The 119,420-nt window shown below is 32.7% G+C and overlaps 3 protein-coding genes across 3 annotated transcripts; all 3 read right to left on the bottom strand.

Moving 5' to 3' along the window:
• Positions 1–7,595: 7,595 nt before the first annotated feature.
• Positions 7,596–22,188, bottom strand: LOC139485490 (uncharacterized). Its single transcript, XM_071270004.1, has 9 exons — positions 21,257–22,188; positions 18,557–18,670; positions 17,757–17,891; positions 16,738–16,867; positions 14,078–14,834; positions 12,366–13,457; positions 11,721–11,816; positions 11,098–11,193; positions 7,596–9,848 (listed from the first exon to the last, which is right to left on the bottom strand). The coding sequence occupies exons 1-9, from the start codon at positions 21,630–21,632 to the stop codon at positions 9,288–9,290; spliced, it is 3,357 nt and encodes a 1,118-aa protein (XP_071126105.1). The 5' UTR covers positions 21,633–22,188; the 3' UTR covers positions 7,596–9,287.
• Positions 22,189–42,698: 20,510 nt separating this feature from the next.
• Positions 42,699–52,308, bottom strand: LOC139486801 (uncharacterized). The gene is made up of 11 exons (XM_071271774.1): positions 52,113–52,308; positions 49,824–49,888; positions 49,299–49,325; positions 48,789–48,854; positions 47,783–47,839; positions 47,345–47,407; positions 45,652–45,714; positions 44,608–44,809; positions 44,294–44,359; positions 43,875–43,967; positions 42,699–43,111 (listed from the first exon to the last, which is right to left on the bottom strand). The coding sequence occupies exons 2-11, from the start codon at positions 49,883–49,885 to the stop codon at positions 42,827–42,829; spliced, it is 984 nt and encodes a 327-aa protein (XP_071127875.1). The 5' UTR covers positions 49,886–49,888; positions 52,113–52,308; the 3' UTR covers positions 42,699–42,826.
• A 3,824-nt stretch (positions 52,309–56,132) lies between these two features.
• Positions 56,133–105,980, bottom strand: LOC139486800 (median body protein-like). Its single transcript, XM_071271773.1, has 15 exons — positions 105,813–105,980; positions 105,138–105,202; positions 104,399–104,431; positions 103,629–103,655; positions 102,943–103,008; positions 101,506–101,556; positions 100,653–100,715; positions 99,772–99,822; positions 98,154–98,216; positions 97,288–97,350; positions 96,125–96,326; positions 95,185–95,250; positions 94,786–94,878; positions 93,831–94,062; positions 56,133–56,256 (listed from the first exon to the last, which is right to left on the bottom strand). Exons 1-15 carry the CDS (start codon positions 105,879–105,881, stop codon positions 56,207–56,209), a joined length of 1,194 nt encoding a protein of 397 aa, XP_071127874.1. The 5' UTR covers positions 105,882–105,980; the 3' UTR covers positions 56,133–56,206.
• Between the last annotated feature and the right edge of the window lie 13,440 nt (positions 105,981–119,420).

Genomic DNA, 119,420 nt, shown 5'->3' with positions numbered 1-119,420 from the left:
TATTGTGTTGATTGTAATGCTACTACATTTGTTTTGTATGTTTTCTATTCTGATGTTTTACCAATTGACTGATTTTTATGTCCGAGTATAGACACATGTATCCACTTGATATTTCTTACAAAATGGAGAAAAACAAATATCTGTAGTAGCAATGGAATCAACAAACGCAAAGTACTGTACAATAAACATCTGGCCAGGACGTGAAGTTCACGTGACCTGTGCAATTATTGAAGTAGTTAATGCACACCTGACCCGTGCATTATCCAGATTATACCACAGTAAGATCAAAGGAATTTTGCCTAGATGTCATGTGTTAACTAACGTTACACACTCAAAGACGTAAGCCAAAATAAAAACGTTGGAATGCATGTTGTTCAGATGGCTTTTTACAATAAATTTTAAAGGATTGATTTTTTTTCCCTAAGAAAGGATTAATTGTTTTTTCTTAGATAAAAGATGTTAAGCTTTAGTTTTATTAGCAAATTAAAAATAAAAAAGTAACTTGAATTGAAACCATTTGTTTTATATACATTTTAATTATAAAGGCAATCGATTACTTTTTTTATGGGTATACTATGCACTGCAAATGCACTCATCTTTGCACTCCAGAATGTCAAATAAAGGCGAAAGGACTACTGCATATCTAGCATCTTAGTTCTGTACAAATATATGCAAGGGAATTAACGGGAACAATTATTATTGCTGTTTTTTTTCTATTAATTTGTATTATAGCGGATCCGACTATTATAGTCCGGAAAACACTTCAGTTCCGCGAGAAAATCTCTCCCAACCCCTTCTTTATGAATCGGTAGAGCTTCCACATAAAAAATTAATTTTAAAGTTTTCTTATTAAGCAACAAAATAAAATAGCCGTATTCCAAATCGTCTGTGAAAACCGCAATAATGACAATTAGACGGAACGTTAGAAGTATATTTTTATAAAATAACGTCAAAATCGTATGTGGGGACATTGTATCGGACATTTTAGTTTTATCTGATATCTCGTATATTATATTTAATTTATGGGAATTTATTATCAAAATAGAGCTAATTTTTTGTACTTTTATCCATTATAATTTGTTTTATGTAGCGAATGGCACTGTATTAAATAAACATCATGAAAAAAAAACAGAAAACGTAACCATACGTTTAATTTAGTTTGAAGGGGACAAAATGTCGGACATTGCTATTCAACTCGAATAATAAGAATTTATTTTAAAAAATCCTGATTATTGCATGAGGCGAAAGTGTGATCTTTCTACAAAATACAAGTATAAGAATTATTTATTTTCGACATGGGGATTACTTTGAAATTTCCTTTTTTGAGACAATTTAACAAAAATTACGGCAACCTTTCGTGCATGGGACAAATAATTTGTATCATCTTGATCCCTTTTTTTTTATATTTCCGTCTTTTCGAGAGAAAAAAATCGACATTACGTCATCGCCCAATTATGAATTGCTTGTTCTAGACAAACTTTTATATCGTTTGGTAATAAAATTTATATGTTTTTTACGGTATTCAGAATTTCACAAAACTAAAAGTGTAACGCGGGACAAGGAAATCATATTGCAAAATAAAGGTTTTATTTTATTGAGTTTTAATTAATGAAAATGGTCTGTTACATATACAAAATTGCAATAATCTGAAAGAAGAGTTTAAAAGCTTTAAAATGATATACAACACTTTATAATATCAATTTTTATGTTTAAAAATTAATAAGATGAATGTGTCTTGTCCGTGATTTTACCAAAGTAACACCAGTAGCGTGCGACGTTTCTTATACAAAATACATTTGTGTCTTTCATGAAACTTCCTTTACTCTGAAGGATCCGTTATCTTTTACTACCTGTCACCATTGGATTTACTACATATATCTAAATATAATGATTGATTGTTGGTTGCTTCAATATTCATATTAAGTCAACTGTAAAAGGCCCGAAATAACTCATACGATGAAATAAACGGCATAATATATTTCAAATTTATAAATGAAAAAACGAATACGAGGGACATGAACTAACGGAACCTACCGATATTCCGGTTTCAGAATAGAAACATATAAGATTGATTTATTATTGGTTGCTAAACGTCAAGTGGCAAATACTTCCAGGACAAATTAACAATATATACAATAGGTAGGTCTTGTAGTATAGGTTGTCCGAAATGAAGATAGGAGAAATTTTAACTGCCACTGAAAAATGAGGATATATAGAATAGTTATCCTACGAACCCCTCGACGAGTTTCATGTTTTTAACGTGCAGAGAACGTGACACTCTCTGTACAAGAGAGATTAAATTGAAGTTATATACAATATAACCGGACGTGGCTGTAAACTTGTACACCCCGCACAGCAAAATGTACGCCTGACTTAAGCGCTAGTTTAACTGCCGGCAAGACGAAGACCAAAGTGAACATATCAATATTCCCCTGTCACAATGTGTGCCGGGGGGAGCAAATAAGAATGTGGCGAAGTTAAACATGCATGCTTCAAATTAGCTAATAATACATACAACTGTAAATCCGGAATCTGTATTAATACATTTATTAAAGTTAATAATGTTCTAGAAACTAAACCAAACTCTATAATAATATACTAAACGACTTATTGGTGCGTCTTCCGTGACCTAAATGAATATATTTTTCACATTTAGGTTTCAAATTGAAATAGTAACTTGTAATAGTCTGATTGCAAAACAAATCTTGATGCCAGATCATGGAAAACGAGTCAATTTTTAAGGTTCTGAACTATTTTTCAATAGAATGTTCATTAACTTAGCAATAGGTGGATACCACAGGGTTTGTGGAATTGACACCCCTTTTTTATTCCTTATTTTTGGTTTTCATAATTTATTTGAAAATATTTTTTTTATTTTCAATTTATATTAACTTAGTTTTACTTATTCAAGGTGTTCAAAATCTTTTCAATGCGATTTAACAATATTAGTAAAATAAATGTTCCCTCTATCCGAAAGTTGAAATAAGTTGAACTATAAAAAAAGTATTTTCAAATAAAATGTAAAAACCAAATTTTAAAAAGGGGGTCCACTCCAAAAACGCCTGCGGTGAATACCGCTGCTTTTGGATTGTCAGTCTCCGATGATAACCTTTAGAAGTTACTAAGATAATAAGTTTTCAACTCCCTAGGTAGAGTATACCTTAGAATTAAGTTTTGCTACTCTTTAGTTTTTGATCCCATTAGGTCATATAACTGAGTAAGTAATTCGATCTGCATCTCAGTCTTTCAAAATATGGTTCTGAGGTTAACCGACAGATAGATGAAGGTTAACCAAGACAAGCGTGAAATTTATACGCTTTTATTTTCCTTATCAGATTCTTTGTTTTGCAAATATGATGGGATTCTCAGTCAAACTTGCCTTTAGGTGATCGTTGACTCAGTTTCACAACAGGGTGTTGTATCGTTTTAGTCATGATCATGATCAGCTAAAATGTATGATAATCGTATCGTCCACTGGATATCTACTTTCAAATAATGAAGATATTAAACAATGTACACTTATCAAACATTGTACACTAACTACAATTGAATTCGCACTCACCATATTTCAATCCAAAAGGTGTACTCGATACTATCACATTTCTAATATCTGAACATGTATTATAGGTGTTATGATTTGATAACATAAAAAACATCGGTAAAACCATCTGTAAACAAAATAGGTGTTTTTCTTGTGTACATCACAGGTTGATTGAACTCACAATGGCCATACAAGAAGGTCGACATATAATCTTGAGATAGTTATTTTATTGAATTGTCACAAAGGTGTCTACAAAGTTATAAACAAACTGTATGAATAAATATACATAGCACAATAACACGGCCGACATTCGGCTAACCGAGAGATTGGTCGGTTAATCTATATTGAGTATGCGGCTATATGGGCGATTGGTCTGTTAATGGGGTTGGTTAAACGTCTGTTAAGAGTAAAACGCTTAATTTAATGTTAAACTCTATTAAATATACAGATTTTTGGCATGTTATAAGAACCTAATAAAAAAAAAAGAAATTCTCTGACAAAATGATATCTACCATCAAAAAACATTTTGCACTTGTAAAAACATTTCTTAGTCTGCGCAGTTTTCAGTAAAACTAAAAGGCGTCGCACAAGTGTGTAGTATTTATGCTTATACGCATAGCAATTTTTGTAATAAAAGGCGAAACAAACACATTTAGATTTCATTTAAAGGACAAAAATAGTACTGTGGTTCTAAAACAAAAATTGACATTAGTAAATATTTCATAATTGTAAAATAACGTGAATAATGCCACGTTTTAGTGAAAATTATGGGAATAAATATAGAATAAAGGACTTATTGTTTTTGATACTGACTTTATCACAGTAAAATATCAGGTGAGCCCGAAGGGCGAGCCTGATATTTTCTGTGATAAAGTCAGTATCAAAAACAAAAAGTCCTTTATTCTGTTTATCGGTAATTTAAAAAAAAATTAAAAATCACTACAATAATAGAGTAAATAACAAACGAACTTCGTTTTCGCGTCGGATCACGGCGAATCACACTTGACGTCACAGGCTGCATTACGTCATTTGAAATTTTGTCACAGTGCAGTAAACATTAAACATGGCGTTCTCTTGCACAAAGTATAAAGATTTGAAGGAATTATTGCATGTGTTTCATTAATATTCTGCTTTGGACATGACTCTAACGATGGCAAATATAATGGTAGCATACCGGTAAGTCAAATTTCTGTATTTTTCACAAAGCATCAACATAGAGGGGGGTAGGAGGGTTCCTGATCCCGAAATCCCGGCCCGTTTAAAAACACGAAATCACGAGGTCCCGAATTTAAATAAAGTAAATCCCGACATCCCGAAATCACGAGCTTAAAAACACCCAATCCCGGAGTCCCGATAAAGGTCCTATCCATGCATCCATGACCCCCTCGAGCATAGTAAGTCAGAACATTAGAATGATACGATATGAATCAGCAGATTGTTCATCGATCATCATTTTTAAGTTCAACGACAAGTTATTTATTATGATTATATTTTACTTAGTTTAGTGGATAAAATTACATTTATCTTGTCATTATTCGCTCAGTGTTCATCATGAAAACGATCACATTGATTTCAAATAATTTTAAGAAAGCACTGAGTAGTCCAAATAATTAGGTAAGCGGAAGAAGGGATCCCGTAGACCGCCCTACGTCACGATTCATGAATTATGCATATTCTATTTATAGGCTATTTATAAACGATTCTGAAAATACTTATTCTAAAAATAGAATATTCTCAACATGTACAACTATTAAAAAAACCGATTCAAAATCATTAACTTTCATGAAACACGGTGAATTTGCTTTATTTATTTTTTTATCACATGAAAAAAAAAGGAAAATGTACCGCATTACAGTAGCATATCATGCATATATCATTGTGCAAATATATATACAGATTCCTTTTTAAAATACACATGATACATTTCATATAGATATGATCAACAGTAGTATTTAGTGCCTTAATTATGTTGTAAAGACCTGCAAATGTCACATGCACGTGGTCCCATGGCTTTGGATATACTATGGAGTTAATAATATTTTTATTATCCGTTTAAAAGAGTATTTTTATGTAGGCAAATGGTAGGCAAATTGAAAAAAGATGTAGCTTACACATGTTAAACATGTTACACGTACTAAGGCTTTACAGGGGTGTGAGAGAGTGTTTAAACTGGTCTGCGTTTAAAGAAACGAATCTGTAATTTGACCCCTGTTGTCTGACCATTCTACTATAGCTGTACGTTCTATAGGAACCATTGTTACTGGTTTACAATAAAGCTACTGTTAGCATGGTTAGGGCGTTCTACAGGATTCCCTGGTTGTTCTACATGATCCCCTGTTGTCTGAACCTTATATATCTACTACAGAACGTTCTATAGGATCCCTTATATTGTTTGTTTATCATGTATACACTAAAGGACGTTCTACAGGATCCCTTGTTGTCTGAATATTACATATCTACTATAGTATAGAACGTTCTCTATAGGAACAAGTTTTTGGTCAGGATTCTTCTGAAAAAGCTCATACCAAATTTATGAAATATATTCTTGGTGCAAACAGAAAGTCAAGTAATATAGCTGTAATGTCAGAGATTGGTAGATTTCCTATGCATTTTACTATAATTTTATCAATGTTAAAATATTGTCATAGACTGGAATGTTTGAAAGAAGGATTATTATTTGATGCATTTATATGTTGTAAACATACAGTTACATAGTTCTAATGTAAATACATAGTATTCTATAGTATAGATTATATTCAGAAAGAGATTGAATTACCAAATTTTGACCAATCAATTGGTTTTTTATGTCAGTATGTTAAAAATAAACTATGTAAAAGTTCTTTTATATTTTGGAATAAACCGAAGCATCAAACCATTAACTCCGAAAAAGGGAAAAAAATGTTTTAAAAAAGAAAAATATTTAGAATTACAGGACTTCATAAAAAGACAGTCAATTTGTAAATTAAGAATAAGCGCTCATTTAAAAATTGAGACAAACAGATATTCAAAAAAACATATAGAAAGATCTGAGCGTCTTTGTTCTAATTGCTCATTCGGTAAAGTTGAAGATGAGCTTCATGTTTTATTAGAATGCCCTCTTTATGATATTCAAAGGGACGATTTTTTTCCAAGACATTTCTAACAATTGTTATTATTTTATAAATTTAAATAAATCTTCTAAATTTTTATGGCTCTTGACCCAAGAAAATGTTACTCTATGGAAAAACTGGGCTGTTATATTGGTGACTGTTTTGAATTAAGAGGCTGTCCAAGGAAAACTCAGGCAATGGTTGGCACATCATGGGACTCAGATTTCAATGAAACTTTACATGAGGTCTATTTAAGACATGAAATGAAAAAAAAAAATGTCTGCGGAAAAAAATGTGCATGGTTGCCATGGCAACACGAACATCATCATTTTTGCCTTAGAAACAGCCAAGAAAAACTGATTTTTACTACGTTTTCAATTCAACATTTCTTCTTAATCACAATTTAAAGAGCTTAACTATATTGATACAAGATAATATCCACCTTAGTGTACCTATTCCATAAATTACTTGTTATAATCAATATATTGACAAAGGAAAAAAAACACCTAATAAGGACATCCAAAACACCAATTGTTCATTTTGCCAAAATCAACCATTTTTGAAGTCTTCTGGAATTCCATCCATGGTAAATATTGGAAATTTACCATATAGAGCTAACAGATTATCATATTCTTTAATAAAAAGAACAAAAAATTTAGTGGGATCACATTCCTGTAAGGCTAAAAAAATCGGAACAGCATACCCCTCTCAGCTCAAAAAACTGCTTCAAACTGTATTATTGCCAGATCAAACTTCTACACATGCATGCATATTTTTCTTTTAATAAAGTCAAATCTCATTATTCTTAATGAAAGGGGTATCAGTAACTAAAAAAATAATAACTGCTTTCCTGTTTAATATATTTTAACATTGGTGCAGCCTCAATTTCTCCATGGATAATATAAGATCACGATGCAAGATGATCATGTATTTAAATTACACACAAACTCACAAATAAGCAAATAGTGATGGCAATGATTTATTTTTATTCCAATAGATCAATCTAATATTTAAATAAGGTTCAACATGTTCAAGATAAGTTGAAAGAACACAATATTGCAAAAATTACAGAATAAAATAGGCAAGGAAAGTATCCGTGAACTTCACATTTATACCCGTTTCTAAGACCAATCCCAACAAATTCTATTTTCGTCAGCAATAATTATTGTCTGTACATTTACTACAAATTTTTAAACTAAGAATTTAACCATGACCTCCTTAAACTTGCAGACAGGTGCAAGTATTTATTCCATGTTTCTTGTCTTTCAATTTACAACAATAAAAGTCTAAATGGTACCATAGTGCACAAGAAAACTTCCATTCAAAAAACTAATTTCTGAAATATTTTTATTTTTATCATGTTTAGTAATTGAAACCTTGACCTTTTATTAAAACAAGCAAAGTAAGTGTAAATTATAGGGTTTGACAGGAATATAAACTGTTGAAAACAATTTTTAACACCTTTACCCCTATCCGCCATCCCCAATAGTCTGGTAGCACCTCAGCTAAAACCCTAATGCATTGCTATAATTCATGCAAATACATATATAATATATATATATTCGAATTTTGTGTCATGGACTTTTAAATCTTGAACCATGATGGCTACATGTACATAAAAATTATGAAGCAGAAACAAACTGTAAATCTAAAGGAATATCACAAAAGGTTGGTCAAAACATTGCAATAAATATTTTAGTTCCAGCATAAAAGAAAAAGAGTGCACACACTGAAATGTCTCGCCTTCTTTACTAATTATTGTTATTATGTTGATATTCCTAAGTATAAAGCTTTAATACAACGTCACATGAACTTAACATAAACCATGATAGCTAAACAAAGACCAATGAACCATGAAAATGAGGTCAAGATCAGATGAGCCATGCCAGACAGACATGTACAGCTAACAATGCTTCCATACAACAAATATAGTTAACCTATTACTTATAGTTTAAGAAATATAGACCTAAACACAAAAACTTAACACTGTGCAATGAACCGTAAAATTGAGGTCATGTTCAAATTAAACCTGCGGGACTGACATATAGATCATAATATATTTACATACACCAAATATAGTTGACCTTTGGCATAAAATATAAGTTAAAAAGACCAAAACTTAAAAACTTAACTATAACCACTGAACCATGAAAATAAGGTCAAGGTCAGATGACACCTGCCAGTTGGACATGTACACCTTACAGTCCTTCCATACACCAAATATACTAGCCCTATTGCTTATAGTATCTGAGATATGGACTTGACCACCAAAACTTAACCTTGTTCACTGATCCAAGAAATGAGGTTGAGGTCAAGTGAAAACTGTCTGACGGGCATGAGGACCTTGCAAGGTATGCACATACCAAATATAGTTATCCTATTACTTATAATATTAAAGAGAGAATTCAACATTACAAAAATTCTGAACTTTTTTTTCAAGTGGTCACTGAACCAAGAAAATGAGGTCAAGGGCATTGGACATGTGACTGACAGAAACTTTGTGACATGAGGCATCTACAATGTATATACAAAGAATGAAGCCTCCTTGTCGTTCACCTTCCAAAATATAAACCTTTTAAATTAGCTTACGCTGCCGCCGCCGGATCACTATCCCTATTTCGAGCTTTTTGCAACAAAAGTTGCAGGCTCGACAAAAATCATTGACAAATTGAATGAATTAGTGCAAGTTCATTTTCCTGACGAGTAATTTCTATAATAGCATCATTTAGTTCATCATCAGATTCCTCTTTAGGAATTTTTCCAGATTGATTGACAAATCTGGAAAATAAACCCTGTACTTGTTGTGAGCTCAGCCATTCTTCTGGCAAAAAAAGCCTATTCCCATTTTCATCCCTGACTGCTCTTATTTTTTTGGAAGCCTCTGTTGGAGTATATTTTCGGCCAGTTTGTTCACCTTCCATAAATAAATTAAGTAAATAGTCTTTTACAGCTATGCTAAATCTCTTATTCATTCTTCTTCCTTTCAATGACCATCCTGAATGTAGTGAACATTGTGTTTTAGACTGTGGTGTCTGATCATCAGTTGCTTTTGAAAAAACACTTGTCATTGACTCTTTTATGTTAGTGCATTTACTACTCCAAAAAGTTTTTACTCGATCAGCATGCCTGATCTTATGATTTCCAATGTCCTGGTGAATGTTATATTCATGTAGACTAACAAATGTAAGACCACATTCACCACAAGTATAGTCATCAGTCTGCAAAAGAAAAAAAAATACATTTGTATAAAAGAAGTGAAAAAACAGCAGAATTGAATCACTCTATCATGCATACATGTATACTTTGAACGAATTTGTGGGTATTTAAACTTAAGTAATTTCAATTATCTCCCCTGAAAAAAATCAGACCAGAAATATCCTCCTTCATGCACATCTTCAGGTTGTGTACAACTGGGTAAAGTTTCATCAATTTTATTCTTTTTAGGAGTAATTGCGCTAACAAGACTTGTTGCCATTTATTGCTAGATGTATATTTAACTAAGTAAAGTCAATTATCTCCCTTAAAATAGTTCCATCCTTAAATATTTTCCTTTGTCCACATCCTTAGGTTGTGTACTACAACTGTTTGAAGTTACATCAATACTAAGGAAGAGTTGCACTTATGAGATGTGATGGACAGACAGATGGAGGGACGACAGGGTGATTCCTATATATATCCCTGAAAACTTGTTTATTTGGGGGTATAAAGACACTAACAACACAGGACACTAATAAAACCTAAACAAACATTAGACCTTTGGTTTTCCTGTTTGAATGGTTTTACACTAGTAATTTTGGGGCCCTTTATAACTTGTTGTTCGGTTTGGGCCAAAGCTTTGTGTTGAAGGCTGTACATTGACCTATAATGGTTTACTTTTTTAAATTGTTATTTGGATGGAGAGTTGTCTCATTGACACTCACATCACATCTTCTTATATCTATGAACAATATTGTCAAAGTCTAGATAGATTGGTCCATCCTTAATTTCTTTTGCAAGATGAAAGGATAGTGATGTTAACCACAAAAGAATATACATTGTATTTCTCTAATTTTTGTGCTATTTTCACATTTCCTGACCGGTGTGAGAAAAATATTTCTCCTCACTAGTGAAAAATCTGTTCACGGCAAATGATTAGTCGAAATTTGATTATGACGTCAAAATGTTTTGTTTTCTTCTCCATTTTCCTATTGTGACGTCATGAAAAAAGGCGACCTTGCCTGATGACATCGCATATAAAGAACACAATTTTCTGAAAATCTTTGAAAAAGAACGATAAAAAGCATTAGAGAAACAGATTCCGACACTATAACTCCTGTATAACGATATTTCTCCACTCTCACCAGTTAAATTTTATTATTTAAAGGGCTCGGCAAGCCTTGCGCTTTAAATAATAAAATTTAACTGTCTCGAGTGAAGAATTATCATAGTACACTTGTTTTAGTGTAAGAATCTATATGTATCTGTTACCTCATTCATCTGTTCATGACTAGCAGCATTTTCCTCTGTGTTCTCCTCATTTATTTCCTCTATATTGTCTTCAACATCTCCTGTTTCATTTCTTTCCTGTAAAAATATACTAATCATAAACACATATTTCCAATATTGTTATCTAAAATTGATATAGGTGATAACAGTTAAGAAAGTAAATTTTACATTTAACTCAGTTTTAAACATGTAAAATTTACCTTAGTAAGTTAAAGGATCTTTGAGCAGACTTTGGACTTTTAAAGCTTATATATTATTACTTAGTTCAACATTCATGTAAAATGTACATTTGAGGAGTCCAAAAGGGAGATGAACTTAAAACATACAAACTTGCTGCATTTTGTAAAAACCTTTTCTAATTCAGTCTGTTGTTTTCGTGTGTTCATTTTTATTTTGTATACGTTATAATAAGGTTGTTGTTTTCCTGGCTTGAAAAAGATTTTTACTGGCCATTTTGGGGTCCTTTACAGCTGATTTGATAAAAATCCTAGCTTACTTTACCTACATTGTGTATTAAATGGAGAGTTGTCTCATTGGCATTCATACCACATCTTCTTATTCATTTATTCATATTGTATCATAAAAATAAGAAAAAAAATGAAAACCTTTTCATTATTTGTTTCACTGTGCTTCCTCTTAAGGCTCTTTCTTGGTCTTATTTTACTCTTTCCTATTCTGGTAACTTTTGGCATTTCCAGTATCTACAATATAGTCAAGCAAAAATATTAATAATACAAACAAGTTGTAGTAATTTTAAAGTTATAACATTGTACACTTCTTATTCAATATGAATTCATTAGTGTTCTTTGACAAAAAGGAAAAAAAAATTGTGCTTCCTTTTACATCCACTCTAAAATTAGGATCAGGTTTTTTTTCTTTAAAATTCAAATTTTTTTGTGAATTTATTTCAAGGGTAAAAAATAACAGGCATGACAGTGTAATACCATGTTAAACTTGAACATGTTTCTAGAAAAGGAGAAGACCTAGGGCAAAAAATTATAACTATATTTTGTTGTTATACAATTTTTTACTTGGGCCTTTCAATTTACCATCAACCTTGCCAATTGTATAGATTTGATATTAAAAAAAAGTTATTTACATTTGAACTTGGTACATTTTTATTTGTCAAAGGATTAGTTTGGTTAGAAAAACACACTTTGTCAGAATGTTTATTGATTAAAAGGGCTTTTCCTGCATGTCTAAACCTAAAATAATACTATACACTTGGCTTGTTTTAAATTTCTACTCACCTTAAGATTTGTTTCATCTTGTTTTCCATTTGACATCTTCTTCAAATCCCTAGATGAAATGAAGACACCTATGCCAACATCATAAGCTTGCCACATTCTAAGACCTCCAATCTCAAAGCTGAAATTGTTGTACATATTTATGTTTGGTATGGAACATTTTTTCATAGTCTGTGCACTAAAATCAACTTCAGCAACATACACATGTGTGTTCATGATACCACTATAACTTTCAAGGGCTCTTTTCAACTCTTCTGCAGTTGTAATATTGTTACCTTCATTTCCAAACCGTTTTGCATGTATCTTCATTGGAGCAGTTCTTCTGTCGCAAATATCCTTACCGCTTTGAGCTTCACTGAAATCGTACCGAGAAATGTTTAATCCTGTTCTTTGAGAAATTTCTGGAATAGCAGCCATCAGTGGTCCACAGTGATAACAGGAGGCATTATCACTACGAAGATATACTGTATCTTTAGTTTCATCTTTGCTTTTTATGCAGTTTAATAAGCTCTCAATTATTGAAGCAACAGCATACCATCCTTGGGGGATACTGTCAAACAAATGTACATAACAGTCAGTATTGATTTTCATATCAATACCTCTGGATAATACAACACTTACATGCCAGTTAATTCCCTTTTTACCATAAAAATCAGTTTGCTTTTCACGGTCAAACCATGGAAGAAATTTCATTGCCCAATCCATAACTATAAAAATTTCATTTGGAAGAAGATTCTCAAGAACCAAATGTTTTGCCTGTTCTTGACTGACTGTTCTCAATACATGTTGCTTCCACTGAAACACTTTTTCCTTGCAGCTTTGGAAGTCATGCAGATATTCAGTTTTCATTTCTTCTGATGGAAATGTTCCATCTATAACAATCTGCTCTAGGTCGTCAATTACAGAGCTCATATCTGTACACAGTTCACAACATTCGTCATGTGTATGATCACATTTCTCTTGTAAATCTTTTACGTTTGAATCACTAAGAGCATAATGCATGCAATGATCAGCTACTTTTGATGATTTTTCAACATGCCATCTGTAATCGCAAGACAAATACCGCTTTGAAGCTCGTAATCTTCGTTGAATGTCCTGCAAGATAAAAAAAAGTATTCATATCATCCCTTATACATGTATAACATGCTTTATATTCATATGAAAATTATACAACTGTAAAATGCATTAGAAATATGACATGCTGCATGGTGAGTCATTGGTGATTACAAACTGACAATTGCACTGTAAAAAAATTACTCTACATTCATACATAGTTTCATCCTTCTATTATTATGTTCAAACAATTACATGTATAAAGTTATGATTTGGGCAAACATGTAATTTTTCCAGAATTTCATATATATGTAGATGTAATCTCATACGAGTTCTTTGATCTTGGAACTGTCCGTGAAGATAGATCATGGACTTTCAAAGCATACCGTATGTAAGTTACAAGATTGTAAATACCTATACATCTGATATTTATATTTTCATTGCAAATTTTGATATTTTTTCCGTATGAGGTTTAAATATTCTTTTAGCGCATTCATAACTGCTAGAAAACTTTGAGAATTGGTCAGCTACTGTCCACATGAAAACAAGTTCTACAAAGTAACATTCCTTTATGGTGGGCAAACGAGTTATATGGATCTTACTAAGACATATGGTAGGACAAATTATAGGGCATCTGTATCCAAAAATATTGAATAAAATACCTTGAAATCATGAACTTCATTTTGAGTGAAATCCTCCATATTGTCTGTCAAACTGATTAGCTTGTCAAAAGATGTTATACCATCTGCTGTTGTATTGTCTAAACCACTAAGGCTTTTACGCTGACTTGCTGAACACTGCTTCAAAATGTTGTACAGGCTTGATCTTCCCAACGGTTCAAAGTTTGATTCTGAACAATATGCTTTGTAAGATGAAATTATTCGACTGCCTATTACTGTTCTAACAACATCAGGTATATGTATTTTTTGTCCAGTAGATAGTTTAAGGATCCTTTCTCCAAATGCAACATCTTGAACATATTGTGGCTGAGATACAAAACTTACAAAATGCTGAACTTTTTCGATGGGAAGTTTGGCAGTCATATTATGGTCTTGATCTAGCAATTCTGTTTCTTTGACCTTTCCATATTTTCTCGCAGCTTCTATCTTGTGTTTTGTCAAACCAGGTATTGCGGTCAATAAAGCCTCTTTAGAATATTTACTTGCAAATAGTGATAAAATTTGACGTTTAAGATATGGAGAATCTGCTTCTTGGTATGCAGCAATCATAGACGGAAGATAATTATCAGGACAATCAAGGTTAACTGTCTTGTTCTTTTGGACAATACTCTTAAATAAGGTGTCTGACTGGTTTGGGGCAATCAGCTGTAAAGTTCCTAATACCAAGTCATCAGCTTTTTTCAAGTAATAACTTTGTGTTCTTTTTGACGCTGATTCCCAAGGTATTGTAAGCTGAGATCTGAAATATAAGAAGAAACTTATATACATGTAAATAGAGAGATAACAAGCAAAACTAGAGGCACATGAGAGCCAGAATTGCTCACCTGGCTTTAATAAGATTATTAGAACATTTGCATGTATTATCCGTAGGGTCCTATGTTAAACAAAGTTCCCTGCTGGCAGCCATCTTGGATGATGGATTGGCTACAAAAAAGTACAAGTAACTAAGTAACAACCCTTGGTCAGCACCACATTACTAAGTCATTAGGAACATTCATGTCATGTTTGGCTTCAATCGATAAAAAGGTTTTCTAAAAGAAGAAATTTGTATGTATTTCCTATAGGGTCCTAAGTTAAAGTAAGTCCCCCATTGGCAGCCATTTTGGGGGATGAATAAAGCTACAAAGTAACATCACTTGGTCATCATCTCATAAGGATCAATCATACCATGTTTGGTTTCATTCCATTTAGTGGTTTTCTAAAAGATGAAATGTGCATGTATTTCCTGTAGGGTCTTATATGTTAAACTAAGTCCCCTGCTGGCGCCCTTATTGAATGATGGATCGGATAAAAATTAACAACATTTAGTCAGCACCCCATAAGGAACATTCATGCCATGTTTTGTTTCAATCCATTCAGTGGTTCTCTCAAAAGAGACATTTGTATGTAATTCCTATAGGGTCCTAAGTTAAAATAAGTCTCCCGCTGGCAGCCATTTTGGATGATGAACTAAGCTACAAAATCTAAAAAATTGTTTTAAACATCATTCTTCTGTTATTTTCAAGCATATACTATTGACAACAAGAATGTGTCCAAAGTACACGGATGCCCCACTCGCATTATCATTTTCCATGTTCAATGGACAGTGGAATTGGGTAAAAAAAACTTATTCGGCCTTAACAGTAAAACGATCAACCACAAGGGAACATTTGTACTAAGTTTCAAGTTGATTGGACTTTAACTTCATCAAAAACTACCTTGACCAAAAACTTTAACCTGAAACTCACACTTTTAATTTCTATGTTCAGTGGACCATGAAAATGGGGTCAAAAGATTAATTTTGTTTTTAATTAAGAAAGATCATATCACATGGAACATATTAATCTTTTGCATTTTGAAATTAATTAATGCCCATTGAAATTGGTAAAAAGATTTGTACCGTTTTATTTTCAATTGAAGATTTCTTGCTGTTGTGCAATACTGTGCTGATGCGCATTACTGAGTTTTGTTTTCAGACCATTTTTGACACCGAACCTCTTGGTAAAATTTCATAAAGATTCATTTATAAATACTTAAGTTATTGTCTAGAAACCAAATGTCTATTGACCATGCTGACAATGACACTAACATGATAGACTGACAGCAATATAATGTTACAAATACATTTTTTGTGCAGTCATGTAAAACCAGATGCTCCACAGAGCGCAGCTTTATTTTGACCAGAGGTTGAACCCTGAATGGTTGGGGCAAGTATGGACACAACATTTAAGCTTGATACAGCTCTGAATTTGGATTGTGATTTTAAATAGTTTACACAACATACAATGTAGGTTTCTGACACAGAGTGCATGTGGTCAAAGAACTTCAACTTAAAAAACTTAAAAATCTTTAATTGGACATTTACCTTTTATGGTCCAATATCCAAAATCTAAATACATTGTTAGATTCAGCATATCATAGAACCCTAAGAATTTAATTTTTGATGAAACCAAATAATGTTCAATTTAAACCTTTTTGGCCCCTTATTTCTACATGTACACTGTTGGGACCAAAAATCAATCCCAACCTTCCTTTTCATAGATTTTTATTTTCTTTTACTAAAGTTAGAATGCGAAAACCAAATGTCTTCAGAAGACAACCACTACGACGACGCCTACCTGATACCAATGTACGACCAAAACTTTTTCAAAAAATAACATTACCTCAATAGTGGAAAAGAGCCATCAGAAACAAGTTTGATAACAGCATTGACTTTCTCTAAGCCAGACATTTCAGGTTCCCATTCTTCATGGCTGCTCACCGTGGCAGTACTTTGAGTTGGAAAGAAATAAGCTGAAAATAAATACATGTATATGAATATTTTATTCTGTTGGGTATTTTACCAGTTATTTCTTCAATAAATATTAATCAGGGGCGGATTCATTTTAAAAAGGGGGTTCCCAACCAAGGACAAAGGGGGAGAGGGGGTTCCAACTGTATGTCCCCATTTAAATGCATTGATCGCCCCAAAAAAGGGGGGTTCCAACCCCAACAACCCTCCCCCTGGATCCTCCAATATTAATAGAGGCTCTATAAAGCCTGAATTGCGTACCTGGAAAAATTAGAAATCTCATGACCCTTTCATTTACCCAAGAGTGAAACAAAAAGTTTTTAATTATCTGTTATGATTTACACTGCAAATTAATGAAATTATATAATTAGCTAGAAATTGCAAAAAAGTATTTTTTTTCCTTTTTTAAAGACAACAGCTCTTATACATACCGGTAGATTAATATACATGGTCTTTTCCATATTGGCCATGGTATCATTCAGTGACCCACACAACACCCCGAGACTTTAGTTGAGTGCCAATATAGGTCGAGGGATGATACCCAGGCTGTTATGGAAAAGGCCCTGTATTACATGTAATCGCTTTATCATATAATTCTGATAAATTGTTTCAATAGTATTTTTGTGAGTAATTCAGGGAAGAGAGGTAACAATTTAAAATCAGAGAGATATTTAAAAAATAAATGTTGACTAAAAATAACAATAACAGATTCTTTTTTAAACAATTTGGTAGCCCTTTAAAGGACTGTTTGGTCTCTTGGTATTTTCATCTCCGGGAAATGTATCATACTGTGCTATTTGGACCATAATCATTTATTCATTGTGTCCCCAAACTTTCTCATTAACAAGCTTTTTGGTTTTCTGTATTACAAAATGTACTTAATTTACTAACATCCACAATCAGAAGTCTGACTGCAGCTGGCAAGGGTGAAATGTTCCTCTTTTTCTGTGGCATATTCATAATTTTTGGTACTTGTATTGTTGTTGCAAGAATCATCCTTATCATCTTCGAATTCATGGTAAATATCTGTTGAAAAAATATATATATAATATATAGTTTAAATTTAAAATTAAAAATCAAGAAAAAGCCTGGCATTAAAATTATTCATGAAGAAAGTGAATGATAAAAAAGTTTCTTAAAAAACACCAAAACAATTCATAAAATAAAAGTATCATGCTGCAGATATTAAAAAAATAAGTGAAAGGAGCATTAGCAAAGGTTAAGCGTGGCCAAAGTTTAATCTAATTATTCAAAATTTATTGTAGAGTTAATAACTTCTAGTCCGAACTTTAAATTCAGATTAAAAATCTTATCATCATTAGGGACGTGTGCACTAGGTTTTAAATTAGTGAGACTTTTACTTCATAACAAACTTCCTTTACTAAATAATTCAAACTTATCCGGGATAGGCGGACAAACTGACAGACGGATGCAAGAACCAGAAAATATAGATGATAACGCAGCTTTGCTTTTTGTATTTCAAGATTTGAACTTCGAGTTGACTTCAATTTCGAATCTAAGTTTTACGTAAGATTGCATAAATTTACAGATCCACTGAATACCAGAAATTATGGCATAGACCATAAGCTTTTCTTAAAGCTTTTCATAAATTTACAGGTTCACTATATATGTTCACTGGATAACTGAAATTATATACATGTAGAGTAGACAACAATTTATATAAATCATACCTAAATTTGCAAGTTCTATTGATTCTGTATCATCACCATATGAAGTTGTCCTGTACATTTGACTCCTTGTAGAAATCACATGAGGGTGAGAAGTTCTACATGGCTTACATATTCCTGCAAAAGTTTAAAAAAAAGATAAACAAATTTTACAAGGCCAATATAAACAAAGGAAAAATTTATATCGGATGTAAATAAAATTTAAAAAAAAAACGCCCTGGTAAAATCCAGATTAAAATATTCGGAATTTTACTTACATGTAATAAAGGGGAAGAAAACAGGTCTGACAGATGGGAAATTTCAAGTCAGTCAAGATATTCATGTAATTAGAATATGGAATAATCATAAACAGACAAAAAAATTGAGTTCATTTATCTGCAACTTGTGCATTTTTTCTTTGATTAATTTGACCTCCTATGGCTATTAATATTTTTTTTATTTCTTCAAAATATTGGCCTAGTCATCATTTTTTTTGGTGTCATTTCGTACATTTTAAAACTGCTCTAATTTTTTACATATAATAAACTCATCATAGATAATGATATATTATATTTCAATGTGCTAAGTGCCTTCTATCATTTTTGTTTCGTTTTATATATGTACATGTACATGTATTGGTCTTTTGTTGGGAAATATATGACTGTAATTGACTAATACAATGTATGTGAAAGGTCAAATAAAAAATATATGTGTTCTCTACAATGTACTTCCCTATATTTAAGCTTAAAAATAGCCTACATGTACATGTACCTTAAAGTTTGTTTTGCCATTTTTCATTAGCACTGTTTTTAAAAGTAAGGATTTCCCTCCTAGACTCACTAACTACATAAGTTGTATTGCTTTCGGAAAATAAAGTATTATTATATTATACATGTACAAAATGTACGTACCTACTCTTTTTTTCAAAGATGTACATGTACAATGTAATAGGAAACACACACATTATTTTATTTGGCATCGGCAAACCTGCCCGTAATTACAAGTTTTGAAATTCATTGAGTGCTTTTAACATTTGTAGCTTCAAAGCTTGTTTATGGGGTAATTTCTTTTAAAATCACTTCATTTTTTCTTGTATCCCCGGTGCTTTTGACTTGAAAAATGCCGTACACACATATCATCCAAGTAGGCACGCCACAGTGGGGGGAGAGCAAGCACCTGAACATGGTTATGTTTATCAATAGTACTGTTTCAGCGGACCCTAGTCATGCTAGTGGCCATCTTGTAGGGTAAAATTATTCTTTCAATGTTGAAGACCGTCGGGTGAATGTCAAGATGGAGAACAGGAATAAAGGCCCTATTCATTGATAACTTGTATATGTTCTATGTATTGTGTGCGATTTTGTCCTTTGCACACTTGCCACAAAAACATTTATAGGTACATGTAGGATTGAAATTCTGGGTAAAAAAATTACAGGACAGGAGTTTGGAGTAAAAAATAGGCACGATGACTGAGCAACTGGGCCAACAAAAATAAGATAAACTTGTAAAAATGCAGGACAATATTTTCATAACCCCCTTTAAAAATCAAATGGTAGCTCCCTAACTGCATATATATATTAATACTAGAACACACCCGTGATATCGCGGGTCCGTGACTGAATTAAGGTATATAACTATGCGCAAGCCTTGTTTAAGTATTAGTATGGTCATCTGATAAAGTCATGCCGATTATAAGATACACAGTTTTTCTCTGCTTTCAAATCTTTCTGTTTGAACCCGTCGAACTGGAACTTATAAATTATTGGTAATATTAATTATTTGGAAAACAAAAGGTCCTGGAATGGAGTATTTTTAATCAACAACATTGTCCTATATTAGTTTTAACTTACTAAAGATGAATTCTTTGATTCGCTGTTTTACGTCATGTATATGCCCACTAACAAGTTGAAAACTGTTCCTCATTTTTAGTCTTGTTATCTTAGAAAGTCTTACTGATTAAAATACTACAATAGGTATTAACCCTGAATACACCGTTTGGTGGTGCGCCTGTCAGATGCGGAACGTACAGATTAGGTAATAGGTAACAGGTGAATATACTATTGGTATCGGTATCGGACTTGACCCGGAACTTCTTAATTATTGGCAATATTAATTACGTGGAAAACAAAAGGGCCTGGAGTGGTGTAATTTTCAATCTACACCTTTGTACTATATTAGTGATATATAAAGTTGAATTCTTTGATTCGTCGTTTTTACGTGATGACGGCTGAAAAATTGGACTTCGTAATTTTAGTATTATAGATATAGACTATAACTGTTAAGTGTCTTTAAAAATCAGCTGTATTTGTACAAGGCTAGGAAAATAGGTGTATGCGAGCTTTTAGCGAGCTATTACACCTGTTTCGAGCCGGGTACAAATACAGCAGATATTCTGTAAAAACACTAGACAATTATTGTCTTTATCCTGCAATTATTTCTGTATTTTATTTATATTTTGAAAGACACAAAAAAGCCATAAATAAAGTCATTCGATGCAAAATGTCATTGCAGCATTTCCACAAAAATGGATGTTGATTTGAGGAGCCAAAACTCAGATGTTGATTTGGATGCTTGTTTTATATAATGACATATAAATTGGGTGTCGAAATGAGTCTGACATTTATATACTGCATGTGTACATGTACCTGTTCTGTAAGCTTGGTAGGCTTTGGGCAATAGACACATATTAGGGAAAGGGCACAACCTGAATTACATGTAACTTACCACTTCCAACAGGTATCAAGGATTGATACAAGAAAAATAGTTCTTTTGAAGTTTTAAAGTCAATGGCTCTATCTCCTTTACACTTTGATGAATGGACTGGATAGGCACATTTCGAACTGTTTGTTTTCCAGTAAGTCCCAAGAGAATCTCTATGGGCTTGGCAAATCAGTAGTAATTGCCTGCAGGCTGCATCAACATCAAACAATCCGGCGCGATACAGTATCAGATCCTGCTCATTTACATTTGAACCTGTAGTACACACTTTTAGATATCTAAGGTGGGCAACAACATCTTTCTGGCAATCAAGAAAATGGATGATATGGCCAGAACAATCTCCTAACCTGCTGAAACTGCAGGAGTCATTTATTCCCTCCATTTTCTTGTATACAAATGCAGTAAATGAATCCGCAGTAAATATATTTTTTTAATTTATTTTTTCAATAAAAAGAGTTTTATCACAGTCTTTGTGTGTTTTCCCCAATATTGTAATTTATTATCATTGATAGAATATTAATTGTAATATTTTATTGACAAAATAACATATTCATTGAAAATATTCCCACTGGTATTCAAAGGGAGGTAATCCAGATACTAGTTTTATGATATATTTCAAACAAAGAAATAGGCACTAATAATGTAGATCCCAATATTTTTTTAGTTTAATAGTATGAATTACACATTTATCTTACTATTTAAACAATTTTTACCTTTCAAATAAATGTGGAACAAAAAAAAAACAATTTTAAAAATTGCACTTTTACAATGGACATAAAGGGTAAAACCAGGTACTAAAACATCCCAAATTTTTAGACTATATCAAACTTTCATCCAAATAATAAATACACACCATTTGTTACATCTAATGACAAGGACATTTAATGCAAAAAAACTAATTTCAAGAAAATTTAATGTGCCAACATTTATGCATCCCTTGCCTGGTTTTCAAATGGACAGCCTCTTAAGGAGATCAGGTATGAAAACTGACACTAAGTCAAGTAAACAATTTGAGAATAAATACATATATAATGTAATTTTATTCTTCATTTATTCACAATATATATGTGGTTTTTGGCTTGATTCTGACCAATGCTTATATTCCAAATATATATGTATATGCCTCTATAATTGTTGTTGTTACCAATTATGTAAATCAATTGTATCTGATTTTATGCCCTTTATGGGCCCTGTAATTTTGGGAAAAAGTATATATAGGATCCCATATTGTTTGTTTATAATGTATATACTAAAGGGCGTGTTCTCCAGATCCCCTGTTTTCTAAACATTATATATAAACTATAGAACGTTCTATAGAATCCCCTGTTTGTTTATCATGTGTATACTAGATGACTCTCTACTGGATCCCTTGGTCGGTCTGTGGGATCCCCTGTTTTCTCAACATAATATATCTACTATAAGACGTTCTATAGGGTCCCCTGTTGTTTGTTGTTCATGTTTATACTATAGGGCGTTCTACAGTATCCCCTGGGCGGTCTACAGGATCCCCTTTTTTCTCAACATTATATATCCGCTATAAGACGTTCTATAGGATCCCTGTTGTTTGTTGTTCATTCACTGGGCGGTCTACACGATTCCCTGTTGTCTGGACATTATATATGTTGTGTACAAGATGTAAGTTTGTACAAATTATAATTTGTACAGGGTTTTTGTACAAGTTATAAGTTTTTTGACACCTACCTTCTTGCAACAGGTGATACAAGTTTAACTTATAAAATGAACCAGTGTAATGTTTTCAATTCAAAAAAATATACGTCAGCCTAACATTTAGTGCTATTATCATTGCCTTCAAACTGGAAATGAGGATACCTGAATGGTTTAAATTCTAATTTTATTTTTTTCCTTATACCATATTCATATCTATACAAAATCTTTGTGTGGTTTTATAATGTTTTTGTATCAATGCTCAGTATTAGACTGTATCATGAAGTTGTGAAAAATTGACAGAAGTATGCGGAGCATAATACTGTGTGCTTGCATCATCCATTTTTGTTCAGCAGGTCACAAAACACTGATAACTTGTACAAAAATTCTGTACAAATTATAATTTGTACAACATTACAACTTGTACACAACATATATATATTAAATGACGTTCTATAAGACCCCCTATTGATTGTTTTTCATGTTTATACTATAAGATTTTCTATAGGATCCCTTGGTCGGTCTGTCGGATCCCGTTTTTTCTCAACATTATATATCAACTATAGAACGTTCTATAGGGCCCCCTGTTGTTTGTTACATTCATTTTATACTATAGGGCGTTCTACAGGATCCCCTAGGCGGTCTACATGATCCCCTGTTTTCTCAACATAACATATCTACTATAGGACGTTCTATAGGGCCCCCTGTTGTTTGTTGTTCATGTTTATACTATAGGGCGTTCTGCAGGATCCCCTGGACGGTCTGCAGGATCCCCAGTTTTTCTCAACATTATTTATTTACTATAAGACGTTTTACAGGATCCCCTGTTGTTTGTTTTTCAAGTGTATACTATAGGGCGTTCTACAGGATCCCTTAGGCGGTCTACAGGATCCCCTGTTTTCTCAACATAATATATCTACTATAAGACGTTCTACAGGATCCCCTGTTGTTTGTTTTTCAAGTGTATACTATAGGGCGTTCTACATGATCCCTTAGGCGGTCTAAGGGATCCCCTGTTTTCTCAAAATAATATATCTACTATAGGACGTTCTATAGGGTCCCCTGTTGTTTCTTGTTCATGTTTATACTATAGGGCGTTCTACAGTATCCCCTGGGCGGTCTACAGGATCCCCTGTTTTCTCAACATTATATATCCACTATAAGACGTTCTATAGGATCCCCTGTTGTTTGTTGTTCATTCACTGGGCGGTCTACACGATCCCCTGTTGACTGGACATTATATATATACTAAAGGACGTTCTATAAGACCTCCTATTGATTGTTTTTCATGTTTATACTATAAGATTTTCTATAGGATTCCTTGGTCGGTCTGTCGGATCCCGTTTTTTCTCAACATTATATATCAACTATAGAACGTTCTATAGGGCCCCCTGTTGTTTGTTGTTCATTTAAACTATAGGGCGTTCTACATGATCCCCTAGGCGGTCTACAGGATCCCCTGTTTTCTCAACATTATATATCTACTATATGACGTTCTATAGGGCCCCCTGTTGTTTGTTGTTCATGTTTATACTTTAGGGCGTTCTGCAGGATCCCCTGGACGGTCTACAGGATCCCCAGTTTTTCTCAACATTATTTATTTACTATAAGACGTTTTACAGGATCCCCTGTTGTTTGTTTTTCAAGTGTATACTATAGGGCGTTCTACAGGATCCCTTAGGCGGTCTACAGGATCCCCTGTTTTCTCAACATAATATATCTACTATAAGACGTTCTACAGGATCCCCTGTTGTTTGTTTTTCAAGTGTATACTAAAGGGCGTTCTACATGATCCCTTAGGCGGTCTACAGGATCCCCTGTTTTCTCAAAATAATATATCTACTATAGGACGTTCTATAGGGTCCCCTGTTGTTTCTTGTTCATGTTTATACTATAGGGTTTTCTACAGTATCCCCTGGGCAGTCTGCAAGATCCCCTGTTTTCTCAACATTATATATCCACTATAAGACGTTCTATAGGGTCCCCTGTTGTTTGTTGTTCATGTTTATACTATAGGGCGTTCTGCAGGATCCCCTGGACGGTCTGCAGGATCCCCAGTTTTCTCAACATTATTTATTACTATAAGACGTTCTACAGGATCCCCTGTTGTTTGTTTTTCAAGTGTATACTATAGGGCGTTCTACAGGATCCCTTAGGCGGTCTACAGGATCCCCTGTTTTCTCAACATAATATATCTACTATAAGACGTTCTACAGGATCCCCTGTTGTTTGTTTTTCAAGTGTATACTATAGGGCGTTCTACAGGATCCCTTGTTTTCTCAACATAATATATCTACTATAGAACGTTCTATAGGGTCCCCTGTTGTTTATTGTTCATGTTTATACTATAGGGCGTTCTACAGTATCCCAAGGGCGGTCTGCAGGATCCCCAGTTTTCTCAACATTATTCATTTACTCTAAGACGTTCTACAGGATCCCCTGTTGTTTGTTTTTCAAGTGTATACTATAGAGCGTTCTACAGGATCCCTTCGGCGGTCTACAGGATCCCCTGTTTTCTCAACATAATAGATCTACTATAGGACGTTATATAGGGTCCCCTGTTGTTTGTTTTTCAAGTGTATACTATAGGGCGTTCTACATGATCCCTTAGGCGGTCTAAGGGATCCCCTGTTTTCTCAAAATAATATATCCACTATAAGACGTTCTATAGTATCCCCTGTTGTCTGGACATTATATATATACTAAAGGACGTTCTATAAGACCCCCTATTGATTGTTTTGAATTTTTATACTATAGGTCGTTCTACAGTATCCCCAGGGCGGTCTACAGGATCCCCTGTTTTCTCAACATAACATATCTACTATATGACGTTCTATAGGGCCCCCTGTTGTTTGTTGTTCATGTTTATACTATAGGGCGTTCTGCAGGATCCCCTGGACGGTCTGCAGGATCCCCAGTTTTTCTCAACATTATTTATTTACTATAAGACGTTTTACAGGATCCCCTGTTGTTTGTTTTTCATGTGTATACTATAGGGCGTTCTACAGGATCCCTTAGGCGGTCTACAGGATCCCATGTTTTCTCAACATAATATATCTACTATAAGACGTTCTACAGGATCCCCTGTTGTTTGTTTTTCAAGTGTATACTATAGGGCGTTCTACATGATCCCTTAGGCGGTCTAAGGGATCCCCTGTTTTCTCAAAATAATATATCTACTATAGGACGTACTATAGGGTCCCCTGTTGTTTCTTGTTCATGTTTATACTATAGGGCGTTCTACAGTATCCCCTGGGCGGTCTACAGGATCCCCTGTTTTCTAAACATTATATATCCACTATAAGACGTTCTATAGGATCCCCTGTTGTTTGTTGTTCATTCACTGGGCGGTCTACACGATCCCCTGTTGACTGGACATTATATATATATTAAATGACGTTCTATAAGACCCCCTATTGATTGTTTTTCATGTTTATACTATAAGATTTTCTATAGGATCCCTTGGTCGGTCTGTCGGATCCCGTTTTTTCTCAACATTATATATCAACTATAGAACGTTCTATAGGGCCCCCTGTTGTTTGTTACATTCATTTTATACTATAGGGCGTTCTACAGGATCCCCTAGGCGGTCTACATGATCCCCTGTTTTCTCAACATAACATATCTACTATAGGACGTTCTATAGGGCCCCCTGTTGTTTGTTGTTCATGTTTATACTATAGGGCGTTCTGCAGGATCCCCTGGACGGTCTGCAGGATCCCCAGTTTTTCTCAACATTATTTATTTACTATAAGACGTTTTACAGGATCCCCTGTTGTTTGTTTTTCAAGTGTATACTATAGGGCGTTCTACAGGATCCCTTAGGCGGTCTACAGGATCCCCTGTTTTCTCAACATAATATATCTACTATAAGACGTTCTACAGGATCCCCTGTTGTTTGTTTTTCAAGTGTATACTATAGGGCGTTCTACAGGATCCCCTAGGCGGTCGACAGTATCCCCTGTTTTCTCAACATAATTTATCTACTATAGGACGTTCTATAGGGTCCCCTGTTGTTTGTTGTTCATGTTTATACTATTGGGCATTCTTCAGTATCCCCTGGGCGTCTATAGAATCCCCTGTTTTCTCAACATAATATATCTACTATAGGACGTTCTATAGGGTCCCCTGTTGTTCATGTTTATACTATAGGTCGTTCTACAGGATCCCCAGGGCGGTCTACAGGATCCCCTGTTTTCTCAACATAATATATCTACTATAGGACGTTCTATAGGGTCCCCTGTTGTTTCTTGTTCATGTTTATACTATAGGGCGTTCTACAGTATCCCCTGGGCGGTCTACAGGATCCACTGTTTTCTCAACATTATATATCCACTATAAGACGTTCTATAGGATTCCCTGTTGTTTGTTGTTCATTCACTGGGCGGTCTACACAATCCCCTGTTGTCTGGACATTATATATATACTAAAGGACGTTCTATAAGACCCCCTATTGATTGTTTTGAATGTTTATACTATAGGTCGTTCTACAGGATCCCCAGGGCGGTTTACAGGATCCTCTTTTGTTAAAAATTAAGCATCTGAGAAAGGAAATTCTATAGGTCCCCCTGTAGTTTGTTTTTCATGTATATACTATAAGGCTTTTATGATCCCTTGGGCGGTCTTCAGGATCTCCTGTTTTCTAAACGTTATATATCTAAAAAAAGGACGTTCTATAGGGTCCCCTGTTGGTGTTGTTCGTGTTTATTTTATAGGGCGTTCTACAGTATGATCCTCTTTTGTCTGAAAATTATATATCTACTATAGAACGTTTTATAGGATCCTATATATTGTTTGTTTATTATGTATATACTAAAGGGCGTTCTACAGGATCCCCTGTTGTTTGAACATTATATACTTGCTATAGAACGTTCTATATGATCCCCTATTGTTTGTTTATGTGTATATACTAATTAAGGGGCGTTCTACAGGATCCCCTGTTGTTTGAATATTATATATCTACTATGGGACGTTCTATAGGTTAGACTGTTGTTTGTTTTTTATGTATATGTCGTGTACATGTTATTATTTTGTACAGGTTATTACTTGTACAAAATTTTCATACAAGTAATTACTTGTATGATGCCATCATACAGGTTATTACTTGTATAAATATAATTGTACAAGTAATAACCTGTACAAATTTTGTGGAGAAAAAGATAATAACTTGTACAAATCATTATTTTATATTGGCCTATTTGAAGTTCACAACAAATTGTTTCCCTTTTAACATATAATTCATTACTTTGCCTAAAGTTATAAACTCTCAATATGTGAGTACATTTAACATATCAAGTATATGAGCAAAACTGTTCATTTAAGTAGTCAAAACTAAAGTGCAGAGATGGAAAACAGTATAGAAAAGAAATTTAATGATGAAATAATTTAATTGTGTGATGACAATAATAAATCTTCTAATAATTCATTATTTACACGTGAAAGATACAGAGAGACTATTGGGAATGTAAAGAAAGCAAAATTAAGTTCCAAAAAGACTGCTCTTCAAAGATATTTCTCTATAAGGCAATATGATATTTTGAGTGTAGCAGGCATTGAAAAACCCATTCGCAAAGGCGACATTTTTTTTACTATTGTACAGTAGATGAACTTTATCCATTAACATTAGAACTGCACATTCTGGAATTGGCCATGGAGGCACCCACAAGACATACAAGGAGTTAATAAAACAATTTGCCAATATCAGCAGAGAAATTATCAGAATTTTCATTCAGATGTGTGAACAATGTATTTTGAAGAAAAGTCGTACTGCAACCACAAAATTAGTTGTTCGTCCTATCACTTCTACAGACTTTAATTCCCGTTGTCAAGTAGACCTTGTTGACTATCAGTCATTTCCAAATGGAGAATACAAGTGGATCATGCACTACCAGGACCACTTTTTTTCTACTTATGGGATCTCCACATATACTGCAAAGTGATAATGGAAGGGAATTTACGGCTATTGTAATTACAGAACTTAAACATGTTAAACTCATTTGGCCAGAGCTGAAATAAATGAATGAAGGGTACCAATTTATTTTTGCTTTTAACGACCATGTCACTTTGCACCAGAAGTCCGTATTTACGTGGAATCTAGCTGTTTAGCTAAATTTGCATAAGATGTCACATGAGCTTATGTCATTACTTTGCGTCCTTCGTTCATCTGTAAACTTCTAACATTTCAACAATAATACAGATAAACACTTGAAAATAAGAACAGAAAAACAAACACAATATAAATTTCAAAAAATACGGAAGATAATGAGTTGTACAAGTTATTATCTTTTTCTCCACAAAATTTGTACAGGTTATTACTTGTACAATTATATTTATACAAGTAATAACCTGTATGATGGCATCATACAAGTAATTACTTGTATGAAAATTTTGTACAAGTAATAACCTGTACAAAATAATAAAATGTACACGACATATATATTAGAGGGAGTTATATGTATGCGCCCATGGGCGGTCGATATGATCCCCTGTGATTTAATAGTTTTGTATCTGTATAGGGCGTTCTATAGGATCCCCGGGGCGGTCTATAGGCTCCCATTGTTTGGTTATCATGTATTCACTAGATTTATCTACTAGAGAGCGTTCTATGGGATCCCCTGTTGGGTCTATAGGATCACCTGTTGTGTTATAATCGTGTATCTGCTATATGGCGTTCTATAGGTTCCCCGGGGCGGTCTATAGGATCTTGTTTTGGTTGTTAATCATGAATCTATAACAGGTTGTTCTATAGGATTACCTGAGCGGTCTATAGGACCCCGTATTGTTTAATAATCGCATATTTGCTATAGGGAATTCTTTGGAATCCCCGGGTCGGTCCATAGGATCCTCTGTTGTTTGTTCAACATGTTTCTTCTAGAGGGTGTTCCATAAAATCCCTGGGTCGGTCTATAGGAGCCCTGTAGTTTTGTCTTATAGAACGCCATTTAGTACATATATAATGTAAAGACAACAGGGTATCCTTTAGACCGCCCAAGGGATCCTTTAGAACGCCCTTTAGTATATACATGATTAACAAACAATAGGGGATCCTATAGAACGTCTTATAGTAGATATATTATGTTGAGAAAACAGGGGATCCTGTAGAACGCCCTATAGTATATAAATGAAAAACAAACAATAGGGGATCCTATTAAACGTCTTATAGTAGATATATTTTGTTGAGAAAACAGGGGATCCTGTAGACCGCCCAGGGGATCCTGTAGAACGCCCTATAGTATATAAATGAAAAACAAACAACGGGGGATACTTTAGAGCGTCTTATAGTAGATATATATTTTTAAACAAATGGGGATCCTGTAGACCGCCCAGTGGATCCTGTAGAACGCCCTATAGTATAAACATGAAAAACCATCAACAGGGGGTCTTGTAGAACGACCTTTAGTAGATATATAATGTTCAGACAACAAGGGATCCTGAAGACCGCCTTGGGGATCCTTTAGAACGCCCTTTAGATTTACACTTGATTAACAAACAATAGGGGATCCTATAGAACGTCTTATAGTAGATATATTATGTTGAGAAAATAGGGGATCCCGTAGACCGACCAGGGGATCGTGTAGAACGCCCTATAGTATATACTTGAAAAACAAACAACGGGGGATACTTTAGAACGTCATGTAGTAGATACATAATGTTGAGAAAGCAGGGGATCACACAGACCGACCAAGGGATCCCGTAAAAAAAATTCCTCTATTAGATACTTCAAAAACAAACAATAAAGTATCCTATAGAACGTTCTATAGTTTATATATAATGTTCAGACAACAGGGGATCCTGTAGAACGTCCTTTGCTATATACATAATAAACAAACAATACATGTATAGGAGATCCTATAGAACGTTCTATAACTAGAAATATAAGGTTCAGACAACAGGGGATCATGTAGACCGCCCAGAAGATCCCGTAAAACGCCCTAATAGAACATGTAGCTTCATTATAAACAAATAACAGGGGAAACGAAGACCAGCATCCCCACCCCCACCCCCACTATCACCACCCCCTCACACCCCGTAAAGGTAATGTCTCGTTTCTAAGAACGTGTTAGCTACATGTTTTTTTCAATTTGCCTACATCAAAGTACTCTATTAAGCAGATAATAAAAATATTATTAACTCCATAGTATATTCAAAGCCATGGGATGACGTGCATGGGACATTTGCAAGTCTTTACAACATAATTAAGGCACCACTACTGTGTGTCATATATATGTGAAATATCATATATATCTTAAAAAGGAATATGTATTTGCTTAATGAGGGCACAATGATATATGCTACTATAATGCGGAACATATTCCTATTTAAGATACCATTTCACGTTGAACATGAAATAATTTCTGTCATGAACGTTGCACGAAAAATCAAGACTTTAAGGTGAACCTTCTGAACTTTAAAAATGCAAATAAAGGAACAACATCATTGGTCTGACCGCCTTATCATTTCTTATCACGGAAACAAAATTATATCAATTTCGTTCTTGTCCATGTGGACGATCCCTGTCTAGTGTTTTTTTTTTTTTGGAAAATACTGAGCACGCAAAATAAGCATTTGAATCACGAAGCACGTATAAAATTTACATAAGCAGAACATGTTGAACACCTCGCTGTTTTGCACGACTGAACGTAAAATAAAAAAGTAAAAACACGTTGCACGTGAAATAAAAAAACCCAATCACGTACCACGAAAATAACCCTCTACCACTCTCCATGAAAGTTAATGATTTTGCATCGTTTTTTTAAGATAGTTTTACATGTTAAGAAAATTCTATTTTTAGCATTGGTATTTTCCGAATCGTTTAAAAATAGCCTATAAATAGAATATGCATAATTCATGAATCGTGACGTAGGGCGGTCTACGGGATCCCTTCTTCCGCTTACCAAATAATTATGACGTCTTGAAAGTTTATTATATTTTTTCGTCATGATTATTTGGACTATGTGAGGAGACATTTTTGGAGCTGAGTGACTGTTAAAGTTATTTGTAAATTATCTGAACAAGCTCATTTCTTGCCTACTTCATAATTATTTCAAACATTTTAATAGACGTCACTAAACTTTTAGCTTAATATAATTCTTGCTTTTGTCAAAGTCTTGTTCATCTATTTTCAACACGGACCAGAAAAATGAAATTTGTGGTTACCTTTAATTTCTTATGTGAATTTAGGGGAAGGCGACCCGTGTCAGTCACCTATTAGCTTATAAAGGCTACAATTCAGGTCAAAGCAGACCTTTATACATGTATAGTTTGGTGATCCCGGTTACCCCCCTTTTTAAAATTTATCCTACATGTAGATCGGCAAATGAATAAGTTCACTTTTTTGTTCTTTGTTCTATGAATATCTGTCTTTAAATTGACCATTATTTTCTAGCTTCTCTCATGCGATAGCGGTACCTTTTTGGTCACTATTTATGTGTTGCGTTTAAATATGAATTGCAACACTTTATAGTGACTGAACAGGTAAAACAAATACTTCTCAAGAAACAGAAAAAGAAAACTACTTGGAACACCAACCGGCTATGTATTGGTATTGTATGCATAAAAACTCGGATTGGAACATCATGGACAATATAATAATGTTAGTCATGTACTTAATATATCAATTATAGATAACGCATTTTTTTTAAAAGTCTATCGGCTTTTTCATGCATATTTTGTTTACGTTTTGACATCAATCGTTCAAAAAGGCTAAACTAACTTTTCGGGACCTCGTGATTTCGTGTTTTTAAACGGGCCGGGATTTCGGGATCAGGAACCCTCCTATCCCCCTCTATGTTGATGCTTTGTGAAAAATACAGAAATTTGACTTACCGGTATGCTACCATTATATTTGCCATCGTTAGAGTCATGTCCAAAGCAGAATATTAATGAAACACATGCAATAATTCCTTCAAATCTTTATACTTTGTGCAAGAGAACGCCATGTTTAATGTTTACTGCACTGTGACAAAATTTCAAATGACGTAATGCAGCCTGTGACGTCAAGTGTGATTCGCCGTGATCCGACGCGAAAAAGAAGTTCGTTTGTTATTTACTCTATTATTGTAGTGATTTTTAATTTTTTTTTAAATTACCGATAAACAGAATAAAGGACTTTTTGTTTTTGATACTGACTTTATCACAGAAAATATCAGGCTCGCCCTTCGGGCTCACCTGATATTTTACTGTGATAAAGTCAGTATCAAAAACAATAAGTCCCTTATTCTATATTTATCGGACGCTGGACTTTTTCTGCAGCGTTTTGTTGAAAAATAAACAATGAAACACAACAACATTAAAAGATGACGTCGCCATTAACGCGTCATGAACCCCATATTGAACTTACTAACCCCATACGGTCTCATAGGGGGTCACCACGTGACGGCGTCAACCACAACGTGATAATTCATCTGTGGTCCGATAAAGCGTGATATGGATTGGCCTCTGGAATATGCATGAATTTTTTATTGACGTTTTCAATCAGCCTTAATTTTTGTGTCTATTCGAAGTAGCACGTTCTCAATTCCGACTGAAAGTGTCTTTCTAATACAACACAGGGTACATATAACGTGCTCTCGTTCACATATGAACATGGTATTTGTCACTGGACGTTAATCCATAATTCGTCAGCATCATCCAATTGGTTCTTTTCTTCTATTTAAGGAATGACTGTAATATTTTTCTGTCTATGAAGAAATAACATAAAAAAATTGGTGCACACTGAATAACACGCGTAGCGGGTTATTTAACAGTGTCCACCACATTTTTTATGTTATTACGAATAGACAGAAAAAATATTACAGTCATTTCTTATAATTTAATTCTAAATTCCATTTTAAACCGTAGAAAACCATGAAAAACGTTGATGACGTCACGGTTACATGACTTAATTATGTCTATGGGCTGATAACAAAATAACGTCAGCCAATCAGAAGACGCGTTACATCCAAAATTAAATTATTATTTTATCATATGTTGTTTACAAATCACTATAAAGAAGTAAACGGAAAGGAGCGAATGCAGCTACATTTGGTTATTTTAAGTTTCAATTCATTTTATTCCGTTTAGTTTCTTTCTACATAAGTGCAGAGGAGAACTACAGTTGTCTATGGTGGCCAGTGAAGTCCATTTCGCGTTTTTCGCGATTTCGCCTTTCATATTCTATAGGGTGCAATCAACAGTTTTTTTCTATGACGTCATATTTTGAGGGACCATGTATAAGTGACCCTTAGTGGTGGACTGATTAATAAAGATACCTGTATAAAACTAGATATCACTGGAATCAGAATGTTCTCTAGTTTATAATGGAATAAAAAAAAAGTGTACTTTTAATAGTATAAAAAAGTTTTATCCAGAGAAACTGGGAAAAACATTGCCTAATTTAAGCTTAAAAAACCTGAAATCAGGTCATGTGCACACCCCTGAAGACATGATACCTGCACATTTTTCATAATCAAAGTTGTATGAATTTCATAGATTTTTACCTGGTCTTTAAAAAAATTCATGCTTCAGGCTACGTTCGCCTGCTCCGAAAAGAGCTACAGTGGCTGCAAATAAGTTTTGAATTTTCACTGCCAAAAAAACAGACTGTTTACAGTGTTGTCTCCCCTCAAAACATGAATATTTAATCTAATTTTTTTAATCATTCAACCTGTTTTAATTGAAGTTAATTAACATATCTTTACAACCAAATACAAAAAACATGATACTTTTTCACCAATTATGTTGATAAAAAGGGACTTCCCTCCATGTCTATTTTTAGTTGGGGAATAACCCCTAGTTTTTTATACGAAACTGTTTATAGCACCCATAGGGCGAAAACGCGAAAACGCGAAGTCGAAAACGAGAAATCTGTTTTGCGTTTTCGACTTCGCAATTTCGCGATTTCGCCATATGGAAAATGTAAGGCGAAAAAGCTAAAACGCTTAAACGCAAAATGGCATTAACCTGCCACCATAGTTGTCCGCATGTAAACTTCTAGAATTTGTCACCAATATAAGTACATCGCAATCCGTTACTGTTTCAACAGCCATCGGTGTTTCATATGTGTATTCTTAAACAAGTATTATTTTTCTCTCGTTTTTAGCAATGTATCACTCTCTACTGTTCTTGTATATTATTCTATATTCTGCGTTTCCATCCAGATTCTCGTGTATACCATGAGGGTCCGGATTGGGGTTATTGTTTATTTCTGTATTCTTTAAATTGTTATGCCATTTTTTTCTACATTTTATTTATCTTACTCATTATTCTTTCTTTATTTTTCATATTTTGTCATCCCAATATATTTTACTTACTGCTGTTTAGTTACATTACGACATTTATCTCTCACTGATTTGTATACTGGTTACCAATGTAGATGACAAATTTGTGTCATTCATGAAAATTAAACAGAATCAACATGATATAAGCGATCATTCTTGGATGAAATTAATATTACTTTAATATTACACTTTTTGAAACTATTTTTATCAATTTTCAATTTCATGTGCTGTTTCCGTATATGTTATGTTTCATTGCTCATGTGTTGTTTTCGTATATTTTAGCCGCTCGTCTTGAGCCTACTCATTTGACATTTATCTCTGATTTGTATACTGGTTACCAATGTAGATGACAAATTTGTGTCATTCATGAAAATTAAATAGAATCAACATGATATATGCGATCATTCTTGGATGAAATTAATATTACTTTAATATTACACTTTTTGAAACTATTTTTATCAATTTTCAATTTCATGTGCTGTTTCCGTATATGTTATGTTTCATTGCTCATGTGTTGTTTTCGTATATTTTAGCCGCTCGTCTTGAGCCTACTCATTTGATCCGATAACACACCATATAGCAATAAAATCATACTTGTATTGCCATTCATAACTCTTAACAGACCAATTAACAGACCGGGTTTTATACATACGACCCATTAACAGACCAGGTTTATAATAAAGATTGATTTATGTCACCAAAATACAGATTTTTGTGTAGATTTTTCGCACAATGATATCAATATCGTTAACAAACATAATGCCTTTCTTTTTTCGATGTTCAAAATATTGAATGCAAGTAAATTTAACCAATGTGTCATTTTGTGTACATTTTATGTGTGTAAACTGTGTATAAATTTATTGATGAGTAACCCGCCTTTTCATTTTATAGATCGTACATCGAAGCTAGAAAAATAATAATTGCACCACTGAATTCAGTACATCGAATTGTTTTGTTAGACATGAATACTTTTTATGATGAAAATATATTTAGAAAGTTATACAATGAAACATGCTGAACTTTCAATGATTTTCTCGATAACACCTGATTAACAGACTTTAGCCAACCCGATTAACAGACCAAGTTGAACCGCCGATATAGCCGCATACTCAATATAGATTAACCGACCAATCTCTCGGTTAGCCGAGTGTCGGCCGTGAATAATAAATATAGACACATACCAAATTGTCTCGTCAGGAGAAATGATGCAGACGTAAAGATATTAATAAAAGGAGATGCGAGGTATACGTAAATGAGCTACATAAAGGACAAAAATACTTCCAGAGGGCCTCATGTGTAGTCTTCGGCAACAGACATGAATCCCTACAGTATTACAAGCTCTTATTATTTGACGATTATGATATGTTATTCTGAAAAGTGAGTGAATTTGTTTTTATAATGTCGAACCCTTCAAAGCTAAATTGTTTAAATAAAAAAAAATTAAGGGTGTTTATTTTTAAATATGAACAAGAATGTGTCCTTAGACCACAGATGCCCCATCCACACTATCATTTTCTATGTTCAGTGGACCGTGAAAATGGGGTAAAATATCCAATTTGGCATTAAAATTAGAAATATATCATATTAAGGAACATTATTGAGTACTAAGTTTCAAGTTGATTGGACTTCTACTTCATCAAAAACTACCTCGACCAAAAACTTTTATTTAACCTGAAGCCGGACGAACGGACGGACGAACAAACGAACGAACGAACGAACGGACGGACGAAAGCACAGACAAGAAAACGTAATGCCCATAAATGGGGCATAAAAACCATATAGCGTACACAAGGACAAATTTAAGTGAATTAAGATTCATGCGAATTTTCCCCCAACCGAGCTTGTTCATTAATTGCATTTGAAAATCACTTATTTTCACGTGAATTTCAAAAATAAAGTTATTCAAATGACATCTAATTTTCAAATTCAATCAACGTCATGCACAACATCTTCACGTGAGATTGAGACGATACTCAGTTCACGTGAAATTAATGTGACTTTCATGTGTAAACTCATTTTTATTAGGTGAATCAAATAAATTTCGGTTGAAATTTATGTCAGCAAAATGTGCCTGTGTAGCGGATAAAGAGAATTTAAATTACAGAAATTCAGATCAAAATAGCTCCTGAATATTTATGTAGCATTTTGTCTCCTAACATTCAAAGTAAAAGACAATATCCTTTTCAAAAGTACAAAATATCATTTTTACAATTTTGCTAGCTGACACTCACTCGGAGTTCAGTATTTTTGTGATTTTACTTTTCACTTTATAATCGTATATTCCCTCAAATCTTATTTTTTTGGAACAGTCTGAACATGTCGGTTAGATATTAAGACTCATTACCAAATTTCAAAATATAGAATTTGAAAAAACACGGCATCTCAACATTACTTATATATTCCTAGCAAATTGAAAATAGTCTTAACCCAATTTTAGAGCTCGACATATTTCATGAATTGTGAATTATTCAGGGCTAACCTTATATCTTATCGAATATGTAGATGTGGATTGGACATTGAGAACATAGTACGCCTTTTTTTTTCCTTTTCTGTCCTTTCTATTCAAATGAAATGCCTATTCTGTTTAATTGTCTTTGTTGGCCATTGCGACATAAAAAAAAACAATTTCTTATTTCATATTGTTGCAGACTATTTGAACATCGCCATGGGAGGAAAGCCTAATAGAAATATAACTAGAGGCTCTAAAGAGCCTGTGTCGCTCACCTTGGTCTATGTGAATACTAAACAAAGGACACAGATGGATTTAAGACAAAATTGTGGTTTGGTGATGGTGATGTGTTTGTAGATCTTACTTTACTGAACATTCTTGCTGCTTACAATTATCTCTATCTATAATGAACTTGACCCAGTAGTTACAGTGGAAAATGTTAGTAAAATTTTACAAATTTGGTGAAAATTGTTAAAAAAAAAAATGACTATATAAAGGGCAATAACTCCTTAGGGGTCAATTGACCATTTTGGTCATGTTGACTTCTTTTTAGGTCTTACTTTGCTGTACATTATTGCTGTTTACAGTTTATCTCTATCTATAATAATATTCAACATAATAACCAAAAACAGCAAAATTTCCTTAAAATTACTAATTCAGGGGCAGCAACCCAATAACAGGTTGTCTGATTCATTTGAAAATTTCAGGGCAGATAGATCTTGACCCGATATATTTTTTTACCCATGTCAGATTTGCTCTAAATGCTTTGGTTTTTGAGTTATAAGCCTAAAACTGCATTTTACCCCTATGTTCTATTTTTAGGCGTGGCGACCCTCTTGGTTAGTTGGCCGGGTCACCGGACACATTTTTATGCCCCACCTACGATAGTAGAGGGGCATTATGTTTTCTGGTCTGTGCGTCCGTTCGTCCGTCCGTCCGTTCGTCTGTCCGTCCGTCTGTCCGTATGTCTGTCCGTTCGTCCGTCTGTCCCGCTCCAGGTTAAAGTTTTTGGTCAAGGTAGTTTTTGATGAAGTTGAAGTCCAATCGACTTCAAACTTAGTACACATGTTCCCTATAATATGATCTTTCTAATTTTAATGCCAAGTTAAAGTTTTTACCCCAATTTCACGGTCCACTGAACATGGAAAATGATAGTGCGAGTGGGGCATTCGTGTACTGAGGACACATTCTTGTTTAAACTAGATACCCCAATGATGATTGTGGCCAAGTCTGGATTAATTTGGCCCAGTAGTTTCAGAGGAGAAGATTTTTGTAAAAGATTACTAAGATTTACGAAAAATGGTTAAAAATTGACTATAAAGGGCAATAACTCCTAAATTGGTCAACTGACCATTTTGGTCATGTTGACTTATTTGTTAATCTTACTTTGCTGAACATTATTGCTGTTTACAGTTTATCTCTATCTATAATCATATTCAAGATAATAACCAAAAACAGTAAAATTTCCCTAAAATTACCAATTCAGGGGCAGCAACCCAACAACAGGTTGTCCAATTCATCTGAAAATTTCAGGGCAGATAGATTTTGACCTGATGAACAATTTTACCCATGTCAGATTTGCTCTAAATGCTTTGGTTTTTGAGTTATAGGCCAAAAACTGCATTTTACCCCCATGTTCTATTTTTAGCCATGGCGGCCATCTTGGTTGGTTGACCTGGTCACCGGACACATTTTTTAAAACTAGATACCCCAATGATGATAGTGGCCATGTTTGGTTTAATTTGGCCCAGTAGTTTCAGAGGAGAAGATTTTTCTAAAAGATGACTAAGATTTACGAAAAATGGTTAAAAATTGACTATAAAGGGCAATAACTCCTAAAGGGGTCAATTGACCATCTCGGTCATGTTGACTTATTTGTAAATCTTACTTTGCTGAACATTATTGCTGTTTACAGTTTATCTTTATCTATAATAATATTCAAGATAATAACCAAAAACAGCAAAATTTCCTTAAAATTACATATTCAGGGGCAGCAACCCAACAACGGGTTGTCTGATTCATCTGAAAATTTCAGGACAGATAGATCTTGACCTGATAAACAAGTTTACCCCATGTCAGATTTGCTCTAAATGCTTTGGTTTTTGAGTTATAAGCCAAAAACTGCATTTTACCCCTATGTTCTATTTTTAGCCATGGCGGCCATCCTGGTTGGTAAGCGGGGTCACGCCACACATTTTTTAAACTAGATACCCCAATGTTGATTGTGGCCAAGTTTGGTTTAATTTGGCCCAGCAGTTTCAGAGGAGAAGATTTTTGTAAAAGTTAACGACGACGGACGACGGACGACGGACGACAGACGACGGACGACGACGACGACGACGACGGACGCCGGACGCAAAGTGATGGGAAAAGCTCACTTGGCCCTTCGGGCCAGGTGAGCTAAAAATGAAAGATTCTCACAACAGAAAAAGTTACCATTTTTTCTCAGTCTTTTTTGTTTTGCTCGAATTTAGTCTGTCTTCTGTCTTCTGTCTTGTGAATTTTCATTGCCTCCATGATATTTTTAAAGTGGGAATGCTAACCACTTCTGATAGAAACAATTTAAGTAAAATGATTTTTAACTTAGTTTTAATTGTGATGCAGCAAATAATCTTTATCTTGTTGTCATTTTAGCGGTACTTTAAACATTGCTTCAAAGGTTCAAGCCACAAATTTTATCTAATAGTTCGTTTATATGTATGTTTCATTGGTGTTTGATATTGTTGTACTTCAGTGATTTTTTTGTTCCGTTGTCTTCCTCTTATAGTTGGTGTGTTCCTCGTTTTTAGTTTGTAACACGGATTTGTTTTCCCTCAATCGATTTATGGCTTTAAACAGCGGTATACTACTGTTGCCTTTATTTAAGCGTCGTTTTGTCTCATTTTTAAATGGTATATCCAGTAGGATTTGGAATATCACAATAGCAATTGCTCAAACAGTTTACCAAATTGAAACTTGGTTTCTTCTCTCACAATTCTATCAACTGGTAAAATATTTTAACAAATTGCCTCAGTGAAAGGTTAATAGTTTGAAGTTAGTGCAGTGTAACACAAAAGTAATGCGTACCATCCAACTCCACTTAGTTATTGGGGTTTTTTTTCTTCTGAAAACCACTTGATTTAATGACTTACTGTATTATGAGTCACTAGTTTAAACAGATCTAACCATACTTCTGAGTACAATTCTTCCTCCAAGCTTAAAAATCAACCAATCAAAATACCGGATTCGGTGTTTCCAGCAAAAAGTTTGTTCTCCGACTACAGAGTAAAGATTTATATTCGAGAAGCTTTAAAGAATGGCTATAGAATGTTGTTGGTTCGAATTTTGGTTTAGTTATATTGAACACTTCTGGGTTGGTATAGCTTCGTCTCCCTATAGCGTAATGTAAATGTCATTCAGGAATAAGAAAAATAAGTCGATGGAGCGCGGAGACAATAATTATGTATTAAAAGTTGATATTGATACTCGACACTGGGAAAGTACGTGTATGTGTTCGAATAAGTGAAAAATCTTCATGTAGACTAAATCTAAAAAAAATAATCGGACTAAGCCTCTCAATCAAGAAAAGCGCAAGTAATGTTATATCAAGTTAGCTTGTTATCTTACTGCATATGTCATTTTTGCTGCTGGGTCTTAAGCAGTCATTAACCAATCAATCTAATTACTTGATAGTGTCCAAAGCTTTGCATATGTTATTTTTCTTCTCTGTTGAGCGCTATTAAGTTAATGACAAAAGAGGACCAGTGGATTCTAAATCAAAATACATACAGCATATATATGCAACTCTAAATAAAGCCGAAGAGGCTCGACACATTGTACATGGTGTTGCAACGATGTCTCAGATACATACAGCATACATATGCAAATCTAAATAAAGCCGAAGAGGCTCGACACATTGTAGATGGTGTTGCAACGATTTCTCAGATGCAGGGTTTCACAACGAGTAACGATAACTGTAAAAAGTGGCAACAGTAGTATAAAGTAAAATCACAAAAATGGTGAAATCCGGGGAAAATTCAAAAAGGAAAGTCACTAATCAACGGGCAAAATAAAAAGCTCAAACAAATCAAATGAATAACAATAACAACTGCCATATTCCTGACTTTTTTTATGTAGAAAATTGTGGATGAAACCGGGTTTTAAACCTAGCTAAAACTTTCAATTGTATGACAGTCGAATCAAATTCCATTATATTGACAACGATGTGTGCACAAAACAAACAGACATAATAAGTAAAAATTTTAAAAATAGGGGACGAAGTCAACATTGTGTTATACCGCTGTTTAAAAGTCGTAAATTGATTAAGCAAAAATAAATCCGAGTTACAAAATAAAACCAAGGGCATCACATCAGCTATAAGACACATATGTGACATCATTTAAAGACGTAGAAAAATTGTTTAATAAGAAAGGTTATGAGAAAAATTGTATATATAAGTACTTCTAAAGTATAACGTTTCCTTGAATAGCATTTTTCAAGGGTATGGATTTCGTTAAGGAAAAATTTATTGTATCTTTGCAGCAAAACCGATATATTCTATGTTCATTAACTATACCTTTGTCGATATCACTGATTATGAACAGTAGTTCATATTATGCTGTTGTTCATAATTTATAAAACACTGTGTGGTAAATTTGTACAATTTTGCAAATACATAAAACAAATTCAAAATATGAACGTTGATAGTATGTGTCTCTTTTTTAGTCACCTTCTACTTTTAGAGCTATTGTGTTTATTACACGTTGTCCGCTCTATTTTAACTTCGTGAAATTAAATATTTTAAAAAGTCCGTCAGCTATCAAAAAACCACAAATGAGACCTGCATTGCATTCAAAAAAGGTTTTGATGCTGAGTATCAGAATGAAACTAGTTATCAGAAAACTTAAATCAATAAATAGAGAGCAATGTGAAACGGAGAAAGTTCTTAACCAGAAAAACGACACAACTACAAATTTTGCTCTATCTGTTTCATTTGTCAAGGATCATTTCTGCCTTCCTGCTGTGTTTATTATTGCCTCCTTGATTTGCTGTAAATGAGAAATGCAAAAAATCTTATGACATAAATAGTAACAATGGGTTTAGATATGATCTTTTTTTATTAATTTTGAATATTTCTAACAAAAACATAATACAAAGATGTTCCTACAATGATATGATTATAAGCTGCTGTTTTCCAATGATTTGACATCATATATAATATTATCTTTAAATCGTGGTTTCTTTAGGCTGAACAACACCCTTTGCCATAATCGGGCCACCCTTGTACAAATACAAAGCAGGCCAAACTACATATCCAACCTCTGTTCCAGACCGAGTGTATTCCTTCCATGACTGTTTATCAAACATTTGTCCAGGTACAAAGTCTATGACCATTGGTGGATCTTGGACAGCTACATAGTAACATAGGTTGACACAATTTTCTATGTACGCCAAACAGCAATCTCTGTATTGAACAACAGTTTTACAACTTGAACTGTCACTAGATATTTTCTGAAAAAGAGGCATATGAATAAAAGATTACAATGATTCATCATATTCAGTTGTGTAGAAATATATTTAAGATGTGTTTGAGAACCTTTCAAACAAAATGTGTATGAAACTGACTACTGTTTACAATTATATGAAGTATTGTCACATACTAGAAGATGCCCACGACATCGTAATACATTTGGGCAAATGTTGAATCAAAGTGTGTGGCCAAGGTAATAATATGGACCTTGTAGGGATTTGCACACGGTAATGCATTTAACTCTATTTCTTTAAATAAATGAAAATAAGGAATATCATGCAAAATAGTCCAAATTAGTATGACGTCTTGAAAAGCTATTTCAATTGTCACAGAAAAAAAAGAAAATAGCCTTTCAAGACGTCATTATGTTATGGACTAAATGCAAAAAAAAACTTTTATCTCACTTGGAAAATAAAAAAAAACAAAAATCCTAAGAAAGTGTTGCAAAATGCGGTATTCAATAGTTTTTTTACTGTAACTGTAACATAAAATCCGTTGACATTACTGTAAGGGATCAAATTGAGTAATATAGTATTATAGATAGCTTCTTATTTGCAGTTTATTTTTAGGTGACAGTTAAAAAAAACTAACTGTTTACAGTCGTAGTATTTGGATTATATAATTGTAGGCTATTACAAGGGTAATAATGTGAAAATTAATCTGTCGTTTTTCCAAACTCACACTCGATCGTGCCTCCTAAAAACTAAATACATCTGTTCATCATCTGTAAAATATAGTACCTACCTTACGGAGAAGTGGAATATACTTTGATGCATTGGTTTTTATGGAATCCTTTACAGCTTTTATAAACCCTTCTATTTCATCGTCGCTCAGTCCCTACAAAGTAATATATTTTTTATTATCAACTTGTATGTTGTCATGAAACTTTGAAACTAATATAGTTGTCGGAATTTAAGACATTTTAACAGTGCAAAAGATTGTTGAATCAATTCATAATGAAATGCCACAATAGTTAAATGTTTGATACAATGTTTTCTTTAACTTTATTTGATCCACAAAAAAAACCAAAGAGAACCATTTTGATTTAACAATTTTATTTTCTCAATATGTTTATGTTTGACATTTTTTTCTTGTAAAACAATGTACATGAGGAAAGCCTTGTCCCACTTAATATCTCTTATCAATACATATCATTTCCTTACTTGTACAGCGCTTCTGTGTCCCGACAGCTGCTGAGAAACATCTGCTAAACATGTCTCACAAATCTCCTACAAGAAATTCAAAATTATGCAAATTTTCAATAAATGGAGATATAAATCTAATTTTAAAAGTAACGATATTAATGTGTGCAGACTTGTCGACTATTTTAAGCATTTTTCTTTTTGACTTTTACTTGTGACCATGATGTACAAAACAATAAAAATGTAATACATCAGTGCATTTATGTCCAAATGTAGTTAAATTCTATCCAAATATAATGAAGTTGTATCCGAAATTATTAAACACATGTACTAACTTTGAGAATTTTAATAAGAATTTCTATTATTTCGATTTCTGTTGATTTTTTGGAATCCTTTAATTCGGAGTACGCATCAGTCCATTCGTTTTCATACAACTCACTAAACTGATCCCCAAGTTTCATTGGTCTGTTTGGGTCATTTAAGTCTGTTATTGCTGGATTATTGTCTCGTAATTTTGACCCCATTAACTCACTTAATCTAGAACAAAAACAAATAAACAAATACATTTACTAGCAGTTGATCTATTTGAGAGAGTACGCAGTACATACATATAAGGCTTGGCTGTTTTTTTAGGAGAACCCTGATTTTTATTAGATATTCAAAAAAAGAAACAAACAGGTCGAACGTGTTTTTTGTCATTATTTAGATTCCCACTGTGCTATTGGAATGGTTTCTGGTAACAATTGTTTCTCTTAGGAATTACACAGTTTTAACATTTAATTTATGATACAGTACTTTTCATTTCTAAAATTTTCAGTGACAGATGATGTAGTAGACCTCAACCTATTTGTATTAGTATAGAGTTTTAACTTTAAATGAAAAAGCAATTATTCATGTCAAACTACTTTGAAATCTTCAAAGGCTAGTGTTATTCAAACTCATCGTCTAATTTAACTGACCTACTTGGCAAATATTTAAAATTACAAATTCTAGGAATCATATCATTATAATTTCTCCACAATACGACTAGATTAGAAATCTAAGAGAGCATGTATACATGTATTGCTTATGTCTTTTCGTGTTAATCTTAAGAGAAAATGTGTCCACCTGATCCCACTGATTTAGAACGATTATTTTTGAAAATCTTTCAACACAAGACAATTGATATATGCTATTTATACTAAACTTACCATTACTGAATATGGTCTGCATCTTAGAAGTCTATAACTATTGAAACCGCTTAAATGCATAGCTGATTGACATAAAAATGTGGGACAGTTATTTGATCAGAGTATAAAATGAGGCATGATTTACATATTTATGCCAAAAAAACCGATATGAATTATAACTAGTATTGTACTATTATGTAGCTATATTACCTTGTTAATGCATCACTCTTTTCCCTTTGTAACACGTTGATTTTTTCTTCGTAATCCTTAAGCCTTAAGAGAAAGTGAAATTATCAATATATGACCCAAATAATATATGCTACTTTGTAATTGCATTATAGTCTGGAAGAACTAGGGCTTTTAACAAGCTTTTATATCAAACTAATCATAACTGATGTGTACGCTAAACATTCAAGTATGTGTTTTTTTGGTAATGATTTCGGTTGAATATTGTGTTCTTTTGTATAGTTTGTTGTCCATAAATTTGACTTTCAATAGCATCATTGTACTTTTCCCGAATGCGACTGTTATACTGAATGAAAACAATTGTATACAGTTCGAGATTGCATGTTAGTTACGTAAGCGCGTCACTATTTTTGATATCCTGTGGTGTTTGTCGTTGATTGAATATGTTTATAGATTATCGGTGATCATCTCAACGAGATTGTTTTTCTCGCTTGAGCCGGGACGGCGAAAGCGAGAAAGGCAATCGAGTTGAGATGAACAATGATAATCTTTTTATTGTTATTTTACCTATGACGACGTTGTCAATTTCAAGTCAATTTCGTTAGCAACGCCACGTGCATGCTTAGTTTCTAGGGAAAATTTTCCATTTCAAGCGAGTAGCATGATATGAAAATTATCACAAAAAAGATCAACGGAAAAATGCACAAAATAGCGATAATCGTTGTTATTGCAGTTTGAACGTTGTGTCGACTATTATAATTATTTGTGTGTGCGTTTCTCTTGTATGACTATTTTTGCGTGTGTTTGTGCTGTATTTCTGTCAATGAGTGTTTTAACGATATTTTTTAACAATGTCATATTTTTCTTAAAATGTCCTGTACCGAGTATATTTATATATATCACAGTTGTTATCAAATAGTTCGTTTCTATTTGTGTTGGTGGGTTTTTTTATTGCACTTTGGTGTTCCTATTATTCCTTGGTTTTCATCATATAGTTGATGTTGTTCCCTCAGTTTTGGTTTGTAACCCGGATTTGTTATCGCTAAATCGATTTATGACTTTAGAACACCAGTATACGACTGTTGCATTTGCTTTAGTTACTGGGAAAACATACTTATCGATCAGTACTTTGTATTTTTTATCTTTTTGTTGCATGTATTTGTTTTGGTGCTAAGTACTAACAAGTCAATCCCTTTTCCAGTGATATGTCTGGTTTGATCTTAATTTGTTGTATGTAGCACATCTGTACTATGTAAAGGGAGGATTTAGCACAAACAAAGATGTTAAGGATTCTTTGTGTGTCTATCTCAACTGTCAGAAACCTTTTATTCATTGATTGTGTCTGGTGCTGTCTGCCAAATAATTTTACGTTCATGGTTGTAGTAAATATTTAGAGATGTAGGGATATTTTATAACTTACTATACGATAGAATCTTGGCTTAGTTGTTTATGGATTTTTGTACCTAAGTAGCAACCATACCACATACCTAAATTTCGATTTTGTACACACAAAACTCTCTTTAATGCATGATCTTTTACAATAAAATATTCATATGGAAAATATACTCATTTTTGTTAAAAGGTAAAAGATCTGATTTTTTTCTTTCAAATTCGATACTTTTTAAAATGTCTTTCGTTTCCTTAAAACTCTAAATGTATTTTCTCCCTCTTAGTTTGGAAAAATATTAAATGTTGGTCCACAGAAAGCAATACTTGCATCTTTGTTTGCATGTTGTATTCGTTCCGAAGTGGGCCAATCTCCCTTTTGTATTCTTGTAGTCTGAAAAAAATAACGCAAAAAAACTCCCGTTTACAGCCTTTTTTTTTGTTATTTTAATTCATAAGCTGCTTTTTCATGAACCTCTGACCTTTGTTAGTCTTGTCTATGTTATTTTAATTTTGATAAACCTATTGGTGGCCTTTTGTTTTTTGCCCATTGGTCGTGTTATTGTCTCTTTGACACATTCCCCATTTCCATTCTCTACAACTCTAAATAGCTGATGCATTTAACTTTTATATTAAATGATGAAAATTCTGAAGTATTATTTATCTAAACTGTTAGAAACTGAATAGAGTCAATGTGTAGTCTTTAACAATAGGCAAGTGTTCTTTACATTAACAATATATATAAGCACAAAAGAAGTAAACAGCTCACCGTAGATTTTCATCTTTCGTTAATTCAAGTTGATGTTCCTGTTGCTGCAATCTACAACTAAAACGATATTTCAATGTCAACAACTATTTAATTAAAGGTATAATACATCTGCAATCTTATTCGTTACAAGCTCATAATAAATGTTGCATGGTTAAACATTTTTGTAACAATGGTGTAATACAAACTGAAAAAAACAATCAGTTGGAAATGATTTTACTAAACTGATTGTAGTATTACGACGTTATAAAGGATGTGATAAAAAAAAAACAACATTAGAATAACAACAAAGTACGTTCTTTTGAACAAAATATTGGATCTCTGTTACATTTAGTAAAGCAGACAATCACTGATACAAGTAATACGATACTAATAACATTAACGGTACCAATTTTCCTGCACCAGATGCGCATTTCGACAATACATGTCTCTTCAGTGATGCTCGTGGCCAAAATAATTGAAACCCAAAGCTTATATAAAAGATGAAGAGCTATAATTCAAAAAGTCCAAAAAGTATAGCCAAATCAGTGAAAGAAAACAGAACTTTGCATGAGTGAGATACATTTCTTAATTTATATTAATTATAACATTTTGTAACAGCAAATTTTAATAACACAAACAAAAATCCATATTTTCATGTCAGTACCGAACTACTGGCTACTGGACTGGTGATACCCTCGGGGACTAACAGTCCATCAGCAGAGGTATCGACCCAGTGGTAGTAATAACATTAACGGTACCAATTTTCCAGCACTAGATGCACATTTCGACAATACATGTCTCTTCAATGATGCTCGTGGCCAAAATAATTGAAATCCAAAGCTTATATAAAAGATAAATTATGAAAGAAACCTTACTCTCAATTCACATTGTTTAGCCCTTTTCTCTCTTACCTTAGCCATATCACCCGCAGTTTATCTTTTTTATTAATTTTACCCATGTTAGAAGGAAAAACGTATTAATTCTATCTTTATGTTTGTACAAAACTTTTAAAACTACTTAAAGTTACCTTATATTAGCTTCAATAAGTTTACTGTCGTTATCTGAGTCATTTCCAACTGTTACCATCTGCAGTCTGCAATTCCATCACAAAAAGTGCATTGATATGTAATCTGAATCTTGAGTTCCATGGAAGAGGGAGTAATATGATAAGTTATAAAAAGATTTTCAAAAGTTTACCTTTTTTATTTTATGTTAGATATCATGATGTTACAAACTCCTTGATTGGTTTTAGCTTATATCAAAATAAGGAGAAAAGGTATGAAAAAATATGCTAATTCATAGGACTGAAAGATGCACGACAAAGAGGATAGGATTGCAACGCATCTCTTTTATAAAAATAATAAGTACAGTAAAATAATACTACTTACTTCTTGATTGGTTATAGGTGATATAAAAGTAAGGAGAAAAGGTGTGAAAAGATGCTTATTAATAGGACTATAAGATGCACGATAAAGAGGATAGGATTGCAACGCATCTCTTTTATCAAAAATAAATATAGTAAAATAATACTACTTACTTCTCTTTGACCTTTTCCTTTTTATACCTAGAAAATAAAAAATAGAAACAACAAAAACTATTACTGTCAAGGCTTGAATCCGTCTAATAAAGGCATATGTAATAGGTCGAATTGGTTGTCAGTAGAATCTAGGCAAACCTGGAATTCAAGAGGTTAAGAAATCGTTACAGAAGAATTCAAAATACCGAATTTCACTGGAAGACTGATTGATTGGTCGTTGGTTGCATTGGTATGTGAATCGTAGTGTTTTATGCAGTGTTTTGTTATTATTGTTTGTCTTTTAGTTTGTTTGTAATTTTTGAACTTCTGCTAATTTATTGCCCAATTAGTGTATTATTTATCTTTTTGACTATACAGTCAACAAGTCAGTATAAAGACTATATATAGGCTTGAAAAGGCCCGTGCATGTCCTTCCTCGCTAGCATAACATTACGTATTATTTCATAACATATTGTACATTATATTTAGTTTGCTTAGTGATGTATTTCTGTGCAGCTTTTCTTTATGTATATATAAATTACTTACGATCTAAGTAAAAAACGAATATATTCGTACACTACATAAAACTTTTCAACTATCCAAACCATTATCTGAATTCAAATGAAATATCATTTTAAACATTTTCGTAACATCAATAATGTTTCAATAGTTTCCAAATACAGATTGCAGGTTACACATATATCAAATTGATCGAAGAAGACTAAATGTGTATCATCACATATGCTTATTAAAGATAAATATGTTTTAAATCCAAAGATCAGAGCTTAAGTTTTAATGGATTTCACAGTTGAGGACTATAACTCAATAAGTAATAAAAGCTATTCAATATGAAGTAATAAACATAACATATGATATATGCTATAACTTTATAACATTTTATAAAGTCAAGTATTTGGCACCAAAAAGTGTTCGTACTCAGTACGTCTGCAAAACTATAAACATGACTATAATTATGGGGAATCAACTAACTGTATAGAGAAAGAACCGAAATTAATTTCACAAAAGTCTTCTTTCTAACATAACATGCAGAAAACATTAACTAATTGAGACATAAAGATAATGATGCATTGGAATCCAGTCAGATATCATCGGCCAATGAAACTATAAACAGACGACTCAATCTCTAACGATCAACTGTAAAATCTGTTCTGTTTTTGTTATAAATCGCTATTTTTGTGTTAACTACTACCATAGTGAGAACAGATTTTTTTCCCAAAAGAGAAAAGACAAAAAGGGAGCAATATAAAAATACAATAATGGAAAAGAGACCAATGAATAAACACGTTGAATAAAAGTATATACTGATCGATACGAAATCCACTCAAAAAACAGAGTTGCTTCTGAGTAGTTACGTTTCACGTTTGACACCCGTTGCTTTTTTAATGGCAAAAACATATATGTTGAAAATCACATTCGGCGATGGAACAATAGATGAAATACGGACGGGTCGAAACTATTTGTGGGACATACTCATGCGGTGCAGCTATTCTACTATTCCAAAATGGTCATACAAATCATTATGGCGACTGTATATAAACGTTTTAACTATACCTTATACTATACATATACGTTCGGGATGAAAATTTCAGGAACTCAATTTTCGGCTCTCCCTTGACACCACTTGCGAGTATTGGCTTGAGGAAACGATGATAGTCCGTCTGAAGGGGACGATAAATGGCTGACCCGTGTTAAGAGAGAGCCATATCTCTTGCACGTTAAAGACACCATTGTAGATTTCGAAAAAGAGTAGGCTAATGCCGCTACAAGGCAGCACTCGCACCCGCAAAGTGGAAAGGGATTAATATAAGTTGTAAAACTTGTTTCCCAATCCACTATAAATAAATATGTTTAAAACTAAACTATACATATACTTTATCCTCATTACTCTTTATTTATTAAAGAAAGACTTCTTAAAATTGAAAATGTTACACAAATGCGAAATTCTCGTACTTTGAAACGATCAACAGACATTATATTGTCTTAATACCCACTACTTGCTCATGACAGGTACACATTCTTAAAACAACAAACCTAGTGGTTGTGAATTTTCAGAAAATTTGAAAACAAGTTTAGACAAATATTATCTATAGATCCCACATTCATTCCATCATAATGTGTATAGTACTTCTGCTTTTCATATCTTGCCTTTTTTACTAAGGGTAATTTTTCCTGTCGATTACAAGGATTTTCATGGAGAAGAGTTTGAATTTACTTTCCGTGAAGAATGGTAAAATAGCTAAATTAATGAGTAAACTTTAAATGTCGGCCATCAGTTTGTTTCTTGTGTTTATGATCCTCTCTATGACAAAAATCATGTTATTTGATTTGGTAATTGAAAGCCGTCATTTTCCTTTTAAGATAATTGTATATGTTTTAAATGATAATATTTATAAAATGGCTTGATGGCATAACTATAATTATTCCTTAGCTTCCCGGCCTCGTTTGGTACGCGTATACGTGACGGGGATTTTAATAAACATAATTTGTTTATCTGAAAATAAAGTCTGTTAAGATTCATCGAGCCAAAATTTAAAAACAAAGTCCTGCACCTCTGAACCAGGCTGGAAGCTTTAGCAAGCGTTACCTCCAATATTCTCGACTTTCTTTAAATCTTCATATAAGGGGTGAATTGTCCTACTTTTATCGAACGGATATATTAAGATCACATTACAATCGTCCTATATATAAGTTTCAGCTTGCATTACTTTGGTATGGAGCCTTTAAATCAACGAACATTAGAACCAATGAACCACCAAACTAATATGCTTACAGACACTAGATACATAACTTTTTTGTTTCAAGCATGTTAATAACTTGTAGCTTTACGGACAATACACAATCCTTACCGATCCAAGTGACAATGGGCTAGTATTCGTTTTCAAAACAATTCCAATCGAAACACAAATGCTTCAAAGAGCAGTTCAGAACATTGAAAATACAAAATCATGAAACCTTCCATATATTTTACTTCCTCGATGTGTTGTGTAACCTTTGAAAGATAACTTAAAAATAGTTATCAATCCTTGGGTTAAAAGGTAGGCTTTCATTTCGAATAATCTTGTTTTACAATAATACTGTACATTACAACATGGCGATATCATGCCATGCACATTTTCTTAGACATGTTCCCTTTTTTATAACTACACCCATGTCTTAGTTGTAATACCGGGGTTTATAAGCAACAATGGTTAAAAAAACTAGAGAAAACAAAAAAATATAACATCATGTCCCCTTTTTAGTCAGGACCAGATAACACCCCACTTTTCCAAAAGAGGGACGAAAGATACCAAAGGAACAGTCAAACTCATAAATCGAAAATAAACTGACAACACCATGGCTAAAAATTAAAAAGACAAATAAACAAACAATAGTACACATGACACAATATAGAAAACTAAAGAATAAACAACACGAACCCCACCAAAAACTGGGTTTGATCTCAGGTGCTCCGGAAGGGTAAGCATATCCTGTTCCACATGTGGCACTCGTCGTGTTGCTTATGTGATAAAAATCCGGTAAATAGTCTAATATCCAAATGTCTAGATTATTGCCGAAAGTTAAAACAAATCCCACATGTGTACGAAAGTGATAACGCAACAACATTGTTTGCAAAAGTTAATGTTATAAAGCTCAATATTGTTGATTGTGCATATCTTATTTGTTTATATGACGTAATGTCGTCACAGGTCCTCAGATACATTTGACTTATGCGTGTATTTAAGTAATCGGATTTCAAATGGAGAAACTTATCATTTTGTAAAGAAAAATTGTTTAACCCTTTTATACTCGAAATATATTCATGAAAAAAGCAGCAAATTTTCCAAAAGATAAATAGCAATAAACCAATATACTGAGAAGTTTTATTCCTATACTTAAAAAAAACAATTCTAAAAGCTATTTTTTATTCCAATATAAAAATATTTCTATTTGGGTAAAGTTGTTCCGTTTTCTTTAAAGTTGTGCCTTTTTAAGGAAAACGGCTCTGTTGAAAAAGTTTTGTTTTACCACTATTATAAAATAAATCAATTTAGTGACTTTTACTGATCTGGGGGATAGTTTTAATTATAGAACTACAAAAATAACTACTACAGACATCTAAAAAATACCATGTTTTTTCTCAACAACAGCTGAAAACATAAAAGTAATAATGCAATTCTAAAAGCTCTAAATCGTCAAGGGTTATACAAGATGTGAATGAAAAGAATCAATAAAGATTTACCATTAAAACTTATTCTCTAAATGAAAAAAAAAGTTTTGTAAGATATGCAATAATTTGTCAGAATAAATTTAGGTAAATATTGAAGATTGTGATCAATTCGTCACTGAATTGCAAATATGGATTTGTGTGCTGAAAGACAAAGTACGATGGACAACTTTGCTCTTTGACAAGAAGTTTAAACTGTATTTTTTAAAGTGAGAGCGCTTGTGTTTGGAAAATCTACTGTGAAAATAAAAAATACAATTATTTTGAGAGATGAAAATGAATTTTTAAATTATTTTACACATAAGGATTGTTAAAAAAAGAATCAAGTTAGAAAGACGTCATTTTTCATCCTTTTTTATCAAGCATTGTACATTGTATAACGTATATAAATATAATATACATATATATTGGTATCCCATTCAACCAGGCGTTGCGAATCAAGAGAATATGCTCTACTGAAAATACGAAAATTGCTAGACTTGGACAACTTCGTAAACATCTAGTTGTTCGAGGATACAATAACAACATCATTGATAGTGCTTTCAAAAGAGCAAACAGAACTAGTCGCCAAGAACTTCTTGAGTACAAAGATAAGAATAGCGCAGCTAACAGAACACCCCTTGTACTCACTTATCATCCTGATTTTAAAAATGTGTTATCCATTGTTCAGAAGCATTGGAAAATTATAGAAAATGATTTAAATCTAAAAAAAAGTATTTTCATCACCACCAGTCATAGCCTTCAGAAGACCTAAAAACATCCGTGAAAAATTAGTGACATCTGTATTACAAAAGCAGCCTACTCCTTCGCCCGGTTGCTACAAACAATGTGGTCGAAGGAATTGTTTGTGTTGTAAAGCTGCCAATACAAGTAGTTCTTTCATCAGATCCGTTACTAAACAAAATTATACAATCTACTCTAATTCCAACTGTAAAACTGAGAACTCATTTTATATATTAACATGTGACACTCGTGGCATTCAGTATGTGGGAGAAACAATGGACAAATTTGATATTCGGCTCAATAAACATCGTTCATCGTACAAAACCAACAAAAACTGTCATCTCACAAGACATATTCGTTCAACGAAACATCCTTTTGATAATGTTACTTTCCAAATTATAGAAGTCAACACCGAGTGGGACACCACGGCGAGAAGGAGAAGAGAAAACTTTTGAATCCACCAATTCCACACTTTAGAACCTGATGGTCTTAACGAAAAAGACGAGAAAAGATACAGGAAAGATAAAGAATAATTTAGAACAAAGCATCGTCCTTTTCATCCCGTAATATTGGCCAATGGACGTTGCTAACTTCAACTACCAATTATGTATTTTCAAGGCAGCTAAATTCAAGTGCAACATAGACATTGAGCTGCAAAATTTTCTTATTTTCAAGGCAGCTAAGTGCACATATACATTGAGCTGCAAACGTTTCTTATTATCTACATCCGATTTCACCTGGATTGATGCACGGTTGGTAAAGCTAGTTGGTCTAGCGAAATATTGCGTTTATTTTCATCATTTTGTAAATATTTTAAACATTCTTATATTTACATACTAAATAGTGTATTAAAATTACATTGTTAGGCAATCTATAATTTTATTTGTGTAATTGAATTAATCTCTGTACTGATTAATCCACACTCCCATATATTTGTATGTCATGTGCTGCTATTTATAAGCACTTATATATATATATATATATTCATTAAATAAAATAATAAAATAAGTAAAAAGTTAACAGTTCCATTCTATCGATTTCATCCTTCCATTGGGACTCTTCAGGATAAATCTTAAGTAAAAAGTTAACAGTTCCATATATATATATATATAAATGCAGGATTATATGCAAGCACTTAAACGTAGTTTATATAAAAGTTTGCCATAAATTGATATATTGCTATAATGAAGATCATACGTAGACCATTGACGCTATAGATTCCGATGTAATGAATAAACTCCTCATATAAACCAGGATTGAAATTTTTATGTGCACCAGTCAAGCATTTTGTCTACAAATTAATCATCAGTGTCGCTCCAATAACAAAAAGTTAAAAAGGCCAAATAAAGTACGAAGTTAAAGAGCATTGAGGACCAAACATTCCTATACGTTTTGACAAATACAGTTAAGATATATTCCTGATGTAGATGTAACGTTAACAACGTTGTTTTTTTTTATCTGGCTATATGCATGGGTCTTCGTTGGTTATTTCAGATTTTCCCCTTCTACAAGTACCTCTTGTTTCCCGTCAGAAAGTTTCCATTTGTTAATCGTGAATAACATTCTGTTTACATCCTTTTTAATTTGCAAAAGAACAGTCTATTTGAAGATGTGTGTGATAAGGATGGTTGACGTTATAAATAATTATTATTGATTTTTAATAACCTATCAGTGTCATCAAAGGAATTTTGCAAAGAATGACTGGACACCTTATTGATGAGTTTATCCATAGATGGAACTTTTTATTATAAGCGAACATGTTAAACCCCGCCCAGTCAAGTGAAATAAATCGAGTAAAAATATTTTACCAGGATTATTTTTTTTGCGAGACATGGACCAGAGTTGAATTCTTTTTCTGTGTGGTGGCAAAATTAATATTCAGCTTGTTATTAATATTTCAATAAAACATTATACAAAAATAATACTTTAATGATACATTGCGATAACGGTTGTTTCAAAACGATTTGGTTAACATATTGCATCATTCGGTTTCTTTAGGCTGAACAACACCCTTTGACATAATCGGACCTCCTTTGTATAAATACAAAGCTGGCCATACTAGATATTCAATCTCAGTTCCAGACCGAGTGTATTCCTTCCATGACTGTTTATCAAATATTTTTCCAGGTTCAAAATCAATGAACATTGGTGGATCTTGGACAACTATATAGTAACAAAGGTTGACACAATTTTCTATGTATAACAGACAACAATCTTTGTACTGAAAAACTGTTTTACATCTTGAACTGTCACTGATTATTTTCTAAAAAAAATTAAGACATACTTTAGTATTAAACAATAACAATCTATCGAATACGATTCTTCATTTAATCATTTGATGCATTTGTGTAGAAATATTGTAAACATGTTAGTTTGAATACTCTCTTTGAAATATCTAATATGAATTAAAAAAAAAAAAAAGACAAAGAAAATACCTTTGCCAACTCAGGAATATGACAGTTGTTATCAATTCGTTTAATGTGTTTGAGCTTTTGATTTTACCATTTGATAAGGGATTTACAGTTTTGAATTTTCCTCGGAGTTCAGTATTTTTGTGATTTTTACTTTTTACCTACCTTACGGAGAAGCGGAATATACTTTGGTGCATCGATCTTTATTGAATCCTTTACAGCTTTTATAAACTTTTCTATTTCATCATCACTTAGGCCCTACAACACAATTATTATTGAATATCATGTCCGGTTTTGAACAAGTTTGTCAACTAAAACATTATACGGAATTTGATAATTAGCATTGCATTAGGCTGCCGAATCCATTCTAAATACAAAATCACAATAATCTAATGTTAGGTTCGATTGATTTTATTTCATCTATAAACAAGAATGTGTCCATAGTACACGGATGCCCCACTCGCACTATCATTTTACATGTTCACTGGACCGTGAAATTGGAGTCAATACTTTAATTTGGCATTAAAATTGGAAAGATCATATCATAGTTAACATGTGTACTAAGTTTCAAGTTGATTGGACTTCAACTTCATCAAAAACTACCTCGACCAAAAACTTTAACCTGAAGCGGGACGAACGAACGAACGAACGGACGAACGGACGAACGGAGGCACAGATCAGAAAACATAATGCCCCTCTACTATCGTAGGTAGGGCATAAAAAAAAGCAAATGATTTTACTTATAATTATATTAATGTTGAACAATGACACTAGAAAAGTCTTATCCTATGCTTAATATTTCTTGTTAATAAATATCTTTTCCTTACATGAACAGTGCTTCTGTGTCCAGATAGCTGCTGGTTAACATTGGCTAAACATATCTCATAAATCTCCTACAAATATTAATTGCCAAATTATAAGAATTTCTCTATAGAAAGGAAATGAATATTGTCATTTAAAAGTAATGAGTTTGTGTACATTTTTCAACCATTGTTGTTTATTTAATTCTCTTGGCAAAGTTGTTTGGTGTCATTTTCAAAGATTCGATATATTCCCTTTTTCAATTTTCATAACCTTCTTCTAGTTGTTTCACGTCTATATTTTTTAAAGACCATTATAAGTATTTGCATGCTATGGCCGTCATTATCCTGATTTACAACGGCTCTCTTCTAAAATGATTAAGCCGGATTTATCAAATTTATATATAAGCCTAAAATGTGTTTCTTTTAATTTGAAAGATTAAAATCTATAGATGAAACGTGAATACATTAAATGGCTGCTTCATTTGGTCTGTAATAGAGAGCAGTCAAATTGCTAAATGTGGATTGGGATTACAGAATAGAGAATAATGGACAAAAATTATAAACCATAGAAAAAATGTACAAAAAGAATAAAGATAAAAAAATGAGGAGCGAAAATATAAGGAATAGAGAAGAACTTTTATGTGCTTACAGTATTATTCTTCTTCAACGGATAAGGCCAAAATAAACCCCAATGGTCTCTACTTGGTGTACTTCACATTTTCTGCTGCTCAGTGACGAAGCAGCTTATTTTCAAGCTTTTGTCAAATAAATCGTCATGTCTCACTATAAGTCAAGAAAATGTGTACTTGGTGTTTTTCATTTCTCAAAACATGTTATTATATCATATAAATGGACGAATGAGTGTTGTGAGCTATTAAATGACATGAACAGTTTATTGCGTACTTGATAAAATCAAATGAACTCCTGCTCAGTTAGTGCAAAAGACCGCGGCGCTGAACTCGTTTATTTTTTTATCGCACTTGAGCTAGCCTAATAAAGACTATTTTATGACTCTGTGTGCGAAGCAGATAATTAGCTATTAGCAATTAAAGTTTTTGGTAGTTAAAGAAGGACTTTAGAAATATTTCAAAACGGCATATTCAAGAAGTGGTGTTGATCAGATGTGGATACTTAAAACTACAAAAGAGTTATTGGTGAATTTACAATCTCAATCATTAAACCATTGAACCAACATTAAAACCTTTGATTTATTAACTTTTTATACCACTATTCTACATACTTGACTTAAAGTTCGACTGAAAGAACTCGTCAGCTTATGTTTCTTTAACAAACAGGGCACTAGACGTTTTTAACAATATCTAGTTTTGGGCAGAAATTACTTTGTGAAAAATCATACAGAGTCAATCAAAAAATACACAGAAGAGGATATCACTGCCATGCTGGACTTTTTAATTGACAACACATTTGTTGAATTTGGAGGTTTGGTCTTCCAACAGACTATTGGGATCTCAATGGGTACCAATTGCGCGCGTCTATTTGCAGATTTGTTTTTCTATTCCTATGAAGCAGAATTTATCCAAGGGCTTGTACAGAAAGGAGAAAATAAATTTGCCCAGTCTTTTAATTTCACCTGTCGGTATATTGATGATGTACTGTCTCTAAATAATAATAGATTCAGTGATCACTTACATTTAATATATCCAAGTGAACTTTGAATTAAAGATACAAATGTACTACCGACACAGATAAATCTGCTTCATATTTAGACCTTTTTCTCGAAATGACTACTGATGGTAGGTTAAATACCAAAATTTATGACAAACGCGATGATTTTAATTTTCCTATAGTCAACTTTCCATTTCTGTGTAGCAACATCCCAGCGGCACCAGCATATGGAGCATAGGTGTCCCAATTGATACGTTATTCTGGAGCTAGCTTTAAGTACGTTGATTTTGTTGAACGAGGAATACTGCTTTCTCAAAAGTTGCTAGGACAGGGCTATGAATCAATCAAATTAAGGTCATCACTCAAGAAATTTTACGGTCGCCATCATGAGCTGATTGGCCATTATGACAAAAGTGTGTCAGAAATCATATCTGATATTCCTCCTCAGTCATAATAACCTTCCATCATTACCGAATTGAACAAAGCAATTACATGACGGGGGCCGGAAATGCTTACCCGTCCATATATATATTTAAAAGTACGTCTGAACCAGTGACAACTCTGCAACAGATTTATCCATCGGATCGACAGCAGTAAAGGTGATACATGGCTGTGTACATTATGTATATACAACTCGTCTAAACCTCAACCCAACAATGTTAGATATATAAAAATTAGAAGTTTCACATAGTTAATTTAATTACTTGTCAAAACTATAATAAACACATTTTATACCGATGGTCATTACCATATAACTATATGGTCCAAATTCTCATATGGTCCGGCCCGGTAATAACCAAACGAGTCTTATACTCATATGGTCCAACCATATGAGTATACGCATATGGTCATGACCATACGCGTATGGTCCAAATACTCATATGGTCCGGAACATATATATATATGTTACAGGCATTTTCTTAATTTAGGCATTTTCTAAAATGACTGAATTTTCAGGCAATTTATAAAATGCCTCATAACCTTGACAGGCATTATACAAAATAACTAAAAATACCTAGTTATTTTGTAAAATGACTGAAATTTTGAAACAAAATTCCCCAAATTTTCTGTTCTGTTTTCGGCAATTTGTAGAAAAATAATATCATTGAGATGTATATGACAAAAGTGGAAACAACACAATATCTTGCAAAGAAAATAACTAATGGTTCGGTAGAATTTCGGTTAAACCAGCTTTGAAGGTTTGTATGTCATATGATGTGTTCTTCTTAGTGAAACTACGTTAAGTATGTACTCACTCTGTATTCCAGATAATAAAATTATGATTATTTCGTCAAAATTACTGGAGGGGGGGGGGATAAAAATTGTTCTTCCAATAGAACAAACTTTCCGAATGATCTTTGAGAAAGTCCAGATTCAAGACAGTAAAGTAAAACATATGTATCAGAGAAAGGGAGGTTTGTTTATAATTGACTGATTGTTTGCTTTCGGTAGTTAATATTTATTGCATTTTTAAGATGGGAATGATTTGGTTATAATTCATATGGGTATTTTCTGCAGTGGATTATTCTGGATAACGGACAGGAATTACGACTGCAGCTTACCCATCTATAGTATGGGTATCGCGATACAAAGCGGTTTATGGTTGTAATAAAATATATGAGTATCTTCATAGTCACTGCCTCAAGTAAACTCCAGTTATAGATGCATCAACCGTTATTGGCCGATCTGATTCACTGAGTGCAGTCCGTTTAAAGCTGTTATCCAAAAAAAATACAAGTCAAGCTAAATATGATAATGTACTTTGAATCCTCTGGGAACCTATAATAAAGAAGATATACATGTGTCTTGTGTGTGTTACCCTTGTGTGTGTTCATTGCGAAACTTATGTTCTTGAATGTTAAGTGTATTTTCAGAAATTGTAATGGAAGTGCTTAATTAACGATAATCCAGATTTATCAAAATGAGATTGAAGTGCTTAATACAGATTTATGCGTCCATCAATGTATTTGCAAATAAAATGCTCCACACGGCGCAGCTTATTACAACCGTAGAGGTCGAACTCTGAACAATTAAGTACGGCGGCTTTGTGAAAAATTGTGCGCATCCTGCTACAAGCATGAAACTTGGCATAGACCTTCCTCAACCATTACTCTTATATTTAAAGTAGGGAGGCATTTGAAAAAAATGTCGCACTTCCGGTAAAATCTAAAATGGCGGACTTCATACTTAAATCAGCCCAATATCGAAGGCTAGTATGTGAAAAGGTGTTATAATCATGCTACTATCATAATATTTGGTACAAACCTTTGTGTTTTTTTACTACTTTTGGATATATAATATAGATTAGATGTCTTGCAAAACCCTACTTCCGGTAAAATCTAATATGGCGGAATTTGTACTAAAATAAGCTAATTTTTAGTGAGGGTAATTAAAATATGTTTAAATGTTTTACATTGTGCAGGAACTTTTCTTTGGTGCTTTTCATGGATAAAATGTAGAAGTCATATATCTCTAAAACCCTTACCCGCACCGGTAATATCAAAATGTTTAAATACAAAGTTGACACTTCCGGTAAAAAAAAACAATCTGGCGTAAATTTCAAAGATGAGTCCTCAATCAAAACAAAATAAATTTACTAAAGAACAAAAATATTTTTAAAACTCCTACTACTATTCGGCCAAAAATACATGTTTGTTCACGATCACCACCATATTCACACAAGGCAGTCTACGGGAGACCCGATTTTTCACATTAACAACGACCGAATACTTTCTAACATTCACATGTACAAGCTTCTGACAAAATGATGAGGCATCAGAAAGAGTTTTGTAAAAGGGATCCTCTGTGTCCCTTCGCCACCCATTAGCGCCTGGACTTGGTAGCAAAAGAGTCAATTCCAAGCTCGTCCCCCTAAACACCTACCTTAGTATATTGCACGTTTTACATGCTGGAAGGACTAGACCAAATTGCGGGAATAATCTCAATTAGCCTTCCCTTTTGCGCAAATAGTAATTTTCTTGTTTCTTGCTAACCCCATCTATTAAGTTTGTGCGATCTTACAGTAAAACCCGGTTGATTTAGGTTGATCAATCATCATTCTTCATGTTAAAGTCACATCTTCAAATACCATCAATGTCTCCCATGTAGTCTTTTTTTCTTTTCAAGCAAAGAGAGAACTGTATCACATAAGGCATGGATCACAATAAGTGTGTGTGATCACTCATTGCCTAGTGCATTTGAATGGTCATTGATAGATATTAATTCAAAGTTTTTTTCCCTCCCAAACACAATCCATAGTTCGTCTACCCCTATGTCACGGAGAAGCGAAACGGTAATGACAGCATCATCAGTAACGACTGTTCGAAATATGGCTCGTTTAAGTTCGTGTTTCACTGCATCAGATACATGCACCATGAATATAGTGTCTGCCTCTTAATGTGAACATTGTGCCAAACTTGAAATACATATCGTGGTGGATAAGATCGAATATCCTAAGCATTTGTTGCTACAACTACCATACGCATCCGAGAATTCATCCACTCATGTGACAGTTTCAAGGTATTTTATTGAGGTAAGGACATAATACCCAATCAGCATACTCGTTAGGCCGCAAATACATGTTTATTCACAATCGGAGAGCTGATTTTCTACTTTTACAAAGACTGGTATTGTTTCTTACATCCATATTGTACAAGCTCCTGATAAGATGAAGAGGGTTCACTAAGAGTTTTCCAAAAGGGTTCCCATGGATCATATATGTTCCTTCGCCATTCATAAACGTCTGGACTAGTTAGCATAGGAACCAATTCCAAGCTTGTTACTCATTCATACCCGCCATGGTATATTGCACGCTTTACATGCTGAAAAACACTAGACCGAGTCGTGGAAATAGCCTCAATAAGTCTTTCCTCTTCTAAAAACGCATGTTTTCTTGCTTTGTACTCATTATAAATGCTAAAGTCACATCTTCAAACGCCATCCATGTCACCAACGCAGTTCCTTTTCCAGCAAACGTGTTATCTATCAATGCCTAATGCATTTGAAAGGCCATGTAAACATATATATCTAAATTTTTCCCCACTTCCAAATGCAAACCAAAGTTCGTCTGCCCCTATGTAGCGGAATACCGAACATCAATGACATCAGTATCGACTGTTTGAGTCATGACTCAGTCAAGTCTGTGGTTCACTGCATCAGACACATCCATCTTGATTCTAGTGTTAGTCTCTTCGTGTAAACATGTAGCTAAACTTGAAGCATCATCAATTGGTGGATAACACTGAACATCTTGTGCATTTCTTGCTACAGCTATCTTTTCCTCAAAATTTTATTGAGCAAGCTGCTGTGAATGAAAACTAAAAAGTTCTTTCTTATTGTCGTCATCTCTCAGAAAACTTTGACAATTTTGAGGAATGTGTTTTGACCCTGGATTCGTCTGTGTATTCCCTTCCCCAAAATGTAGCTCTTGCTGCTTGTACCAGCCTTCAAACTTCCAGTATTGTCTATGTACGCATCCGAGACTACATCCACTATTGTTACAGTTTCAATGTGTTTCCTAACGAGTATGCTGATTGGGTATTATGTCCTTACCTTAATAAAATACCTTGAAACTGTAACAAGAGTGAATGAAATATTTCATGAGTATGGTAGTGGTAGCAACAAATGCTCAGGATGTTCAGTGTTATCCACCACGTGATGTATTTCAAGTTTGGCACCATGTTCACATTAAGAGTCTGACACTAGAATCATAGTGCATGTGTCTGATGCAGTAACACACAAAGCTAATTAAACGAGTCATGATTCGAACAGTCGTTACCGATGATGCTGTCATTACTGATTCGCAATTCCGTGACATAGGGGTAGACGAACTATGGATTGTGTTTAGGAAGGCACAAAACTTTGGATTAATATCTATCAATGGCCTTTCAAATGTACTAGGCAATGAGTGATCACACACACTTATTATGATCCATGCCTTTACCGGTTGTGATACGGTTCTCTCTTTGCTTGAAAAGAAAAAAGACTGCGTGGGAGACATTGATTGCATTTGAAGATGTGACTTTAACATAAAGAATGATGTTTAATCAACCAAAATCAACGGGATTTTACTGTAAGATCGCACAAACTTATCAGATGGGGCTAACGAAGCAAGAAAATAACTATTTGCACAAAGGGCGGCTAATTGAGGCTATTTCCTCAACTTGGTCTAGTCTATTCCAGCATGTTAAACGTGCAATATACTAGGGGGCGAGCATTTGATTGGATCTTATGCTACCCAGTCCAGGCGCTAATGGATGGCGAAGGGACAAAGAGGATCCCTTTTAAAAAACTCTTTCTGAGGCCTCATCATTTTGTCAGAAGCTTGTACATGTTGATGTAAGAAAGGATGTGGAGGTCGTTGTTAATGTGGAAAATTGGGTTTCCAGTGCACTGCTTTGTGTGCATGTGGTGGTGACTGTGAATAAACATGTATTTTTTGCCAATTAGTAGTAATTTTAAAAATGTTTTAGTGTAATAGTGATTTATTTTCTTAATCAATCTATCCAAAACTCTACATCGAAGAAATGGATTGAGGACTCATCTTTAAAATTTACGCCATTTTTTTTAACCGGAAGTGTCAACTTTGTATTTGAACATTTACAATAGAATAAAATTAGGTTTTTTTAGGATAACTTAAAGTCAAAAGTTTAATGACCAGCACAAAAAACAAAATTTTTTCTTTACATTTTGAAAAAAAGTTGAATATTTAAATAAGAAATTGATATTTCTATGTCCGCCATATTGAATATTACCGGAAGTAGGAATTTTAAAGACAGATTTCTCATACATTGTATTCATTAGAAGCACCAAAGAAAGGTTCCTGCACAATGTAATGATAGAAGCAATACGTAAAAACACATTTCAATTACCCTCCCTAAAAAATAAGCTTATTTTAGTGAAATGGCCGCCATGTTGGAATTAACCGTAAGTAGGTTTTTTGAAAACATCTAATCTATATACTATATCAAAAGTAGTACAAAACAAAGATCTGTCCCAAATATTATGATTGTAGCATAATAATAACACCTTTTCAAATACTAGCCTTCGATATTGGGCTGATTTAAGTATGAAGTCCGCCATTTTAAATTTTACCGGAAGTGAGACATTTTTTTCAAATGCTTTCCTAGCTGAAATAAAAGAGTAATAGTTGAGGAAGGTCTATGCCAAATGTCATGCTTGTAGCAGGATGTGCACAATTCGTCTGAGATATGCCTGTAGCCGCTGCAATTGGGGCAAGTATGGACACACAAGCTTGATACAAGTCTCAGAATTTGGATTTAGATTTAGATTCAGAATATTAAAGATTCAAAAATAAAACCCTATTGAAATTGGTCAAGAAATAAGGAATTTATACAAAGTATTAGAAAAGTATTGTTTCTGGCCCCTTTTTGCCCTTAATTCCTAAACAGTTTGAGCCATAACCATTAAATCAATCTCAGCCTTCCATTTTTGGTATGGAACCTTTTGGTACAATTTCAGAAAGATCTATACGCATAAGTTGCTTTCTGGAAACTAGACAAATACTTATTTTGACCCCTTTTGGGCCCCTTGTTCCTAAACTGTTGAGACCTTAACCCCAAAAAATCAATCCCAATCTTCATTTTGTGGTTTCAACCCTTAATTGTGTTTAAATTACATAGATATCCATTCACATAAACTAAAGTTATTGTCCGGAAACTAAGTGTCTTCGAACGACGACGACATGATACCAATAAAGGAACGCAAAAAAAATTTACGGTCATATAAAAATCAGGACAAATATTTTGATCCCTTCTGTCATCCAAACATTTTGAAAAATTATAAATAATTGTCGAGTTCTGTACTTGTGTTAATTTAAATAGTTCAGAAGAATGTATTCTTGATTATTTAAACTCTTTTTTTTTATTCAGTAATTATCATAAATAAAACTGATCTGGTGCTCAACGCTTTCAATTGTGTTCTTTTTTACATTTTATTCTATATATTGATTTCAGGCATTTTGTAAAATGCCTAGAAAAATCAGTCATTATGTATAATGACTGAATCTTGCAGGCAATTTAAAAAAATGCCAAAAGTTTACAGGCATTTCACAAAATGCCTAAATTTAGAAAAATGCCTGTAACATATATATATATTGGAGTTCATAATAATATAAAAATATATTTTTAAATATAGTGCATCAAAACTCAAAAAAAAAATAAACACACGTACTCACACTTAAAATTTTAAGAAGAATTTTTATAGTTTCAATATCTTTGAATTTTGAATCATCAATTACAGTGTAGCCAAAGGCATCAGTCCATTCGTTTTTAAACAACTCACTAAACTGAATCTCAATTCGCATTGGTCTGTTTGGTTCAGTTAGATCTCTTACTACTAGAGTATTGTCTTCTCTCAATCTATGGTTAGAACAATGACAAGATAAATGACAAGATAAATTATTATTGTAGTGAATATATTTTGTAGTTTTAGGCTTGCTCGTTTGTTTGGAAGATACTGATTTACATTAGCCATTTAATAGTAGTAACAAACTGGTCAATATTTTTTCGTCATCCCTCTTATACAAGCTGTCAGGTTGGGTTGTATAGCTTAGATTCAAATTGTTCATCTTTAGAAATTTACAAATATTCTTGTTTTTATAATTTAATAAGTTGTAAAAGCATTCACCGATCGACAATCATTTTATAAAATGACCGGTCGAGTGGGCGTTAATTACAACCTTGACTGACAACCAAGCCTTCACAGGATCGGATCGATGCCCTTAGGCGTATGTGGAGCATTAAGATAATGTTGTTGTCGTAAAGTTGGTCAGGAGGAACGCGGCCATTTTTGTATATGCGTATGTTGGTTTTGCTTCTTTATTATTTTGATTTTGTATTCAATCAGTTGGCAGCCCGCTAACCACGTTATGTATTACTTTTCGATGAGTCAAAGACGAAGTATTAATTGTTATAGTTATCAATGTTGTGAGATGGTAAAATTACGGTCTATTACCTAAAACCTCGGATACCGGGCACTCGGACGTCAGACGGCTTAGCATAACGGGTTTTGAAATGTATGCTGACGCGGGGTTTCATATTAACTGTACAGCGTTGATATAAAAATAAGAAGATGAAGTATAATTTTTATTTTGACAACTCTCCATATAAGACAATTGACAAAGAACTTAATAATAATGGGTATCAGCAAAACACATCCCGCATAGTCAGCAAAGGCCCCGAAATGAAATATGTAAAACTATTCAAACGATAAAAGAAAAGTTCGGATTTAAGTAAAATACAATGAACGAAATTGAAATCATAACAGTACGTCTCCGAGTAATCTATTAAGCACTACACTTTGTAATAAGCAGATAATCAGGAACTGATCCAGCACGTATGTTTACATTAAAAATGTATTCACGTTCAACGCTTTTACAATTCAAACAATTTAAAGAAAAGAAACACTATGAAATTAAGAGTCACATCAATGTTTTTTTTCAATTTGATATGAATGTGCTTCGATCAATGCTTTTACACTCCAAATAAACTATTAAAAAGAAACGTTCGATTCTTCATTAAAAAAAAACGAAGCTTTGGGCAGTCGATCAGTCAATCTTAATTGCAATATATGACAACACTTTTTAACAGCACGCTAAAGAAACTTTGTTATGAACATAAGGCGCTGTAGAAGTGCTTTATCGAAAGTAAGTTAGTTACAACATGTAATTTATCCGATAATTCAGTAATTAAGATAAAAAATAACGATAATTCAGTGTGAGAAAAAAAAAACATTTAACTGACAATAATGAAAAATAGCAAAAAATATATGTTAAATAAAATTGATGAGGGGTTTACATAAATCAGACATTAATCTCTCACTATTATTTCAAATAAATAAACCTATCAAGAGACAAGTGATCTTTACACAGTTTGATTCATCAAAATAGTAATTTGATAATTGGAAAACTACGAAAGCCTATTAGGGTCACAATTTTTTTTTATTTATCTCGTAATTACGAGATAATCATCGGATAACGGGCAATCTGACGTCAGACGGCTAATCATAACGGGTTTTGATATGTATGCTGACGCGGGGTTTCATATTAACTGTACAGCGTTGATATAAAAATAAGAAAAATGAAGTATAATTCTATAATGATATCATCATTTGTTATCTCGTAATTATGAGATAATTATCGCGTTATAACGAGAAAACTATCGCGTTATTACGAGTGAAGATTTTTTTTAATTGCAATAACAGATACTTATCGCGTAATTACGAGATAACTATCGCGTAATTACGAGAAAACTATCTCGTAATTACTAGATAAAATTATATATATATATATATAGATATACCGATCATAATTACCCTTCCGGGGCACCTGATGAAACGCCCGTTTTTATTAGCACACCTGACCCAAAGGGTCAAGTCATCTTTTCTCATCACTTGGCGTCCGTTGATTTTTACAAAAATCTTCTTCTGAAACCAATTGGCCAAATTGAACCAAACTTTGCCTTAATCATCCTTAGGGTTTCTAGTTTAAAAAATGTATCCAATGTAGTTTATAGTTTATATCTCTGAAACTGAAGGATTTAGAGCGAATATGACAGGGTAAAAAATTTCAGACGAATCAGACTTCCCGTTGTTGGGATGCTGCCCCTGATTTGGTAATTTTAATGATTATTTTTCAGTTTTTTGGTTATTATCTTGAAAATCATACCAGATAGATATTAACTGTGGCAGCAAAAATGTTTAGCCAAGTAAGATCTACAAATATGTCAAATGACCAAAATTGTCAATTAACACCTTAGGGAGTTATTGCCTTTTAAAATATTTCTGCAATTAAGTAATTTTTTGTAATCTTTTACAAAAATCTTCTCCTCTTAATCTACCTGGCCAAAAGGGTTTTTATCTCGTAATAACGAGATAGTTTTCTCGTAATTACGAGATAAAAATTGATTATCTCGTTATAACGTGATAGTTATCTTGTAATTACGCGATAATTATTTCGTTATTACGAGATAAAACAATGATTATCTCGTAATTACGCGATGAATATCTCGTAATAACGTGATAGTTTTCTCGTAATTGCACGATAATTATCTCGTAATTACGCGATAATTATCTTCTAACTACGAGATAAAACAATGATTATCTCGTAAGTAAGATCTACAAATATGTCAAATGACCAAAATCGTCAATTAACTTAATCTTAATTAACAAAAATATTTGACAAAAATCTTCTCCTCTTAATCTAATTGGCTTTTTATCTCGTAATAACGAGATAGTTTTCTCTAAATTACGCGATTATTATCTTGTGATAACACGATAATTCTCTCGTAATTACAAAATAAAAAACTATTATCTCGTTATTACATAATAGTTATCTCGTAATAACGCGATAATTATTTCGTAATTACGAGGTAAAACAATGATTATCTCGTAATTTGGCGATATTGTGTCTCGTATTTACGAGATATGTGTCTCGTAATTACGAGATATATGGTTCGTAATTACGAGATAAATTTATATATGAGATAAATTTATATATTTTTTGTGACCCTTAGAAAACAACTATAAGTGTTAACAGTATTTTTGAATAACTTACCGTAGATTTTCGTCTCTCATTGACTTAAACTGGTGTTCTAGTTGCTCCAATCTTGAATAAAAAATATTTACATGAACAAAGTTCTGTTTTTCTCTTACAATCGTTTTATTGCATATCTTATCCAGGTCCCTAAAAAAATGAAATTGAGATGATAAAAGGTATGTTATTCAGACAATTATACTGGCAAGAACTGAAATGTTAAAACTAATATAGGAAAATCTATATATACCAAGTCTGGGCAAATTTTAACAGATACTTTTACAGATGAGCAATCATTTCCTTGTCCAATGGAAAAGAAAAGGTACGATTAACGTTTATCAAACGCAGTTCAGAAACCGTAAGTCAAATTGAGGAACATAATTTATTCATTATTATTTTATCTATGGTAAAAAAAATGCAGTTGTGTATTACAGTGCTTATCCAGTGACCTTTGGGGTATCACAATAGCAATGGCTCAAACAGTTTACCAAATTGCAGTTAGATTTCTTCTCCAACTAACTGATCAACTGGTAAAATGTTTTAGCAGATTGCTCAAGTGAAATGTTGTTAGTATGAAGTGAGTGCTGTGAAATCAAAGGTAATACTTACCATCCAGATCCAGTTAGTTGATATCTTTGTCATTTGTTTCAAACACAAAAATGACTTACTATAGTATGAGTCACTGAATAAGAAGGTCTAATTTTGACATGGAAACTTCTATCATAAATAGATTTGATAAATAAATAGTTCAAACCATTGTTTTGTAGATGTATATTTTATAGCTTTGTCTTCTAAGACAAAGTTATTGTGTAATTATGATTCGTATAATATTTTCTATACAAATTACTGATCTGCTGGCATTAAAGGGACATAATTTTTATTGAGTTATTGTACACTAAAAAATTAATCAATGATACCTGGCTTCTGATTTTGCCTACATTTTTTTTCAAAATTTTAATCATCTTAAAAATAAATTTCATTGTTTCTTTTCAAAACAGAGGATAAAAGTTTAATAATCATAAAAGTAATGTTACAAACAAATTAAATGAGGAAAGTTGATATTTGTCAGACAAAAATTGTGACAACATTTTGCTGATTTTCAGTAATGTAAATTATTTCCCTTTAATGGTAGCAGATAAGTAATTGCTTTAGAAGAAAAAAAATCCAAATTACAATTATGCACTAACTTGTTGTTGGAAAACGGAGCTATTAATTATAGACTTACAAAACAATGTTTTCAACTATTTATTTATAAAATCTATTTATGATAGAAGTTTCCATGTCAAAATTAGACCTTCTTATTCAGTGATTCATATTATAGTAAGTCATTTTTGTGTTTGAAACAAATGACAAAGATATCAACTAACTGGATCTGGATGGTAAGTATTACTTTTGATTTTACAGCACTCACTTCATACTAACAACATTTCACTTGAGCAATCTGCTAAAATATTTTACCAGTTGATCAGTTAGTTGGAGAAGAAATCTAACTGCAATTTGGTAAACTGTTTGAGCCATTGCTATTGTGATACCCCAAAGGTCACTGGATAAGCACAGTAAAAGGTTTAATATATACAATAAACCTAACAATTCCGTGTATATATCTGTGTTTATTCACAACGATGAAAAGTATTGAAAAAATACCTTATATTAGCTTCAATAAGTTTTCTGTCTTTATCTGTGTCATTTACAAATTCTGCCATTCTACAATTACACAAAAAAAAGCTTATTGCAAGAATATCAGTATCAGAAGTTCCAAGAGCAACTTATGTTTTATAGTTAAAACACAGAGATTTTTAAAAGTTCACTTTATTATTTTATAGTTGATTTCATGTTATTGCAAACTCCTTTTGGTAACTTTCAGAAATATTTGAAAAGTCATTTAAAAGGTCATCGTTCGTTATTTTTAATGAAGATTCCGGCACATTTTTTTCTCTTTTAACACTATGGTATTTCACGTTTCCATTACAACACACAAAACATAACCAATATTGGAAAAGATTACATTTTATGTACCTGTATATGTATTGTCATCGTTGATTTTGATATAACATAAACAACTCTCGCTTTTAGAAGCGTCAAAGACAAAAATTCGTTTTTAGGTAGCATTCTGTTATTTCATTAGAAGGAAAGTAGAACAAGATTTTGCTTAGACAACTGAAACATATCCAAGGTAATGACGGCTTAACAGCGTGCTACAACACGTACACATGTAGTCGTTTTGTACTATTGATGGCGAGTTTTAATAATAAAATGAAAGAATCAATGCGCCTAGTTTAGTCAATATTTGAATATTGATTTGTCCAAATGTCTCATTATTTCCAAATCTTTACTAACTTGTATCAATTAGTATACCTTTTAGGGAATCGTCTCTTTTCTTGTTCATGTGTTTTCTTTTTCTGCGATTTTTTCTGATACTTTGACCTATATGTACATGCAATGTTGGTAAATAAGTTATAAATTGAAATGTTTTATTTTGGTAATTATATTTGATAAAAAATATTGTCTGTGTCATACATTTAATATATTCTGCAATGTCATATCAATCTTTAAGGGAGCTGCATGTCACATATTAGAATTGACAAAATAAGTATACAATAGTAGAAATTTAATTTTGTAATTAGTTTGAGTTGCTTCATGAATGAATTGGTGCTAAGGTTCAGTTTATTTTGTTGAACATGTACCTGGTCATGACATCACCAATTTCTTCTTGAGTTTCCTTTTTTTCTTCATTTTTCTTACGTCTACAAAGCAGAGAGAAGTAGTTATATCGCAAATCTTTGTCTTCGTTTAGTGAAAATGGAATACACTCTGGAATTTTTGCTATTTAAGCTAGGGCTTCCGCATAGAAGTAGTAATACACCAAACTCCCAAATTAAATATAACATATTTTTGGCTTTCAGTCATCAATCTATTTTATATTGTCTATGCATCTTTGGTAGTTTAACACGTGGTCAATATGACAGAATTATACTGACTCGGAAGTATTCTGACTTTTGCAAATGACACATGAAACATCTAAATTCAATAATTCAACTTCATACCAGATTTGATTAACATAAGGTTTACAGTACAAAAGTAATTAGCAAGACACAAGTTTTTTTTTGTATAATAAGGATCCAAGGACAAAGTCAATGTTAGATTTACAGGACTTTGCTATATTACACACCTTAAGCCCATGGTGCAACACTATACCAATGTTGAATAACCTTAGTTTTAAGGCACAGAAGTTATGAGCCGCGCACGAAGAGACTCTGACAACAGATGCAGACGGTTATGAGGATTCATATATACATGTATACTTTATTTTTCTCGAGGTTTCGAGGGTGGAGTTATAACACCTAAGACCGCATTCACTTACTGTTTTAATGAGATTTTTCTCATCGCTAAACAATATTCTGGGGAATTTTTGTTTATAAAAAGTTCGTCATTGTAAAAGAGTTCTTTTCAAGACCCATATTAACTGTTCATTTAAACTAACACTGAAATGTATTCGTTAAGTGTATGTGTACCTGCTTTTACTAATATGTCTATTAATTGAGATCAGCAATTTTAATTGATATTTTATAGTGTGTCTTTTTTCTATGTTGTGATGTTACACTGTTATTTCAGGTTAGGGTGAATGTTACCTGTTAAAACGTTTAAACATGCTGCATCTGTTTGCGCTTGTCCTCAGTCAGGAACCTGTTGTTCAGTGGTTATTCCTTTTTTATTATTTTTTTCATAATTGTCTCTCGTTTCTCGATTGTTATATAGATTAGACAGTTGGTGTAACTGTTTGAATGGTGCGAGCTAATGCTCCGTGTTGAATACCAAAGTTTGCCCTATAATGGTTTACTTTTGTGGCTTAGAAGGAGAGTTGTCTCATAGGCACTCATTCCACATCTCCTTATATCTAATTAGACATATGTTTTAGTGTGTGCTTATTCAGTCTAAGAATGGGTTGGCGTTCGTCGAAACTCACCTGTCCGATAGTTTTAACAAATTATAAAACAAGTTATAACTTTATGTTCTTATATATCTATAGTATCAAAAATTCTTAACTCTATTTATTTTACCTAAAGCTGATCATCGTTGTAAATTTTCCACAAATAGTCCAAATACAAATCATAATCTAAAATGAAAAATGTTATTGGTATTATGTGTTTGAAACAGCTGCTCATTTAAACAAGCGAACTTCGTGCATCATTTCTTTATGATCTTAACAAGTCAAAGTGAATTACTTTAATGTGTGTCTATTTGTTTTGTTATTATTTTGTATTTTGTCCTAACATTGTCTTCTGTTAAAAAAAAATAGACATTTTTGTTTGAAATGTTCTTTATAATATTACAAATGTACCTTTTGATGCTGAAATTCTGATAATTAAAGGTGTGGTTTTTTGGATTCGAGCGTCACTGATGAGTCTTTTGTAGACGAAACGCGCGTCTGGCGTATATACAAAAATTAGTCCTGGTATCTATGATGAGTTTATTTCTATATTTTTTACACTGGCTCCATATCACCCTTCTAGTCCCTGCAAGGTATTGTTAGCTCAGTAATCAATGCTTTGTAACCAACATGGTTTATCACATACCTTTCTTAAATTTTTGTTGCTAATTTAAAAAAATTACATAGAAATTCAATTTTCAATTAACTTTATCAATGTTGACCTTGACTGGGTGATCATCATGTTATTTTATGTATGCCCCTAGTGGTTAAATATAGCTCATCAAGTCTTAAGCTGTTTTTACATTCTTGACTTTTAAATTTTTTACTATAGATGTTGACCCAACAATTTTAACAATTTAGTGTCTGCATAGTGTCACCATATAAAAGTTATCGATTCATTAATTTCCCATACTTGATGTATTTACCTGATATACAATTTTAAAAGGCATCAATAGCGTACAATATAAAAATACAACCAGTTCTTTTAATTGTCTATAGCTAAAGCATGTAGTAAGAAAGGTAACATTTGCTTTTTCATTTTGCTCTTCCTTTTGGTTCTTTTGTTCGTCTTCGCCAGACTTTTCTTTCTTTCCTTGCTTATTCTTGTCATGATTATGCCGTTTCTTCGTTGTAGTGTGGAAAATTTGTAAACATAGATTGAATGAGTTGCTATTACTAATCTGAATTAAATGAACAACGATATTTGTTTTTGTTAGTTGTAATTGGTTATAAACCAGCTTTAGATAACTCCAAGTACCCTTATATTTCTATGTTTAATGTCCATTCTTGTAAAACTTTGTTGTTGTTTTTTTTCATTTTTTTTTTTCTTTTATCTTTTTGCTTTTTGCTTCGATACCGATCTATTGTGTTTAGTCATTTGCAAACTGATTTTTAGTTTGTTCATATTTTGTACTGTAACACCATTGGCTCAGATTTTATTGGTGACTTCACGATATATGTTTTCATTGTTAACGGCTGTACATATATCGTACGCTGACCTATAATTGCTTTTATATTCATCATATTATTTTCTGTGGGTAGATGTCTCAATGACAATCATACTGCTTGTCCTTATTTTTATTTTTTTTGTTTTGATTGCAAATGCATTTAATATATGAATTGTTGAATTGAAAAGAAAGTTACAATGTTGACACCTATTAATTGTTATTTTTACATCTTAAACTATATGGGTCCATGATTACTGGTATTTTGAATAATGTCGACATGGATATTATTTGTACAGTTAGATAAAAACACCATACTTCACAACCTTCATATATCCATTGATTGATTTGTCATAAACGCATTCGAGGGACATCTTCGATAAAAAAAAATGCTTGGAATTATAGATGCTTCAGAATCTGACAAGTGTGTTCGCTACAGGTCTCTTGAAATACATTTCCATCGTATCAATATAGTACAGAGAAGCGTATATTATTTTTTCGTGACATGTAGCCGACCTACGAGTGCTTGTTGTATGTGCAGATGAACACTAAAACCATTCAAGGACTATGTATCGTCTACAGTTCTTTAGTATTATCTGTATTAAATATATAATTAACACGATTCAGAATTTGCCATGCACTGGCATGGAAACGCTAGCTTATTATTGATATATTTCATTCATAGATTACCCTCTAGAAATACATTCTAGTTTTATTGTGGTTTCTTTGACCTATACCCTTTATCTTGTTTCTCTATCAATGTCTACACGGCCGGCACTCGGCTAACCGAGACATTTGTCAGTTAATCTATATTGAGTATGTGGCTATATCGGCGGTTGGTCTGTTAATCGGGTTGGCTAAATATAAAAAAAGAAGATGTGGTATGATTGCCAATAAGACAACTATCCACAAAAGACCAAAATGACACAGACATTAACAACTATAGGTCACCGTACGGCCTTCAACAATGAGCAAAGCCCATACCGTAAAGTCAGCTATAAAAAGCCCCGATAAGACAATGAAAAACAATTCAAACAAGAAAACTAACGGCCTTATTTTTGTAAAAAAAATGAACGAAAAACAAATATGTAACTCATAAACAAACGACAACCACTGAATTACAGGCTCCTGACTTGAGACAGGCACATACATAAATAATATGGCGGGGTTACACATGTTAGCGGGATCCCAACCCTCCCCTAACCTGAGACAGTGGTATAACAGTACAACATAATAACGAACTATACAAATCAGTTGAAAAAGGCTTAACTCATCAGATGGACAAAAACACAAGTGGACGTGGCCGGATAAAGTCTGCTAATCAAGTATTATCAAGAAAATCATTGCAATTTCAGTATGCTTCATTGTATAACTTTTTAAATATATTTTTATCATAAAAAACATTCATGTCTGACAGAACAATTCAATGTACTGAATCCAGTGGTGTAATATTTTTTTCTAGCTTCGATAAACGATCTATAAAATTAAAAGGCGGGTTACTCATCAATAAATTTATACACTTTATACACACAAAATGTACACAAAATGAAACGTTGGTTGAATTTACTTGCATGCAATATTTTGAACATCGAAAAAAGACAGCATTATGTTTGTTAATCATATTAATATCATTGTGTGAAAAATCTACACGAAAATCTGTATTTTGGTGACACTAATCAATTTTTATTTAATGGGTCGGATGTATAAAACCCGGTCTGTTAAGAGTTATGAATGGTAATAAAAGTATGATTTTATTGCTATATGGGGTGTTAGCGGATCAAATGGGTAGGCTGAAGACGAGCGTCTAAAATATACGGAAACAACATATGAACAATGAACAATTTAGACATGGATATTGAAAATTGTTAGAAATGGTTTCAAAAAGTGTAATTTACTCACCGACTTTAGAAACGCAACATTATATTATGTTTTTGTTATTTTTGAATGAATGTGTCACCGTCAAAAGCGATGATTGCCTGTTACAAACGCCAAAAAAATTGTCAGAATGGTCAACAAATTCTGTCTGACATGTTTTGGGTTCTGTTTTACACCTTCTGATTTTGCATTTGTTCAACCCATTAATTGGTTTTGGCAATTATGCGGTTGGAACTTGAGGGCTTTAAAGGTTTTCCTGCAGTCGATTCTTTGGCAATTCAGTTGATGGGAAACATTTATGGAATGCATCTGTACGCAATGACATTCGGCAATTTGATTAGCAGTTGAAGTTCCGCCACTAAACTTGTCTGGAAAATGACGTTACGTAATCAAATTTTGTTGACGTTTTATTGTCACGTCACGTTGATCTGTTCATTGATGGCCAGCAACAAATCTTGTCTACTTGTATCGTTATCGGAAGGACAGTAAGACGAGTTTTTGAAGTCATACAGTAGGGTTGCAGCATGTTTATGTTTTCCTGTTTGCAGTATTCTTAAGGGCTGATTCAGTTTTTTTATTTCTCAGTCTTGGCAATATGGAGATGCAACATTTTTTAACTGATTTAAGTGTGGCAAAGGATTGACAGAACTGTTCACAAAGCAAAAAAAACTAAAACAATCTTTCATGGGTCCCAAATTTCGCTTTAAGAAATTCGTGCGACTTCAAAAATTCCGTATGTTCAATAACCACTGGTAAGTCAGATTTTGATATTTTGTAAAGAGAAAGAAGTATATGAACATGAAAAGTAATTGTTAGAGAATCAAACAACATTTGGTTAAAAAAAATCAACAAAATGAGTGTTGCGTTTTTAAAGGCGTTCAGTATATATTCAAGTAATATTATTTTCATCCAAGCATGGTCGCATATATATATCATGTGGATTCTGTTTAATTGTCATGAATGACACCAATTTGTCATCTACATTGGTCACCAGTGTATGAATCAGAGATAAACCGTCGTAATGTAACCAAACATCAGTAAGTAAAATATAGTGGGATGCTAGAATATAAAGAATAGAGAAAGAATAATGAGTAAGATAAATAAAATGTAGTGAAAAGCGATATAACAATTTAAAGAATGCAGAAATAACACCCCCAATCCGGACTCCCATGTTATACTCGAAAATCTGGATGGACACGCAGATTATAAAATAATAGATATGGACAGTAGAGAGTGATGCATTGCTAAAAAAAGAGAAATAATAATATTTTTTAAGAATACAGACATGAAACACCCCTTTGTGTTGAAGCAGTAACGGATTGCGATTTACTCATATTGGTGACGAATGCTAGAAGTTTACATGCGGACAACTGCAGTTCTCCAGCTGCACTTATGTAGAAAGGAACTAAACGGAGTTAAATGAATTAAAACTTAAAATAATCAAATGTAGCTGCATTCGCTCCTTTCCATCAACTTCTTTGAATGATTAGTGAACAACATATGATTAAGTAACAGAAGAAAAGAACCAACTGGTTGATGCTGACGAATTAGGGTTAAACGTCCAGTGACAAATATCATGTGCATATAAGAACGACAACACGTTATATGTACCCTGTGTTTTATTAGAAAGACACTTTCAGTCGGATTTTAGAACGTGCTACTATGAACAGACACAAAAATTAAGGCTGATCTAAAACGTTAATAATAAATTCCTGCATATTTCAGCGGCTAATCCATATCACGCTATATTGAAGTGACACACCCTTCAATAAAATGCAAAGAAAGTAAAAATACAAATGCTCTTACTAAAAGAATACTGTTGCACCGTATTGTCAATTTTTTACTCAAGAACATCTCATTCTTTACTTTTTAAATGGGAAAATATAAAGGTTGTAAAACTATGGTCGTGGCTAAATAACTCTTAACTGACACAATTTTAATTGTCCAACCCATTAACATTTTCACTTAAACGTGGTATTAATCACAGATAATTACAATTATGAAATATTTACTAATGTCAATTTATTTTTTAGAACCAAAGTACTTATTTGTGTCCTTTAAATGATATCCAAAATTGTTTGTTGTGCCTTTTATTAAAAAAAATGCTATGCGTATAAGCAAAAATACTATATACCAGCGCGACGCCTTTTAGTTTTTCTGAAAACTGCGCAGACTATGAAATGTTTTTACAGTTGGAAAATGTTCTATGATTGATAGAATTTTGTCAGACACTTTTCTTTTTTTGATTTGGTTCTTAATATTTGCCAAAAATCTGTATATTTAAAAGAGTTTGACATTAAATTGTGCGTTTTACTCTTAACAGATGTATAACCAACCCGATTAACAGACCAACCGCCCTAAAGCCGCATACTCAATATAGATTAACCGACCAATCTCTCGGTTAGCCGAGTGTCGGCCGTGGTCTAGTATATACAGTCAGGATTCTACTTCGTCAAAATTATCTCCCCATTACGCCAGTTCATTTTACAATCGTAGAAATGGAAGCCATTGTAGGGATGACGCGCTACCAATTTTGCTCTTGGAAACCGATAAATTTATCCACATTGCACCATTACGATCCTTATATGTCAGTTGTATTTTAAAAGACAAATGTATCAAATAGCTACTGAGCATCAGTTAATGATCTTGTCTCCATTGATTCAACTTAAAACTATTGTCTGATCGGTTGTCAGGTGGAATTTTCGATAATTCATAAACATTTAAAAAATATTCTAATTAAATATTTCGTGGAAGGGCGGACTAGATTTTTTAGTGGTTGAAGACTATAAATCCTAGTTATCACACACAAAAAAATATAATTTTTCGAAGATATGCATTTTCATCATCCAACTTGAAAGACTGTCGTCAAGTACTTTCAGTAAAAAAAATAGCTATTCGAACACACCGTTCACAAAGCAAAAAAAACTGAAACAATCTTTCATGGGTCCCAAATTTCGCTTTAAGAAATTCGTGCGACTTCAAAAATTCCATATGTTCAATAACCACTGGTAAGTCAGATTTTGATATTTTGTAAAGAGAAAGAAGTATATGAACATGAAAAGTAATTGTTAGAGAATCAAACAACATTTGGTTAAAAAAAATCAACAAAATGAGTGTTGCGTTTTTAAAGGCGTTCAGTATATATTCAAGTAATATTATTTTCATCCAAGCATGGTCGCATATATATATCATGTGGATTCTGTTTAATTGTCATGAATGACACCAATTTGTCATCTACATTGGTCACCAGTGTATGAATCAGAGATAAACCGTCGTAATGTAACCAAACATCAGTAAGTAAAATATAGTGGGATGCTAGAATATAAAGAATAGAGAAAGAATAATGAGTAAGATAAATAAAATGTAGTGAAAAGCGATATAACAATTTAAAGAATGCAGAAATAACACCCCCAATCCGGACTCCCATGTTATACTCGAAAATCTGGATGGACACGCAGATTATAAAATAATAGATATGGACAGTAGAGAGTGATGCATTGCTAAAAAAAGAGAAATAATAATATTTTTTAAGAATACAGACATGAAACACCCCTTTGTGTTGAAGCAGTAACGGATTGCGATTTACTCATATTGGTGACGAATGCTAGAAGTTTACATGCGGACAACTGCAGTTCTCCAGCTGCACTTATGTAGAAAGGAACTAAACGGAGTTAAATGAATTAAAACTTAAAATAATCAAATGTAGCTGCATTCGCTCCTTTCCATCAACTTCTTTGAATGATTAGTGAACAACATATGATTAAGTAACAGAAGAAAAGAACCAACTGGTTGATGCTGACGAATTAGGGTTAAACGTCCAGTGACAAATATCATGTGCATATAAGAACGACAACACGTTATATGTACCCTGTGTTTTATTAGAAAGACACTTTCAGTCGGATTTTAGAACGTGCTACTATGAACAGACACAAAAATTAAGGCTGATCTAAAACGTTAATAATAAATTCCTGCATATTTCAGCGGCTAATCCATATCACGCTATATTGAAGTGACACACCCTTCAATAAAATGCAAAGAAAGTAAAAATACAAATGCTCTTACTAAAAGAATACTGTTGCACCGTATTGTCAATTTTTTACTCAAGAACATCTCATTCTTTACTTTTTAAATGGGAAAATATAAAGGTTGTAAAACTATGGTCGTGGCTAAATAACTCTTAACTGACACAATTTTAATTGTCCAACCCATTAACATTTTCACTTAAACGTGGTATTAATCACAGATAATTACAATTATGAAATATTTACTAATGTCAATTTATTTTTTAGAACCAAAGTACTTATTTGTGTCCTTTAAATGATATCCAAAATTGTTTGTTGTGCCTTTTATTAAAAAAAATGCTATGCGTATAAGCAAAAATACTATATACCAGCGCGACGCCTTTTAGTTTTTCTGAAAACTGCGCAGACTATGAAATGTTTTTACAGTTGGAAAATGTTCTATGATTGATAGAATTTTGTCAGACACTTTTCTTTTTTTGATTTGGTTCTTAATATTTGCCAAAAATCTGTATATTTAAAAGAGTTTGACATTAAATTGTGCGTTTTACTCTTAACAGATGTATAACCAACCCGATTAACAGACCAACCGCCCTAAAGCCGCATACTCAATATAGATTAACCGACCAATCTCTCGGTTAGCCGAGTGTCGGCCGTGGTCTAGTATATACAGTCAGGATTCTACTTCGTCAAAATTATCTCCCCATTACGCCAGTTCATTTTACAATCGTAGAAATGGAAGCCATTGTAGGGATGACGCGCTACCAATTTTGCTCTTGGAAACCGATAAATTTATCCACATTGCACCATTACGATCCTTATATGTCAGTTGTATTTTAAAAGACAAATGTATCAAATAGCTACTGAGCATCAGTTAATGATCTTGTCTCCATTGATTCAACTTAAAACTATTGTCTGATCGGTTGTCAGGTGGAATTTTCGATAATTCATAAACATTTAAAAAATATTCTAATTAAATATTTCGTGGAAGGGCGGACTAGATTTTTTAGTGGTTGAAGACTATAAATCCTAGTTATCACACACAAAAAAATATAATTTTTCGAAGATATGCATTTTCATCATCCAACTTGAAAGACTGTCGTCAAGTACTTTCAGTAAAAAAAATAGCTATTCGAACACACCGTTCACAAAGCAAAAAAAACTGAAACAATCTTTCATGGGTCCCAAATTTCGCTTTAAGAAATTCGTGCGACTTCAAAAATTCCATATGTTCAATAACCACTGGTAAGTCAGATTTTGATATTTTGTAAAGAGAAAGAAGTATATGAACATGAAAAGTAATTGTTAGAGAATCAAACAACATTTGGTTAAAAAAAATCAACAAAATGAGTGTTGCGTTTTTAAAGGCGTTCAGTATATATTCAAGTAATATTATTTTCATCCAAGCATGGTCGCATATATATATCATGTGGATTCTGTTTAATTGTCATGAATGACACCAATTTGTCATCTACATCTACTGTAAATTAAACATTACAGTAAACATTTCTCGCCTTCTCTAACAAAGAGCTTCGATTCTTTTGTTCTATTTCAACCGGGTTTCCGACTGTAGGGAAAACGGTACTATTTATTCTGCCATAGGCGACAATACTAACATTTTCTAAATTTACCAGTTTTTATAATAAAAACCTGGATAGAACAGTTATATGTGGTGTTAGTACTTTATTACTGTATTCTAAAAATTGAAGCCAAATAGTATCATGACCAATTTCCAACGAAGCTTGTTTATGTTATCCATGCCCACCGTCATTTTGCACCAAATTTATGAAATTTTGGAAGCCTTTTCGAATAATTCTCTTGAAAATATTTCAATAGGTTTTAAAATTTATATTGTAAATTTACACACTGCAGTTATTCATAGATAAATTAAAAAAATATATTGTACCCTTACATCCAATCACAGCGCTCCTAAGTTGACTTCCTTCACCGTCTTAGGTACACAAAAGACCAACCTAATGCTGGGAAAATGTAATACTACCGTTTTCCCTGTATAATACTGGATACATTTAATATTTGCAAGTGTTCAATGTACACAAACCTCTAACTTTAATTATGATTTGTTTTGTGACGTGATATTAACTGAGGACATTAGCTACAAAATACAAAGTAAAGTCGATAAACAAGATTACTTCACCAATTAAAGCCTTATAATAAAGATTATAAATACCTTTGTCATTTTTCAACTTTCCCTTCGTTGTCTTCGATTTTACATCCGTGTTGCCTAATAAACTTTGACACGTAGATTATTTATGTTTAAAACCCGATCAATTATACATTATTAAGTACAGATATACACTAGTTTCGGTTTTTTTATCACACAACACTTAAATTGATGACACTGCAGATTTTGTTGATAAACTCACAGGCACTTGTTTCTATCCATTGGAAGACCCACTATCAACGTAAATTTACGAGAAGGTACCCAACTACTTTTTTCACCTCCCCGCTTAAAACCCTTATTTCTCTGTCAATTCAGTCTCAAATTTCTTGTCCCATACACCATTCGATTCATAAAAAGTTTTTCTTTCAGATGATATGCATTGTATTTACCCTTAGATTACCCCTTTACCCCCACTACACAAGATTTGACAATAAATTTTCATGTTATCGTTTTAGTCCTCAATATTTTGCATAATTTTGTATGCAAATTAGTTAACAGAATCCAAACTAAACAAATTTGCATACAAAATTGACTTTTGTCGCCCAATTTTCAAATTAGATTACAAAAATAAAGTCTGTGTTTCAAAAATTAATTTTGTCATGACAAGAGAGACTGAAAGATAATTTTGTATGACAAAATTTTAAATTTGTAGTATGCTACAAATTTTGTTAAACTGAACTTATTTTTGTTGAACAAAACTCACTTTTGACCGTACAAAATTGAATTTCGAGTACAAAACCACAAGAGTCCCATTCGGCGCCCCATACTAGTGAACAGTTGGTCTATCTATGGTAAATAATACTGAATTTTTTTGATTATTTTTTTAAACATAGATAATTACATTGAACAAATAAAAAAAGAAATGTGTTGAGTAAGTTTACAATAATTCTAAATTGCTTTTAAACATCTCGAAATTGTGAAATTACACGCCGGCAATCAGTGCATAGGAAGGCTAAAATAAGCTGTCAAAATATTAAAAAGTATAGGTCCAAATTTAGCTATCTTCCATCAGTGATAAATTGACCATTTCAGTTCTGTGATGTCTTGCAAATATCTTCGCTTAGCATTTTACCATATTTTAAATGTCATAATAGAACTTGAGATCACAGACTCAATCTAGGAGCTCAGGCTTTCTCAACAAAATGTTTGAATGAAAATCTTTCTCATAAAATATGCATTAATGTCTTTCCTAAAACTTCCTTTACTGTTGCACAAAAGACATGAAAGATCCGTTTTCTTTAACGACCTATCACCATCGAATTTACTACATATATCTGAATATATCATTTGATTGTTGGTTGCTTAATATCCATAAGTCAACTGTAAAAGGCCCGAAATAATTTCAAAAATGCATGCTTCAAATTAGCTTATGATACATACAACAGGAACTCCGGAATCTGTTTTTATGCAGTTAAAATTAATAATGCCTTGTCCTAAAAACTAAACCAAACTCTATATATATACTAAACGACTTATTGGTGCGTCATCGAGACCCAAATGAATATATTTTTTTCATTTACATTTTCAGATTGAAATAGTAACTTGTAATAGTCTGATTGTAAAAAAAATCTTGATGTCAGATCATGAAAACGAGTCAATTTATAAGGTTCTGAACTATTTTTCAATATAATGTTCATTAACTTAGCAATGGATGGATACCACAGGCGTTTTGGAATAAGCTACCCCTTTTTTTTTCTTTTTTTTTTTTTGGTTTCTATAATTTATTTGAAAATAATTGTTTTATATTTCAACTTATATTAACTTAGTTTTATTTATTTAAGGTGTTCAAAATCTTTTCAATGCGATTTAACAATATTAGAAAGCTAAAATATAAAAACCAAATTTTAAAAAGGGGGTCCACTCCAAAAACGCCTGCGGTGGAAACCGCTGCTTTTGGGTTGTCATTCTCCGATGATCACCTTTAGAAGTTACTAAGATAATAAGTGTCTAACTCCCTAGGTAGAGTATACCTTAGAATTAAGTTTTGCTACTCTTTAGTGTTTGATCCCATTCGGTCATATAACTGAATAAGTAATTCGATCTGCATCTCAGTCTTTCAAAATATGGTTCTGAGGTTAACCGATGAAGGTTAACCAAGAAAAGCGCGAAATTCATATGCTTTTATTTTCCTTATCGGATTCTTTATTTTTCAAATATGATGGAATTCTTTTTTTTTTTTTTTTTTTTTTTTTTTTTTAAATTTGATCATACTTTATTGATAGTTTGACATTTGTTAGTGGATACATCAAATACCAGTACCTTATCCCGGCCTCGTTAACCGTTAGTAGCAGATAGTCAATTTGGTTAGTACAAATGTATTTGTTAGTTTTTTTAACTGTAATATATACATTTATAAATCATTGTAAATTATAATATATCCAACTAAAACATTATCAATACAGAATGGTCAATAAATCTGAAAAAAAATATAAAGAATAAATAAATAAAAATCACAGAAATTTGGAATTTTGGAAAAAGCAAAAATAAAAAAAAAATTAAAAAAATTAAAATAATAAATATATTTTTCTTAAAGCATTCATAATGTAGCTTGCAGGATTTATTTATTCAAATATTTGCGTATAAGCAATAACTTAGAGGAACATACATGTAGTTATAAACATAGTCTAAAACATCAAACATATATATAAACCAACATATAACAGTATCAAATCATAACATAGGTGGAGATGTGGATAAGGAAAGAAATGTACATAAAAATAATTCCGGTACATGATGTACCAATTTTTTGATAATCAACCTAGTCTTCTAAAAATTGGAAGCCAGGGGTCCCAGCAGATATTGGCCATATGAAAAGGTTTTCTTTTAAAAAATAAATTCTTTTCTAGTGCCAGAGATTCTTTGAGGTACTTTTTAAGTCCTGTAAAATTTACCTTTTTTTTCACATAGTTTTGTTCTGTAAATATAGAATTTTGTCAGGAGTATTATTAAGTTTTTTATCATATTATTTCCGTTGTTACCTAAATTACCAAATAAAATAATATCTATATTAAATGGAATCAATATTTGTGTTTGGTTATAAATCCAATCACCAAGTTCAATCCATAAATCAAAATTTTATGGCATGTCCATAATATGTGCTCAATATCTTCAATAGCTTCATTACAGAAAGTACATTTATCTGATTGTTTTATCTTAATTTTAAATAAAAATTCATTTGTGCCTATGATTCTGTGCACTATTCTGTACTGGAACCAATGAAGTTTAGAGCTTTTTGTGGTGTAGAAAGACATATTATGCACTTTTTTCCAATCAAATTTTTTATTCAATCTTAGAGACCATTTATCTTCACAACTATGCCTTGTACTACTTTTTTCTAAGAAAACATTATACATATCTTTTGACCCTTTATTTGACAAAAAAACGTTCTAATATTATTTGGTAGAATTGGTCCATGAACTTTATTAAGATTTTCTATAGAGATATTATGTTTAAGAGAATTTTGATATGATTTTATTGCTGATATAACTCCATTATAAACTAGAAAGTTAGATTTAATTTCATAAATAATTTTGCATTGCTCAAACGACATTAAATTACCATCATTGTCTACCGGATCATTAATCAATAAAATACCGTTATCAGCCCAGTCTTTATAGAACACACTTCTGCTACCTATTTTAATATTTCCATTATTCCAAAGTGAATCTGTTAAAAAATCTTCTTCATTTTTTGGTTTAAGTTTATTTAGCATTTCTGTCCATGATTTAAAAATCTCTTTCCAAAAGGGGTTTTTACATTTGTTTGGCGGGCCTAGAAATACTAGTTTTTCAATATCAATATTTTCTGTGCTTTCTATAAGCTTTTTGAGTTTTGTATTGTTTTTAGCAACCGTCGGACCCACGTTAATTTTAACCCTTTTATATATTCTTCAATATCTAACATTTTAAGCCCCCCAAATTTATGTTCCAGACATAATATTTCTCTTTTAATCTTGTCAGGCTTGTTTTCCCAAATAAATGAATAGATTGTACGAATAAGTTGTTTAAGAGTAGTATTGCATGGTGTTGGTAATGTTAAAAACAGATGATTTACTTTTGAAATAATTAGTGTCTTCATAATTGTTATCTTTCCCACTGGAGTAAGTGTTTGTCTAGACCAAATATTGATTATATTTTCAATTTCTTTTATTTTAGGATTATAATTCAAAGATTCCATTTCCTGCAAATTGACAGAAAAGTTTATTCCTAATAGTGTAAACCTACTGGAACCCCATTCCAATCCCCACTTTACACACATGGTGTCTTGACTATATTTTTTCTTTCCTATCCACACCACCTTTGTCTTGTCTAAGTTCATATGGAGACCAGACATTTCAGCATATTTATGTAATAAGCGGAGAGTTGCGTCAAGGCACTCTGGTGAACCGTCAAGAATAATTGATGGAATTCTGATACTTGCCTTTAGTTGACCGTTGACTCAGTAACACAATAGGGTGTTGTATCGTTTTAGTCATGCTCATGATCAACTAAATATGATAAACATATCGTCCACGGGATATCTACTTTCAAATGATGAAGATATTAAACAATGTACACTACAATTGAATTCGCACTCACCATATTTCAATCCAAAAGGTGTACTCGATACAATCACATTTCTTATATCTGAACATGTATTAGTTAGTGTTATGATTTGATAGCATAAAAAACATAGGTAAAACCATCTGTAAACAAAATAGGTCTTTTTCTTATGTACATTACAGGTTGATTGTATTCACAATGGCCATACAAGAAGGTGGATATATAATTTTGAGATAGTGAATAATTGTTTTATAACAAATTCTTGTATTGAAATGTCACAAAGGTGTCAACTAAGTTACCTTTTGGATTACAGCTCTTCATCTTTTATAATTGATTTCAAATATTTTGGCCACAAGCATCACTGAAGAGACATAAATTGTCGAAATACGAATCAGGTGAAGGATAATTGGTACCGTTAATGTTATTACTACCACTTGGTCGATGCCTCTGCTGGTGGACTGTAAGTCTCCGAGGGTATCACCAGCCCAGTAGCTAGTACTTCGGTACTGGCATGAAAATACGGATTTGTTTTGTGTTATTAAAATTTGCTGTTACAAAATGTTAGAAATTATTATAAACTAAGGAATGTATCTCCATCATGCAAAGCTCTGAGTCCTTTCACGGATTTGGCTATACTTTTTGGACCTCTTGGATTATAGCTTTTCATCTTTTATATAAGCTTTGGATTTAAAATATTTTGGCCACGAACATCACTGAGAGACATGTATTGTCGAAATACGCATCTGGTGCAGGAAAATTGGTACCGTTAATGTTATTATAAACAAACTGCATAATATACATAGCACAATAATAAATATAGACACATACCAAATTGTCTCGTCAGGAGAAATGATGCAGACTTAAAGATATAAATAAAAGGAGATGCGAGGTACATACGTAAATGAGCTACATAAAGGACAAAAATACTTCCAGAGGGCCTCATGTGTAGTCTTCAGCAACAGACATGAATCCCTACAATATTACAAGCTCTTATTATTTGACGATTATGACCAATCGTGTCCTCGTTTGGCCTACACAATATATAGGGGTTTTGAGTTGTGAAAGGAAAAGAGTGAAAGACAGCCTTGTTCGATGTACAGTATTCTAGAATTTACCTTTTTTTGAAGACATCAAATACTATTATGCGCACTCGTGTTTGGTTATTAAGAAACATAATCTATTGAGAATCGTAAATATGTTGTTCTGAAAAAGTGAGTAAATTTGTTTTTATAATGTCACACCCTTCAAAGCTGAATTGTTTTGATAAATAAAAATAAGGGTGTTTATTTTTAAATATGAACAAGAACGTGTCCTAAGTACACGGATGCCCCATCCACACTATCATTTTCTATGTTCAGTGGACCGTGAAAATGGGGTAAAATATCTAATTTGAAATTAGAAATATATCATAAGGAACATTATTGAGTACTAAGTTTCAAGTTGATTGGACGTCTACTTTATCAAAAACTACCTCGACCAAAAACTTTTATTTAACCTGAAGCCGGACGAACGGACGGACAAACAAACGAACGAACGAACGGACGAACGACCGAATGGACGCAGAGACCAGAAAACATAATGCCCATAAATGGGGCATAAAAACCATAGCGTACACAAGGACAAATTCAAGTAAATTATGATTCATGCGAATTTCACCCCAACCGAGCTTGTTCATTAATTGCATTTGAAAATCACTTATTTTCACGTGAATTTCAAAAATAAAGTTATTCAAATGACATCTAATTTTCAAATTCAATCAACGTCATGCATACTCAGGCGATACTCAGTTCACGTGAAATAAATGTGACTTTCATGACTTTTGTGTAAACTCGTTTTTATTAGGTGAATCATATGAATTTCGATTGAAATTTATGTCAACAAAATGTGCCTGTGTAGCGGATAAAGGGGATTTAAATTACAGAAATTCAGATCAAAATAGCCCCTGAATATTTATGTAGCATTTTGTCTCCTAACATTCAAAGTAATAGACAATATCCTTTTTAAAAGTACAAAATATCATTTTATAATTTTGCTGGCTGACACTCACTCGGAGTTCAGTATTTTTGTGATTTTACTTTTCATTTCATAATCGTATATTCCCTCAAAATTTACTTTTTGTAACAATCTGAACATGTCGGTTAGATATTAAGAGTCATTACCAAATTTCAAAATATAGAATAAAAAAAACACGGCATCTCAATATTACTTATATGTTCCTAGCAAATTGAACATAGTCTTGACCCAATTTAAGAGCTCGACATATTTCATGAATTGTGAATTATTCAGAGCTAACATTATATCTTATCGAATATGTGGATGTAGATTGAACATGGAGAACATAGTACGCCTTTTTATACGCCCGTCTTTTAGACGGGACGTATTATGGTATACCGTTGTCCGTCCGTCTGTCCGTCCGTCTGTCCGTCCGTCCGTCCGTCGTCCACACTTCGGACAATAACTCAAAAACACTTTCACCAATTTCCATGAAACTTAAGTAAATTGTTTATATCTTTTGACGTAAGCTCCCTTTCGTTTTTTTTTAATTTCAGATTTTAAGTTTTGGATTTATGGGGCTTTATTCATAAAAAAGGGGGGATTTTCAACACTTCGGATAATAACTCAAAAAGGCTTTCACCAATGTCCATGAAACTTTTGTGAATTGTTTATATCTATTGATGTAAGCTCCGTTTCAATTTTTATAAATTTCAGATTTTAAGTTTTGGATTTTTGGGGCTTTATTCATAAAAAAAGGGGGATTTTCAACACTTCGAACAATAACTCAAAAAGGCTTTCACCAATGTCCATGAAACTTTGGTGAATTGTTTATATCTATTGATGTAAGCTCCCTTTCAATTTTTATAAATTTCAGATTTTACATTTCCGTGTTATGAATTTTTATGCTTAAAAAAGGGGGGATTTTCCAATTTTGGGACAATAACTAACATTTTCACAAAATTTAATGTAACTTTAATAAATTGTTTATATCTATTGACATAAGCTCCCTTTCCATTTTTATAAATTTTAGATTTTACGTTTTCTTAAGTAATGAATTTTTATACTTAAAAAAGGGGGATTTTATGAAACTTTGGTGAATATATTAATGTAACATCCCTTTTGATTTGTATATATATTTCTAGTTGATCATATAAATTCATTTAAAGCATAAAAGACAAGTTAATAGTTATCAAAGGTACCAGGATTATAAGAACGGGCGTATCATGCGCTAAAGCGCAGCCCTTTATTTCCCTTTCTGTTCTTTCTATTCAAATGAAATGCCTATTCTGTTTAGTTGTCTTTGTTGGCCATTGCGACATAAAAAACAATTCCTTATTTCATATTGTTGCAGACTATTCGAACATCGGCATGGGAGGAAAGCCTAATAGAAATATAAAAATGAAAGATTCTCACAACAGAAAAAGTTACCATTTTTTCTCAGTCATTTTTGTTTTGCTCGAATTTAGTCTGTCTTCTGTCTTCTGTCTTGTGACTTGTGAATTTTAATTGCCTCCTTGATATCTTTAAAGTGGGAATGCTAACAACTTCTGATAGAAACAATTTAAGTAAAATGATTGTTAACTTAGTTTTAATTGTGATGCAGCAAATAATCTTTATCTTGTTGTCATTTTAGCGGTACTTTAAACATTGCTTTAAGCGCATGGTTTGGCTAAAAAAATCAGGTTCAACCCAAAAATTTTATCTAATAGTTCGTTTCTATGTATGTTTCATTGGTGTTTGATATTGTTGCACTTCAGTGTTTCTTTTGTTCCCTTGTCTTCTTCTTATAGTTGGTGGGTTCCTCGTTTTTAGTTTGTAATCCGGATTTGTTTTCCCTCAATCGATTTATGGCTTTAAACAGCGGTATACTACTGTTGCCTTTATTATGGCGTCGTTTTGTCTCATTTTTAAATGTTCTATCCAGTAGGATTTGGAATATCACAATAGCAATTGTTCAAATAGTTTACCAAATTGCAGCTTGAATTCTTCTCTCACAATTCTATCAACTGGTAAAATATTTTAACAAATTGCCTCAGTGAAAGGTTAATAGTTTGAAGTGAGTGCAGTGTAACAAAAAAGTAATGCTTACCATCCAACTCCACTTAGTTATTTGTTTTTAGTTTATCTTCTGAAAATCAAACAAAATAATGACTTACTGTATTAGGTGTCACTAGTTTAAACAGGTCTAACCATACTTCAGAGTACAATTCTTCCTCCAAGCTAAAAAAAAATCAACCAATCAAAATACCGGACTCGGTGTTTCCAAGAAAAAGTTTGTTCTCCGACTACAGAGTAAAGATTTATATTCTAAAGGCTTTAAAGAATGGCTATAGATTGTTGTTGGTTCGATTTCTGGTTATATTAAAGACTTCTGAGTTGGTATAGCTTCGTCTCCGTATGGCGTAATGTAAATGTCATTCAGGAATAAGAAAAAAAGTTGATGGATCGCGGATAATTATGTATTAAAAGTTGATATTGATATACGACGCTGGGAAAGTACGTGTATGTGTTCGAATAAGTGAAAAATCTTCATGTAGACTAAAACTTAAAAAAATCAGACTAAGCCTCTCAATCAAGAAAAGCGCAAGTAATGTTATATCAAGTTAGCTTGTTATCTTACTGCATATGTCATTTGTGCTGCTGGGTCTTAAGCAGCCATTAACCAATCAATCTAATTACTTGGTAGTGTCCAAAGCTTTGCATATGTTATTTTACTTCTCTGTTGAGCGCTATTAAGTTAATAACAAAAGAGTAAACCAGTCGATTCTTAATCAAAATACATACAGCATATATATACAGCTCTAAATAAAGCCGAATAGGCTCGACACATTGTAAATGATGTTGCAACGATGTCTCAGATACATACAGCATAAATATGCAAATCTAAATAAAGCCGAAGAGGCTCGACACATTGTAGATGGTGTTGCAACGATTTCTCAGATGCAGGGTTTCACATCGAGTAACAATAACTGTAAAAAGTGGCAACAGTAGTATAAAGTAAAATCTCAAAAATGGTGAAATCCGAGAAAAATTCAAAAAGGGAAGTCCCTAATCAAATGGCAAAATCAAAAGCTCAAACAAATCAAACGAATAACAATTACAATTGTCATATTCCTGACTTTTTTTCTTATGTAGGAAATTGTGGATGAAACCTGGTTTTTAACCTAGCTAAACCTCTCAATTGTATGACAATCGAACCAAATTCCATTATATTGACAACGATGTGTGCCCAAAACAAACAGACATAATAAGTAAAAATAAAAAAAATAGGGGACGAACATTGCAAAAATAAATCCGAGTTACAAAATAAAACCAAGGGCATCACATCAGACACATATGTAACATCATTTAAAGACGTAGAAAATTGTTTAATAAGAAAGGTTAAGAGAACATTTGTATATATAAGTACTTCTAAAGTATAACGTTTCCTTGAATAGCATTTTTCAAGGGTATGGATTTTCGTTAAGGAAAACTTTATTGTATCTTTGCAGCAAAACCGATATATTCTATGTTCATGAACTATACCTTTGTCGATATCACTGATTAAGAACAGTTGTTCATATTATGGTGTTGTTCATAATTTATAAAACACTGTGTTGTAAATTTGTACAATTTTGCAAATACATAAAACAAATTCAAAATATGAACGTTGAAAGTATGTGTCTCTTTTTTAGTCAACTTCTACTTTTACAGCTATTGTGTTTATTACACATTGTCCGCTCAATTTTAACTTCGTGAAATTAAATATTTAAAAAGTCCGTCAGCTATGAAAAAACCACAAATGAGACCTACATTGCATTCAAAAAAGGTTTTTATGCAGAGTATCAGAATGAAACTAGTTATCAGAAAACTTAAATCAATAAATAGAGAGCAATGTGAAACGGAGAAAGTTCTTAACCAGAAAAACGACACAATTACAAGTTTTGCTCTATCTGTTTCATTTGTCGAGGATGATTTATGCCTTCCTGCTGTGTTTATTATTGCCTCCCTGATTTGCTGTAAATGAAAAATGCAAAAAATCTTCTGACATAAATAGTTACAATGATTTTAGATATGATCTTTTTTTATATAATTTTGAATATTTCTAACAAAAACATAATACAAAGATGTTCCTACAATGATATGATTTTTAGCTGCTGTTTTCCAATGATTTGACATCATATATAATATAATCATTTAATCGTGGTTTCTTTAGGCTGAACAACACCCTTTGCCATAATCGGGCCACCCTTGTACAAATACAAAGCAGGCCACACTACATATCCAACCTCTGTTCCAGACCGAGTGTATTCCTTCCATGACTGTTTATCAAATATTTGTCCAGGTACAAAGTCTATGACCATTGGTGGATCTTGGACAGCTACATAGTAACATAGGTTGACACAAATTTCTATGTACGCCAGACAGCAATCTCTGTATTGAACAACAGTTTTACAACTTGAACTGTCACTAGCTATTTTCTGAAAATGAGGCATATGAATTAAAGATTACAATGATATGTGTAGAAATATAGTTAAGATGTATTTGAATACCCTTTCAAACGAAATGTGTATGAAACTAACTTCTGTTTACAATTATATGAAGCAATACATTTGGGCAAATGTTGAAACAAAGTGTGTGGCCAAGGTAATAATATGGACCTAGTAGGGATTTGGACACGGTAATGCATTTAATTCTATTTCTTTAAATAAATGAAAATAAGGAACATCATGCAAAATAGTCCAAATTTCTATGACGTCTTGAAAAGCTATTTCAATTGTAACAGAAAAAAAAAGAAAATAGCCTTTCAAGACGTCATTATGTTATGGACTAAATGCGAAATAACATTTATTTAACTTGGAAAATTAAAAAAAACAAAAATCCTAAGAAAGTGTTGCAAAATGCCATATTCAATAGTTTTTGTTTCTGTAACTGTAACATTAAATCCGTTGACATTACTGAAAGGGATCAAATTAAGTAATATAGCATAATATATAGCTTCTTAGTTGCAGTTTATTTCTAGGTGAAAGCAAATTATAAACTAACTGGTTAACAGAAGTAGTATTTGGATCATATAATTGTAGGCTATTACAAGGGTGAATAATGTGAAATTTAATCTGTCGTTTTTCCAATCTATGCACAGTCGATCGTGCCTCCAAATAACTAAATGCATATGTCCATCATCTGTAAAATATAATAACTACCTTACGGAGAAGCGGAATATACTTTGAAGCATTGGTTTTTATGGAATCCTTTACAGCTTTTATAAATCCTTCTATTTCATCATCACTTAGGCCCTACAAAAACAAATCCAAATTTGTTTGACTATCAACTTGTATTTTGTTCACTGTCCACGAATTACTTAGCAGTGCAAAAAAATGCTGAATCAATTTACAATGCAATGCCATAATAATTAAATGCTTGGTTAAATTGGTTCTTAAACTTCATTTAGTCCACAAAAAAGGCAAAAGGAACCATCTTCAATTAACATTTTTTTTCTTCTCAAAATGTTAATGTGTTTGCTATTTTTCTTGTTCACAATGAACATAAGTACAGCTTTGTCCCGTCTTAATATTTCCTGTTAATAAATATCGTTTGCTTACATGTACAGCGCTTCTGTGTCCAGACAGCTGCTGAGAAACATCCGCTAAACATGTCTCATAAATCTCCTACAAGAAATTTCAAATTATGGAAAATTTCAATAAATAGAGATATAGATTATATTTCAATTGTATAAGTAACTATATACGTGCGTTTATTTATGTTGACTATTGCAAGCATTTTCATTTTGACTTTTGCCTTAGGCCACGGCGTTATATATCTGTTTCAAGTTTACTTTGAGATTTAGCATTGTTCTTTGGAATTTTAATTGCTTTCATTTAATTGTGTTAAGTCATGAGCGTGATCTATAGTAGTTTTCTACTAGAATACTAAACCTTTTTTTCATTTAAATAAATCCTTATTTGTTACTTATTACTTTTCTGTAATACCTGCGTTTAATAACATAATCACTCTTTACGTTGATCATTCTTTTTAACTAAATGACTTTTTGAGATATTTTGAAAGGAGGCTAGTGTGTCAACCAGAAATTTACCTGTCGCTTGGTGAAAACATTCTGTAAAAGTGTTTACCTTCACATCGTTAGACTATCTGATTTTGATCACTTTGTGATGCCTTTATATGTTATAGTTCGAGAATAAGTAATAGGGTATTTGTCAGGCCAGGTAACGGGTATATACGCGCTAAATGGGAATATCAGGATAATTATACCTCTTCAAACCAAAACCTACACCAGTGTCATGAAAACAAAACAAAAAGAAAAATTAAAAAAGCGTTAAAAGGGGGCAACATATTAAATATGAATACGGAATAAGTAATGAATAAGAAATAAGTTGCATCTTGATTACCCAATATCAAATGAGTTTCCTTTTGTACAAAATAACCCAAATGAAGAAAAAAACAGTGCATTTATGTCAAAATGTAGTTAAATTGTATACAAATATAATGCAGTTGTATGCGAAATTATCAACCAAATGTACTTACTTTGAGAATTTTTATAAGAACTTCTATAATTTCAATTTCTGTGAATTTTTTAAAATCTTCTAAATCAGAGTAGGCATCAGTCCATTCATTTTCGTACAACTCACTAAACTGATCCCCAAGTTTCATTGGTCTATTTGGATCATTTAGGTCTGTGATTGCTGGATTATTGTCTCGTAATTTTGACCCCATTACCTCGCTCAATCTAGAATAAAAACAAATAGTCAAGTGTTCCTACTTACAGCTGATCTATTTGGGAACGTATGTAGTTAATTCATATAAGGCTTGCTTATTTGTTTTACTGCAATTAATATTATGATATTTAATTGTTTAATCATATGTTACTTTTTTTACGATATGTGACAGTTTTTGGCATATAATGACTGCTCCTATTTCAAAATCATGTTCTTCGATATAAAAGGTACATAAAATATTTCCTCTTTTAAAAAACATGTAACATGCGTTTATATCTGTTCGACAGTTTCCAACAAGGACCAAACCAAAAGTGCATTCTGTAATGACAGTCTATTTTGTTTCAAATCGACATCAAAATCATAATCTTCAATATGAAAGTAAAAATCACTAATGGCAAATAAAGGCACCAGAAGTATACCGCTGTTCGAAAGTCATAAATCGATTGAGGGAAAACAAATCCGGGTTACAAACTAAAACTGAGGTAAACACATAAAACAATAAGAGGAAACCCAAACCGACAATGCAACACACACAGAAAATAACTGCCATTTTCCTGACTTGGTTCAGGACATTTTTAGGAAAATTGGTGGGTTGAACCTAGTGTTGAGGCTAGCCAAACCTCGCGTTTTAACGGCATTGTTAAATGTAACACTAAAATGACAACAGTGCATGTTGTTTGTTTTTAATCATTGCATCCATATGTATAGGTCGGTTGAAAATAGATAACAAAGTTCTGAAAAGGAGAGTACATTTGAAAAAAAAATCAGAAACATTCAACGAATGACAATGGATGACAGATATTTTTATCAGACAATTTACACTTGAATTCGGTATATATGTATAGTTGATTAACGTAAATTTAAGGGGGGTTACTGATATGATCAATGTATTAAATCAAGCATATTTAACATACTTATGCAATCAATTCCAAAATGAAATACTACCAGTAAATTCTTATATAAATATATTACCTTGTTAATGCATCACTTTTTTCCCTTTGTAGCTCATTGACTTTTTCCTTATAATCTTGAAGCCTTTAAGAGAAAGTAAAACTACAGATATTCACATTGAATGATACCTGGTATAAAAGATTCTTTTGAAGTGCTGACCAAGTGCTACATTGTAGCTAATTTTTCATCCAATATGGCTGTAAGCAGGGGGACTACGATTAACATATAGGAAATACATACACTTGATTTCTTCAATAGAATGAAATCAAACAAGACATGGATGTTCCTAATGAGGTTCTGACCAATTGCTGTTACTTTGTAGCCGAACCATCACTCAAGAGAGCCACCAGAAGGGGGCTTAGTTTAACATGAGGCCCTATGGGAAATACAAACGAATGCTAGAGGAGCATTCACTTGAATGAAATGAAACCAATTATGGCATGAGTGTTTAGGTAAAGGACTCAAGCTCTTGAGAGCCTCTAATTGTTGTTTTGCCAATTGTCAGTTCGTTTTCGACTTATGAGATTGATTATCTATTTGGCATCACTCGCCTCAATGACAATCATACAACGAATTTATAATGTATTCACACCTCGTTGCCATGCATCCATAATATAATTAATTATATGTTACTATATAATTATTTTAAAGGAAGCCTTTTTATTTTACTTATAAACAATTTTTTTCTGCAATGCATTTGTAAGTAACTCGATTTTTTTTTATTATCCTTCGTTATAAAGTAAATGTAATTTAACTAGTGCTATAGGATATAACTAAGATTCTTTTAATAATCCGAAACCCTTTTTTATCGATCATTTAGAACTTCAAATGTATGTGCCTTCCAAAAAAATTTACAAAATGTTGGTCCAACAAAAAGCAATACTTGCATTTTTACAGAATTGTTGTTTTCATTCCGAAGTGGGCCAATCTCCCTGTTGCATTCTTTTAGTCTGAAATCAAAGTCATTTACAGATTATCTAGAAAAAATGTTCTCACAAAAATTTAATCACTTCGCTTTTCAAGTTTTATAGGATTCCTTACATTGCAAAACGTAAAATCACAAAATTACTGGGGATGTCAACTCGGTGACGATTTACTACTCGAGTACTCGCTCGGTAAAACATTTACAAAATGGAAACACAAAAATCCATTGTATGTGTTGTGGGTCGTTGACTAATAAACGTAAAACCCAAAACAGTATTACCTTGGACTAGATAATAGCCAAAAGCATAGTATAGCATAATTAACATCTCATTAACTTCGTGTACTAGTTATGGAAACTGGCAATAATGTAATCAAGTAATTAATTAATATCTATAGAAAAGTGATTACTCAAACAGTATTTGGGAACCGTGAAAAAACAACACATTTAATGATCATCAAGGGTGATGATTATAACTTACTATAATGCCTTTAAGCATTTTCTGAGGGTCGATATCGGTGCAACGAATCATATCTAAAACACCACTTCATACTTTATGTTATGTGGTGTGTTCGTATTTTGTTTGAATTTTCTTTGTTAGGTTACTAACTACAGTACTTCTGATGAAAATATATGCAGAGGTATGGGTATCCTGACATCAACAAAAATTGTAAGCCGTGTAAAATAACTCTTGTTCATAACCTACCTCTGTTTGGAGGAATTTTAAATGACAGTTAACCGCAGACATTCGTATCGTATTTCATTTTAAATACAATTTTGTTAATATTTAATTTCCCGGTAGGCGCTCTCAAAAACAACATTTTTTGTTAAAGTTTAAGAAAGCAACAACATTCTAACAGTAAACCGATTAGTCGAGTATCATTTTGGTATTCGATACTCGATACTACCGAGCGATACTCGAGTACTGAAATCCCTAGAAAATACTGAACTCCGAGGAAAATTAAAATCGGAAAGTTCCTAAACAAATAGCAAAACCAAATGATAAAACACATCAAACTAATGGACAACAACTGTCATATTCCTGACTTGGTACAGGATTAAACTTAAAATTGTTTGCTCAGATATTATTAAGGTCCTTTGACAAATAACGAAATCAACTAGTCAAAATGAAGTGTAATGCATAACAGACCGTCCTAAAAACAATTGGCAAGAAAGCGGGCATGTTTTTAACATACAGCAGAAGATCAGCTCTAGATTATTAATTCCTAAGATGATTTTACCGAAATAAGTCAACTAACAACGTTAAATAGCAGTTATATCTCGCAATTTGTATTAATTATTCTGCTTTTTCGGGGCGTTTTGATTGACAAATAAAACTATTCTTATTCTTATTCTTAGGTAACAGATATTAAAACAAATAAAACATTTCAAAGCACAGTTACCGAAAAGAGTAACTAACATTAAAAATCCAAAAGACGTCTACAGGATTTTTAATATACAGTCTTCAACAATAGACTTGTGTTCTTTAATCCGGTAACAGTTGAATTTACCAAACTATCTCTTTTTTAAATACAAAAGCATAAAAGAAGTATAAGTTTTAATCGTATGCGACAACAGCTCACCGTAGAACTTCATCTCTAGCTACTTTAAGATCATGTTCCTTTTGCTCCAATCTACAATTAATATAATATTCAATGAATAACAAATGTAAAACTAAAGGTATACAACAATTGTAAAGATTTGACTTCAAATCATATTTGCGACAGGCTCATTATAAATAGGCAGGATTAATAATTTTTCTGAGTAATCAATCCTTTCCTAACCTAAGAATTTTTAGGAAGTCTCTTTATACCTTATGTTCTTAACATAGCACCACTTCTAAGGTAGTAGGTTTGTCGACTAGCTTGCTGCTTGTATGTAGAAATCAACAACGATAGCTAATGTATAAAAAATAATTTCAAATTAAACAAAAAATAATTCTCAAAATCAAACTTCATAAATCATAAACATAATTGCTTAGACACTTTTAATCTGTTTTCAATAGAATAAGCCACATAGCCATCTCTACTAGAATTGCTTTTCCATATACCATGGCTTCCAGCACCTTTCATTAACGTCAGAATTAGCCGCCGCAGTAGCACCACAAAACCTCAAAGAGTGCAAACCAAGATGTAACTCTTGGGAAACTAATTTCAAACGCTTCAGTATGCATTCTCTAGCTGTGCTATAACTGATCGGTTTATTAACCTGAACTAAACCAGACTTTTTTCTCAGATTTGTATAAACTACGATATAATTATTTTTATTGAAGCCTTTTTTACATAGAAAAGAAAGTTTTCCGCCATGCATTTGTATCCAACATGCATTTTTATTATACCTGACTAGTACTATTTTTTAATATTTTACTCTTAGAAATGTTATTGATTATTTGAAACTTCAAATGTATATGCCTTCGCAAAATCTAAAAATGACAAAATGTTGTTCCACAGAAAGCAATACTTGCATTTTAACATTATGGTTATTTTCATTCCGAAGTGATCCCATCTCCCTGTTGCATTCTTGTAGTCTAAAAAAGAACACACCAACAAACTCTTATTTACAGATTATCTACAATAACATGGTCTTAAAAATAAATGCAACAATTGAATACCGCTGTTCGAAACTCATAAATCGATTGAGACAAAACAAATCCGGGTTACAAACTAAAACTGAGAGAAACGCATCAAATATAAGAGAACTACGACACAACAGAAACACAACACTAAAATGTAACACACACAGAAACGAACTATAATATAAAAGTTTGGTCAGTTTGCTTGTCAAGAAGTTTCATTAAATGCTTCTAATTTTGACATTTGATTAGGGACTTTCAGTTTTGAATTTTCCTCGGAGTATTTTTGTAATTTTACTTTTTATAACGGATTAAACTAAAAATTAAAACCTGACAATTCCATAATCTGATCTTTAATCTGCTTAGAGAATAAACTCATTTGATAAGACAAATAACGAAATCAACTCGTCAAACTGAATTGTAATGCATTACAGGCCGTCCTACAAAATTGGTAAGCAAGCGAGCATGTTTTTGAAGATACAACTGTAGATGAACACTAAACTTTTTAATTAATTCATAAGATGCTTCAAAGAAAATGAGTTAACTAACAAGGTAAAATAGCAGATACATGTAATATATATCACATAAAAAAAGTACAGTTACCGAAAAGAGTTACCGTCATCAATATACAGTTTTTTACTATAGGGAAGTGTATTTTAACTCAGTAAAATATGAAGTTACTTTCTACTTTTTTTTTAACAAAAAGATAAAAAAAAAAGTAGTTAACCAAGTGTCAACAGCTCACCGCAGAATTTCATCATTAGCTAATTCAAGTTGATGTTCCTTTTGTTGTAATCTACAATAAACATAATAATTTAAGGTACATTTTTTTTTACTTAAAGGTATCATACATCTGTAAAGCTTTTGACTTCAAATCTTATTTGTGACAGGCTCATTATGAACGTGCAGGTTTGAACAATTTTGTAAGCAATCAATCCTCTCCTAACCTAGGCCAGTGGTGAAATACAAACTGTATAATTCAAATATAAGCTGAAAATGGACCAATTTAACAGATTGATACGAAACACAAAACAACAAAAACCCTCTTTATAAAAAAAAACACGCTCAACCGTTCTTTTAATTTAGGACAGTAGGTTACAGCAAAACATAAGAACAAACTGCCAAAGACAGTTTGAAATGGTTTTATGTCAACTGGATGGTTCCAAGCACACAGAAAAAAGAAACATGTTTAAACGCGCTCAATCCTTTCTTTAACTCGGGGACTGGGGTATAACAGCAGGAAATCAGAACAAACTGTTATAAAAATTAGTTTCAAAGATTAAACATATTTGTACAATGCTAAAACCAACTACCATAAAAAAAAAATACTGATCTAAGAGTACTTGTAATTACTGGAGCCTAGTTTAAATATAGTCTAGTATTACAACTTTTGATTTAATCATGATCTTTCAGACAAGACAATTTCTTAACGGATTGAGAACAAATACGTCTTAAAAAGGATAATAAAAAATCAACATAGTATAGTATCGAGAGGCTGTATGTCCAAAATCAATGTAAGTATATTTTCAAGTACCGAAAAAAAAAGAATAATGTTGAAGCAAAATTTCATCTCTTTTACATTGGTAGAGAAGTCAATCGCCGATACAAATTAAACAACAATGATGACGAAATCACTTAACTCTAAATTAATATATATATTTTTTTTCACCCGAACTATAAATATCTCATCAGTTTTTTTTTAATCTTATATAAAGAAAATCGAGTTAGTCATTCCTTTGCCATTCAAACGTACATTATATTAACCCATGCATGTAGAAAAAAACATAACATTAAAACGTGGAAAAGAGTATTGAAAGGATAGAAATATCAAAGAGACAACAATTCAACCAAAGATTAGAAAAAAGCTCATGGCCACAAATGGGTCCTCAACACATGGAGATAATCACGCAACTGGAGGCTACGGATGGACCCTAAATATTGTTTACTAGCTCAGTGAAACTAAAATGTAAAATCACAAAAATAATCTCCGAGGAAAATTCAAAACAGAAAGTCCCTAATCAAATGGCGAGAGCAAAGGCTCAAACACATCAAACGAATGGAAAACAACTGTCACTAAACTCTAAAACATACAAATGACCAAAATTTAAAACACACCAAACTAACATAGGCTAGATGGTCCTGACTTGGCACAGGCGAAAAAATGACAAATGCTAAAAGTTACCTTCTTTTATCTTCTATATATTTTCTGTCGTTACTTGTGCCATTGCCAACTTCTACCATACGCAATCTACAATCCACAAAAAGGTACATTAAATCTTGTGTCCTTACGAAGAGAATGTAATATGGTCAACATATCTATATTTGATTTCGTGGTGCTGCAAACTTCTTTGTTGAGTTTGTTTAAACAAAAATGTGTCATGATATTCCATGAGACAACTATGCGTGACAAAGGGACAACAATGTGAACAATTACAACCTCGTTCTGTCTTGTGTTTGATGGACAATGATAAAAACCAAGGAACACAAAGATATGTACGATAAACCTAATCAACTTTAATTCGTGACAACATTTTCAGTGGCATTTATATTGCGTAAAGGAGAAACGATCTCGACAAACAACTTGTGTATTTAATATAAAGTCTTGAAGAATTTTTCCATCTCGAAGATATCTAAGACATGTGTTCTTCGTTGTTCGTTGTTTTTGTCTTTGTTTGTACGTCCATTGTTTTGAAGTCACCGGGGTTTTGTTAGTATGATCTGTTGTACAGTCCAATATTTTTGACAATTTCTTTTCATCTTTTTATTTTCATTTATTAAGGTGCAAATGTCCACACTTTCTCATTTATAGTAGGAAGAGTCCATGAGATTGAAACTCATCTTTTTATCAAGTAGAATAAAACAACTTACTCCTCTTCGACATTCACCTTTTGATACCTAGAGAAAAGATGTAAACAAATATTATTGTTGTTAAGACAGTATGAGTAAAAACATGTATATATTATAGGTCGAATTGCCAGTAGAATCAAGGTTAACTGGAATCTTAATTATCTACAAAATTAGTTTGTTGGTCTTTCAGGCATAAAATTTAAAATCCCATTCCAAGCCTACGTAGCTGCATAGTTAGACATGGAATTTTTGTTTATATAGTAGACGTAGATGTGGTATAAGGAATACTGGAATGACCGTTACTGAATATGACGTCATACATATTAAGTGATACGATTTGTGTCACTTGTTGAAGAGAAGGAGTTGCTAGCCCTTCTGGAGCACATGAGATCAACCCCGGTTTTAGCTGGGGTTCGTGTTGCTCAGTCTTTATTTTTCTATGTTGTGTTTTGTGTACTGTAGTTTCTTTTTTTTCGTGTTTCAGTGTTCGCCATGATGTTGGTAGTTCGTTTTTGACTAATGAGTTTGAATTTCCCTTTCTAGATTTGAAAATGCCTATACGAAATCAGGAATATGACAGTCTTTGTCCTTTCGGTTGGTGTGTTTTATCATTTGATTTTTCCATTTGATTAAGGTCTTTCCGTTTTCAATTTTCCTCGGAGTTCCGTATTTTTGAGATTTTATTTTTTGGTATCTTCCGCCTCTCTGTTTGTAATTATTTATGTGCCCGACTCATAAGTGACGCTGTAATATAATATATTTATATGTTGGTATGTATACACACTACGTACCCAAGTTCCTTGTTACGTATCTTGTTAACTATCCTGGGAAGTAAAAACACACGATTAAAATAGTGAAATACAGTCATGATGCATTTTGGATTGGAAAGAATATTTGAACTCAGGAAATTTTACTCGCTTGAGGAATGGCGTAGTGAATTATGAATCCCTCTTTTTTAGTTTTGTGTAACTTAGTTTCAAATGTTTAATGTGTTAATATGTAATGTGTTCTTGCTCTTAACTATACGATATTACAATTCTAGTAATTATGTGTATTGTCAACTACTGTGTAGATGAAACGCGCGAATGACGTACTAATTATAAGTCTGGTATCTTTGATGAGTTCTTAGATGTATTCACTACCATGCCCGTATCCAGGGGGGTTGATGGGGAGTGTTCGGACGAACTACCTCTTGTAAACAAATAAGCACTGTTCGAATTGTGACTGTTAAAGTCAACGTTCTGTTCGAATTGTGACTGTTAAAGTCAACGTTCTGTTCGAATTGTGACTGTTAAAGTCGAGTTTGTGAGTCCAAATAACCCCCCTTGGAAATTCCTAGCTACGGGCCTGACTACCATTGTAAATTCATATTGCTCCGTTAGCAGGTTTCATATTAAGTTATTGAAACGCCAAACGCGTTTAAATTTCTAAGTTAGCTTAAATTAAGGGGATAACATGGAGTACATGTAATAGTAGCTTAGTGGTCGTATAAATGTGCGGATGATGTTTATTCCTATATAAATAACTTACTGTCTCGTAAAATAGCGAATACATTCCAACACCCAATAAACCTTTTCAAGTATCCAAACCATTATCTGAATACAAATGAAATATAAATATATATATCAGTAATGTTTCAATCGTTTTCAAAGACGAACTGTATTTGAAAACGGTTGAAACATTACTGATATGTTACAATGATGTGTTACAAAAATTACAAAGAAAACACAGTAGTTAAACCTTAAAAGTCACATATAGGATTTTTTGTTAACTTTGCATTTGTGTTAATTCCAAAGATTAGCACTAGCTTTTGGTTGAATTACACAGCGAAAGACTTTCACTCAACCTGTAATAAAAACGAATCAAATTGAATAACTAGTAACATGAAAATTATCATTATTTTGCGATATCAATGTGCAGAAAACACGATAATCTATACTCATATTATTCGCTATTGACCCCTACGAATCCATAGAGGCTTAGTAAATCCATGGGATGAGGGAGTTACACCAATCACAACGTCATAGTTTACCCAGGGTGCGATAAAAGACGACGATCTATTCTATACAGAGATAATATGTTCAACTTTTCCACTTCTCCTCATTGTCAAGTACTTTTACTGAATGAATATTGGGAAGTTAAACCTTCATTTAAAATTCTTAAGAACATAATACATAATATATAACACATAATATTATAATATACCTGAATTGGAATTTTCAGTAAAGATTGACAACAACTCAGACAACAATTAATTATAACTCCCGCATTCATGCCATCATTATGTTTTCAACACTGTTGCTGTTCATATTTTGCCACTTTACTTAGTTTTTCTGATATTTTCTGCCCCTGTCAAATTCAGCTAGATTTCACCTGGAAAAATAAAATAACCTTTTTGTAAAGACATGCATAACAGCTGAACTATAAACTTTAGAATGGAAATAGGGAGTTTGTCAAAGAGACAACAACCCGACCAAAGACTAAAAAACAACCGAATGCCACAATAGATCTTCAACACCGCGAGAAAATCCTACTTCAGCTGGACCCTGAATAACAACAAAAAGAAACTAAAATCATGCAAGACTAACAAAGGCCAGAGGCTCCTGGCTATGGACAGTGACAAAATTCAGCGGTTTAAACATGTTTTTGAGATCTCAGGCCACCCCCTATACCTTTAGACGATGTAGAAAAAACACAGCAATATGCACAGTAAAACTCAGTTTAAAAGAAGTTCGAGTCCGATGTCAGAATAAGTAACAAAAGAATCTAAGCAACATCACAATAATACATATATTAACAAAGGACTTCTAGCAATTACTGCCATGCCAGCTCCAGAACTCAACTTAACTGATTGAAAAATTATGTCTGCATCATAAGAAAATCAAGCAAAATTGATACTGTACATTATAAATGGCCATTTTCTTATACGAATTTTCAGTTTTTATACTTACACTATTACTTTGTTCATTGAAGAATCAATAATCAATACCAGCGTTTGAAATCCCAATCGTTCGAGAAGAAGAAAAAGTATGACGGAATGCTCACTTTTTTAGTCGAGATCTGATAACATCCCACCTTCCAAATGGCCTTATATTCTGAGAAGTTATAAGCCAACGTTACTTCGAAAAATTGACAATCAGTTTCAAACAGGAATATGGCAAACTTTCCGTTTCTGTGTGTTTTGGAATTATTTTATTTTTTTTATTTTTTGCAGTTCCGTGTTTCTGTTGTTCCGTTGTATTCCTCTTATAACTGATATGTTTCCTTTCTCTTTATCGATTTATGACTTTCGAACAGCCGTGTACTACTCTTGCCTTTATTCAAGACTTATTACTTTTTTAAACCCAAAATAAGAATATATAATTTCTTAAGCTATGACGAAATGAATCGTTGCAATTGACAAGTACAACATGTGAACGTTGATTTACATCATAACTCGATAGAAATGAAGTGTAGAGGTTTTCTTATTGGATTTCTTTTCTACGATCTTCCGGTTTGAATCTGTATTTTTCTAATTTTGATGATCATCAAATGGTATTACTGCAGTCTTCTTTGGATGTAATGCCAGACTGTGGTTGATAACAAGCGATCAGAAATAATTATGCATAAAGGATTTCCCGTTTCTCTTAAAATGTTGGACAAAAATGTCTACCTGCAGTAGCTGGGAGTTCAAAGGGCTGAGTTGTCTTATCTTTGCGAATGGGGAAATTAAGATCTAGATCTTAATCTTTGCATGAGTGCTTCTTAAAGGGTTGTTGCAGCACTTAAACATCACACTGTGAGGCATTTTCGCCAATTGCAACGACCTGTATGCCTATAACCACCAAACACAATGTAATGGTTACATACGTTTTTGAGTTTCATAAAATTTTACTTTTAAACTATCTTAGAGATACATTTGGAGATGGACAATATACTATCACTTACCCAATCCAAGTGAAAAGGGGCTAGCCTGTGCAGATTACAAAAATTCAAAACAAAAACAAAAGCTTCACAGAAACATTCATAACAATAAATGAAAAACTTACATATATTTTACTTCCGTGATGCGTTGTGTTACTTTTGAAAGGTCATGTAAATATAGTTTACAATTAAAAGATAACAGGTTTCTGTTTAGAAAACAGTGCCCTCAAATAATGCCTAACATTTAAACTTTACAAAAATGGATCGACCATAGAGCAAAACTTCTATGCAATGTATGTGGTCATTGGAAAAGGAGAATATCCCCCCCAAAGTCTTCAATTCTTCGATATAGAAATAGTATGACTGATTGTCCCAATTTCAAGTCGTCACTTCAAATAAACTGTCTTTTCGGAATACTAACTCATCCCTGAAGTTTGAACAATCCTATATTTCTACAAAAGGGGTTAAAAATAAGTTAACAATGTTTGCAAGGATCAATATAAATTACCTTAACAATATTAATCTACAATTTTATAATCGCCCATTAGTTGACTTTAGATAGGAAAGAACTTTAATTTGTCAACACCATAGTGGGATAGAAGACATTTCCGCGAATCAGTATGCAGATTTGTGTAATGACCTGGATAAGCACCGCGACAACATGCTTTGAATACGTCAATAAGAAGCACGGAGAAACGTATTAGATTTACCGAATGTTTGCATACAAGGGCTACAGACTGATTTCATATGACAATTAGAGTTGTCTTTCTTTCATCGTTGAGAATCAAAAGAATTGTGTTATATAGAATCTAAATATAGAAATGGAATTTTTTCATTTGACCATATTTACTCTAAAATTACCTGCTGAAAAACTTCATACTAAATTCTGTAAATTTATTCTTGGAGCTCCAAAAAAAAGCACCAATTTTGCAGTATTAACTGAGTTGGGAAGACTACCAATATATTTTAACATGATTAAAGCAATGACTAAATACTATTACAGACTAGAAAAATCAGACACTAACTTTCCAATGTTATAATAATGCATTTATAGAATCAAAAAAATTGTATGAGTCAAAGAAACCGTCGTGGTATATGTCATCTGAAAAACTTCTTTCACTGATTAATAATTATCAAATATCCTCAGACACGGCTAAACCAATTGACAACGGAAAACTAAGAAATGCCATGTTGAAAGATTGGGGAAAAAATCTCAAAACTCACTCAGAAGGAAAACTATGCACATATGTTACCTTTAAATCAAATTTTGGTTGTGAAAAATATCTTAATATTGTTAAAAAATTTGAAGATAGACGGAGTCTAACAAGATTTCGCATATCTACTCACCATTTACTTATAGAGAGAGGTAGATATAGTAATACTCCCCGACACAATAGAATTTGTAAGAGATGTTGTAGTAATGAGGTCGAAGATGAAACACATTTTCTTTTCAACTGTGATAGTTTATCGGACCAAAGGAAAGACATGATAACAATGATAAATAATTGCTGCAAGAATTTTAAAAATCTTGACCTTAACCAAAAACTGATATGGTTAATGAATAATGAAGATGAGAATTTATTATCAGAATTATGCATGTTCATTAAGAAATATGAAAAGTGTTAATGGGATTTATCTCCCTCTACTACTTTTCTCTATAGTGAGTTCTAGAGCACCGTCCCTTGATGAATATTGCCCAGTAGCAATGTCAACCCTTGCTGCTGTGCATTAATCATGAGGAGAATCACTATTGGAGTTATCTCATGTATCTGTAGCTAGTTCTGAAGGATCTCCCCTTGATGACCTTTGCATTGTTGTAATGTAAAAGTCCCTCACTGCTGTGCACTGGTCATGAGGAGAACTACTGCAGAATGAGACACTATATTCCTGGTTCTATTTTTACTTTTTGTTTCCGTATTAATAAACTTTATATCATATTCTTTTAATATTAAATCGACCTCATAGCACTCAATGCCTCTTACCTTAATTATATCCTACATTGCTCATATCATCAATTTATTATTTGTGTATTACTTATAATATTGTGTATTTCACTAATGTTTATATAATCATTGTATGATGTTTTTGTATCTTGCCCGACAAGGGCCCATGATTGGTTTAATAAAATAATGTCTAATGTTACGTTCGCTAATTAAGGTCAATAATTAGTGGCGGATCCAGAACTTTTTATAAGGGGTAGGGAGGGGGCGCTGACTGATCTAGAAAGGAGTGGCACTCCAGTCATGCTTCTGTGATCCCTATATAATTAACCATATTTTTGCCACGGAATGGGGACCCGGCAGTCATATTGTTCTTTTGGAAATCATAGTAAAATGTCGAATTCAAAACATTGTATGTTAAGGGCAAAAAGAGAGTAATGCGCAGATTAAACTTTAAATTAAAGAAAAGTTTTTAATTTCTACAGAAAGCAGTTTAAAAGACCCAATGTTCGGTAAAGCATATGATTAAATTGCACCATTTAAGATGAATCGGGTTCTGTACATCAGACTTGTTTTGTTATTAATTTCATTTAGAGTTACCGTTCTTAGACTGAAATATATTTATTTGATATTTCTCATCACAGTTCAAGTGGTAAGTTAAAGGCATAGATATGTCCCTATCTCCAGGGATATAAACTGATAATGTCTCACCGTAAATCAAAATCTACGTTACATATAAAAAGTCTATGGCATGCTTTTTTTTTCATTTATATGTTTTAGAGTTCAGTGTGAAGTCCTTTTTCGATGAACTAGTTCATATTTATTAAAGGGTCGGCCTCCAGTTACGGGATTATCTCTCAGCGTGGAAAAGTTAAATTCTTAGTTACTATATGAATGATCTACGGTAAAAAAAATTAAAAAAAATTGGTTGATTTATATGTTTAGGAGATTATTGCAACTTGCATTTTTGTTGAATATTACACATTTTTGTTAAGTGGCAAGTTGAAGCGTTCCTCCTTGTGCGGGATTGTTTTGCTGTGTTGAAGACCAATTGGTGTCCTTGTTCTGTTCTCTTTGGCCGGGTTGTTGGCTTGTTGACTCATTCCCAGTTTCTATTCTCAATTTTATAAAGTAAATAATTTGATTTCCAATAAACCTTTAACTTGTTTATTATATATGTCAAATCATTTACTTTTCAAATACATCTGTCGTCAATTTTATCGTCGATCATTGTAGATAATCTTCAGCACTTTTGTTATTTTGTTTGTTGTTTGCTTGTTTACTTGCATGTTTTTTGTTGATGTTTTTACGAGTGTTTTTGGGGAGAGTAGGTAGGGGATTCAGTCATTCAATAATGAAGTAAATATGTGGACATTGAACTTAAGAAAGCGGGTGATGACGTTATCAATACTTAAACATACTGATATTAAATTTTTATCCCTCATTTTGATTTTTTTAGCACAGATGTTGCTTTGTCTTGTAATGTTATAACGATACCAAGAAATCATAAACACGTCCCCCATACTGCTTAATGGTTTATTCCATCATAATTGCATAGTCTGACCGACATTTTATTCTGTTGTAATGAATTATCTCTTTGAAATTAAGGTGTCATCAGCACATTAGTCAATATGTCGACGTTAGCATAAAATTTATTTTAAAAGCATTTTTTTTCAAAATTCTTTGACTGATAAACATCTGATAAAGATGGTGCTGGAATTTAATCATGGTGTTAATGTTCTCAATAAAAGTCAATTCAGAAAGGCACATTGAAAGAAACGTGAAGTTTGCATTATTTACAACCGTTATTGGGTCTACACAATTGATGTTTGACTTGGTCATTACCAGTATCACAAGACTTGTAGTAAAAATGTATTATAACAATACCGAACGACAAGGCAAATTTAAAAAAGTTGAATTCTATGACAACTAAAAAAATATAACGTTATCAATCAACAGAACAAGTGATAAACAACTGACTAGGTACATGCATTTTCCGAAGAAAATGAAGGGTTAAACCTATTTTGTAGCTAGCCAAACCTCTCACTTCTATGGCAGTTGTTTATTTTTCGGTGATAATGACAAAATTGACAGTGTGTGAGTTATTACTTAGGCATTGTTTGTGATATATTTATTCTACTTCAATAAAAAAAAGTTCGTGTTATATTTCTTCATGTAATTAAGATGTGATATAAAAAGATTCTTTTTATGCTTCTGTTCGTTATAGTGTGTACATATAATTTTGTTTTTTATTGTTGCCAATGTTTTGAATATAAGCGTTCATCGGAATTGATAATCAAGAAAAGACCTTGTTGGTCGACTGGTAGCCTGGAAACCTGGCCCAACCATACTGCGTCGATGTAGCGGAGCTAATCAGTAGCCAGGACCCCAGGCTAGTCGACTGTTTATGTCTTTATACACCATCAGCCATTTGGCACGTCATGAGTCAATGTTACATCATTGGTCCTAATTTGGTAAGTATGAACACAAGGAGATGTTATGTTTACGTTCAAACGACACAAATAACGAGACGACATATCTAAAGCAATCTTATTTCCTTTTTATAAAATTTACAGCTGATAAATTTTGTAAATTTTACCAATACTTAGAAGGAGAAAGGCGAAGTATTGGATTGTTTAAGTTCTATGTTCTATCACTACATACTATTGATACATTAATTGACTCGCGATTAACGCCACTTAGTCTTTTCAACACTCCGCTTTACTGCAGCGGCCTATCACATTGTATAAAGGCCCCCCCCCCCACTCCCTGAGGATAGTGAACGCTGTAGATGAACAACTCCATTTCAAACATGTGTTAAAGTTATGTTACACCGGGTTGAGTTATGAATTTCCCCGAAATGAGACTTTTTCAACCGACAGAACGAAACGTTATTTTTTTTTATTTGAATTCGTGCTATCATTACTTTTTCAAATTAAACAAAACATGTAAACATTAAACGTTTGCCTGCAGTTTTTAAATTATGATTAATTACATACATCTAGAACTTTCCCCATTACATAATAAATATACCACAATCATACCGCATCTTATTTTTTTATAAACAAAAAGATACAAACTGCCAAAAACTTCCTTTTTATAAATTACAGTTTTATGTTGTACAGGCCATTTAATTAATAGAGAAGCACGACTATCGTACATAATTAGCATACAATTAAGAAAACCCAACCACTATATCGTTGTAATTAATAATAAACAAAAATGTGTTATTTATTTCATTCAGAAAAACATCACCTAACTTACCTTTTATCTAAAATGGAATAACCTGTTTATCATAATTATACAGCAATCATCATTTTCCTGCCAATATGAAACTCGATACAAATAGGTCTGCCCAGCGAAAATCAGGTCACCTTTAACAGGGGTCAAATTAGCAATAGTGATATACTTGGCTAATATATCAACACCTGCATTAAATTATTTAATTATTTCAAATGAACTACAATATTTTTTAACATGCTATGATATTAGAATTGTGTGTAACGCGTTTAAAACAGGTTGTCCGAACAAAATATGATAAGGCTGCAGAAACCATGCTAGCTCAAATTTGCCGTCTCATGCTGTCGTGGCGCAATGTCGCACAAGTACTGAGGTGATATAATACCAGTCTTTTAATTTCAGGTACAAAAAGTAACAAGCCGTTGATTACAGTTTTAAGTAACACTATGATAATCTAAATATAACAAACTAACCAGATATGAAGATTTTTTTAAAAGCGGGAAACGGACAACTAGCATAAGATATGGTACGTTATGTGAATTTAGTATGTGATTTGACCGGGGGGTATATAGTGTAGTAATGCACGACATAAAAATCCCTACACGCACTTTACAACACCCTGAACGTAAAACAGGAAACGAAACGCATATACATATTTGTAAATATCTCTATTTCTAGAACTACGTCAATTTCATTGATTAAAAAACCCAGAGATATTTTGCTTACATTACCTAGCAGATTCATTGATGTAAGGAATATCAATCACAGACATCTAAGAATAGATTTTATCTTCTTCTCATTCATAAACAGGAAGCGCATCCTCTCTGTTATTCTACTTATGTTTGAGGATTTCGTGGAGGGAGAGAGGGTGACTTCAGTCTCTCATTTCAAGTATTATTTCTGTTCTAAGTATTTCTTTATCACAGAAAAGCTTCAATTTGCAGCTTCCAAACATACCTTCCTCGTCAGTGCTTTTATCTTTATCGTAATGCATTATTAGATGCGGATTCAGATTGGGGCGTAGAGGAAGTACGCCTCATTCCCTTTGATAGACAAAAAAGATTACTTATTGTGCATAAAATCGTGAACTAAATTTCGATTTCTTCTCAATAGGGGCAATAACGATATCTCCCCCTTCTACTCAAATCCTAAAACTTAGTAAACAATTTGTCTAGTTAGTTGGTGCGGTTTCATTCAGGAGAAACATTGCTAAGTTGTAAGACTTCTGTTTGTCAACCGATCCAAAACTTACTCTAGTCGATTGCATTAAAAATAAACTTAGTTTTTTAGTTTTTGTTGATGGTTTTACCCCAGATACAGGATTCCTCTTCCAATTAAACTGGTCAGATTGACAAATGTGATAAGCACGAAAACGCGTCAAAACCGAGTGCTGTCTTGGGTCATTCGTCACAACTCGGCCGATTCCGTATCCTCATCTAAGGAGTATAGCGGATTCTACCGAGGATTGCCGAATGGTCTTGGGTATTGATTTGTACCTCAATCTTTATTCTCTTTGATAATTTTCTGGTTTATTTTCAGAACGTAAGTACTAGTATACTTTGACTGAAGCAAAATTAGCCCTGTTAAATTACCTTTTAACTTCTTGTTCACAAAAATGCAAGGGTATAAACATTTGAGTGAAATTTGAGCAAACTAGTTTCCTGTTTAGTTTCCTGTTCTTTGGTATTTTGGCAACGATGATGAGGATGACTCCGGTACCCGTATGCTGCAAGAGGAAGCGAACTTAAAAGGGAACATACAGGTGTGACGTATTACATGTATACATCAAATTGATGATCCATTGGTAGCTCTTGGCGTTTATTTCCAGATATGAATATTGACGTAACCAAGTCGGTAGGTTTTCATTTTATTAGAATTATTAAGATAAGTATCAAAATTGGATACCCTTTATTTATGCATTTCTTCACATTTTATAATTATAGAATTTCTTGTTTGTAATGTTTTACACTATATTTGATTTTTTTTTCTTAGCTCTTCGCAGATATTTGATAGAGAATGCTGTATTTTACATATTTTTTTTACAAAATCTGCATGAATTGCCTCATTTGATATAACTCCCCCACCTACTGATTGATTTAATCTCACAGATAAATCTTATCTCTGACGTTCAGGAAGTACTGCTTATCACAAGGCATTTTCTTCCAGGAGGATCCATATTATATATTTTTAAACTTACCTTAAAAACTTGAAAACGCATGCACCCTCTATTCTATTACAGATTAGAATAATTATCGAGAATATAATGTAATTTTATGCATATATGAAGTTTTTCCTGGTTCTTTAAATAAAACATGAGATTTCAGGTTTTTTTGTTGTCGATTTTTTTTTTTTTTTTTTTTTTTTTCGGTATGATTAATTTCGATTGTTAAACATCATTAACAAATAAAAATGAAAAGATGTTTTTAAAAACTTTAAAACTGTACACCAAATTTGAATGAAAACTGATCGAGCGGGTAAACAGATAAACCTCAACTAGTGATCATAACAGTCTTGTTGCTTATAATCAGTTATGAAATGGAAAAGAGAGATATGACTAAAGTACAGTTGAAACATTCTCAATGCTAAAAAAAAATCGTCAAATATCATGGCTCTGTATCGTGCATGAGATGAGACCCATTGATACAACAGAAAGCCAATAAGTTTTTTTTTATTGAACTATGGTGGAAATTAACAGGATGTAGACTGTTACGGTGACCTATAGTTGTTAATGTCTGTTTCATTTCGGTCATTTTGGTCTTTTGTGGATAGTTGTCTCATTGGCAATCATACCACATCTTCTTTTTTATATTATATTTATAACTAAGAGACGAGATTACGGTCTGACTTAAAAAAAAAAAACAACTACAAAATAGCATGCATACTATGCTTATGTTAATATACAGTAATATACAAAGTACAACAACAAAAACAAGAAATGAAAATAATGCAGAGAATGTTTACTTCAATAATGATTAAAAACTACAAAGACGCGGTGTCTCGTTATGGGATCAAAGAAAACAAGAAGAAACATAACTGTTTTATATTGAATGCTAATGAGCAATGCTTGAGCCAGAAATCACACTATATATCTGAAATATAATATCAAAGCAGGAGAATGGTATGTTAACAATTCTACTTGAACTGAAATATTAAGATATATAGAACGTGCATAACGGTACTGAGTGGAGCTCTTTGTTCCTCTTTAAATAACTTGGAAAAAAGGGGAAATATCTAAACTCGCTTTAAAGAGGGACGAAAGATACAAGAGGGACGGTCAAACTCATAAATAGAATATAGAATCATATTCAAAACAGTGTGGTCCTGGCCATTGATTGACGACCTAAATTATCCCATTGACTGGGACAGATTAAGTGAACGTTTGTCGGTAACAATCACTACTCACTATGTACTTTTTAAAGACACTGAATCTGTGGGGTCACCAAAGGTTCTCAACACCTAAATAAAGCAATTCGAAAAACGAGTCCGGAATAATACGATGTGTTGATTTATTTCAATAATATAAATCAAAACATAAAGGTTATTCCTGAACAATTTTTCGAATTATTTTATTATTAAAGGCGTTAAGAACCTTTGGTGACCCCACAGTTTAAATTCTATGATAAGTAAGAAGTGAGCAATGGTCGTTACAGACAAACGTTCACCTTATCTGTCACATTCAATGGGATAAATTAGGTCGTCAATCAATGGCCAGGACCACACTGTTTTGAATATGATTCTAAACTGACAACGCCATGGCTAAAAATGAAAAAGACAAACAGACAAACAGTAGTACACATGACACAACTAATGAAACTAACGAAAAGCAACACGAACCCCACCAAAAACTAGGGGTGATCTCAGGTGCTCCAGACGTGTAAGCAGATCCTGCTCCACATGTGGCACCCGTCGTGTTGCTCATGTTATAACAAATCCGGTAGTCTAATTAAATGATCCTTTAGTCCCAACATATATGAAAAAGGTCACATAGTTTGGTTGAGTTTAGACCTATAGTCAATCATAAATCGGATGATGGTACCATTGACTACTAATACGTTATCTTATGTTAGACATTGTGCGGGCACACGCAAATTATGCGTGGTTAGCCGAAAACGCGCCTATCGTATTTGATTCTCTATATATCAAATTCCTTAATTGTTAAATTCTGGTATACGAATTCAAATCTCCAATCAAACAAATCTTCTTGTAACAAGCTAATACTTCAAACAAACTGATGATGTATGATTTTCTTCTACATTGCGTTTCCGTTCAATTCTTGTTGCCACTTCAAACATAAAAGAATACTTAGGATGAATAGCAAATACTTAATAAGAACAAAAGGAAGTGTCTGTTTCTTCTTGTAGGAGATGAACTGTACAAAGACATTTCTGGAGTGTTTGTGTCGTCAAACCGTCCTACACATATATTATTTCTTCAAATCCATTATGTAGGGGTAAGCCTAGTACAAACGATTATCTATTTGATCAGAAAAATGGTTTTTCCCTTATCAAAATTAATTGAACTTGACTCGTGGTTAATATAACAAATATGAACGTCTGTACAGCTGAATTGTAATAAATTGTACGTTTAGGAGTCGATTAGAGATTTCGTAGTTTTGAAAAAGGTGGTATTTTCGGGTGTCTTTACCTCTAGATAGCATGCATATAATGTATTGCAAAAGGGAAAGGATTGCATTTTTATTGTTAAAGTCAAACATGAATGTTAGAAAGATCTCTTAAGTTGACAAATGACATCGCTTTATTCTTACAAAGCAACTGATGCATAAATTAAGGGGGGATACATTACAAATAGGGACTAAATGGGTCTGACAAAGTAAATTTTACTGATGGGAGACTGTTTCTACGTTTTTTTATGCCCCACCTACAATAGTAGAGCTACATTATGTTTCTGGTATGTGCGTCCGTTTGTTCGTCCGTCTGTCCGTCTGGACCGCTTTAGGTTAAAGTTCTTGGTCAAGATAGTTTTGATGAAGTTAAAGTCCAATCAACTTTGAACTTAGTACACATGTTCCCTATGATATTATCTTTCTAATTTTAATGCCAAATAGAGTGTATACCCAATTCACGGTCCACTGAACATAGAAAATAATAGTGCGAGTGGGGCATCCGTGTACTTGGGACACATTCTTGTTTAAACTACCATAACAGGAAAAGTGCGGAAATATATGTGATAAGGCATAACATTTGATAAGCATTTTAACTAACTCACTGTGGTTGTTTTTCTCAGAACTTGCAATAACGCCAGTCGGTCTTATATTTTGGACTGTCTGGGGTCGCGGAAATTGCAGCCCTATCAAATCCTTAAAACTAAGAAAGGCACACAAACGTCGGAGAAATTGTGAAATACAAAACTATCTTTCGACATGTTTTTTTTTTTCTAAATTAATAATTTTCGCTGTTTAATTTGTGTTACACATTGTGTTAATTATGGATTTGTTGACCTCTTTTGTTTTTAACATCAAATGATGGTCAATATACATAATCAAAGCTTTGCACACAACAAAAATGTTTTGTGACTAACATAATTAAAATCCAATTCTAAATCTGCAGACGTTTGTTTAAAAAGATATCCTTGAAAATATGGCGAGATTCTCGTTAAATAGTTTAATGTCTGGGTTTAGTGTTTGGCATTTCTTCTCATGTCGAGAAGAACTGTTGTTCAAGCAGGAAACAATCTATATTAAATCCAATAAAAAAAAATTAAACCTTTCAAGCTCAAATTAAGTTTTAATAGCAGTTCTAGTGAAAACTCCACTGCAGTAAGTCACAAACTTCAAAGGGAATTCGTGGTTAATAGAAATTAAGGTAGAAGTCCTTGAGAAGTTTGCACACCTGGACAGGTACAGTAATTATGTTGTTTGTCAGGTGTAACCCAAGGGCGGCATAATGCAGCAACATTTCCGACGTATAATGATGGACACTTCCTTATAGGCCTTAGGCTTCGTGTCATCACAAATTTCTTTCCGTCTACATTTTTCTTCCAACAAATAGCTTGAAAGTTTTAATTGATTGCTTAAGTTTAAGTTGATTTGATTTTTTAAATTCTAATAAGTCTAAGTAAATAAAAGGAGACTACTGAAACTGTTGCAATATTTTGTATCTATAATTTTGTTTTTGTTTTTTTCTGAAGTGTTAAACAGCTAACAATGTTCAACTTTGATGAAAATGTGTTTCGTTATATAGATATGTTAATGTGTCCAGGCATTGAAACGAGAAGATGGTAAGGTTTTTTTTACATGTCGCGCCGTATCTCAAAAATAATTTATGATTATTGCTTAAAACTTTACACACTTCTTTGTTATATTAATCTAAAGATCTGTATACTTTTTGGTTTTGATTGAAAATTTTGTTTAACTTTTAGTGATATTTAGTTTTTGGTTAAAAAAAAAACATGCAGAGGGGGGGGGGGTTGTACACATGTCCCGTCGTATCTCAAAAACAATATATGGTTATTGCTTAAAACTTTCTCAGAAACTATTTATGATTATTGCATAAAACTTCCACACAAGACGTCGGATGTATCATGCGCTCATGACGCAGCTGTTTATTCTCTTCCTTATACTCCATACCTGCAACTGTCATTATTTGCGGTGGATTTCCTCAACGGAGGCTACCAATTTTGAATTTTAAAAAAGTAATTGTGTTCAAAATTGAAAACAAAGCTCAATTTTACCATGGATGTAGGATTGTAAAAGTAAGAAGAAGCAAATAAA

This window comes from Mytilus edulis, chromosome 8, assembly GCF_963676685.1.
Source record: "Mytilus edulis chromosome 8, xbMytEdul2.2, whole genome shotgun sequence".
NCBI classification, from domain to species: Eukaryota; Metazoa; Mollusca; class Bivalvia; order Mytilida; family Mytilidae; genus Mytilus; species Mytilus edulis.
Note: the sequence above shows the minus strand (reverse complement) of the source record. Positions and strands in the feature narration are given on the sequence as shown.

What these genes read in the sequence shown, in the direction of transcription:
- LOC139486801 (XM_071271774.1), bottom strand. Translation starts at nt 49,885, where the DNA reads ATGGTTTGGATAGTTGAAAAGTTTTATGTAGTGTACGAATATATTCGT. An exon ending in ATTCGTTTTTTACTTAGATC is followed by an intron (nt 49,326 to 49,823) that starts GTAAGTAATTTA and finishes TTTATTTTCTAG; the next exon opens with GTATAAAAAGGAAAAGGTCA. An exon ending in AAGGAAAAGGTCAAAGAGAA is followed by an intron (nt 48,855 to 49,298) that starts GTAAGTAGTATT and finishes ATGGAATTGCAG; the next exon opens with ACTGCAGATGGTAACAGTTG.
- LOC139485490 (XM_071270004.1), bottom strand. Translation starts at nt 21,632, where the DNA reads ATGGAGGGAATAAATGACTCCTGCAGTTTCAGCAGGTTAGGAGATTGT. An exon ending in CTTGATACCTGTTGGAAGTG is followed by an intron (nt 18,671 to 21,256) that starts GTAAGTTACATG and finishes AAACTTTTGCAG; the next exon opens with GAATATGTAAGCCATGTAGA. An exon ending in AATAGAACTTGCAAATTTAG is followed by an intron (nt 17,892 to 18,556) that starts GTATGATTTATA and finishes TTTTTTCAACAG; the next exon opens with ATATTTACCATGAATTCGAA.
- LOC139486800 (XM_071271773.1), bottom strand. Translation starts at nt 105,881, where the DNA reads ATGAATGCGGGAGTTATAATTAATTGTTGTCTGAGTTGTTGTCAATCT. An exon ending in ATACGTAACAAGGAACTTGG is followed by an intron (nt 103,656 to 104,398) that starts GTACGTAGTGTG and finishes TCTTTTCTCTAG; the next exon opens with GTATCAAAAGGTGAATGTCG. An exon ending in AAGGTGAATGTCGAAGAGGA is followed by an intron (nt 103,009 to 103,628) that starts GTAAGTTGTTTT and finishes TGTGGATTGTAG; the next exon opens with ATTGCGTATGGTAGAAGTTG.